Genomic DNA, 144,179 nt, shown 5'->3' with positions numbered 1-144,179 from the left:
TCATAAGGACGAAATTCTGTAACATAACAATACCAACTCAAGGACACCATGTGACATTTTTTAAGTGAAATGTTCAAATTGCTGCCCATCTCATACAAGACATTCAGCTACCTGACCAACACACTCACGCAGGCTCTGTAGGACCCTGTAGAATGCTCATCAGTAACAGATCAGTTATAGAAAAGGGGAGTTAAAGAAAAACAGGCTATGAGGGGAGTGAAATTTGTTTGAGTGAAACAAATGGAATGCCTTCACTTTTAACACTGATTATAAAAAAGGACAGTTTCAGCAGTGCTATTCCAAGGCACGTCCACTCCCCCATTTGTTGTTCCTCATCCATCACAGGCCTATGTGCCCTGTGAAGTCTGCTTGTAGTTTACAGTGAAAAAGCTAGACTTGGAGACGTAAGCCTGGGCTACACAGCGGGAAAATAGAACCAACATGAGAATCGTGTCTAAGGTTTTCCCAACTATGCCACAGGATGTCTCAGTCCTTCTTTTAAAAACACTCTGTGAGAAATTAAATAAATAACAACGTGTAACTGATCCCTGCACAATGTATGCCCGTGACTAGGTGCTGCTGTCTGGTAGGAGGGTGCTCATCATCTCCCACCTGCATTACTACCGCCCTACTTCTCACCTCTTCTATTTCAATGCAGCCGCCATGTGGAAGATGCTCTTTCTAAAATATACACTTGCCTGGGTTGTTCCCTTGCTGAAAAATCTTCATTTTGCATTGAATAAAGCCCAAATATTTAGGATAGCATTTAGAACTCTTAATAAAAGAAGAGCAATGTCTGTCTAACTGTAAGTCCACAATGATCTGAACTGTGACCTACAAGGACTTGCCACATGGTCCACCTCGCTCCCACCCCATGCCGACCTCACTCACTCTCCCCACTCCAGCTGCACTGGCCTCCTCACTGTTGCTCAAACATGCTGATGTCGTGACAGTCATGCCTCAGGGACTTTACACCTACTGTCCTCTCTCCTTAGAATACTACCCAGCACACTGTCTTCCCCAGATACCCAATGACGTGGTTCTTCCCTTCCATTAAGGCACTGCTAAATGATATCTTCCTAGAGGGGCCTTTACTGATCACCCACCACGTTCCCTCACCTCCTTATTGTTTTCTTATTCTACGAAGCACTATCACCACCTGACATTCTGTATATTCACTTTTTATCTCTCTCCCCCCAACTAGAATGTGAACTACATAACAGCAAAAACTTTCTTCTGTTCCTACTTCCTAGATCAGTGTCCTCACCTTCGAAGGTGTTATATATAAACAGTCATGGAATATGAACATAAAAATTATGCCCTTTCACTCTACCCTCTAGTGGCACTAGAGCCTGCTTCTCCATGACACAGATTCAAGCCCTGTAGGATCTGGACCATTTCTAACACCTGAGCTGTCCTCTCCTCTTTCTGGCCAAACCCTCCTCCCCGCAGCCTATCTCAAACATTGACTCCTCAGAAAGGCCTTCCTCCATCTCTCTATATTCTCCGTGCATGTAATTTATTCTCTTATTATAATTAACTCAGTGACTAATACTTCCTGCATGTTTAACTTCCTAGATAACTGTGAATTTCTAATGAACAAAGACTGCTACTCACCTCTAAATCCCTGTACTCTAACAATAAACCCAAAAGACTGTCAAGTGTTTACTGAATCAATTTATTTTCTGAGACTATCAGTTCTAGGGGAAGGATTTTGTAAGGCCTCCTCTTCATCAGTGAGCCTGGAATCTGTGCAGGAACTCACAGCAGAGGTAGCCAAATGGATCATAAGCCAGGTCCTGAGACCACCATGGCAAGGAATGCTGCCAGACACAGTGAAGTCAGCATAACACAAGCAGGAGACCAACATCGAATCAACTATGCAGCGGAGTACACTTGGGGTAGCATGTGAAGAACCAATACTTACAAACATGTTCTCATGCACCCCCGTGGATCTTCTGTCCCTCCCGGAAACAGATGGGACACTGCATAACAGTTCCACACAAAGGAGCCTGTAGACTCCGTGGTTATCACAGGCAAAGTCTAGCCTCTCACACCTTAAAGTACTAGAGAGATCTGTGACCAGGGCTCAGATATTTAGGAACTAGTGCCTACATTAAGTGACCAGGTAACAGCTTGAACATTTATCTCAAAAACCACTGATTCCATCTCTCTTTCCTTCCATCCCCTATCCTCCCACATCTGTCTCTATTCTTTCTCCCTTACTCTCTGCTTCTTTACATTTAAACTTATATTTGTATGTCAAATTTACTTAAGTATACACTCCCTAAGCTAAATGTATAAAGAGAACAAAATGAACACTTGTTCCTGTGAATGTGTGGCTTTCCAAAGAAAAAATTCCTCAGTCTTAAAATGTGGCAAACATCATGTTCCTTCTGATAGCCAGATGCCAGAAAAAGGCAATGGATTCTTTAAATGCATAAGCTATTAAGGTCTGTTTTCAAACAGAGTCAAGTAGATCTTAAAGCAGAAACAAGCAAACACTGGCCTACTTTAGTTCTTCCTATTGAAAACTAAGAATAACAGGTGGTTGTGACCTTCCTCACTTGTACCCAGAGTGGAAAAACAACAGAAATGTTTCAAATACAAATGATGAAGACACAACTTCACTGGTCCACTCCGTTTTCTTCTGCTTTTAGAGGTCTGTCTCACCTCAAACCTTTGCCTCCTTTTTCTTTTTTTACACACTCCAAAACACTGAGATTCTATCTCTTTCATCCACCCACCAATCACCTCTTAACCAGTAAGACAACAGAACGTTTTTATATTATATATTCCCCATGCATGTATTTGGAAGAGAGATGAGCTAGTTCAATTCATATTTATCACTAAACTCACATTACAAACTAAGGTGCTTATTTGTAACCATAACAGGACAAACATCTTACTCTATCACCACCCTCTGACATGCCCACATCATCAAATATAACAGGATTAAGGCAGGAGCTATTAAAAATATTAAAAATTCGCAACCCCACTCAAAATGCATAACAAAGTTCAAGTAAGGAAAGGAACAACTCACCATTATCTTTGTTTTCTTTCAAAAACCCATTAACGGCACATTTAAATTTAAAAATAGTGTTATCATCAGGCACCTGATGCCCAACTGTATAAATTTTTAAGTAAGGAATAGTTTCCGGTAAGTCCTAAAAGGCAAGACCATGAAAATGTATGTTACTTCATTTGCAGGGAAAGAATTAAAAGTTAATTACAAGAGCCAGAATAGAGATTATAATAAACTTAGTATGTCAGTAATTCTGATAAAAAAGCCATTTTGTCCAAAGCTGCTTCAACTAAGAAGTATCACCAGATTTGCGTTAAAACCGCAGAATGGATAGTCAGTAGGTAAACACAACTGAAAGCAAAATGTGTGTGAATGAATGCATGTAGAACTAAAAACTGCATAAACAATCCCACCTAGTATTTTATATTTCAAGGGCAACAGAGTCAGAAGAACTTGGACAGAGCAAATTTCAGGCACTGTTGAGAGCTAGTACTCTTGGGGTGGGAAAGAGTAGATATTGCCAAAGCCAGAACAAGTTAAATAAAATCCTGTAGTTCTGAATTCAACAGAAAAGCATCAGTATGAACCTATGATGTATTCACATGAAAAACAAACATACAAACACACTTCCTAATTGTTACCCCTGAAGAAGTATAGGAACCACTGAGGTCACATCATGTCCAGAGGACTTGGGAGCCAAATGGAGAAGTTCCAACTGGCCAGAGATAGGACATTGATTTGTGCCTCAATAAGAATAGTAACTGCAATGAAATCCCTGACAATACAAAAATAAATAAATAAATAAATAAATAAATAAAGTACAATCAAACTGGTCATCACTGGAGGATTTAGTGAATTAACTCATTATTTTGAAAACTATTATGAAAGGAAAGAATCATGCCTCTACAGCTGGGCAACCAAATACCTGATGAGCTTCTTTTCACAGAAATATAACCAGCTAATGTGCGCCAGCTGGTGTAGCTCAGCGGACTGAGTGCTGGCCTGCAAAGCAAGGGGTTGCTAGTTCGATTCCCAGTCAGGGCACATGCCTGGGTTGTGGGCCAGGCCCCCAGTAGGGGGTGTGGGAGAGGTAACCACACAATGATGTCTCTTTCCCTCTCTTTCTCCCTCCCCTCTCCTCTAAAAATAAATAAATAAAATCTTTAAAAAAAAAGAAAAAGAACAAAATATACCCAGCTAATAAATGAAAAAAGAGTAGTAGAGTTCACCATTTTTGAAGCCCCAAAATAATTCTGGATGTAGGTATCAGTCATCAGTGACTGCTCACATTACAGAAAGAGGCTATCACTTACATGTCTCCATGGAGGAATACTCATAACCTATGAAACTGTCTTGAAAAAACAAAACCCCAAGCCTGAATGTGATCAAGCCTCTGGGACAATTACCAATTTAAAATACAAGTCCTAAAGAATATGGTTACAACACATGGGGGTGCAATCATCAAAATTATATGGGACAAACTACATAGTTTCTTAAAAAGTGAAATTCAAGGGGAGAAATAAAAGAAAGTGAGATACATGGTGGGAGAAACTATAGATTAAAGACTTCAGACTGTAACAATCAAATGCAAAGTGTGGATCTTATCTGGGTCTAATTCAAACTCTTTACAAATGTTTCTTTTCATGAGATTTAGAAGACAACTACAAATCTGCATGCTGACTGGATATTTAATATTAAAAAGTTATATTAAGGAATAGAGTCTTATATTTTAAATACACATGACAAAAATGTACAGGTACAATGATATCTGGAATCTACTTCAAAATAATACAGAATGAGTTGGAACAGGTTGAAGTGCAAATGAAACCCCATATTGGTTAGTGAATATCACAGCTGGATGAGTTTATGGGTGGACAACAAACACCCAGCACTACATCGCCTTCTGTGTAAGTTTAAAGTTCATGATAATTGTGTAAAAACAAGAGGACACTGTGGAAAACAGTCTGGCAGTTTCTCAAAGGTTAAACACAGAACTACCATATGACCTAACAACTCCACTCCCCCCTGCACATCCAAAAGAACTGAATGCAGGAATTTGAACAACTATTTGTACACCTGCATTCACAGCACCACAATTCACAACAGCCAAGGAACAAAACAGTCCAAGTGGCCATCAACAAAGAGGTAAAATATGGTATACACACACATGGATTATTCATCCATGAAAAGGAATACCATTTGGTTGCATGCTATAACCAGGATGAGCCTTGAAAACATTGTGTTTAGTGAAATAATCCAGACACAGGACAAATGGATGAACACTTACATGAGGTACCTAGAATAGGCAAATTCATAGAGACAAAAAGCAAGAGGTTACTAGGGGCTGAGGGGAGGGGAAATGAAGTCGTTATTATTTAATGGTTCAGTGCTTTTGTTGAGGATGATGTAAGTTTTGGTTATAGACAGGGTGATGGATACACATGATGTGAATGTATATAATGCCACTGAATTGGAAAGTTATGAATGGTTAAAATGATAAATATTATTAATGTGTATTTTAAAATAATAAAAGAGGAACCGAGTTCCTTTTCATTATTCCTATTCTGAGCCTATTTCATCTATAAAATTCCTAATCATGATCATTATTCTCTGAGCTTAGTGAGGAATAAGCACTCAACAGGAGATATCAGTACTACAACTACTTCATCAGCTAGAACTTGTTGTGCAGATTAACTAAGGTATGTCAAAGTACTTTTCTATTTATTTTTTTAAAGATTTTATTTATTTATTTTGAGAAAAATGGGGAGGGAGTGATAGAGGGAAAGAAACATCCATATGTGAGAGAAACATCAATTGGTTGCCTCTCTCATGCCCCCAACTGTGGACCTGGCTCACAATCCAGGCATGTGCCCTTGACCAGGAATCCAACCTGTGACCTTTCAGTTTGCAGGATGATGCCCAACCCACTGAGCCACACCAGTCAGCGCTCAAAGTACCTTTTAAATGGCAAACTGCTACACAAGCATTAACATACATTGGGTATTCTTGTTTCCCATGGGAAAGCATTAACATACATTGGGTATTCTTGTTTCCCATGGGAAAGAATTTCCCATTCTTTCCAACTGACATGCCACATGGGCCAACAGAAAAGATGGGTTTTTGTACGACATGGAAAAATTGTAGGAAAAGAAAGTATACACCTTTGAGAACAACTTTTCTTTTACTATGATGCTTACACATGCGTAGGTAACTTCTTAAAATAAATGTTAATGGCATAATGAATATTCCTCTTTGTGCTATTAGGCTACTACTTATCTCACTAAAAGTTTACTTCGTTTTCAAAATATAGAACACAGAAGCTTACAGAATTTCTTAAGCACATATAGAGCCTACTGCCAAATATTAGACTTTAATTCATGTCTTTACTCTCATTCTGAGACAACAATTGAGAATTGTTTAGTTCAGGAAACCACTTGGTTCCCTTTTTCAACTGTTACCCATGAAAGTAGGCCTGGATTCATCTTAGCCTGTGGTGATAGCTACTAGTTACTGTGAATTATTATAGTATCATAAAGTAGGATTTTTTCCATTAACATTTCCATTTACCTCTGGTTTATAATAGCGGTGAGTATACGTTAAATCAATGATCAGTCCAAGTTCTTCATTCTGTTCTTGGATTTTGTTAAAAAGATCCAAGGGGGAAAAACGTTCTTCTGGAGCAAGTCTTTCTTCAAAACTCTGTAAGAGAGGATGAAATAGGAAACAGACAAGGTATACTTAAAAATCCTTCATTACATGACCCATTTACTCAAGCCCTGTGATGCTGACAGGAGAGGGGCTAAGCAGAGACCCTTGTAAAGCCTCCGGAATCCACTTTTAGTGGTCATAAAGCAGGGACTGGAGCTGTTGGAAAAACTGCATAGAAAGGAGGAAAAATACAGGACAAAATTTACAGTAACTGCAAATGTGGGTGGGGAGTCCGTTTATTCCTTCAACAAAGATTTGTTAAGTATTTATTGTATGTCAAATACTTGCTTGGTATGATGAATGTAAGAACCATGTTATCTTTATACCAAATCTTAATGTCCAGAGATACAGAAGAATTGACACAGTAAGAGAAAAGAAACCCCTACCCATCAGTCACAAATTAAATAAATTAGCAATACACTTAAATTAGGCTTTTACTGATGCTAATCCATGCTATAACAGGCAGTGTAATGAGACATGAAATCTCCTCTCATCTTCTGTATATCGTTCAAATGCTTTCTCCACCTATTCCTTTCTTAGTTAAAAAGCAAAAACAAAAACAAAAACAAAAACAATTTTGAGAATTTCCATGCTGAAACCCCAACCTTGCATTTTTTTGGTTGTGATGGAGGGAGCAAAGGGTCTTCCTGGCATTCAGTAGGTGCAGTCATGGATGCTAGACATTTTGTCAAATCACAACAGTCCTACAAATGTGTCTTATACTTGAATGACTATCGAATATCCTACTCCATGTTCAAAGAGGTGAAAAGACTGTTCATAACTATGTAAACCTTAGAAACTAGCTCCATTTCACAATTAAACACAAAGGTTTTCTTTTTCTCCAGTTTTAATGTACACTGAATTCTCCAGGATAGTAATCACATTAACCAGTGAAGAATGAACTTGATTTTATTTGGAAATCTACCAAGAGCTATTCACTTTCATGGAAACTCCTATCACTAAGGCAATATAACCCACCTAAATCAGTCTGTATTTGCAGTTTTTGCATTCATGGTGCAAGTAACCAACTACTTCTTTATTTCTAGTATAGTCACGCCTAAACATTTACATAGTGAAATGTAAATACACATTACTTTATTATAAATTCTTTTATTTATTCCTTGCATTATACAAGAGGGGCACCCAACCCCCCCACCCCAAATCTCTGGAGAGCAGGTCCCTTGTAGTACAGGCCTCCCACACTAGGGAAGTGTTCAAGGAGCCCATCTACATCAGAGTACCAGCTAGCATTGTTGTGAGAGGCTGTGTTTGGCTCCAGAGAATTTTTTTTGAAGACTGCCACACGTCTGCCCTTTCATGATGGGTGATTTACGAGTGCACTTACCCATATAGTGCTGACCAAGAACAGCACGACCCCTGAGCCCCATCCTCCCTATTCACCTGATCTCGCCCCAAGCAACACTTTTTTTTTTTGTTTCCCCCAGATGGTGAAAGTCATCAAAGGGAAACAGTTTGATGATGTAGAAGAGGTAAAACAAAACACAGCAGAAGCACTAAAAGGCATCCAAATTGACGAGTTATAAAGCTGTTGTGAGTGGTGGAAAAAAGTCTCAATAGGTGTGTTGCATCAAGTGGAGAGTAACTGGAAAGTGACTGAAGTTTAAACATGCAATAATACACATTTTTTATAAATACTGGTTTTTGGGGTCCCCTCTCATAATTAGAGCATCACACTGATTTTTTCCTTTAAAATTGAGTATGGAAGTAGGTTGAAATTCATTTGCAATGAATTTCATTTCGTGGTAGTAAAGGGCCAAATATAAAGCATGTGCTAAAGAGAAAGTGGAGGATGACAGGATTGAGAATCAGTGTTCTACATGGTAAATTCAGATTTCTGAAAGAATAGTGAATTAATTTTTGCTTACCTTTTTCAAAGGAACTTTGAAAGCAATGAAACGAGTCCCAGGCATCCTCTGTCCAACTGGGAGATAGTCCTTCCACCTGTTAATACATTTTTTGTTAGCCAGTCTCCCTGGCACAGACTGAAGACTCCTTGGTCCCTTCTTCTCTTTGCTTTGCATTTTGCTGCTCTACTTATTCAACCCCACCTAGGATGCAATAGTACTCCCTTCTTCCTGCTTCCCCATCTTGAGAACAGATACAAGGCAACAGTGCACAGGTCTCAACAAATGAGGCATAGCTAAGACCAGAGGTGGCCAGAACGTCTGTACCCCTGACAAAACCTAGCCTGGTCCTGAATATTAAGGTGCCATTAATATATACGTGTTGACTGAAATTGTTTCAACTCAATCCTTTCACTTCACACTTTACTTTCAGTCTTCATACAACTGAGCCAGCAAATCCGATCAGTAGGAAACTTTAAGTTCATGAGTTCATATATTAAAAGGAAACCTGATAGAAAAAGAGACTCTGAACATCACCTAATGCTAGGAATCAGAGTGAAAAGGAATACTGACTTCTGTCAGATGACTGGAATGATCCAAGGTTAACTCAGTATATCTGAGGCATAGAGTGTGAGGGTAAAAGTAGCGCAAGTTGGGGCTGAAGAAGTAGAGTGGCTTCTAGACAGTACAGAATCTCAAAGGCCATGGTAAAGACTTTGTGTTTATGCTTGAAACAATATTTCTGAGTGCTGTTTATGACCAATGTTCCAATTTACTTTTTAAAAAAGATTTCTGTGTGAAGAATGGATTAGAAGGAAACAAGAGTAGACAGATATGAATACACTAGTTAGCACCTAACTGCGACAGATCAGGCAGGTTCTGGACTAGGATGCTGACCGATAGAGGCTGAAGGACTCAAACTATTTTCAGGAGATAAAGTGAAAGGGACGTAATGAGATAGATACGACGTGGAGGAAAGGAAGGTCTCAAGGAACAAAAAGCGTTCATTGCACAAATGAGCACAGTTTCAACATTAATCATGTGAACCTACAGAAAAAGATCTTTCAACTGAGACCTGTTTGGAAGCTCCACAGTGTGCCCGTTGTGCTGTTAACTCCACAAACCAACGTTTTTGGCTGAAAGTTCGGCGGCACTGGGGCGTTTTTTTCACTCAAACTTCGTACTTGTTACTCACATTTTCTGTGCCACAAGAACACAGCTTCTGGAATTAAGGGGGACTCTATTTTGGTAATGAATGATACATATCCCCAACACTCACAGTCCCATCTAAGAAGGCAGTCCCTCCCCATTTACCAGAGAAACGATGGCCAGAGCCTCGCTTTGAAAAGTATGGAGAAAAAAATCAGAAAAGCAAAGACCGTCCCTTTCAGCTACTGTGGGCCAGGCAGCGAAAGGATCAGAGTCCCCTGACTGTGTGACGGCCCGAGACAGGGAGAGACTGCAGGAGGCGAAACCCAGACCCCACGAGCTACAAACAGGAAGAGCCACGCCCAGGGTTTAAGGCGCGTTACCTTTCGGGGATATGGTTTCCGCCCTTCTTCTTGGCCTTGGAACGTCCAGAAAACACGCGTCCCGGGCCCCAGCCGCCGCGGGCACGATGCCATTGGCTCATGTGGGCCCCAAGATGCCGCTGAACTAGCACCAAGAGCGCCAAAGTCGCCAGCTCTACGCGATCGGAGCCAAAACAGTATCCCCCACCGGAAGCTTCTATACTGCAACCTACGCAGCTCCACCCCTTACACCGCCTCCTTGCTAATGCGCATGCGCCACCGCCCTTGGTGATGATGTCACCACGCCAGCTGGTTGAAAATTTGATTAGCAAACGGGATTTCGGTGGCTTTGGTGCCCTCCTTAGCCGCGGCTGGTAGCGCAGGTCCTTGAATTCGCATGTGTACCCTTCAAAATCCAAATACTACTGCACATAGACTGAAAGTTTAAGTCTCCCTCCCCCAGGTCCTTCAGTGGTCTTTCCATATATTTTCCAAGTGTTCACATTAACTCTTATGGTATAGTGTATGTAAATATTTATTTGTACAAATGTGGACACCTCTATTTGATATAAAAGCAGCATATATCTTACAATATATCCACAAAAAAATTTTGTAATTTCCTCAGTCAATTTAAATGTGCATACATTCAGTTGTTTTTAATGGTCACATAGTGTTCCACTGATGATAATAAGTCCATAATTTATAAAACCAGTTCTATATTGATGGACTTTTAGATTTATTTTCAGTTTTTTGCCCTCCACTATACACAGGCTGAGATGTGAACATCCCTAATTTAGATATAGGTGTATGCTGAGTTCAGAGTCCTGGACTAACCTTCTTTATGTTCCTCCTTTTACATTTAAGATGCTTTCAGAGGTTAAGATGATGATGAGTATGCAAGCAAAAGTTAAGTGGACAGAGCTATGGATAGAAAAGTTATACAGGCTGTGCACAGGTAGAGACCAAATTAAGAATTTGTTTAGATAGAATTGAATGTTGGAACTGTGTTTAAGGAATAACTGTTTCATGTTCCTAGAATTTATCTCATCACATCTTTCCCTAGTCTTACACCACTCATCCTAAGCTGCAGTAATGATAATCCATAGCTATGAATTCCCTTGATTCCATGGGAACACAGAAAAAGGAGACTGCTCTGGCATATGTTTTTAGCCTCACATTACATACTACTATCGCAAAAGTTGCCCATCTGAGAGGCATGAAGCTTAGGGGGAAGACTTTCAATAAAACTTTTAAGTTTAAGCCACATCTTTGCACTGCCACACCCCTCACAATTTCCTCTCAGATTAGTGTCATAACCCACCTTCAAAAATCTCTTATGTCACAATAGGAAAAGTAGGCCTATAAAAGAAAAATGTCTGTTTGCAGATCCTATCTATGACCTACCATCTCGTGGGCTCTTGGCATCTTGTATCACAAACTTCCTGCACATGGCACTGATGAGTGCCGAGGCAGATTGACCTAGGTACCTCTAAAGACTTACCATAGAAAACAATAACTAGATCCATAGATTTCCTCCCCAAAAGCAGCTTCATCTACAAACAGGGTGAGACAAATGTAGGTTTCTCATTGTGAATATGAAACAGTTAATTCCTGTATTATTATTTATTAATTATTGTATTATTTTCCAAACAAACAACTTTACACCTTCTTTGGCCCCACCCTGTGTAGGTCAGTAGCATGTCAGCCCTCACTCACAGTCACAAGAGTGGTTAGTGTGAGCACCACTAACCAGGGCAAGAGAAATGGAGACAGCCCAGGCCAAGGTGGGCTGATGGCACACATCTCTCCCTTAGGCTTGGCGCACAGCGTAACCCACCACAGTGCCTTTCACACAGACCTCTTTTTAAGTGTCTCCACAATGCCCATCAGGACAAGTTGGTTTGTGATGCTTTAAGTAAAGTCATCAGGAGAAAAACATGCAACATGTCTTACAATGATAGAATCTTTAAAAATTTCACTAGGAAAAAGACATGTGGACAAAAGCAGAGCATTGATACAGGGCATGGATGCAGTCTACGTTCTACAAACATACCAATGAGTGATAAAGATGAGCTGATATGACATGAAACAAAGTGGAAAATACATTTAAGATTATTCTGTCTACTGAACAGAATCCCTGGCAGTTTCTGGAGTACCTAGCACACACATTCTGTTAATGCAAAATGAGGCCACAGCGTGTCAACTCGTTTCTCACAGAAACTGAAAAATCCACATGAATGTCCTTTTCCTGCACACTTTCACCTTGCCTCTTCCCTATTCTCTGTGAATGGCCTTGACTTTCTCTAACTAGTCTGCTCTTCATTTCTGCCTGGCCTTGCACCCAAACATGGCAGACAGAGAATCCTAGAGCCCCAAAATTCTACAGTGGCTGTTTGCAAGGGGGGAGGAGACTACAGTAACTGCCACACTGGGCACACTTTATGTGAGAAGGAAAAAGGAGAATACCGTGAATGCCTCTGCTGTATAAAAGGACAGGATGGCAGCATTGCTTCAGAAGCCAAGGAGCCACAGAAGGCAAACTCTGGTCCAGAGAACTGCAACCACAGGCTGGGAGTGGCAAGGTTTGCAAGGAGCTCAGTCCTAGCTCTTTGGCATTTGCTTGTAAGGGGCAGAGTCCATTTGGGGAAGCCTCAGACACTGAGGGGAAGAACTGGCTGCTCACAGGTGACAGGACATAACACCCAAGAGAGTGAGAATGCAAGATCAAGGCTCATCTCAGAACAATGCCAAGAATGAAGAAGAAAAAGCAAAGGAGAGCAGGAGAGAGATGCAAGTCCAAACTGGCCCTGACCAGCCCAGCCCATGGAAGGTAAGATTCAAGGAGAGGGAACTAAAAGCGAGAAGCCTTGGACCACTTCATTCTCCACAGTATGCACTCAACAAACTTTCTTTTACTCTTTAACCCAGTTACAGAAAAGAGCTCCTTCATCCCTTTGTCTGCTCCTGCAAAGGTGCAGTAAATTCAATAATCAGATGGTCTCATGAAACCTCAGAAAAGGTGCAATTGTACAACCTAGAGAGAGGTCCCTTTCGTTCCTCCTAGGAGTATTAATGATTATATATATATATATATATATATATATATATATATATATATATATATATAAATACACAATACAGATATGTTACTACTATTTATGTTAATGAGTGTCCACAAGTAACATTGAAATGATTCTTCCCTTAACAAGGGAGAGAGTATCACATCTGCCTTGTGGACGACCACATCAGTCCTCAGAGCTCAGCCATTCAGGGGTTCATTTCCCTCTCCTACTGCTCCCTCCATCCAATCTTGTCTTCTTATTGGTAATGTGACTCCCTATTGGCTCTCTCGTCTCTTTAAACTGCCTGCTTTGTGACATCATTCTCCCACCAAACCTACCACCACTTGGTAGAATCTTGGGATGTTCATACAGTGGTCTGTAAATAAATTTGGATCATCGCAACTGACCAGTGACCAGTAACCAGTAACCAGTAACCACTGACTAGTGACCAGTGACCTTCGTACTGGACACTTGTGCTCTTTGGCTCCTGCTGATCACGCATCTGGTGTTGTATCCTCATCTTTTGCATCTACAGTTGATACTTCTCTTCTTCTCTGACCATGTCAGGTAAGAAAAGAAACTTTTTAAAATTTTGTATTAGATATTTTTGGCCCTAAATTTAGGAGTAGACTCAAAACAGCATGGATAAGGGGGGAAAGTATTGATCTAAAAATCTGGAGACTTAATTTTAGTTTTGATTTCAACATTTAGTAGCTATGTGACTTTACACAGGTAACTGAATGTCTCACAAAATCTGGTTTTTCCTCATCTACTACATTAATATGTTAGATTGGTTGTTCTTTCTAATCACTTCCTTTCTAATACTGAGTCTTAAAAAGACACCCATATAAAAAGTAAAATCAAGACTTCCTGAGAGGGTTTCAACAGAAACAGATTGAAAACATAGGTGATATAAAAAACTATATCTATGTAAAATATATGTATGTAGAATATGTGTATATACACACACACAGGATGTGTCATGTGTAATGTTTTCCCACCACTAACATTTCTGCTCAGGGATTTTAAATTGAGTGCCATTTAAGAAGTAATATATATCAGTTTTTGGAGTTTTCTATCCAGACTAGGTGAGAAGAGAAAATAGGTAGAGAGGATGAAGAGTCCTGGGCAACAGGAGGGACAATATTTAAATGAAGGAAAGTTGAGGAGTATGTTTATCAGCACAGGCCAACAGGAGGAACCTAGAGGGAAGGGGAACTACAAGAATGAAGGAGGAGAGCGTGGAGGAGCACTCAAGAACAAAAATGGTAGTTTGTGATGGAATGTTGAAGGATACCAAAGATTTTAAATTAAAGCAGAAATAGCATAGGGTAAAATCTGCTCAGAGTAGGGCAAAATAAAGGTGATTTTTAGCAAATGCTTACATTAACAGACCAGGAAGGAAAGTAAGGCCAGAACAAGGTACCACTAGGCAAAGGAGGTTACACAAAAAGTCACATTCTGTTGTCTGTGTTTTTCTGTCACCTTTCTGAAAACAGATGGCATTTGACAGTTGAGTGTAACATTTAAAAACTACATTTTTGAAATGTTTCCTATGATCACTATGAAATTGGTTATCTAAGGTGCTGGAAGAGAGAACATTTTCAGTGTTGCACTTGATTTTTTTAAATTTTTAAAAATATTTTATTTATTTATTTTTAGGGAGGGAAGGGAGGGAATGGGGGAGAGAGAGAGAGAGAGAGAGAGAGAGAAACATCAATGTGCGGTTGCGGGGGGTCATGGCCTGCAACCCAGGCATGTACCGTGACTGGGAATCGAACCTGCGACACTTTGGTTCGCAGCCTGCGCTCAGTCCACTGAGCTATGCCAGCCAGGGGAGTTTCATCTTTATACTTATTTTCTTCCTAACACAGAGAACATTCTGATAAACTGCCACCATCTCTTTTTAAATCTTAGCTACCTAAGAAGAAAAAGAAAAGTCAAGCCCCACATGTCTAATTCACATTTATCTAGAAACAATTTTGTGGGGTCTCTTGGGGATTCCTACATTAAGTTTTTCTAATGGGAATCTGGTGATGATGGTTTTTAAGGCTTTGGGTATGACACATTCCTGGATGTGGAAGGCCATTATAACCTAGGTTTTAAGATAAATATAAAAAGCTTCATGATATTTTATAGTGTTCTCTTGTGTTTGTTACATGGCTATATTAATTGGAATATGTATTTCCACTGGACTCACTATCTGTTACTTGCTGGGTAATATTCAGATGAACATGAATGAGCACATTAATGGAATCCCTTTATCCTTTATTGTCTTCTTTATAGCTGTTTTCACTGAAATATTTGTCTATATTGGAGTTACCTGTGCATCCACATTTATTGCATTTTGCTACTTGTTATGCAATTTTTACTGATATGTCTTCTCTGTCCCTATGTATAGCTGGGAATTCCTTCAAAATCACCTTTCATTCTGGGCTGCATTTTGGTTACAGTACACACTAAAATAAAATAACAATGTTCACTTTTATAGTATTTCAGGCATAAACAGAACTTCATTTATTACTAAATTTATTATGCTTTGATCCCACTACACTCCTCAGTTTTGATTTATATATCTATATCTATATCTGTATCTATATATATATATCTTTTTAGTGCTTTGATATGTCTTTCATTTTTTTTCTTTGATATTTAAGAACATATACATCACATGTAATATACCACTTGTTCATGTATGAATTATTGCTGCTGTTATTATTACAAGCACTTTATAGAGGAGTAGCCTAAAGCTCACTTCTTTCGAAAAAACACTTCTTGAGAAACACACTCTCACATAGTCATTTTGAGAACAAATCAGAAATAAGGCTTCAAAAGGGTAAGAATAACTCTTTATAGTTACCAACTGGACTGAGCTACATGTGAATTCTAAGAATAACATATAAACTGGTCAGACAAAATGACACACTGAGATTATAATGGTAAGAGCCGTACTGTTTACGCTTGGACAAAAAAAAATCACCTATAGTAGAGTTTTATTGCTCCCAGTTAATGGTTGTGTAATACTCCGAGCACAGTCCAGGCAATGCAGTCAGGATGCCATGTGGCCTGGGAATAATCTGACATAATGGAAGAACTCTACAAGTCTGTCTAACCTCTCTGAGCCTCAGTTTCCTCACTCAGAAAATGAGAATGTTAGAACACAGATTCTCTGAAGACCACTAGCTCTAAAACTATTCAATTCTAGGAAACAGCATACAAATCAACGCTAGTGCAGCCTCAAGAGAACGACAGGGCAAGGAGAGGTTGCTTCTAGTCTGGAGAACAATATGTGAACCACATAAATTGGGGCTTCTGCACATTTTTGCTAAGTTGGGAGCAAGGGCAGTGAATACAGAGAATAGCAAACTGCTCCAGCACTCACAACACAATAAACTGATTTGTGATACAGCAGTAAGTATTGGTATTAGAAGCTTACTGATAGCAACAGCCTTAACATAATGGTATTCTTCAAAGACAGTGAGAGTTCATCAATCTTATTGATTTCTTTCATGGCTCTCTTGTTCCCTACAGAGGATTTCCAAAATCCACCATTCCTTGGAAATTCAGATTCTCCTCACCTCTCTCTTCCTCTAGTGAGCAACACAGCTTCCCTAACAGGCAGTGTCTGCAATTTCTCCAGGGTCCCTGCTCCAGCTGTCAGTTCAGCATGGCTATCACCATCAGCCTCTGGCACCTCATTCCAACCACTCATGAGCAGTGCCTGCCTTAACCAACATGCTCGTGCAACTATGTTGTCTAGAGGAGCTGGCCAGAGCCAGATCTCTGTCTCAGCTGCTTCCAATCCTGGTACTTTTGAGTGGGCTATCACAGGAGGCTCTAAAAAGAAGTCATCATTACTCAGAGACTTCACTGTGACTGTCATTGACCAGAACACAGCTGTTTCTTCCATGTCTATGGCATCCCAGTATGATACCACTTCAGATGCCAACAACATGACCTCTCTGTATACATCACTTTCTACCCATCTTGTTCAGGTGGCACCCTTTCAGATTCCTAATCAGGGACATAGCCTGTCACTCCCCTACCAGGAAAGAAGTCAGGGATATTACTGCAATCAAGGCCCATTGGGGCCTCTGCCATCTGGAGAGCTCAGCCCCTACCTCCAATCCTACGGCTCTGTTGTTTCTTACACGGAGAGCAGGGCCTCTGTCCCTCAACCTGAGTTGGTCATGGTATTAAAGGAGATTCAGCCCACAAATATGATACCACCAGCCTCCATGTCAGGAATCTACTCTTCTGTGTCTGCTCAACCTACAACACAGACAAGTTTTCAAGGTGAGTACATACAGTAAGAAAAAAGAGGAATAAGTTTAGCATTCAAAAACAGGGCCAGTCTGTCACTGGGAAGTGGTGAGTCCACAGATCGGTAGAATTTAAGTGTTGTGACTTTGAGAACTTACCACTCTCAGTCAGCACTCTCCAATTTCAGAGTCTTCATGAGAACACCTAATAGCGGAGGGAACGTCGGGCACTGAAAGGCCATGTTTGCTCTATGTATGAGAATCCCAAGAGTGGACCAAGGGATACCACCCTTTTCCCTGCCCTACCTGATTATTCCCCCTGTACTATCACACTGTGATGAACTCCCTTCCCTGATTGTTTGCCTTAGCCTATTTGTAAAGGGATTTCAGAACTCATTGCAACCATGCCAGTTTCACTGTCCCTCACTTCCTTGGTTTACACCAGGATTTAAGACCTTGTGTTCCAAGATCACACCCAACCAGGCAGGCTAAGTGTCTGTGCTTACCCATTTCATTAGGAAGAATTCCATTCCCTCTCATACTTTGTGATATGAAGTGTTTTTCTTTTGTCAGGACAGTAGAGAAAATTAAAAGGATTCTAGAGGAGATGCTAGGGTTGTAAAACGTTTAAAAATCACTTTTACTTTTTATTTGACTCAAAACAATGCTGTGGAAAACAAAGAAAACCATGGAACAATGACATCTGATGACCACCAGTAAGAAGTAGAACTGTTGCCCTCTAGCTCTTAGTGCAAGGTGCCATCCATGATCCTTCAGAGGAGCTAGTAGAAATGCCTTCCCCTTTCTTGTTAGGTACCTGACAGGGGACATGGGGAGCATCTTCCTTCCCAAGGACTGACTTTTTTTCCTTGATTCCTTTGTAGTGATCGATAGTTCCCTGGGGATAGAGACCTCCCTGGGACTGCAACCTCCAAGCCAAACATTTTTTCTACCACAAAATCCAGATTTCCCTAAGTCTTGCACAAGCAAAAATACCCAGAAACCAGAGAGCAATCCACCATCTGTGTTTGGGGACATTTCAATAGTAGTTTCAGCCCAGAGTTCTAGTAATCTCCTGGCACTGCCTTCATCTCCAAGCCAAGAACAGGAAGAGAATAAGAATTTGGATGATATTAACAACAACCTTTCAAAGCCTCTCGATGCCTACCATTTTCCAATAGGAATCCAAGATTCTCCACTGCTCCCCTTAGAAGTGCCTGATATTCACCAGCTCCTGGCTAGCATTGATCCACTACTCTCAGAAAAGCAGCCTGATTGTGAAAACGATGATCTGGGAAAGAATAGCCTGAGTCTTAAATACAGTCCTAAAAACAAAGAGACACTTGAATATGGGACTGAATATAGTGATAGCTTTCCAGACATTGCTACACTGGTGGAGGATATTCACCTTCCACAGGTCTTAAATTCCTTGGATGACCTTGATCAATCCAAAGGTCCCAAGGAGGGCAAGATAAAAAATACCAGAGCCCTCAAGTTGAACGAGCTACAGGAAAACTCAAGTGTCATTAAAGCTCTTGATCAAGCTAGGAAGAACAAACATAAAGCCTCTGAGACCATCAGTGGAGCTCCCAAGGACAAAATCAAACGTGAGAGCCCAGATTGTGCGTGCTTGGGAGAGGCGGGTATTTGCAACACTGCATCCAGTGATGGAGCCCCTGAGAGCACAGCCAAGCATCCTAACAGCAAGCCTCAGAAAGCTGCATCCAGCAGGAACAGAAAAACTAAGAGTCATGGGCAGGAAAAGAACAAAAGAAACAAAGACAATTCCAAGAAAGCCGGAGAAAGTAGGCAGTCAGGGAAAAAACTCAAGACAGAAGAGAAGTCAACAATTGCCAAGATGAAGAGGAAGAAAAATCAGCCTGAGTTGACCCAAGAGAACTTCAAAAAGCCTCGGACTCACCTAGGTATGCAAATGCTGGAGTCTGTGCAGGTGTTTCATGCACTGGGGAAGAGGCTTGATAAGAAAACTGAACTGTCTTCCTCCCAGGTCTTGGGAAACTCAAGCAACCCCATATGCCCCCAGTCACCCCCACTTACCAAAAGATGGCTGGATAACTTGAGTGAAGGCAAAGATCCAGAGAAAACTCAACTCACATGCCAGAAACCAGATGGCAGCGCTGAAAAAGAATGTTCATCTCCATCTCAGTACGAGCTGCCACCTCCTGGCAAGGTCAAGTTGGTACCTTTGCCTTTTCTTAACTTGGACAAGCCTCAAACTCGACCAGTTCCTCGCAGGCCACTGAGTCTGGCATCACGTCGCCCTGCTGTGGCCAATCCTGGTCAGCCTGGTTTTAGCTCTGCTCAGCCTGCTGCAGGCAATTCGTCAGGACCAACTCCTGCATCTTTGACAGGTCCTGCCAGACCAGACCAGCCAATTTCAAGCAGCTCATCCCGACCAACTTTGACCAGCCCTGCCAGGCCTGGTTCTAACTCAGCTCAACCTGAAGCAGTCAATTCATCCAGACCAATTCCTGCACCTTTGACAGGACCTGCCAGACCAGCTTGGTCACTTTCCACCAACCCATCTAGACCAGGTCTGACCAACACTACCTGCTCTAGTGTCCCTCAGTCTGCTGCTCCAAGGCCTGCCACCTCCAAAACATCAGCTTGCACTTCTTCCCAGAGGGAGCCCATTAGAATTGCTGTGACCAAGCCCCTGACCCCACCAAGGCCTCAAAACCAATATCTACTCCAGGATTTTGCCCTCCAACCAAATCCATGGAAGAAACCCACTGTCCTTGGGCCAGTCATGTCAAAGCCCATCACAAATGAGCAGAGGCCAGAGCGGGAGGCCATGAAGAGGATGGCTCAGCTAGAGCGTGAGAATGCTGCCAAATGCACCTCTCTGGGGAAAGTGCAGTATTTCATTGAAAGGGAAAAAAGAAATGGAAATTTCTCGATACTATGGTTATGCAATATGAGATGTTCATATGGTTGGTGCCTTTGCATACCAACATGTTTCCATAGACACACAAACATAAATTTCTCTATTATATTTTAAAACTTAATAAAATTGAATAAGAAATGCAATAGACTTAATATATGAGTAATAAAAAGACTTCTGAGTTTTGAGATGCTGTTCACTGTGGTTTTTCTTTGGTGAGGCTACGTGAGAATGAAATACTGGAAGGTGAGTGGGAGGTTGAGGGGTAAGGGGTGGGAACTGAGAAAAAGGAAGGAAATTAGTCCATAGCTCCAAAGGCAAAAAGAGGAGAAATGTTGGGGGGGGGGAGTTATAATTAGAAGCAAGAGGAGGGAAAAGGGTCCGAAGTTAGGGTTAAAAGAAAAAAAAATTGAATAGAGTTGAAGGTGGCAGAAGATGACCCTTGGTTGACCAAAAGAAATGTAAAATGTCTCCCGTGGAGGCTGGCCTTATGTCTCATGATCAACAGATAAGCATATACATTAGAAAACAGAAGAGGATGTATTTCTCCCATCCAAGTACTAACCATGCCCCGACCCTGCTTAGCTTCTGAGATCAGACGAGATTGGGCTTGTTCAAGGAAGTATTTCTAAAAGGCTTGGATGGTTTAATCATATACAATTGTAGCTGGGGAAGGTGAGTACAAAACGGGGCAATCCACCAGATGAGTGGCAAGGACTTAGAGTCGTCCTGGGGGCAGCTGATAACAGGGGCCTGGCCAAGTGAACTGTTGCAGCAGGAGCCCACCCAGAACAGGCCGTGGGACATAAACCACCATTTACTCAACCCCTGTGCACCAGGCCCAGAAACACACTAGTTCTGGCAACCTTCCCCACAACACGCAGGCCAGGGTCACTGTGCCACTTTACTTGAGATGTTCACCCAAGGGCTGAGGTCACATTGCGTGTGGTGGCGCAGAGCCTCGGTTTGAGCTTGTCTCCCAAGTCTTTAGTATTTTCAGGGCCTGGCCCTCAGAGCACAGCATCAGGACGTTACCGGTGGACGAGATCAAACTCCAGGAGAAGCCTAAGCATCAACGGTGGGGCCATCCAGGGCCTCCTCCAGGACCCCCGGTTGCACGTGCCTGCTGGTCTGAAATCCGCCAGCAACCGAAGCCCACAAGAAAAATTTGAGGGAAGCGTCTGTTGCCCTGGGGCCAGAGCAACAGGCGCACGCGCACACGCGCACTGGCGTGCCGCTCGAACAGCCCCACTACGCAGGCGTCAGTTCAGAGGGGCTTCGTGGGAGGCCTAGCAGGGGCAGGGAGAGAGTGGGAATCATCATCATTTTAAATTGTTAATGTGCGTTTTAATAACCACTTTTATTGAGACAAAATTTGCATTCTTTCAAATTCGCAGCTTTGAACTGTGAACTCAGTGACATTTCATGTAATCACAGTCCGTGCAGCCATCGCCATCACCTGACCCATAGCACTTTCACCAGCCCAAAGGGAAACCCCTCAACCAGTAGCAGTTATTCCTTCTTTCCTTCTCCCTCCGGCCCCCGGCAGCCACTGATCTGCCTCTGCTTGGACCACTGTGACTTTTCCAGAGATTTCACATATGCGGAGTAGTACAGTGCGTGACCTTTGTGTCTGGCTTCCCTCACTAAGCATGTTGTCAAAGTTCATCCGTGTTGTAGCGTGTGCCAGTCCTTCGTTCCATTCATGACTGCGCAATAGTCCACTGAATGGGTCTACCACTTTGTTCATCCTGTCATCGGTTGACAGGCATCTGAGTGGTTCCCACTAGCCTTTACATCTACTGAGAGTTCATTGTCTTCCAGCACCAGCCTACCTTAATCACCCCATTTAACAGATGAGGAGACAGACTTGGGGTGTGTCAAGTGTTTGCCCAAGGTTAAGAGCTAGCAATTGTGGGAGCTGGGGTTGAACTCAAGCAGGCAGACTTCAGAGGTAGCAGATTCACATGATGGAACTTAGAAAGGTACAAAAGGGTTTTCAATGGACATTCACCCTTTTCCTGAAGCTCCCCAGACACTAATTTTCCTCTGACCTTACACACACTATTTTGCTGTGCTGTGGATGTTTCCAGAGAAAGTGCTTACACCCTAATATATATTTTTCACAATTTACAGGTGTGTCCCACTAGTTTGAAATAATGTCAGTTTTATGATATACTAAATCTCTATATGCATTTCTATTACCTTTTTCAGAATTGTCCTGTTTTTTTGGGCTTTCATATTTCCTGCTTCCTTATATTCCCTTTTTTTCCTTTTGATTTCAAAAAATTTGATTCTTTTCTCATTTGTTCCCGTTCAGTCTTCATCCATTTTGTTCATTTGCTCTTGTATTAGATTTAATTTAGTCCTCATTTCTGAAATATTTTTAATTCTGACCTGAATTCTGTCATCTCACCTCATTCTGTTAGGTTATTCTTTCATCCCTTTTTTATTATGGTAAAATATACATACACACAATTCTCCTTTTAGTCCTTTTTAAGTATACAATTCAGTCACAATAAGTACATTCATGATGTCATGCAACCATCACTACCATCCAATTTTGAGGTAATTATGTCAAAGCATTGAGCAACATTTCAGAAAGATACATGGAGCAGGACATGTTTTGAAAATCCCCAAACCCCTGTCATGGAAATAGATCAACCCACACTCAACACCCAGGGGTAGCTTTTACCACCATTTAATGTTTCTAGAATGGCTTCATCATCCCAAATAGAAATTCTGTCCCCTTTAAATAATAACCTCCCATTTCCCTCCTGTACCATGCTCTTGCTTCTTCTGCATTGTTTTATTGAATGTCTTTTAGCTCACTGTGAAATACCAGGTTACTTTTTTGATCTGTTTCGAGGGCCCTTCTATTCTGACTTGTTTCTTTTGCAGACGAGATGAAATTTCCACTCTTTACCCTGCTCTTTATTTTCCTTTTCCCATACTACCTTTGTAAGGGATTGATCTCAGTCCTCGTCTGTTATTTATTTTTTAGGTAAAATTAGTTTTGATGTACTTAGAAAAGGGGGTGAGGTTGAAGACCCCTTTCTTAACTTTCACAGAACTTTTCTGTATTTACTTTAATGTAGTATTCAGAAACGTGGGACTTGCTATCTGAGGTTTCCTGGCTCTGTTCCCCATCTTTATCAGGACATTTTCCTCTTGAGTCTGCAGTTCCTGCCTGCATTTCTCTCCTCTGTGTGGGCCACCTCCTGGAAAGGCACTCTGGCACTCAGTGTCAAGGTACAGTGTCTGGACTGCTCCAGTCCTTCACACTGTTTCCCTGGCCCTTGTACTTACCCACTTTGGGCTTGTGCAAACCCCCTCCCAGTCTCAGCAGCTCTCCTCAAATAGGCCTTCAGTGCTTTCCAGTGACTACTGCTGGTGTTTTGAAGGCCTCCTGCCATCAGTCCATCAGATGCTTCCTATTGTCTGCCACTACTTCTGGTACAGATGCTGAGACCAGGCAGCTGTGTGTCTAATCCTGGGTGAACCTTCTTACTTTGTGGTGTCTGGGATCATGGTAAATGCCATCCATGGGTATCCTGGCTGGGTTGATCAATTTCCAGGAGAGGATTTAAGGGAATTCAAACACTCTATTGCAGCACCTATTTTGTTTAAACTCTGCTCCATCCTTTGACATAAATTAGTTTTAATTGGGGGGCCTTGTAATTTTTAGTTCCTTAAACGGAGTTCCATTTGCCCTACCCTAATAGGACTCTAGGTCAGACGAGGCTTTCTGGCTCTCCGCTGCCTGACATAGCACCTAATGTCTACATTCGTTCATACCATGTTTTGAATAGGAAGGCCAAACACAACAACCCAAAGGACTCATGGGTAGAGTCGCACTGTCCACCAAAGGCATAGAATAAACTTGTGGGTAGGTGGAGAGTCTGTAGGCATTCTGTAGTCAGGAACGTGTATCTTTTCAAAAACAAAAAACAAACAAAAGACAACAGCTGGTCCCTGTGCCTGCACAGCTTTCTTCATCTCAGTTCATGGTAAAGCAACTTTTCTAGTTTCTCAGTCCAACCTCACATCCAGAATATCAGCAGCCCCATCTGTCTAAGTCTCCATTTTATCTCAAACAGTCCACTTTTGACCACTTTCCTCCACATCCACCTAGTCCAGGTTTCCATCATGTCCTGCCTAGATTAGTGAGAGAGACTTCTATCACAGAATTTCCAAGTTTCTAGATTCACAGAGGCCTTGGTGTCTGAACTCTAGGCTTCAAAAAATAAAATTTTACCAGTCACCCTTATTAAGTTGTTAGTTCTCAAAACTTTATTAAGCATTTATGGCTGTAGTGGGCTGGATAACAGCCACCCAAAGAGATCAGTGCTGATCCCTGAAACCAGTAAATCTTACTATTTCATTCAGGAGAAGGGTCATTGCCTGAGTGATTGAATCAAGGATCTTTATATGGGAGGTCATCCCAGATTATCAGGGTGAGCTGAGCCATAAATGCAATCCCTGTACCCCTGTAAATGGAGACAGAAGAAGGTTTGGTGCAGACCAGAGAGGAGGAGGTGGTGTGATGGTGGAGGCAAAGACTGAAGCAGTGCCACCACCAGCTAAGCAATGACTGCAGCCAGCCAAAGCTTCAAGAGGAAAGGAATGAAATCTCCCCCCACAGCCTCCAGAGGGTGTGGTCCTGCTGACACCTTAATTTGGCCCAACGATACCCACTGCAGACTCCTTACCACCACAACTGTGGGTAATAAATTCCTGCTTTTTGAAATCCACCCAGTTGTGACCACTTGTTAGAACAGCTTCAGGAGAAATGTTCCAATAAAGCTATACATTGTACAATGATACAATGCTCCAATAGCAAGTAGATATTTGAAAAGTAATACATGTAAATTTAAAATATATTTGTATTTTACTCTTAAATTAAGGGTAAAACTACCTGCGAATATGTGACCATTGGGCACTGTACCACACGTCACACCTTAAAATCTCATTGGACCCTGAGAGCCTCATTTCCTATTCCAGATTAATTTTCAAGCAATGCTTTCCTCTTATTACAGATATTGGCAAAAGCTCAGTTTCACAACAATATGAACTTATTGAAAAAATACAGCATGACCCAATGTTGAAATTATGGGCTACCCATTAGATTATCTCTCCAACAGATTATCATTATACATCCTTAAAAAACTTAAATTACCCTGGTACACCCTGTGAGTTTCTGGTGGTGTCAGGGGGGCTCCCCAGTGTACCCTGTGAACCACAGTCTGAATCAGCTTACCTGCTGCCACCCTTGCCTCTCTAAAATTTGTCAACACAGCCACCATGATGATCCTTTCAAAATGTATATCAGATCCTGTCCTCCTTCTATTCAAACCCTCCCAGGGCTCCCCATTTTTCTCTGAATCAAAGCCAACATTGCGAAAATAGCCTGTGAGACCCTACCAAAATCAAGGGTCAGAAATCACTTTCTATGAGGAGGCAGATGGCAAATATATTAGTCTTTGTGGGCCAGGTTGTCTGTCTGAACCACTCAACTCTCAAATGTAACAACTCACTCCATATACAGGGTAGGGTCCAAGTAGATGTGCAGTTGTGAGTACACAAAAGAGTTTATTCTTCTGTTAGTATTTATTAATTATTGTATTATGTTCCACACAAACAACTTTACGCCTTCTTTGGCCCCACCCTGTGTAGGTCAGTAGCATGTCAGCCCTCACTCACAGTCACAAGAGTGGTTAGTGTGAGCACCACTAACCAGGGCAAGAGAAATGGAGACAGCCCAGGCCAAGGTGGGCTGATGGCACACATCTCTCCCTTAGGCTTGGCGCACAGCGTAACCCACCACAGTGCCTTTCACACAGACCTCTTTTTAAGTGTCTCCACAATGCCCATCAGGACAAGTTGGTTTGTGATGCTTTAAGTAAAGTCATCAGGAGAAAAACATGCAATATGTCTTACAATGATAGAATCTTTAAAAATTTCACTAGGAAAAAGACATGTGGACAAAAGCAGAGCATTGATACAGGGCATGGATGCAGTCTACGTTCTACAAACATACCAATGAGTGATAAAGATGAGCTGATATGACATGAAACAAAGTGGAAAATACATTTAAGATTATTCTGTCTACTGAACAGAATCCCTGGCAGTTTCTGGAGTACCTAGCACACACATTCTGTTAATGCAAAATGAGGCCACAGCGTGTCAACTCGTTTCTCACAGAAACTGAAAAATCCACATGAATGTCCTTTTCCTGCACACTTTCACCTTGCCTCTTCCCTATTCTCTGTGAATGGCCTTGACTTTCTCTAACTAGTCTGCTCTTCATTTCTGCCTGGCCTTGCACCCAAACATGGCAGACAGAGAATCCTAGAGCCCCAAAATTCTACAGTGGCTGTTTGCAAGGGGGAGGAGACTACAGTAACTGCCACACTGGGCACACTTTATGTGAGAAGGAAAAAGGAGAATACCGTGAATGCCTCTGCTGTATAAAAGGACAGGATGGCAGCATTGCTTCAGAAGCCAAGGAGCCACAGAAGGCAAACTCTGGTCCAGAGAACTGCAACCACAGGCTGGGAGTGGCAAGGTTTGCAAGGAGCTCAGTCCTAGCTCTTTGGCATTTGCTTGTAAGGGGCAGAGTCCATTTGGGGAAGTCTCAGACACTGAGGGGAAGAACTGGCTGCTCACAGGTGACAGGGCATAACATCCAAGAGTGAGAATGCAAGATCAAGGCTCATCTCAGAACAATGCCAAGAATGAAGAAGAAAAAGCAAAGGAGAGCAGGAGAGAGATGCAAGTCCAAACTGGCCCTGACCAGCCCAGCCCATGGAAGATAAGATTCAAGGAGAGGGAACTAAAAGTGAGAAGCCTTGGACCACTTCATTCTCCACAGTATGCACTCAACAAACTTTCTTTTACTCTTTAACCAAATTACAGAAGAGCTCTTTAATCCCTTTGCTCCTGCAAAGGTGCAGTAAATTCAATAATCAGATGGTCTCATGAAACCTCAGAAAAGCTGTGATTGTGCAACCTATAAGCCCCTTTCTTTCTTCCTGAGGACATTAATAATATATAATGGTAGACATATATGTTATACAATATAATATAGAGGCTATAAGTTACTACTCTTTAATTACATTAATGAATGTCTGTAAGAAACATTGAGATGATTCTTTCCCTAACATAAGAGTCTGAGGAAAGTGAGAGTATCACATCTGCCTTGTAGACTACCACATCGGTCCTCAGAGCTCTGCCATTCAGGGGTTGGTTTCCCTCTCCCACAACTCCCTCCATCCAACCCTGTCTTCTTGTTGGGAATCTGACTCCTTATGGGTTCTCTCGTCTCTTTAAACTGCCTGCTTTGTGACATCATTCTCCCACCAAACAGACCACCACCTGGTAGAATCTTGGGGTTTCCATGGAGTGGTCTGTAAATAAATTTGGATTTTCACAACTGACCAGTGACCAGTAACCAATGACCAGTGACCAGTGTGATCAGTGACCTTTGTCCTGGACACATGTGCTCCATGGCTTCAGCTGATCAGGCATCTGGTTTTTTCTCCTCATCTCTTGCATTTACAGCTGATACTTCCTCTTCTTTTTTGACCATGTCAGGTAAGAAAAGAAACTTTTATAAGTTTTCAATAAATAGTTTCACCTTTCATTTTAGCAGTAGATTCAAAATAGCATAAAACAAAGGGGACAAGTTTTGATGTAGAAACCTGCAGACCTAATTTCAGTGTTGGTTTTGACATTTACTAGCTATGTGATTTTGGACAAGTCATTGAGTCTCTCACTAAACCTGTGTTTTCCTCATTTGTTACAACAGGATATTACATTGAGTGTTTTCTCTAATCCCTTTCTTTTACAAAATGGAGTCCTAAAGGACACCTCTATAGAAGATGAAATCTAGGATGTCTCATGTGTAATGGTCTTCCACAAATAAAGGTTCAACTTTAGTATTTTATTTAGTGCCCTTTGAAAAGTAATATTCACCTGTTTGGGGGGACTTTCTGTCCAAACTAGGTGAAAAGGGAAAATAGGGAGAGATGACTGAGAGGACTGGGCTATAAGGGGTCAGTATTTATATTTAAAATAGTTTAGGATTGTTGTGATAGCACAGACCAACAATGAGAACCAAGAGGGAGGGGAAAAGACAAGAATGAAGGAGAGGAAACTGTAAGAATGAAGAAAGGCAGCAATAAAGAAGTTCTCAAAAGCTAAAAGGGCAGTTTGGAATGGAACATTGCAGGGAAACAAAGATTTTAATTTAAAGCTTGAAAAGTGTAGGTTATCTGCTCAGAGTAGGACAAAAAAGTTATTTTAGAAATCACACTAATAGACTAGGAAGGAAAGTGATGCCAGAGCAGGGTATCACTAGGCAAAGCAGCTCATCCACAAAGTCATATTCAGTTGTTTTTTTATTACCTGTCTGAACACAGATGACACTTGACAATTTTGAATGTAAACATTTAAAAACTGTATTTTAGAGATGATGTTTCCTCTAAATGAGAACTTAATAAAGTGTTTTTCTGGGTGGTGGAAGAAACAGCATTTTCAGTATTTCACTTCATTCTGATTTTTAAACTATGTAGAAGTTTTGTCTATTAAAACAATTTTAAGTTCTTAAATGATGTATCCTACCTTGACTCAGAAAGAGTAATTCCCTTGTCTGAGGTATCATTGGGAAATACGTTTTCCCATATTACTGGTTCTCCTTTCATTTTAATGCTGTTTTCTTTAGCCACGCAGAAGCTTTTTAATTTGATGAGGTCCCATTTTCTCCTCTCCTTTCCCTTCCCTTCCCTTCCCTTCCCTTCCCTTCCCTTCCCTTCCCTTCCCTTCCCTTCCCTTCCCTTCCCTTCCTTTCCTTTCCTTTCCTTATTCTTTCCTTATTCTTTCCTTTATGTCTCTTGCTGTAGGGGACAAATTGGTAAAAATGTTGCTGTGTGGAATGTCTGAGATTTTCCTGCCTATGTTTTCTCTAGGACTTTTATGGTGTCACAGCTTATATTTAAGTCTTTATCTACCTTGAATTTATTTTTGGGTATGGTGTAACTTGAACAACAATGAAATAATTTAAAAAAGAAAAGAAAGAGTAATTCCTTTGTGTGGTAAGTAGGTTTTGAGTGAAAGCTGGTTTTCATTTTTATAGTTGTTTTCTTCCAAACACAGACAGCACATTGATAAACAGCTATCATCTCTTTTAGATCTTAACATTCTAAGTAAACAAAGTCAAGCCCCATGTGCCCAATTTCACATTTACCTGAAAACAATGCTGTGGAATCCCTTGGGGTTTCCCACATAAAATTTTTTTTTATTGGATTCTAATGATGACAGTTTTTAAGCTTTGGGTATGACATGATCCTGTACGGTGAAGACGATTATTATCTAGGTTTTAAGATAAATATAAACCTTCATGATATTTTTTAAGTGTTCTCTTGTGTTTGTTTCATGGTTATATTAATTGGAATATGTACTTCTACTGGACCCACTATCTGTTACTTGCTGGGTGATATTCAGATGCACATGAATGAGCACAAGAATGGAACTCCTTTCCAGTTACTTTGCTCTCTGCTTTCTACCAGTTTTCAATGAAATATTTGTCTTCATATCTGGGGCTACTGATACATCCCCATTTATTACATTTTGTTCCTTGTTATGTAATTTTTACTAAATATCTTCTCTCTCCATAGCCCTGGATAGTAATTCATTCAAAATGATCTCTATTGTGGGCTGGTGATTTTTTCGGATTGTGGGGGGAGGTTACTACTATTCACTAAAATAAAATAAGCAATATGCTCTGTTATGATATTGCATGTATAAAACAGAACTTCATTTATTAGTAAATTCATTAGGCTTTATGCTTGCTACATGCCCCAATTTTTTTTTATTGTGTTCAGTTACAGTTGTCCCACGTTTTCCACTCCGTTGCTCTCCTCTACCCCACCCAACCCCTTCTCCACCCCTCCTCCCACACTCAATCCCCACCCTGTTGTGCATGTCCATGGGTCCTTTGTACATGTTGCTTGACTTGACCCTCCCCATTCTTTCTCCTGTTATCCCCTTCTCCCCACCCTTCTGGTCACTGTCAAATTTGTTCTTCATTTTCACATCTCTGGTTCTCTTTGGCTCATTTGTTTGTTTTGTTAATTAGGTTCCACTTATAGGTAAGATCATATAATGTTTGTCTTTCTCGGCCAGGCTTATTTCACTTATCATAATGCTCTCCAGATCCATCCATGCTGCCGAGAAGGCGTAGGATCTCCTTCTTTCTTTGTGCTGCATTGTATTCCATTGTGTAAATGGTTCAGTGTTTTATACCCACTCATTTACTAATGGGCATTTAGGCTGTGTTCAGCACTTGGCTATTGTAAATAGCACTGCTATGGACATAGAGGTGCATTGATTGATTTGAATTGGTGTTTCAGGATTCTTAAGGTATAATACCAGCAGTGGAATCAGCGGGTCAAAAGGCAGTTCCATTTTTAGTTTTTTGAGGAAATTCCATACTGTTTTCCACAGTGGCTGTACCAGTTTGCATTCCCACCAACAATGTACTAGGGTTCCCTTCTTTCCACAGTCTCACCAGCACTTGTTTTTTGTTGATTTGTTAATGATGGTCATTCTAATGGGTGTGAAGTGGTGTTTCATTGTGGTATTAACTTATATCTCCCTGATAGTTAATGATGTTGAGCATCTTTTCATATGTCTATGGGCCTTCTGTATGTCCTCCTTGGAGAAGTGTCTGTTTAAGTCCTTTGCTCTAGTGTGGAGTCACGTGAGTTCTTTATATATTTTGGATATCAAGCCCTTGTCCAAGGTATCATTGGCAAATATGCTTTCCCATGCAGTTGGTTCACTTTTCATTTTGTTGGTGGTTTTTTTAGCCATGCAGAAGCTTTTTAGTCTGATGTAGATTCATTTGTTAATTCTTTCCCTTATATCCCTTGCCTTAGAGGACAAATCAGTGAAAATATTGCTGCCTGGAATATCTGAAATTTTCCTGCCTATGTTCTCATCAGGACTTTTATGGTGTCATGACTTATATTTAAGTCTTTTATCTATCTTGAGTTTATTTTTTTGTATGGTGTAAGTTGGTGATCGAGTTTCATTTTTTTGCATGTACTTGTCCAGATCTCCCAGCACCATTTATTGAAGAGGCTATTTTTACTCCATTTTATGCTCCTGCTCCCTTTGTCCAATATTAGTTGACTATAGAGACATGGGTTTATTCCTGGGCTCTCCATTCTGTTTTATTGATCTATGTGTCTGTTCTTAGGCCAGTACCAGGCTGTTTTGATTACAGTGGCCTTGTAATATAGTTTGGTATCAGTTATTGTGACCCTCCTACTTTGTTCTTCTTTCTCAAAATTGATGAGGCTATTCCCGGGCTGTTTATGGTTCTCCAGAAATTTTTGCAATTTGTTCTATATCTGTGAAGTATGTCATTGGTATTTTGATAGGGATTGTGTTTAATCCATAGATTGCTTTGGGCAGTATGGACATTTTAATGATGTTAATTCTTCCAGTCCATGAACAGAGTATATGCATCCATTTATTTGTGTCTTTCTTAATTTCTTTCTTCAGTGTTCTTTAGTTTTCTGAATATAAGTCCTTTACCTCCTTGGTTAAGTTTATTCCTAGCTATTTTATTTTTCTTCTTACTATAGTCAATGGGATTTATTTCCTAATAGGATTTTATTTCTGACATCTCATTGTTAGTGTACAAAAATGCCTTCAATTTCTGAATATTGACTTTGTATCCTGCTATTTCATTTATTAGGCTGATTAGTTTTTTGGTGGAATCTATAGGATTTTCTATGTACACTATCATGTCATCTGCAAACAATGACAGTTTTACTTCCTCCTTCACAATTTGGATGCCTTTTATTTCTTTTTCTTGTCTGATCACTGTGCTTAGAACCTCTAATACTATGCTGAATAGAAGTGATGAAAGCTTTTAGTTTTGCCCACTGAATATGATGTTGGCTGTATGTTTCTCATATGTGACCTTTATTATTTGGAAGTGTGCTCCCTCTACTCCCACTTTGCTGAGTGTTTTTATCATAAATTGATGCTGTACTTTATCAAATACTTTTTCAGCATCTATTGATATGATCATGTGTTTTTTTCTTTCATTTTGTTTATGTGATACATTATATTTACTGATTTGCATATATTGCACCATCCTTTCATCCCTGGAATGAGTCTCATTTGATCATGGTGTATGGTCTTTTTAATGTATTGCTGCATCTGGTTTGCCAATATTTTGTTGAGGATTTTAGCATCTATGTTCATCTGCAATATTGGCCTATAGTTTTCTCTCTTCGTTGTGTCTTTATCTTGTTTTGGAATTAGATAATGCTGACCTCATAAAAAAGTTCTGGAGTCTTCCCTGTTCCTGGATTTTTTGGAATAGTCTAGAAGGTTCAGGGTTAGCTCTTCCATAAATGTTTAATAAAATTCTCCTGGGAAGCCTTCCGATCTAGGCCTTTTGTGTGCCAGGAGATTTTTAATTACTGCTTCAATTTCACTAGCTGTTGTTGGTGTATTCAGGCTTTCCACTTCTTCTTGACTCAGTTTTGGAGGATTGTATGTTTTTATCAACTTGTCTACTTCGTCCAGATTTTCAAACTTCTTGTGTATAGTTGTTCATAGTAATTTCTTAACAATTCTTTGTATTTCTGTCGTATCAGTTGCAATTTCTCCTCTTTCATTCTGACTTTACTTATTTGTGTCCTCTCTCCTTTTTTCTTGATGAGTTTGTTAAAGGCTTGTCGATTTTGTTTATCTTTTCAAAGAACTAGCTCCTGGATGTATTGATCCTTTCAGTTGTCTGTCAGTCTCTATGTCATTTAATTTTGCTCTGATCTTATTATTCTTTTCCTTCTACTCAATCTGGGCTTTGTTTGTCATTCTCTATTTCTTGTAGATGTAGGGTTAGGTTGTTTATTTGAAATGTTTTATTTTTTAAAATATATTTTATTAATTATGCTATTACAGTTGTCCCATTTCCCCCCCTTCACTCTGCTCTGTCCTGCACACCCCCTCCCACCCTCATTCCCCCCCCCCTTTAGTTCATGTCCATGGGTCATACATATAAGTTCTTTGGCTTCTACATTTCCTATACTGTTCTTACCCTTCCTCTGTCTATTTTCTACCTACCATCTATGCTACTTATTCTCTGTACCTTTTTCCCCTCTCTTCCCCTCCCACTTCCCTGTTGGTAACCCTCCATGTGATCTCCATTTCTGTGGTTATGTTCCTGTTCTACTTGTTTGCTTAGTTTGCTTTTGTTTTTGTTTTAGGTGTGGTTGTTAATAATTGTGAGTTTGCTGTCATTTTACTATACATGTTTTTTATCTTCTTTTTCTTAGATAAGTCCCTTTAACATTTCATAAAATAAGGGCTTGGTGATGATGAACTCCTTCAACTTGGCCTTATCTGAGAAGTGCTTTATCTGCCATTCCATTCTAAATGAAAGCTTGGCTGTATAGAGCAACCTTGGATGTAGGTCCTTGCCTTTCATGACTTGGAATCCTTCTTTCCAGCCCCTTCTTGCCTGCAAGGTCTCTTTTGAGAAATCAGCTGACAGTCTGATGGGAACTCCTTTGTAGGCAACTGTCCCCTTATCTCTTGCTGCTTCTAGGATTCTCTCCTTCATTTTTACCTTGGCTAATGTAATTATGATGTGCTGTGGCGTGTTCCTCCTTGGGTCCAACCTCTTTGGGACTCTCTGAGCTTCCTGAACTTCCTAGAAGTCTATTTCCTTTGCCAGATCGGGGAAGTTCTCCTTTATTATTTGTTCAGATAACTTTTCCACTTGTTGCTCTTCCTCTTCTCCTTCTGGTACCCCTATAATTCAGATGTTGGACTATTTAAAGATGTCCTGGAGGTTCCTAAGCCTCTCCTCATTTTTTTTTGAATTCTTGTTTCTTCATTCTTTTCTGTTTGGTTGTTTGTTTCTTCCTTCTGGTCCACACTGTTGATTTGAGTCCCAGTTTCCTTCCCATCACTTTAAGTTCCCTGTACATTTTCCTTTGTTTCACTTAGCATAGCCTTCACTTCTTCGTCTAATTTGTGACCAAATTCAACCAATTCTGTGAGCATCCTGATTACCAGTGTTTTGAGCTGTGCGTCTGATAGGCTGGTTATCTCTTTGTTGCTTAGTTGTATTTTTTCTGGAGCTTTGATCTGTTCTTTCATTTGGGCCATATTTCTTTTTGTCTTGAGGTGCCTGTTAGTAGTGAGGGGAAGAACCTTAGGTATTCACCTGGGAGGGGTAACCCTCATTGCTTTGTTGTGATGCTGTATGTGGGGAAGGGGTCTGAGAGGGAACAATGGTTCTTGCTCCACTCTCTGCTGGCTTTCAGTCACTTCCTCTGCTTCCCCCAAGCAAATTGGGCCCTTCTGGTGCTGATTTCCTTGTGGGTGGGCTTGTGCACATTCTAGGACCCTATGGATCTCTCCAACTGACTCTCCCATGAGGCTGGGAGTTTCTCCTGCTGCTGCCTCAACCCCCACAGGTGTTTTTAATCAGTGGTTTGAGGCTTTATTCCCCTACACTGGAGCTCTGGGTTGCATGGCCTGTCTCACTCCCCAGTCGTTCCTCCCGGTTCATCTGTGAGCAAATGTGGGACAGCCAAAAGCTGCTTCCTTGTCTTCAGTTCTCTCTGAGCGCCCTTCTCCACCCCTCCTACCAGCCTGGATGGATGTTTCTTCTTTAACTCCCTGGTTGTCAGACTTCCATACAGTTCGATTTTCTGTCAGTTCTGGTTGTTTTTTGTTTGTTTGTTTGTTTGTTTGTTTGTTTGTTTGTTTTTAAATTGTTGTTGTCCTTCTTTTGGTTGTGTGAGGAAGCACAGTGTGTCTACTTATGCCTCCATCTTGGCCAGAAGTCTGAAATGTCTCTATTTTTTTTGGTAGACCTGTAATGCTATGAACTTCCCTCCCAGGACTTCCTTCACTGTGTCCCATGGGTTCTGAGCTGTTGTGTGTTCATTTTCATTTGTTTCCAGAAATTTTTTGATTTCTTCCTTGATCTTGTTGTTAGCCCATTTATTGTTTAATAAAACATGATACAGTTCCCATGGATTTCATTTGTTTTGAGTTTTTTCCTTGAGGTTGGTTTACAGTGTCAAGCCATTGTGATCCGAGAAAATGCTTGATATGATTTCCATTTTCTTGAATTTGTTGAGGCTTGTTTTGTGTCCTATCATGTGTTCTATCTTTGAATGTTCCATGTGTACTTGAAAAGAATGTGTATTTTGCTTCTTTGGGGTGAATGGTTCTATATATATATATATATATATATCAGTTAAATCCATTTGATCTAGAATGTCATTCAGTGCCACAATATCCTTATTGATTTTTTTTTGAAGATCTATCCATTGTTGACAGTGAGTGTTAAAATTCCTGACTATAGGTGTGTTGCTATCTATATCTTTCTTGAACTGTCCTCCAAGATTTTCCTTATATATGTGGATGCTTCTATGTTGGGTGCGTATATGTTTACAATGTTTATATCTTCTTGATGCATTCTACCCTTCAGTAATATTCAGTGTCCTTCTCTGTCTCTTTTTATGGCCTTTGTTTTGAACTCTATTTTGTGTGATGTAAGTATTGCTCCCTGGGCTTTTTTTCCCTGTCTATTTGCTTGGAATATTTTTTCCAAATGTTCAGAGACTTTTGGTCTCTGTAGGTCCTTTCTTCTGAGGAGGGTCTCTCATAGGCAGCATATATGCAAGTCATATTTTTTATCCATTCAGCTACCCTATTTCTTTTGATTGGAACATTTAATCCATTTACATTTAAGGTTATTATTAACAGGTATTTATTCATTGTCATTTTCCCTTTATAGCAGTGTTCCTCTGTCTCTCACTCTTTTCTTTCATCTTCTTCAAGCAGTCCCTTTAGCATGTCTTGCAGTGCTGGTTTGGTGGAGATGTATTCTATTAGCCTTCTTTTGTTTGGGAAACTCCTTATTTTTGCCTCCATTTTAAATGACGGTCTTGCTGGGTAGAGTAGTCTTAGTTGCAGTCCTTTGCCTAACATTAGTTGGAATACTTCCTACCATTCCCTTCTAATTTTCAGTGTTTCTGTTGAGAAATCAACTGCTAGCCTTCTCAAAGCTACCTTGAGTGCTATTATCTATTTCCCCTTTGCTGCCTTTAAGATTCTCCCTTTGTCTTTAAGATTGGGCATTTTAATTATCATGCATCTTGGAGTAGGCCTCTTTGGGTTCATCTTGCTAGGGATCCTCTGTGTTTCCTGAATTTGCATGACTTATTCCCTCACAAATGTAGGGAACTCCTCTGTCATTATTTTTTCAAACAGGTTTTCTATCCCTTGCTGCTTTTTTTTCTCCTTCTGATATTCCTATGATGTGAATGTTGTTCTGAGGTTCCCTTAAACTCTCTTTGTGCTTTTGAGTCATTTTTAGTTTTGTTGCTTTGCCTGGGAATTTCTTTCTATCTTTTCTTCCAGCTCACTGATTTGGTGCTCTGCTTCATCCAATCCATTCTTAATTCCTTCTAGTGTATATTTCCTTTCAGACATTATATTCTTCATTTCTTCCCAGTTTGTGTTCATAGTTTCTATTTTTCATGCTGCTTTAGTTCCCACTCAGTTCCTTGTTGTCACTGAGTTTCTTGAGCATCCTATAACCATTTTTGGGGATTCCGTGCCTGATAGACTGCTTGCCTCAATTTCATTTAGCTCTTTTTCTGGGAATTCCTCCATCCCCTTTGATTGGGGTTTCTTTCATGTCACTCCATTTCAGGTGATTCTTTTTGTTTGTTTCTGTAACTCAGGATGCTCTGTTTTGCCTGCCTGTCTTCAGGGAGTGCACTTCTGTAGTAGAAGTTCTGTGGAACTCAGTGGTAGTCTCTGTGACCTCCTGCTCTACATGCTCTAGGGTTGCCCTTTAATCAGTTTGTGTGGGTTCTCTTGTTTTATTTGGGCTTTGCTTGTGGGTGGCTCATTCAGGGCAGTGGAGGGGGGCGGTTCTTCCCTCTAATTGACTGACCAGTAGTCTCAACTCCAACTGCATCTTATATGCCCCTGTTTTGAAGTGTCCTCAGTACTCTTTGGTGTCCAAACACTGTATCAAGTAAGATTCCATTGACTGTTCACTTTGGTTTTTGGAATTCAGCTAAGTGTACAAGTGGGGTGCCAGAGCAAGTGGACTCAGCTCCCACATACTTGGTTGCCTTCTTCTGAACGTTTGCATGCCCCACTTTTTATTAATGTCTCTATATTCTTTAGTTGTGTGATATGTTTTTCATGACATTTTCTGTTTTTTCAGAACTATAAATCATATTTAAATTAATACTCATGTATGAATTATTGCTGTTATTACTATTATAGCTACTTTATAGTTAAATAGCCTAAACCTCAGAGAGTTTAAATGATGGATTTAAAAAAAATAACAGTTCTTGAGAATCTCATGGTCAGACAGTCATACTGATAGAGAATTAGAAAGCAGGCTTCAAAAAAGTAAAATTGAGCATTTAAATTTACCAGCTGGACTCAGCTATATGTGAATTCTAACAGAGAACATGTGAACTAATCAGGCAAAATGAGACACTGAAGACTACAATGGTAACAGCTGTACTGTTTTCTCATGGACAAAAAAATCCTGTGATATCAGAAGTTGTATTGTTCCCAGTTTATGGCTGTGTAATGCTCTGAGCAGAATCCCAGCAATGCAGTCAGGATGCTATTTAACCCAGGAATAATACTAACATAATGGGAGGACTTAAACCAGCCTCTCTGGAGTCTCTGTGCCTCAGTTTATACACTCATGAAATTAGGATGTTAGAATACTGGTTCTCTAATGAGTCCTATTTCTAAAATGCTTCAATTCTAGGAAACAGCATAAAAATCAACACCACTATGGGTTGAAGGGAAATATAGGGCAAGGAGAGGTTGCTTTTGGCCTGGAGAACAGCACATGAACCTAACCAGTTGGGTCTTCTGCATGTTGTTGCCCCCTTTGGGACCAAGGGCAGTGAATACAGAAGAGCAGCAAACTGGTCCAGCACTTACAACCATCATAAGCTGTGTGGCATTGATATCTCAGTGACTATGGTTATTACAGGCTTTCCTACAGCAACAATCTAAAGATAAGGGTATTCTTCAAACATAGTGAGAGTTCATAGATCTCACTGATTTTTTTCATGGTTCTCTTGTTCCCCACAGAGGATTTCCACTTTTTCATGGAACTTAAAATACCCTGCAGCTCTCTGTTTCAGTAGTGAGCAATGCAGCCTCCCTATCGGGAAGAGCCTGCAATTTCTCTGGAGTCTGTTTCAGCTGCCGGTTCAGCATGGCTATTGCCATCAGACTCTGGTACCTTTTTCCAAACACTCATGGGTTATGCCTACCTTTATCAACATGCTGGCATAATTATGTTGTCTGGACGTGCTGGCCAGAGCCAGATCTCTGTCTCAGCTGCTTAAAATCCTGGTACTTTTGAGTGGGCTATCACAAGAGGCTCTAAAAAGGAGTCATCATCACTCAGAGACTTCACTGTGACTGTCATTGACCAGGACACAGCTGTTTCTTCCATGTCCATGGCATCCCAGTATGATACCACTTCAGATGCCAATAACATGAACCCTCTGTGTCCATCACTTTCTGCCAAGTTTTTTTCAGGTGGCACCATTTCAGATTCTAAATCAGGGACATAGCCTGTCCTCTAACAGGAAGGAAGTCAGGGATATTGCTGTAATCAAGGCCCTTTGGGGCCTCTGCCATATGGAGAACTCAGCCCCAACTTCTAATCCTATGGCTATTTTGTTTCTTACATACAGAGCAGGGCCTCTGTCCCTCAACCACACTTGGCCAATGTAGTAAGGAGGTTCAGCCCACAAATGTGGTACCACCAGACTGCACCTTGGGAATCTATTCCTCTGTGTCTGCTCAACCCATCACACAGACAAGTTTTTAAGGTGAGTACAAAGAGTAAAAAGGAAGAAGAATAAACTCATCATTCAAAAATAGGGTCAATCCATCGCTGGGAAGTGACTCAGGTAGAATTTAAGTGCTGTGACATTAAGAACTGCTACCTTCAGTCAATGCTCTCCAATTTCAGAGTCTTCACTAGAACACCTAATACAGGTGGGAATGTAGGACACTCTAACAGCCATGTATGCTCCATGTACATGAACTGCAAGAGTGGACCAAGAGATACCACCCTTTTCACTGCTCTACCTGATTATTCCCCCTGTACTACCACACTGTGATGAACTCCCTTCCTTCATTTATTGCCTTAGTCTATTTGTAAAGGGATTTCAGAACTCTTATGGTGACCATGCCAGTTTTACTTTCCCTCACTTCCTTGCTTTACACCAGGATTTAAGACCTTGTGTTCCAAGATCACAACACATCCATAGCAAGCAGCCTAAGAATCTGTCTGTGCTTATCCATTTCATCAGGAAGAACTCCAGTCCCTCTCCTACTTTGTAGAGTGAAGTGTTTTTTTCTTAGGACAGTGGAAAGAATTAAAAGAATTCTATATGAGAATGTTACTGTAAACCATTTTAAAAATCACTTTTACTTTCTATTTGATTCACACAACTCTGTGAAATACATAGAAAATCATGGAACAATGATATCAAAATGTCACTTTTACTTTTTATTTGACTAACAACAGCCCTGTGAAATACCAACAAAATCATAGCCTGATGATATCAAATGACCACCAATAAGAAGAAAAAAAACACTGCTCTCTAGCTCTTAGTGTAGGGTGCTGTTCATGATCCTTAAGAAGAGCTAGTAGAAATGCCTTCCCCATTGTTGGAAAGTACATAATAGGGGATACAGGGAGCATCTTGCTTATCAAAGACTGATTTCTTCTCCTTCATTCCTTTGTGGTAATAGAGAGTTCCCTGGGAATGGAGATTTCCCTGGGATTGCAACCTCCAAGCCAAACATTTTGTCTACCACAAACTCCAGACTTCCCCAAGTCCTGCAGTAGCAGAAATACACAGACACTTGAGAGTAATCCACTGCCTGCACTTGGGGACATTTCAAAGGTAGCTCCAGTCCAGAGATCTAGTAATCTCCTGGCACTGCCTCCAGTGCCAAGCCAGGAACAGAAAGAGAGTAAGAATTGGGACAATGTTAAAGCTAACCTTTCAAAGCCTCTGGATGCCTACCAGGTCCCAATAGAAAACCAAGATTCTCTGCAGCTCCCTTTAGAAGTCCCTAATATTCACCAGCTCCAGGCCTGCATTTGTGCCCTTGGCCCAGAAAAGCAGCCTGGTTGTGAAAATGCTGGTCTCAGAGAGAATGGCCCGAATCTTAAGAACCATGGGACACATGAAAATGGGACTTAATCTAATGATGGTTCTGCAGACATCACTACACAGGTGGAAAATATTCACTGTCCACAGGTTGTAAATTCTTTGGATGACCTTGATCAATCTAAAGGCCCCAAGGTGATCAAAAGCAAAGAAACCAGAGGCATCAAGTTGAATGAGGTTCAGAAAAAGTCAAGTAAGGCTCCTCATAGAGCCAGAACAAACATAAATGCTCTAAGCCCATTAGTGGAGCTCCCAAGGCCAAAATCAAGGCAAAGAGCCCAGATTGCATATGCTTTGGAGACGTGCATATTTGCAATGCTGCAGCCAGTGATAGGGTTCCTGTCAGCACAGCCAGGCATTCTGAGAGCAAGTCTCAGAAAGCTGCATCCAGCAGGAACAGGAAAACAAAGAGCCATGGGCAGGAAAAGAACAAAAGAAACAAAGTCAACAACTCCCAAGAAAGCCAAAGAGAGCAAGCAGTCAGGGAACAACATCAAGGGTGAAGAGAAGCCAACAATTCCCAAGATGAAGCAAAAGAAAAATCAACCTGAGCTGACCCAAGAGACCTTCAAAAAGCCTCAAAGCTCCCTACGTACGCACACGCTGGAATCTGTGCAGGTTTTCCATGCACTGGGGAAGAAGACTGATAAGAAAATTAAACTGTCTTCCTCCCAAGCTCTGGGAAACTCAAGCAACCCCAAAGGCCCCCAGCCACCCCCAGCAACCAAATGATGTCTGGATAACCACACATGAGGGCAAAGGTCCTGAGAAATCTCAAGTCAGATGCCAGAAAACACATGGTGATGCTGAAAAAGAGTCTTCATCTCCATCTCAGTATAAGCTGCCACCTCCTGGCAAGGTCAAGTTGGTACCTTTGCCTTTTCTTAACTTGGGCAAGCCTCAAGTTTGACGAGTTCCTCACAGGCCACTGTGTCTGGCATCATGTCAGCCTGCTGTGGCCAACACTGGTTGGCCTGGTTCTAACTCAGTTCAGCCTAGTGCAGCCAATTCATCCAGACCAACTACTGCATCTTTGACAGGTCCTGCCAGACTAGCGTGGCCTATTTCAACCAACTCATTTGGACTAGGTTTGACCAGCCCTGCTTGGCCAGATCTGACCTCAGCTAAACATACTGCAGTAAACTCATCCAGACAAACTCCTACATCTTTCACAGTTCCTGCCAAACCAGCTAGGACAATTTCGAGTGATCCATCCTGACAAGCTTTGACCAGTCCAGCTGGACCTAATCCTAACTGAGCTCATTCTACTGTACTCAATTCACCCAGATCAACTCTGGCAACTTTGACAGGTCCTCCAAGACCAATTTGGCCAATTGTGAGCAAACCATCCCAACCAGGTTTGACCACACCTACCCAGCCTACCGTCCCTCAGTCTGCTGCTCCTAAGCCTGCAACCTACAAAACATCAGCTTGCACTTTTTTCTAGTGGAAGTGCATTCACATTTCTGTGACCAAGGCCCAGTCCCTGCTCAAGCCTCAGAACCAATTTCTACTCTAAGATTTCTCTCTCCAACCAATTCCATGCAAGACACCCTACGTTTGTGGGCCAATCATGTTAAAGCCCATCACAAAGAAGCAGAGGGCAAAGCATAGGACCAGGAAGAGGATGGCTCAACTAGAATGAGAGAAGGCTGCCAAATGTTCTTTAGGGAAAGTGCAGGATTTCCTTGAGAGGGAAAAGGAATAGGAAACTTCTCAATACCATGGATGTGCAATGTAAGAGATGCTAGCATTGCTGGTTCCACGATGGACAGCAGCTTTCTTCCTTAGAGAAAGAGAAATTTCTCTACTCTGATATGTTTTAAAACTTAGTACAATTGCCTAATAAGTATAATAGAATTAGTAGATGAGTAATACAGAAAATTTCTGAGTTTTGAGATGCTGTTCACTGTGTTTTTTCTTTGTTGAGGGTAGGGATCAAAGGCCGCAGGAGAATGAAAGAATTGGGAGTCCATGGGAGAAGGAGGGACAAGGGGTGAGAACTGAGGAAAAGGGAAGAAAATTAGTCCATAGCCATAAAGTCCAAAAGGCGACAGATGTTAGGGGTTTATAAAAAGAAATAGGAGGTGGGGAAAGGACAGAGGAAGCAAGGTCTGAGGTTAGGGATAAAAAAAAAACAAGTTTTATACTGTTGACATTGGTAGAAGATGACTCTAGGTCGGCCAGGAGAAATGTAAAATGCCTCCCGTGGAGTCTGGCCTTATGTCCCATGACACCCACATAAGTGTTTCAGAAAACAGATTCTGGACACATTTCCAAATGGTTTGGGATGTCTTGTCCATGCATGATTGTACTTGGGGGAGGTGAGTACAAAAGAGGGGAATCTACTAAGTGAGTTTCAAGGGCTTAGAGTTGTCCTGGGGGCAGCTGATAACAGGGGCCTGGCCAAGTGAACTGTTGCAGTAGGAGCCCACCCAAACAGGCTGTGGGGCATAAATCACCACTTACTTAACCCCTGTGCACCAGGCCCACTAATGCACTACTTCAGGCCACCTTCCCAACAACACGCAGGCCAGGGTCACTGTGTCACTGGTGAGGTTCAGCAAAGGACTGAGGTCACATTGCATGCTGTGGTGCAAAGCCTCAATTTGAGGCTTATCTCCCAAGTCCTCAGCATTTTCATGGGCGTGGATGAAAGCCTGGTCCTCAGAGCACAGCATCTGGACGTTACCGGTGGACGAGATCAAACTTCGGGAAAAACCTAAGCACTAACAGAGGGGCCATTCAGGGCTTCCTCCATGACCCAGGCTGCACGTTCCGCTGCGTCTAATCACCACCTCAATCAAAGTCCACGAGAAAAATCTGAAGGAAGAGTCCATTGCCACAGGGCCAGAGCAATAGGCACAAGTGCACGCTGGTTGGTAGCTCAGAGGGGCTCCTTGGGTGGCCTCGTGGTGCTGCTGGTGGAAGTGGTGGTGGGGGAGAGTGGAGAGCAGGAAAGGGAATGAGATAGGGAAAGTGAAGAGAGGGAAAGGGGAGAGATGAGAACCATCATCATTTTAAGTTGGTAATAATCACTTTTATTGAGACAAAATTTGCATTCTTTCAAATTCGCAGCTTTGAACTGTGAACTCAGTGACATTTCATGTAATCACAGTCCGTGCAGCCATCGCCATCACCTGACCCATAGCACTTTCACCAGCCCAAAGGGAAACCCCTCAACCAGTAGCAGTTATTCCTTCTTTCCTTCTCCCTCCAGCTCCCGGCAGCCACTGATCTGCCTCTGCTTGGACCACTGTGACTTTTCCAGAGATTTCACATATGCGGAGTAGTACAGTGCGTGACCTTTGTGTCTGGCTTCCCTCACTAAGCATGTTGTCAAAGTTCATCCGTGTTGTAGCGTGTGCCAGTCCTTCTGCTCCATTCATGACTGCGCAATAGTCCACTGAATGGGTCTACCACTTTGTTCATCCTGTCATCGGTTGACAGGCATCTGAGTGGTTCCCACTAGCCTTTACATCTACTGAGAGTTCATTGTCTTCCAGCACCAGCCTACCTTAATCACCCCATTTAACAGATGAGGAGACAGACTTGGGGGTGTGTCAAGTGTTTGCCCAAGGTTAAGAGCTAGCAATTGTGGGAGCTGGGGTTGAACTCAAGCAGGCAGACTTCAGAGGTAGCAGATTCACATGATGGAACTTAGAAAGGTACAAAAGGGTTTTCAATGGACATTCACCCTTTTCCTGAAGCTCCCCAGACACTAATTTTCCTCTGACCTTATACACACTATTTTGCTGTGCTGTGGATGTTTCCAGAGAAAGTGCTTACACTCCAAAGCACGTGTTTCACAGTTCATGGGTGAGTCAGTCACACTAGTTTGAAATGATGTTACCTTTATGATATACTAAATCCCTATATATATTTCTATTGCCTTTTTCACAATCATCCTGGCTTTTTTGGGGGGGAGAGTGCCTATCTTTCGTATTTGCTGATCACTAGATTTTTTTTATCTTCTTTGTGATTTCTAAAACTTCATTCTTTCTCCATATGTTTTCCTTGAAACCAGGGGTTTCAAAGTCATTTTCACTGGGGGCCACATCAGCCTTGTGGTTGCCTTCAAAGAGCCAAAATAATTTTAGGACTATATAAATGTAACTACTCTTTAACTGCTAAAGAGTTGAAATTTCATTGGGCCCTTTGAAAGTAACTGCAAGGCTGATGTGACCCCCCCATGAAAATGAGTTTGACATCCCTGCTTCAGATGTTATCCATTTTGTTCATTCATTCTTTTATTATATTTAGTCTTCATTCCTGAAATTTTTCCTTTCTTTTTAATCCTGTCCTGAGTTTTATCATCTCACCTCATTCAATTTATATTGTTCTTTAATCCCTTTTTATTATCGTAAAATATACATAACACAAAGTTTTACCATGTTAATCATTTTTGGTATACTATCAGTCACAATAAGTACACTCATGATGTCATGCAACCATCACTACCGTCCAAATTTAAAATAATTAGGGTAGAGACAGAGCAGCACTTCAGAAACATGGATGGAGCAGGACAGGTTTTGAATCTCCCCCCAAATGCTGTTGTGAAAATAGATGAACCCAAACCAAACTCTTGAGAAGCTTTCCCCAGAATTTACTATTTCCAGAATTTTTCCATCATTCCAAAAAGATATTCTGTCCCCGATAAATAATAATTTCCCATTTCCTCCTCCACCATGTTCTTTCAACTTCTGCATTGTTTTGTCAAATGTTTTTTAATCCATTTTTATATAACAGGTCCAGTCTTTCTCTGCTTTGGGGGCCTGCCTTTCCTGACTTATTTCATTGGTAAAGGAGATGCTATTCTGTTCTTTACTCTCCTTTTAGTTTTTTAAAAAATATTTTTTTTGAGAGAGGGGAAGGGAAGAACAAAGACAAGGATAGAAACATTGATGCAAGAGAGAAATTTCAATAGGTTGCCTCCTGTACACACCCCAAAGGGGGACTGAATCTGCAACCCAGGCATGTGCCCTGACAGGGAATGGAACAAGTGTCTCTTGCTTTGTAGGATGACACACAACCTACTGAGCCACTACAGTCAGGGCAGTGCATTCCTTTTTCTTACACTGCATTTGTATGGGATTTGATCTCAAACCTATTCCATTTTTCCTCTATAGGTGAAATTAGTTTTAATGCCATTTAGAAAAAAGAAAAGGTGGGGTTTAGGACCCATTCCTAACTTTGCAGAACTTTTTAATAATTATTTTAACATAGTATTCAGAAAATTTGGGGCTTGCTATCTGAGGGTTTGTGGTATTGTTCCTCTTCCCTGAAGTTCTCAACACGCTTTACCTTTGAGTCTGCAGTTCCTCCCTGCACTGTGACCTCTGTGTCGGCCACATGCTGGAAAGGCGCTCTGGCACTCAGTGTCAGCATATAGAGGGTTTACACTTCTGTAGTCCTTCTACTCTGTCCCCAGCCCCTGTACCCATTCATTTCAGATTTGGGCAAAATCTCTTCTCAAATTGACACTCAGTGCTCTCTGGTAATTACTGCTGTGTTCTGAAGGCCCCCGCCTTCATGTCCTCCAGATGCTTCCTCCTGTCTGTCACTTCTGCTGTAGACCCTGAGACTGGGCAGGGCTTGCCTGGTAGTAGTTGTCTTCTGGGCCTTCTGACTTTGGGGTTTCTAGGTTTCTGGTTAAAGCTATCCATGGGCAATTGGTTTGGCTTGATCTGTTCCCAGGAGAGAGTATGGGGAAATTCAAACACTCTGTCACAGCCTCTAGGTTTCTTAAATTCTTCTCCATCCTTTGAATTAATTATTTGAAATTGGGAGCCCTATAATTTTATTTTATTTTCTTTATTTAATATATTTTGTTGATTATGCTATTACAGTTGTCCCATTTTCCCTCTTCACTCCTCTCCACCCTGCCCACCCCCTCCCACCCACATTCCCCCCCTTTAGTTCATGCCCATGTGTCATAAGTTCTTTAGCTTCTACATTTCCCATAATATTCTTGCCCTCCCTCTGTCTATTTTCTACCTACCATCTATGCTACTTATTCTCTGTACCTTCCCCCCCTACTTCTCCCACTCCCCTGTTGCTAACCCTCCATGTGATCTCCATTTCTGTGGTTACGTTTCTGTTCTACTTGTTTGCTTATTTTGCTTTTGTTTTAGGTGTGGTTATTAATAATTGTGAGTTTGCTGTCATTTTATTATACATGTTTATCTTCTTTTTATTAGATAAGTCCCTTTAACATTTCATAAAATAAGGGCTTGGTGATGATGAACTCCTTCAACTTGGCCTTATCTGAGAAGTGCTTTATCTGCCCTTCCATTCTAAATGAAAGCTTGGCTGGATAGAGAAATCTTGGATGTAGGTCCTTGCCTTTCATGACTTGGAATACTTCTTTCCAGCCCCTTCTTGCCTGCAAGGTCTCTTTTGAGAAATCAGCTGACAGTCTGATGGGAACTTTGACTGTCCCCTTATCTCTTGCTGCTTCTAGGATTCTCTCCCTCATTTATACCTTGGCTAATGTAATTATGATGTGCCTTGGCCTGTTCCTCCTTGGGTCCAACCTCTTTGGGACTCTCTGAGCTTCCTGAACTTCCTAGAAGTCTATTTCCTTTGCCAGATCAGGGAAGTTCTCCTTTATTATTTGTTCAAATAACTTTCCACTTGTTGCTCTTCCTCTTCTCCTTCTGGTACCCCTATAATTCAGATGTTGGAATGTTTAAAGATGTCCTGGAAGTTCCTAAGCTTCTCCTCATTTTTTTGAATTCTTGTTTCTTCATTCTTTTCTGTTTGGTTGTTTGTTCTTCCTTCTGGTCCACACTGTTGATTTGAGTCCCAGTTTCCTTCCCATCACTTTAAGTTCCCTGTACATTTTCCTTTGTTTCACTTAACATAGCCTTCACTTCTTTACCTAATTTGTGACCAAATTCAACCAATTCTGTGAGCATCCTGATCACTAGTGCTTTGAACTGTGCATCTGATAGGTTGGCTATCTCTCAGTTGCTTAAAAGTACTGCATACAGAGCCTTTAATTCTGTTTGAGCCATCTCCCCCCTCCCCACTTTGGTCTGGTCACGCCTGTTATGTATGAGGTGTGGAGCCTTAGGTGTTCACCAGGGCAGGGCACCCCAGTGCTGGGTTGTGACATTGTATGTGGGGGCAGGGCCTGAGAGGGAACAATGGTGCCTGCTGTGCTCTCTCTAGGACTTCAGTCCCCTCTGCCACTTCCCACAAGCAGATTGGGCCCTTCTGGTGCTGGCTCCTGGGCAGGTGGGCTTGTGTACCTTGTAGGACTCTGTGGGTCTCCCCAAGGAGCTCTCTTGTGAGGCTTTGAGATTATCCTGGCACCTCAAACCCACGGGTATTTTCAATTGGTGCTTTTAGGCTTTATTTCCCAGTGCTGGGTTCCTGGGTTGCATGGTCTGGGTCACTGCCTGTTTTTTGCCTAGTTTATCCGTGCGAAAATGTGTGACTGCAGACAGCCAGCTGCATTGCGTGCCTTACTGGGTCTGCTCGTTGCCTCTTGTGCCCAGGGTCTGCCACCGGGTCCATCAGCTGCCCCTGCGAGTCTGGGGTCCGCCAACTGCTGTCTGCACCCTGCATGCCCACATCTGCCAGCCACTGCTTTTTCCTGCTAGGACCCCTCAACCCCTCTCTGTAGGCCTCCAACTCTGCCCCTCTTACCTGTCTGGACGAATGTTGTCAGACTTCTGTATAGTTCATTTCTCTCTGTTCTGGTTGTTTTTTTGTTTGTTTGTTTCTAAATTTTTGTTCTCCTTAGTTTTGGTTGTACGAGGAGGCACAGTGTGTCTACCTACACCTCCATCTTGGCTGGAAGTCCAGGAGCCCTATAATTTTCAATTCTCCAAAACACAACCCCATTTGCCCTACCCTTGTAGGACTCTGGGTCAGAAAGGCTTTCTGGGTGTTCTCTGTCTCACTTTTGTTCTTCATATTATAGACTTCATGTCTATGTTTGTTTACATGATGTTTTGAATAAGATGGTGAAACACAACAACCTGAAGGACTTATGGGGATAGAGAGATCTGGCCACCAGGAGATGTGGAAGAAGCATGTGGGCAGGTGGAGAGTCTAGGGAGGCTCTGGACTGGAATGTGCATCTTTTCCATCTTTCTTTTCTTCTCTTTTTATCTTCTTTTCCAAATATGTGCAAAACAGCATCCTCTATAGTCCCTCCTGCCCAGAACAAAGCCTCATACTCCCCCACCCCTAAATCCTGGTCCATGCACAGTTTTCTTCATCTGCATTCATGGAAAATGCACTTATCCAGTGGCTCAGTCCAGGAAACTTTGAAATTATTCGACTCCTCTTTCTCTCTCCCAACTGCTCACCCATAACTTCTGCAAATTCCATCTGTCTTGCTCTCAAGTTGGGTCTACCACTACCCATTTCTGGTAGCATTCAGATATTTCCATTCTAGTTTAGCTGTCCATCAGTTTTTTTCTGGATTACTGGGAGAGTCTCCTAACTCACAGGTCCCCAAAGTTTCTAGATTCACAGAGCCTTGCTGTCTGAACTCTAGGCTTCAAAAATAATAATAATAAAAAGAATTAACCATCCCATTTATTAAGTAGTTTGCTGCCAACAAATTTAAAAGCATTATGCCTATAGCAGACTGGCCCCCAAAAGAGATTAGGTGCTGATCCTTGAAGCCAGTAAATCTTACTGTTTCATTCAGGACAGGGTCTTTGCATGAGTGATTGAATCAAGGATCTATATGTGGGAGGTCACCCCGGATTATCAGAGTGACCCAAACCATAAATGCAACCCTTGTACCCCTGTAAATGGAGACAGAAGGAGGTTTGGTGCAGACCAGAGAGGAGGAGGTGGTGTGATGGTGGAGGCAAAGACTGAAGCGGTGCCACCACCAGCTAAGCAATGCCTGCAGCCAGCCAAAGCTTCAAGAGGAAAGGAATGAAATCTCCCCCCACAGCCTCCAGAGGGTGTGGTCCTGCTGACACCTTAATTTGGCCCAACGATACCCACTGCAGACTCCTTACCACCACAACTGTGGGTAATAAATTCCTGCTTTTTGAAATCCACCCAGTTGTGACCACTTGTTAGAACAGCTTCAGGAGAAACATTCCAATAAAGCTATACATTGTACAATGATACAATGTTCCAACAATTAACTAGATATTTGAAAAGTAATACATGTAAATTTAAAATATATTCATATTTTACTCTTAAATTAAGAGTAAAACTACCTGTGAATATGTGACCATTGGGCACTGTACAACATGTCACACCTTAAAATCATATTGAACCCTGACAGCCTTATTTCCTATTCCAGATCAATTTTCAAGCAGTGCTTGCCTCTTATTACAGATATTGCAAAAAAACTCAGCTTCACAGCAATATAATAACATAGAAAAGAATACAGCATGACTCAACATTGAAACTGTGGGCTATATGCTAGGTAGAAGTGCACACACTGTCTAACAGATGTCAAGTATCACTGTAAATCCTTCCAAATGTTAAAATACCCTGCTACACCCTATGAGTTTGTGGTGGTGTCAGGGGGGCTCCCCAGTGTACCCTGTGAACCACAGTCCGAATCAGCTTACCTGCTGCCACCCTTGCCCCTCTAAAATTTGTCAACACAGCCACCATGATGATCCTTTCAAAATGTACATCAGATCCTGTCCTCCTTCTGTTCAAACCCTCCCAGGGCTCCTCATTTTTCTCAGAGTCGAAGACAATATTGCAACAATAACCTGTGAGACCTTACCAATATCAAGGGTCAGAAATCATTTTCTATGAGGAAGCAGACAGTAAGTATGTTAGTCTTTGTGGGCCAGGTTGTCTATCTCAACTACTCAACTCTCAATTATAGCAACTTACTCTATATACAGGGTGGGGCCCAAGCAGGTGTACAGTTGTGAGTACAGGAAACAGTTTATTCTTATGTTAGTATTTATTAATTATTGTATTATTTTCCAAACAAACAACTGTATACTTACTTTTGCCCCACCCTGTGTAGGTCAGTAGCATGTCAGCCCTCGCTCACAGTCACAAGAGTGGTTAGTGTGAGCACCACTAACCAGGGCAAGAGAAACGGAGGCAGCCCATGCCAAAGTGGGCTGATTGCACACATCTCCTCCTTAGGCTTGGGGCACAGTGTAACTCAACACAGTGCCTTTTGCACAGACCTCTTTTTAAATATAACTGATTATTTTTACTTATCATAAGTGACTATCGCTTTCCATGGTTTTATAAAATGTCATTGTATGGACAGAATTTATCTAGTTATTCTTCATTATTAGAAATGTAAGCTGCTGTCTACTTTTTCACTACTATAAATAATGCTGGGACTAACATCTCAGAACATATATTACTGAGCACTTACTCAAACGTCTGGTATGTGGAAAGGAGGTTTCAGAAATGTGCTGAAAGATTACATGAATGTAATTTTTTCCATATTTGAAAGTATTTCCTTAGACTCTTGTAGAATTAACAGGTATGAGCGTTTTCTATGTAATTAAAGTTATATTTCAAAAGAACTGTGCTTTTGGGAACACAAGAAACATTTTTTAAAATATGTAATCTTTATTATATTGTTTCCATTACCATTCAGTCCCCTTATACCTCCCTCACCCCAGCAATCACCACACTGTACTCCATGCCCATGAGTTCTTTTTCCTTTTTGCTCACCCCCTCCCCCCACTAGCCTCCCTTCCTCCACTAGCTGTCATTTGTTCTCCATCTATGACTCTGTTTCTGTTTTGCTTGTTAGTTCAGTTTGTTCATTAGATTCCCCATATTAGTAAAATCATATGGTATTCATCTTTCTCTGACTGGATCATTTCACTTAGCATAATGTTCCCCAGGTCCATCCATCCTGTTTGTTGCAAGGGTAAAATTTTCTTCTTTTTTATGGCTGAGTAGAATTCCATTGTGTAAATGTCCCATTATTGTTTTATCCACTCATCTACTGATGGGCTTTCAGGCCACAAGCAACATTTTTAAAGAAAGATTTATATCTTCTAAAAATGCGAACATCTCTTTGAAAGTGTTTATAATGTGCTCAAGATACTTTTTTAGTTCATATAATAGTCAGCATCAATCCCTATGAGGTGGGTTTTATCAAAATTGCCATTGAGTCAGACTCAAAGAGGAGTCATCCCAACAATGAGAAACCGAGACAAATTTCCCTTTGCTATTCCAGAGAACTTGCGAGTTATCATAGATTTGTATTATTATTATTATTCATTATTTTACTTCTTTTATTTTATTAATATTTTTATTTCTCTCTTTTCCATTTAGTTTTCTTCATTTTTTGTATTTAATTGCATTGTTTGAATGGTTTTCCTTGTTCTCTCTTTCTAGTGTATTTTTAATTCTCCTTCTTTCATTTTACTTGCGTTCCAATAGCATACTACTCTAGGTCCTGTACTTCCCATTCTTGTTATACAGATCACATAGATTCTGTCATATGATTGTTGCTCCATTACTATTATAAATAATTGTTGTTTCATAAAATTTTAAATACTACACAGCACTCCCAGATCACTGTCTTCTGGAACTTTGTTGTTTTTGTGGTTAACTCTATTCTCTCGCACACTATACCTATTTTCTATTCTTTACTCTCACTATATCTCATAATCTGACCTCCCACAGGCTCACTGTTTTCTGAATCCAACTCACAATCCTTCCTCCTCATAACAAGAGTCTTATCTTTTTCTACCCTGCCTTAAAAGTGACCAGTTGGGTGAAATATCAGGGTTAACACTATGCTTACTCAAAAATCTCCTAGCTCTTCTCTACAGGTTGGTACTTTAAGCTCCATAGAATACACTTCTGCTGTCTTAATCCATTTTGCCTCCCCCCTCTAACTGATCACATAAAAGAGTAGGTGGGAACTGTGAACACCAGTATACCCACTAGAAGAGAGAACCCACCAACAAAGGAACCATCTAGATAATAACAGAAGAAGGTGAAGGAGTGAGTGGAAGCCATACTATCCTCCACCCAGGACCAATCTGGAATTACAACTAAACAGTGGAGAAATTACTTAGCTGAAATCAACTGAACAATAGCAAGTGAGAAGCCTCCAAACTCTGGACCAACAGAAGAACCAGCTTCAACACAACCTGTCCACACCTGCACAACAGAATACAAGACATGGTGGGCAGAGTGACCCTCAGTTAACCTGTTGGAGGGAAGGACCCACCAAAAAAAAGACCCAACAATCAAAACCCAAAGACATACAGAGAGCCAACATGAAGAGTATCCCAAGAGCAGCAAATCCAGGAGATCAAGGAGACTGCACTATTGAATCTCACAGGTTTCCTACCATAGAAGTTCATACCATAAGCCCAGGGAGTCAGAACAGATCAATTTAAGAAGCAGAGGCTAACAAGAAGAGTCTCACAAACAATGGGAAAACAAAGAAACACACCCAAAATGAAAGAAAAGAAGGAAGCCTCAGAAAGAATCCTAAATGAAATAGAGGCAAGCCAACTATCAGATATTGAGTTCAAAGCAGTGGTTATAAGGAAGATAAATGAGATTACAGAGAATTACCAAAAACTACAGGGAAATTACTATGAACTCACTACAAATTATATCAACATGAAAAAGGAAATAGAAACTATCAACAAGGGCCAAGAGGAAATGAAAAATACAATTTCTTAACTGAAGGACACAATAGTAGGAATCAAAAGCAGGCTAGATGAAGCAGAAGATTGAATTAGCAAGCTGAATGACAAGGCAGAAACAAACACCCAGATAGAGCAAGAAAAGGAAAAGAGACTCAGAAAGAATGAAGAGGTGTTAAGGGAACTGCAGGACAACATGAAACAATATTATCCATATAACAGAGATACTAGAAAGAGAAGAAGAAGAGCAAGGGATAGAAAACCTGTTTAAAAAGTAATAATGGAAAACTTCCCTAATTTGATGAGAGGAAAAGTCACACAAATCCAGGAAACACAGAGAGTCCCAATTAAGAGGAACCCAAAGAGGCCCAGCTCAAGACACATCATAATTAAAATGGCAAAATTCCAAGACAAAGAAAGAATCTTAAAGGCAGCAAGGGAGAAACAGGAAGTAACATATAAGGGAGCCCCCATAAGACTAGCAGCTGACTTCTCAATGGAAATACTCCAAACCAGAAGGGAATGGCAAGGAATATTCCAAGTAATGAAAAGAAAAGACCTGCAACTGAGATTACTCTACCCAGCAAGGCTCTCAATGAAAATGAAAGGCCAAATAAGGAGCTTCTCAGACAAAAAAAAGCCTCAAAGAATACACCTCCTCCAAACCGGGTCTGCTTTAAGAAAAGGAAAGAGTGAAAGAGAGAAAGAGGAACACAGGCACAAAAAAAATGGTAATCAGTAAGTACCTATCAATAATAACCTCAAATGTAAATAGATTAAATACTCTAATCAAAAGACACAAAATAGCTGAATGGATAAGAAAGCACGACTCACACATATGCTGCCTACAAGAGACCCACCTCAGAACAAAAGACCTACAGAGACTGAAAGTGAAGGGCTGGAAACAAATATTTCAAGTAAATGCACAGGAAAATAAAGCTGGGGTAGCAATACTCATATCAAACAAAATAGACTTCAAAAAAAGGGCCTAAAAAGAGACCCAGAGGTCACTTCATAATACTCAAGGGAAGAATCCATCAAGAAGACATAAACATTGTAAATATATATGCACCCAACATAGGAGCACCCAAATACATAAGGAAAATCTTGGAGGACTTCAAGAAAGATGTTGACAGCAACATAGTTATAGTAGGGGATTTTAACACCCCACTGTCAAAAATGGATAGATCTTCCAAACAAAATATCAACAAAGATATTGCGGCATTGAACAATGCCCTAAATGAAATGGACTTTACTGGTATTTATAGAACCTTTCATCCCAAAGAACCAAAGTACACATTCTTTTCAAATGCACATGGTACATTTTCAAAGATTGACTACATGATAGGACACAGGACAAGCCTCAACAAATTCAAGAAAATTGAAATCATATCAAGCATTTTCTCCAACCACAAAGAACTGAAACTAGAAACCAACCTTGAGGAAAAATACCCAAAACACTCAAACTCATGGAGATTGAATAGCATGCCATTAGGCAATGGATGGGTTAAGAATGAGATCAAGGAAGAAATCAAAAAGTTTCTGAAAACAAATGAAAACGAACTCGCAACAACCCAAAAGTTATGGGACACAGTGAAGGCAGTCCTGAGAGGGAAGTTCATAGCAATACAGACCTACCTAAAAAAGATAGAAACATTTCAAATAAACAACCTAACCCTACACCTACAAGAACTCAAGGAACAAAACAAAGACAGCCCAGGGCAAGTGGAAGGAAATAACCAAGATCAGATCAAAATTAAATGACACAGAGAGTAAAAGTACAATTCTAAGGACCAAGAAATACAGGAGCTGGTTCTTTGAAAAAATAAACAAAATCGACAAACCTTTAAGCAGACTCATCAAGAAAAAAAGAGAGGGGACCCAAATAAACATAATCAGAAATGAAAGAGGAGAGACTACAACTGATACCACAGAAATACAAAGCATTGTAAGAAATTACTATGAAGAACTATTTGCCAAGAAATTTGAAAACCTGGGTGAAATGAACAAATTTCTAGAAAAATATAATCTTCCAAAACTCAATGAAGAAGAAGCAGAAAGCCTGAACAGACCAATAACAGCTGATGAAATTGAAGCAGTAATAAAAAAACTACCAACACAGAAAAACCTTAGACCTGATGGTTTCACAGGAGAATTCCATAAAGCATTTAAGGAAAAGCTAACCCCTATCCTTCACAGACTATTCCAAAAAATCCAAGAAGATGGAAGACTCCCAAACTCTTTTTATGAAGTGATCATCATCCTAATCCCAAAACCAGATAAGACTTAACAAAGAAAGAAAACCTCAAGCCAATATCGCTGGTGAACATACACACTAAAATGCTCAACAAAATAGTGGAAAACCACATCCAGCAATACATTAAAAAGATCATACACCATGATTAAGTGGGATTCATCCCAGGGATGAAAGGATGGTACAATAATCACAAATCAGTAAATGTAATACATCACATAAACAAAAGTAAAGACAAAAATCACATGATCATATCAATAGATGCGGGAAAAGCATTTGATAAGGTGCAGCACCCATTTATAATAAAGACACTCAGCAAAATGGGAGTAGAGGGAGCATTCCTCAATGTAATAAGGCCATATATGTAAGACCTACAGCCAATATCATACTCAATGGGCAAAAACTTAGAGCTTTCCTACTAAGATCAGCAACAAGGCAAGGATGTCTGCTTTCACAATTCTTATTCAACATAGAATTGGAAGTCCTAGCCACAGTTTTCAGACAGGAAAAAGAAATAAAAGGCATCCAAATTGGAAAGGAGGGCGCAAAACTGTCATTGTTTGACATGACATGACAATGTGCATAGAAAATCCTATTGACTCCACTAAAAAACGAATCAGCCTAATAAGGGAATTTGGCAAAACAGCAGGATACAAAGTCAATATTCAGAAATTAAAGGCATTTTTGTATACCAACAATGAAATATCAGAAATAGAAATCAAGAAAAAATTCCATTTGATATAACAAAAAGAAAAATAATGTACCTAGGAATAAACCTAACCAAGGAGGTAAAAGACCTGTGTACAGAAAAAAAACTATACAATACTGAAGAAAGAAATTAAGGAAGACACAAAACAAATGGAAGCATGTACCATGCTCATGGATTGGAAAAATTAACATCATCAAAATGTCCATACTACCCAAAGCAATTTATACATTCAACTCAATCCCTATTAAAGTACCAATGACATATTTCACAGATATAGAACAAATAGTTCAGAAATTTATATGGACCCATAAACAACCCCAAATAGCTGCAGTGATTTTGAGAAAGAAGAACAAAGTAAGAGGGATCACAATATCTGATATCAAACTGTATTACAAGGCCACTGTAGTCAAAGCAACCTAGTACTGGCATAAGAACAGACAAATAGACCAATGGAACAGATAGAAAGCCCAGAAATGAACCTAAGTTTCTATAGTCTATTAATATTTGACAAAGGGAGAAGCATAAAATGGAGTAAAAATGGCCTCTTCAACAAATGGTGTTGGGAGATTTGGACAGCTACATGCAAAAAAATGAAACTTGATCACCAACTTACACCATACACAAAAATAAATTCAAGGTGGATAAAAGGCTTAAATATAAGCCATGACACCATAAAAGTCCTAGAGGAAAACATTGGCAGGAAAATATCAGACATTCCACGCAGCAATATTTTCACTGATATGTCCCCTACAGCAAGGGACATAAAGGAAAGAATAAACAAATGGGACCTCATCAAATTAAAATGCTTCTGCACAGCTAAAGAAAACAGCATCAAAATGAAAAGAGAACCAACCATATAGGAAAACATATTTGCCAATGATACCTCAGACAAGGGTTTGATATCCAAAATATATAAACTCCACTCCAGGAAACACGACTCCTCTCCAGGAAAATAAAAAACCCTATTAAAAATGGGCAAAGGACTTGAACAGACACTTTTCCAAGGACAGACATACAGAGGGCCCAGAGACATATGAAAAGATGCTCAGCATCACTAGCCACCAGAGAGATGCAAATTAAAACCACAATGAGATACCATTTCACACCAATGAGAAGGACTATCATAACAAATCAACAAACAACAAGTGTTACAGAGGATGTGGAGAAAAGGGAACTCTAGTACACTGTTGGTGGGAATGTAGAATGGTGTAGCCACCATGGAAAACAGTATGGAATTTCCTCAGAAAACTAAAAATGGAGCTGCCTTTTGACCTGGCAATTCCACTGCTAGGATTACATCCTAAGAGCCCTGAAACACCAATTCAAAAGAACCTATGCACCCCCATGTTCATAGTAGTCCAGTTTACAATAGCCAAGTGCTGGGAGCAACCTAAGTGCTCATCAGTAAGTGAATGGATCAAAAACCATGGTACACTTACACAATGGAATACTACGCAGTAGAAAGAAAGGAGCTCTTACCCTTTGAGAGAGCATGGATGGAACTAGAGAGCATTATGATGAGTGAAGTAAGCCCGGCAATGTGGTACAAATACCATATGATCTCACCTTTAACTGCAATACAATCCTCAAAAAAAAAACCAAACAAACAAAATATAACCAGAGACATTGAAATTAAGAACAATCTGACAGTAACCAGAGGGGAGGTGGGAGGGGATAAAGGAGGGGAAGGGCAGGGAAGGGTTTTCAGGAACAACTATAAAGGACACATGGACAAAACCAAAGGGCAGTAGAAGCAAGTGAGGGAGGTAAGGATGGCTGGAGTGGGGTGGGGAGTGGTGGAGGGTTAAATGAAGACATCTGTACTTAAACAGCAATAAAATCATTTTTAAAAAAGAAAAAGAAATTTCTGTACAACATGGAAAAATTGTAGGAAAAGAAAGCATACACCTTTAAGAACAACTTGTCTTTTACTATGATTCTGACACATGCACAGGTAACTGCTTGAAATAAATGCTAATGACATAATCAATATTCCTCTTTGTCCTATTAAGCTATTACTATTTTCATGAAAAGTTTACTTCATTTTCAAAATATAGAACATGGAAGCTTATAGAATTTCTTAAGCAATACAGAGCCTATTGCCAAATATTAGACTTTAATTCAAGTCTTTAATCTCATTCTGAGACAGAATTACAAATGTTTAGTTCAGGAAACCACTTGGTTCCCTTTCTCAACTGTTACCCATGAAAGTAGGCCTGGATTCATCTTAGCCTGTGGTGATAGCTACTAATTACTGTGAATTATTATAGTATCAGAAAGAAGGTTCTTTTACTTAAATTTACATTTACCTCTGGCTTACAATAGTGGTGAATATATGTTAAATTCATCATCAGTCCAAGTTCTTCATTCTGTTCTCGGATTTTGTTTAAAAGATCCAAGAAGGAAAAACGTTCTTCTGGAGCAAGTTTCTCTTCAAAACTCTGTCAGAGAGGGTGAAATAGAAAACAGACAAGGTATACTTAAAATCCTTCATTACGTGACCCATTTACTCAAGCCCTGTGATGCTGACAAAAGAGGGGCTAAGCAGAGTCCCTTGTAAAACCTCAGGAACCCACTTTAGTGGTCATAAAGTAGGGACTGGAGCCGTTGGAAAAATTGCACAGAAAGGAGGAGGAATATAGGACAAAATTTACAGTAATTGCAAATGTGGGTGGGGAGTCTATTTATTCATTCAACAAAGATTTGTTTAGCTGGGATGGGAGTAAAAGATAGAAAATTGTACTTGAACAATAATTAAAATAAAATTATTTTTAAAAAAGAAAAAAAGATTTGTTTAGTATTTCTTAAAAGATTTTATTCACCATTTTTAGAGAGGGGAAGGAAAGCAACAAGGGAAGGAAACCACATGCCCCCATCAAGGGACTAGCCTGCAACCCAAGCATGTGCCCTGACTGGGAATTGAGCCAGCAACCTTTTTGTTCACAGGCCAGCACTCAATCTACTAAGCCACACCAGTCAGGGCATACTTTTTAGTTTCTAATTTCTGAAAGTACCTTATATACACCCTAAATCATCACAACCATTAGAGATCTGGATAAACCGAGGATCACAAATGTCAGTTACTAAAGATATGATTGCTACATGGCTAAAAAGGTCACTAGTTTTATCATTCTGGGGACAATCATACTCTAACCAAGTTTATATCCACAAGCATTTACAATTCTGAAAACTTCCACATAATAAAAAATCTGTTAATATTATTAGTAAATTGCTATTCACCAAAATATGGAAGTTAGCACAGCACAGTTTGCAAACTTACAATTAGGCACAATAAAATTTGGTGCTAAAACATAAAATATTGTCTTGCATTTATGAAAAATATACAATACGGGTGTAATAGCTGAAAAGTATTACTGGTACAAATACCTACGGACATGGCAATATACAAAAAGTGGCATAAATCTATCAGAAACCAGGAAAACAATATTGGTCTTGTGCTTTCAATTTGTGAAAAGACACAGCTTGAGGTGGGAACAAACTTGGTCAGTTAACACAAGTCTAGACCTAAACACAATAGGGTTTTCAGAAAGTGTGGGAACTAGCAAAGAGTAGACTATTGCATGGGAGTGAATCCAACATGAGCTAAAAAATAGAAGACAGAGGTGCCAAGGATATTTGGAGCAACAAGCAGCTAAGTGAGTGTTGACACTATAAAATCTACCAGTGTCTGGAAGGGCCCCAGGTACCATGTAGGAACTGAAGGCACCAGGGACCGGTTTCATGGAAGACAATTTTTCCTCAGACAAGGGTGGGGTTGGGGGAGACAGGAGGTGGAGGTCAGGCAGTAATGCTAGTTGCCTCCTTGGACCTGGAGGAGGCAGGTAACAGACCCCTGATTGAAGGGATTCTAGTCTTTAATTAAAACAAAAGCGAGAGTTTTGGAAGGTGAGGCTCACTTGGTTAGAGCATCGTTCCATAAAGGTTGTGAGTTAGATTCTTGCATGGGGCACGTGCCCAGGTTGCAGGGATGGCCCCCGGTTGGGGCAGCATCCATGCCAAACCAAAGACAACCGTTCCATGATTCTCTCCCACTCTCCTTCCTGTCTCCTCTGTCTAAAATCAATGAGTATGTCCTTATGTGAGGATAAAAAAAGGGGAAAGTAACAACCGGGTCCAGTGGTAGATGGACTGAGAATGTTTCATTGGGACAAGTCCTACTTATCCCAATGGGAACAACAGACAGGAAGTGGGTCTGTGGGACAAGACAAGGCCCTCACTATAAACAGAAAGCTTGATGTCAAAGTAGAGCTAGATGCTGAGTTCAGAGTGCTAGACTAACCTTCTTTAGGTTCCTCCTCCTACATTTAAGATACCTTTAGAGTTTAAGATGATGCTGAGTGAGCAAGAAATAGTAATCGGACAGAACTGTGGGGAGAACAGTTATAAAGACTGGGCATAGGTAAAGACCAAATTAAGAATTTGTTTAGATAGAATTGAATGTTTGAACAGCATTTTAAGATGTAAACATTTTCCTGTTCCCAGAATTTATCTCATCAATCCTTCTCCCAATCTTACACCATCCATTAATTTGTTTAGATAGAATTGAATGTTGGAACAGTATTTTAAGATGTAAATATTTCCCTGCTCCAGAGATTTATCTCACCACATCTTTCCCCAATCTTACACCACTCATCCTAAGCTGCAGTAATGGTAATCCAGAGCTATGGATTCCCTTGATTCCATGGGAACACAGAAAAAGGAGACTGCTCTGGCATATGTTTTTAGCCTCACATTACATACTACTATCGCAAAAGTTGCCCATCTGAGAGGCATGAAGCTTAGGGGGAAGACTTTCAATAAAACTTTTAAGTTTAAGCCACATCTTTGCACTGCCACACCCCCTCACAATTTCCTCTCAGATTAGTGTCATAACCCACCTTCAAAAAATCTCTTATGTCACAATAGGAAAAGTAGGCCTATAAAAGAAAAATGTCTGTTTGCAGATCCTATCTATGACCTACCATCTCGTGGGCTCTTGGCATCTTGTATCACAAACTTCCTGCACATGGCACTGATGAGTGCCGAGGCAGATTGACCTAGGTACCTCTAAAGACTTACCATAGAAAACAATAACTAGATCCATAGATTTCCTCCCCAAAAGCAGCTTCATCTACAAACAGGGTGAGACAAATGTAGGTTTCTCATTGTGAATATGAAACAGTTAATTCCTGTATTATTATTTATTAATTATTGTATTATTTTCCAAACAAACAACTTTACACCTTCTTTGGCCCCACCCTGTGTAGGTCAGTAGCATGTCAGCCCTCACTCACAATCACAAGAGTGGTTAGTGTGAGCACCACTAACCAGGGCAAGAGAAACGGAGGCAGCCCAGGCCAAGGTGGGCTGATGGCACACATCTCTCCCTTAGGCTTGGCGCACAGCGTAACCCACCACAGTGCCTTTCACACAGACCTCTTTTTAAGTGTCTCCACAATGCCCATCAGGACAAGTTGGTTTGTGATGCTTTAAGTAAAGTCATCAGGAGAAAAACATGCAATATGTCTTACAATGATAGAATCTTTAAAAATTTCACTAGGAAAAAGACATGTGGACAAAAGCAGAGCATTGATACAGGGCATGGATGCAGTCTACGTTCTACAAACATACCAATGAGTGATAAAGATGAGCTGATATGACATGAAACAAAGTGGAAAATACATTTAAGATTATTCTGTCTACTGAACAGAATCCCTGGCAGTTTCTGGAGTACCTAGCACACACATTCTGTTAATGCAAAAATGAGGCCACAGCGTGTCAACTCGTTTCTCACAGAAACTGAAAAATCCACATGAATGTCCTTTTCCTGCACACTTTCACCTTGCCTCTTCCCTATTCTCTGTGAATGGCCTTGACTTTCTCTAACTAGTCTGCTCTTCATTTCTGCCTGGCCTTGCACCCAAACATGGCAGACAGAGAATCCTAGAGCCCCAAAAATTCTACAGTGGCTGTTTGCAAGGGGGAGGAGACTACAGTAACTGCCACACCGGGCACACTTTATGTGAGAAGGAAAAAGGAGAATACCGTGAATGCCTCTGCTGTATAAAAGGACAGGATGGCAGCATTGCTTCAGAAGCCAAGGAGCCACAGAAGGCAAACTCTGGTCCAGAGAACTGCAACCACAGGCTGGGAGTGGCAAGGTTTGCAAGGAGCTCAGTCCTAGCTCTTTGGCATTTGCTTGTAAGGGGCAGAGTCCATTTGGGGAAGCCTCAGACACTGAGGGGAAGAACTGGCTGCTCACAGGTGACAGGACATAACACCCAAGAGAGTGAGAATGCAAGATCAAGGCTCATCTCAGAACAATGCCAAGAATGAAGAAGAAAAAGCAAAGGAGAGCAGGAGAGAGATACAAGTCCAAACTGGCCCTGACCAGCCCAGCCCAGGGAAGGTAGGATTCAAGGAGAAGGAATTTAGAGTGGGAAGCCTTGGGTCACATAATTCTTCACAATGTACACTCAGCCAACTTTATTTAACTCTTTAGCCCTTAATCCCTTAACTCCTAAAGGATTAACTCCTTAATCCTTTTCTCTGTTCCTCCAAAGATGCAGTAAATTCAATAATCAGATGGTCTCATGAAACCTCAGAAAAACTGTGATTGTGCAACCTATAGGCCCCTTTCTTTCTTCCGGAGGATATTAATAATATACATAATGATAAACATATATGTTATACAATATAATATGGATAATATAAGTTACTACTATTTAATTATATTAATGAATGTCTATAAGAAATATTGAGATGATTCTTTTCCTAATGTAAGAGCATGGGGAAAGTGAGAGTATCACATCTGCCTTGTGGACGACCACATCAGCCCTCAGAGCTCAGCCATTCAGGGGTTCATTTCCCTCTCCTACAATTCCCTCCATCCAATCCTGTCTTCTTATTGGGAATCTGACTCCCTATTGGCTCTCTCATCTCTTTAAACTGCCTGCTTTGTGACATCATTCTCCCACCAAACCTACCACCACCTGGTAGAATCTTGGGGTTTCCATAGAGCAGTCTGTAAATAAATTTGGATCATCACAACTGACCAATGACCAGTAACTAGTGACCAGTGTGACCAGTGACCTTCATACTGGACACTTGTGCTCTTTGGCTCCTGCTGATCACGCATCTGGTGTTGTCTCCTCATCCTTTGCATCTACAGTTGATACTTCTCTTCTTCTCTGACCATGTCAGGTAAGAAAAGAAATTTTTTAAAATTTTGCATTAGATATTTTTGGCCCTAAATTTAGGAGTAGTAAATTTAGACTCAAAACAGCATGGATAAGGAGGAAAAATATTGATCTAAAAATCTGGAGACTTAATTTTAGTTTTGATTTCAACATTTAGTAGCTATGTGACTTTACACAGGTAACTGTCTCACAAAATCTGGTTTTTCCTCATCTACTACATTAATATGTTAGATTGGCTGTTCTTTCTAATCACTTCCTTTCTAATGCTGAGTCTTAAAAAGACACCCATATAAAAAGTAAAATCAAGACTTCCTGAGAGGGTTTCAACAAAAACAGATTGAAAACATAGGTGATATAAAAAACTTTATCTATGTAAAATATATGTATGTAGAATATGTATATATACACACACAGGATGTGTCATGTGTAATGTTTTCCCACCACTAACATTTCTGCTCGGGGATTTTAAATTGAGTGCCATTTAAGAAGTAATATATATCAGTTTTTGGAGTTTTCTATCCAGACTAGGTGAGAAGAGAAAATAGGTAGAGAGGATGAAGAGTCCTGGGCAACAGGAGGGACAATATTTAAATGAAGGAAAGTTGAGGAGTATGTTTATCAGCACAGGCCAACAGGAGGAACCTAGAGGGAGGGGGGGAACTACAAGAATGAAGGAGGAGAGCGTGGAGGAGCACTCAAGAACAAAAATGGTAGTTTGTGATGGAATGTTGAAGGATACCAAAGATTTTAAATTAAAGCAGAAATAGCATAGGGTAAAATCTGCTCAGAGTAGGGCAAAATAAAGGTGATTTTTAGCAAATGCTTACATTAATAGACCAAGAAGGAAAGTAAGGCCAGAACAGGGTACCACTAGGCAAAGGAGGTTACACAAAAAGTCACATTCTGTTGTCTGTGTTTTTCTGTCACCTTTCTGAAAACAGATGGCATTTGACAGTTGAGTGTAACATTTAAAAACTACATTTTTTAAATGTTTCCTATGATCACTATGAAATTGGTTATCTAAGGCGCTGGAATAGACAGCATTTTCAGTGTTGCACTTGATTTTTAAACCATGTAGATGTTTAGTCTATTAAAAATAAATATTTTAAATGATATGTCCTAATTCAAATCAGAAAGACTAATTCTTTTACATGATATGTTCTGTGATAAAGCTGGTTTTCATCTTTATACTTATTTTCTTCCTAACACAGAGAACATTCTGATAAACTGCCACCATCTCTTTTTAAATCTTAGCTACCTAAGAAGAAAAAGAAAAGTCAAGCCCCACATGTCTAATTCACATTTATCTAGAAACAATTTTGTGGGGTCTCTTGGGGATTCCTACATTAAGTTTTTTCTAATGGGAATCTGGTGATGATGGTTTTTAAGGCTTTGGGTATGACACATTCCTGGATGTGGAAGGCCATTATAACCTAGGTTTTAAGATAAATATAAAAAGCTTCATGATATTTTATAGTGTTCTCTTGTGTTTGTTACATGGCTATATTAATTGGAATATGTATTTCCACTGGACTCACTATCTGTTACTTGCCGGGTAATATTCAGATGAACATGAATGAGCACATTAATGGAATCCCTTTATCCTTTATTGTCTTCTTTATAGCTGTTTTCACTGAAATATTTGTCTATATTGGAGTTACCTGTGCATCCACATTTATTGCATTTTGCTACTTGTTATGCAATTTTTACTGATATGTCTTCTCTGTCCCTATGTATAGCTGGGAATTCCTTCAAAATCACCTTTCATTCTGGGCTGCATTTTGGTTACAGTACACACTAAAATAAAATAACAATGTTCACTTTTATAGTATTTCAGGCATAAACAGAACTTCATTTATTACTAAATTTATTATGCTTTGATCCCACTACACTCCTCAGTTTTGATTTATATATCTATATCTATATCTGTATCTATATATATATATATCTTTTTAGTGCTTTGATATGTCTTTCATTTTTTTTCTTTGATATTTAAGAACATATACATCACATGTAATATACCACTTGTTCATGTATGAATTATTGCTGCTGTTATTATTACAAGCACTTTATAGAGGAGTAGCCTAAAGCTCACTTCTTTCGAAAAACACTTCTTGAGAAACACACTCTCACATAGTCATTTTGAGAACAAATCAGAAATAAGGCTTCAAAAGGGTAAGAATAACTCTTTATAGTTACCAACTGGACTGAGCTACATGTGAATTCTAAGAATAACATATAAACTGGTCAGACAAAATGACACACTGAGATTATAATGGTAAGAGCCGTACTGTTTACGCTTGGACAAAAAAAAATCACCTATAGTAGAGTTTTATTGCTCCCAGTTAATGGTTGTGTAATACTCCGAGCACAGTCCAGGCAATGCAGTCAGGATGCCATGTGGCCTGGGAATAATCTGACATAATGGAAGAACTCTACAAGTCTGTCTAACCTCTCTGAGCCTCAGTTTCCTCACTCAGAAAATGAGAATGTTAGAACACAGATTCTCTGAAGACCACTAGCTCTAAAACTATTCAATTCTAGGAAACAGCATACAAATCAACGCTAGTGCAGCCTCAAGAGAACGACAGGGCAAGGAGAGGTTGCTTCTAGTCTGGAGAACAATATGTGAACCACATAAATTGGGGCTTCTGCACATTTTTGCTAAGTTGGGAGCAAGGGCAGTGAATACAGAGAATAGCAAACTGCTCCAGCACTCACAACACAATAAACTGATTTGTGATACAGCAGTAAGTATTGGTATTAGAAGCTTACTGATAGCAACAGCCTTAACATAATGGTATTCTTCAAAGACAGTGAGAGTTCATCAATCTCATTGATTTCTTTCATGGCTCTCTTGTTCCCCACAGAGAATTTCCAAAATCGACCTTTCCTTGGAAATTCAGATTCTCTGCACCTCTCTCTTCCTCTAGTGAGTAATGCAAATTCCCTAACAGGCAGTGTCTGCAATTTCTCCAGAGTCCCTGCTCCAGCTGTCAGTTCAGCATGGCTATTACCATCAGCCTCTGGCACCTCATTCCAACCACTCATGGGCAGTGCCTGCCTTAACCAACATGCTCGTGCAACTATGTTGTCTGGAGGTGCTGGCCAGAGCCAGATCTCTACCTCAACTGCTTCCAATCCTGGTACTTTTGAGTGGGCTATCACAGGAGGGTCTAAAAAGAAGCCATCATCACTCAGAGATTTCAATGTGACTGTCATTGATCAGGAGACAGCTGTTTCTTCCTTGTCCATGGCATCCCAGTATGATACCACTTCAGATGCCACCAACATGCACCATCTGTGTCCATCACTTTCTGCCCAAGTTGTTCAGGCAGCACCATCTCAGATTGCAAATCAGGAACATGGCCTGTCACTTCCCTACCAGGGGGTAATTCAAGGATATTACTGTAATCAAGGCCCCCTGGGGCTTCTGCCATCTGGAGAGCTCGCCCCCTACCTCCAATCCTATGGCTCTGTTTCTTACACGGAGAGCAGGGCCTCTGTCCCTCAACCAGAGTTGGTCATGGTACTAAAGGAGATTCAGCCCACAAATATGATACCACCAGCCTCCATGTCAGGAATCTACTCTTCTGTGTCTGCTCAACCTACAACACAGACAAGTTTTCAAGGTGAGTACAAAGAACAAGAAGGAAGAGGGATAAGGTCAGCATTACAATATAGGGTCAGTCAGTCACTGGGAAGTGGTGAGTCCACAAATAGGTAGAATTTAAGTGTTGTCACATAAAAACTACCATCCTCAGTCAGTGCTCTCCAATTTCAGAGTCTTCATGAGAACACCTAATAGAGGTGGAAAGATGGGGTACTGCAATGGCCATATATGCTCCATGTATGAGAACCAAAAGAGTGGACCAAGGGATACCACCCTCTTCACTGCCTTACCTGATTAGTCGCTCTGTACTACCACTGCAATGAACTCCCTTCCCTGATTTACTGCCTTAGTCTATTTGTAAAGGGATTTCAGAACTCTTACTGTGACCATGCCAGTTTCACTGTCCCTCACTTCCTTGCTTTATGCCAGGTTGCAGGACCTTGTGTTCCAAGATCACATCCATAGCAAGCAGCCTAAGAATCTGTGTGTGCTCCCATATTTCATTAGGAAGTGCTTCATTCTCCCTTCTAGTTTGTGGTATCAACTGTTCTTCTTCTGTCAGGATAGTAGAGAGAATGGAAAAGATTCTATGTGAGAATGTTACTGTAAAACCTTATTAAAATAACTTTCACTTTTTATTTGACTCACAACAACCATGTGAAATACAAAGAAAACCATATGACATCAAATGGCCACCAATAAGGAGTAGAACCATAGCCTTCTAGTTCTTCATGTAAGGTGTTGTCTATGATCCTTAAGAGAGCTAGTAGTTCTCAGACAAGGTCAAGTTAAAGGAGTTCATCATCACCAAGCCTTTATTATGTGAAATGTTAAAGGGACTTATCTAAGAAAAAGAAGATAAAAAACATGTATAATAAAATGACAGCAAACTCACAATTATTAATAACCACACCTAAGGCAAAACCAAAAACAGACTAAGCAAACAACTAGAACAGGAGCAGAACCACAAAAATGGAGATCACATGGAGTGTTAGCAACAGGGTAGTGGGAGGAGGAGAGAGGGGGAAAAGGCACAGAGAATAAGTAGCATAGATGGTAGGTAGAAAACAGACAGGGGGAGGGCAAGAATAGTATGGGAAATGTAGAAGCTAAAGAACTTATGACACATGGACAAGAACTAAAGGGGAGAATGTGGGTGGAAGTGGGTGTGCAGGGTGGAGGGAAATGAAGAAGGGAAAATGGGACAACTGTAATAGCATAATCAATAAAATAAAATTAAAAATTAGAAAAAAGAAAAACAAGACAGCTAGTAGAAATGTCTTCCCCATTGTTGGAAGGTGCATGATTGGATGTATGGAGATCATCTTGCTTACCAGAGACTGACTTCTACTCCTTGATGCCTTTGTAGAGATGGAGAGTTCCCTGGGGATGGAGACTTCCCTGGGACTGCAACCTCCAAGCCAAACATTTTGTCTACCACAAACTGCAGACTTCCCTAAGTCTTGCACTAGCAGAAATATCCAGATACTTGAGAATAAACCACTGCCTGCACTTGGGGACATTTCAATGGTAGCTCCAGTCCAAAGTTCTAGTAATCTCCTGGCACTGCCTCCATCTCCAAGCCAAGAACAGGAAGAGAATAAGAATTTGGATGATATTAACAACAACCTTTCAAAGCCTCTCGATGCCTACCATTTTCCAATAGGAATCCAAGATTCTCCACTGCTCCCCTTAGAAGTGCCTGATATTCACCAGCTCCTGGCTAGCATTGATCCACTACTCTCAGAAAAGCAGCCTGATTGTGAAAACGATGATCTGGGAAAGAATAGCCTGAGTCTTAAATACAGTCCTAAAAACAAAGAGACACTTGAATATGGGACTGAATATAGTGATAGCTTTGCAGACATTGCTACACTGGTGGAGGATATTCACCTTCCACAGGTCTTAAATTCCTTGGATGACCTTGATCAATCCAAAGGTCCCAAGGAGGGCAAGATAAAAAAATACCAGAGCCCTCAAGTTGAACGAGCTACAGGAAAACTCAAGTGTCATTAAAGCTCTTGATCAAGCTAGGAAGAACAAACATAAAGCCTCTGAGACCATCAGTGGAGCTCCCAAGGACAAAATCAAACGTGAGAGCCCAGATTGTGTGTGCTTGGGAGAGGCGGGTATTTGCAACGTTGCATCCAGTGACGGAGCCCCTGAGAGCACAGCCAAGCATCCTAACAGCAAGCCTCAGAAAGCTGCATCCAGCAGGAACAGAAAAATTAAGAGCCATGGGCAGGAAAAGAACAAAAGAGACAAATACAGTTCCAAGAAAGGTGAAGAGAGTAAGCAGTCAGGGAAAAAACTCAAGACAGAAGAGAAGTCAACAATTGCCAAGATGAAGAGGAAGAAAAATCAGCCTGAGTTGACCCAAGAGAACTTCAAAAAGCCTCGGACTCACCTAGGAATGCAAATGCTGGAGTCTGTGCAGGTGTTTCATGCACTGGGGAAGAGGCTTGATAAGAAAACTGAACTGTCTTCCTCCCGGGCTCTAGGAAACTCAAGCAACCCCAAATGCCCCCAGTCACCCCCACTTACCAAAAGATGGCTGGATAACTTGAGTGAAGGCAAAGATCCAGAGAAAACTCAACTCACATGCCAGAAACCAGATGGCAGCGCTGAAAAAGAATGTTCATCTCCATCTCAGTACGAGCTGCCACCTCCTGGCAAGGTCAAGTTGGTACCTTTGCCTTTTCTTAACTTGGACAAGCCTCAAACTCGACCAGTTCCTCGCAGGCCACTGAGTCTGGCATCACGTCGCCCTGCTGTGGCCAATCCTGGTCAGCCTGGTTTTAGCTCTGCTCAGCCTGCTGCAGGCAATTCGTCAGGACCAACTCCTGCATCTTTGACAGGTCCTGCCAGACCAGACCAGCCAATTTCAAGCAGCTCATCCCGACCAACTTTGACCAGCCCTGCCAGGCCTGGTTCTAACTCAGCTCACCCTGAAGCAGTCAATTCATCCAGACCAATTCCTGCACCTTTGACAGGACCTGCCAGACCAGCTTGGTCACTTTCCACCAACCCATCTAGACCAGGTCTGACCAACACTACCTGCTCTAGTGTCCCTCAGTCTGCTGCTCCAAGGCCTGCCACCTCCAAAACATCAGCTTGCACTTCTTCCCAGAGGGAGCCCATTAGAATTGCTGTGACCAAGCCCCTGACCCCACCAAGGCCTCAAAACCAATATCTACTCCAGGATTTTGCCCTCCAACCAAATCCATGGAAGAAACCCACTGTCCTTGGGCTAGTCATGTCAAAGCCCATCACAAATGAGCAGAGGCCAGAGCGGGAGGCCATGAAGAGGATGGCTCAGCTAGAGCGTGAGAATGCTGCCAAATGCACCTCTCTGGGGAAAGTGCAGTATTTCATTGAAAGGGAAAAAGAAATGGAAATTTCTCGATACTATGGTTATGCAATATGAGATGTTCACATGGTTGGTGCCTTTGCATACCAACATGTTTCCATAGACACACAAACATAAATTTCTCTATTATATTTTAAAACTTAATAAAATTGAATAAGAAATGCAATAGACTTAATATATGAGTAATAAAAAGACTTCTGAGTTTTGAGATGCTGTTCACTGTGGTTTTTCTTTGGTGAGGCTACGTGAGAATGAAATACTGGAAGGTGAGTGGGAGGTTGAGGGGTAAGGGGGTGGGAACTGAGAAAAAAGGAAGGAAATTAGTCCATAGCTCCAAAGGCAAAAAAGAGGAGAAATGTTGGGGGGGGGGTTATAATTAGAAGCAAGAGGAGGGAAAAGGGTCCGAAGTTAGGGTTAAAAGAAAAAAAAATTGAATAGAGTTGAAGGTGGCAGAAGATGACCCTTGGTTGACCAAAAGAAATGTAAAATGTCTCCCGTGGAGGCTGGCCTTATGTCTCATGATCAACAGATAAGCATATACATTAGAAAACAGAAGAGGATGTATTTCTCCCATCCAAGTACTAACCATGCCCCGACCCTGCTTAGCTTCTGAGATCAGACGAGATTGGGCTTGTTCAAGGAAGTATTTCTAAAAGGCTTGGATGGTTTAATCATATACAATTGTAGCTGGGGAAGGTGAGTACAAAACGGGGCAATCCACCAGATGAGTGGCAAGGACTTAGAGTCGTCCTGGGGGGCAGCTGATAACAGGGGGCCTGGCCAAGTGAACTGTTGCAGCAGGAGCCCACCCAGAACAGGCCGTGGGACATAAACCACCATTTACTCAACCCCCTGTGCACCAGGCCCAGAAACACACTAGTTCTGGCAACCTTCCCCACAACACGCAGGCCAGGGTCACTGTGCCACTTTACTTGAGATGTTCACCCAAGGGCTGAGGTCACATTGCGTGTGGTGGCGCAGAGCCTCGGTTTGAGCTTGTCTCCCAAGTCTTTAGTATTTTCAGGGCCTGGCCCTCAGAGCACAGCATCAGGACGTTACCGGTGGACGAGATCAAACTCCAGGAGAAGCCTAAGCATCAACGGTGGGGCCATCCAGGGCCTCCTCCAGGACCCCGGTTGCACGTGCCTGCTGGTCTGAAATCCGCCAGCAACCGAAGCCCACAAGAAAAATTTGAGGGAAGCGTCTGTTGCCCTGGGGCCAGAGCAACAGGCGCACGCGCACACGCGCACTGGCGTGCCGCTCGAACAGCCCCACTACGCAGGCGTCAGTTCAGAGGGGCTTCGTGGGGAGGCCTAGCAGGGGCAGGGAGAGAGTGGGAATCATCATCATTTTAAATTGTTAATGTGCGTTTTAATAACCACTTTTATTGAGACAAAATTTGCATTCTTTCAAATTCGCAGCTTTGAACTGTGAACTCAGTGACATTTCATGTAATCACAGTCCGTGCAGCCATCGCCATCACCTGACCCATAGCACTTTCACCAGCCCAAAGGGAAACCCCTCAACCAGTAGCAGTTATTCCTTCTTTCCTTCTCCCTCCGGCCCCTGGCAGCCACTGATCTGCATTTGCCTGGACCACTGTGACTTTTCCAGAGATTTCACATATGCGGAGTAGCACAGTACGTGACCTTTGTGTCTGGCTTCCCTCACTAAGCATGTTGTCAAAGTTCATCCGTGTTGTAGCGTGTGCCAGTCCTTCGTTCCATTCATGACTGCGCAATAGTCCACTGAATGGGTCTACCACTTTGTTCATCCTGTCATCGGTTGACAGGCATCTGAGTGGTTCCCACTAGCCTTTACATCTACTGGGAGTTCATTGTCTTCCAGCACCAGCCTACCTTAATCACCCCCATTTAACAGATGAGGAGACAGACTTGGGGTGTGTCAAGTGTTTGCCCAAGGTTAAGAGCTAGCAATTGTGGGAGCTGGGGTTGAACTCAAGCAGGCGGACTTCAGAGGTAGCAGATTCACATGATGGAACTTAGAAAGGTACAAAAGGGTTTTCAATGGACATTCACCCTTTTCCTGAAGTTCCCCAGACACTAATTTTCCTCTGACCTTACACACACTATTTTGCTGTGCTGTGGATGTTTCCAGAGAAAGTGCTTACACCCTAATATATATTTTTCACAATTTACAGGTGTGTCCCACTAGTTTGAAATGTCACCTATATGACATACGAAATCCTTATATGTATTTTTGTATTGTTCTGTTAGGATCATCCTAGGTTTTCTTCCTCTTTTTTTATTTGATGTTTCTCTAGATTGCTTTTATCTTGTTTTTGATTTCAAAAAATTTGATTCTTTTCTCATTTGTTCCCCTTCAGTCATCGTCCATTTTGTTCATTTGCTCTTGTATTAGATTTAATTTAGTCTTCATTTCTGAAATATTTTTAATTCTGACCTGAATTCTGTCATCTCACCTCATTCTGATAGGTTATTCTTTCATCCCTTTTTTATTATGGTAAAATATACATACACACAATTCTCCTTTTAGTCCTTTTTAAGTATACAATTCAGTCACAATAAGTACATTCATGATGTCATGCAACCATCACTACCATCCAATTTTGAGGTAATTATGTCAAAGCATTGAGCAACATTTCAGAAAGATACATGGAGCAGGACATGTTTTGAAAATCCCCAAACCCTGTCATGGAAATAGATCAACCCACACTCAACACCCAGGGGTAGCTTTTACCACCATTTAATGTTTCTAGAATGGCTTCATCATCCCAAATAGAAATTCTGTCCCCTTTAAATAATAACCTCCCATTTCCCTCCTGTACCATGCTCTTGCTTCTTCTGCATTGTTTTATTGAATGTCTTTTAGCTCACTGTGAAATACCAGGTTACTTTTTTGATCTGTTTCGAGGGCCCTTCTATTCTGACTTGTTTCTTTTGCAGACGAGATGAAATTTCCACTCTTTACCCTGCTCTTTATTTTCCTTTTCCCATACTACCTTTGTAAGGGATTGATCTCAGTCCTTGTCTGTTATTTATTTTTTAGGTAAAATTAGTTTTGATGTACTTAGAAAAGGGGGTGAGGTTGAAGACCCCTTTCTTAACTTTCACAGAACTTTTCTGTATTTACTTTAATGTAGTATTCAGAAACGTGGGACTTGCTATCTGAGGTTTCCTGGCTCTGTTCCCCATCTTTATCAGGACATTTTCCTCTTGAGTCTGCAGTTCCTGCCTGCATTCTCTCCTCTGTGTGGGCCACCTCCTGGAAAGGCACTCTGGCACTCAGTGTCAAGGTACAGTGTCTGGACTGCTCCAGTCCTTCACACTGTTTCCCTGGCCCTTGTACTTACCCACTTTGGGCTTGTGCAAACCCCTCCCAGTCTCAGCAGCTCTCCTCAAATAGGCCTTCAGTGCTTTCCAGTGACTACTGCTGGTGTTTTGAAGGCCTCCTGCCATTAGTCCATCAGATGCTTCCTATTGTCTGCCACTACTTCTGGTGCAGATGCTGAGACCAGGTAGCTGTGTGTCTAATCCTGGGTGGACCCTCTTATTTTGTGGTGTCTAGGACCATGGTAAATGCCATCCATGGGTATTTTGGCTGGGTTGATTTCTAGGGGAGGATTTGAAGGAATTCAAACACTCTGTTGCAGCACCTATTTTGCTTAAACTCTGCTCCATCCTTTGACATAATTAGTTTTAATTTGGGGGCCCTGTAATTTTCAGTTTTCCAAAACAGAGCTTTATTTGCCCTACTTGAATAGAACTCTGGGTCAGAAAAACCTCTGGGTGTTTTCTGTCTCACATGGCTCCTTCTCTCTAAATTTGTTGACACCATGTTTTGAATAAGATGGTGAAACACAGCAATCTGAAGGACTCACGTGGAGAGAGAGGTCTGGCCACCAGGAGATGTGGAAGAAGCCTGTGGGCAGGCAGAGAGTCTCAGCAGTCTCTGGTCAGGACTGTGTATTTTTTCCATCCTTCTTCTCTTTTTATCTTCTTGTCTAAATATGTACAAAACAATGACACATATTCCCTCCTACCCAAATTCTCCCCAAAAATACCTGGGCCATGGACAGTTTTCTTTATATCTATTCATGATACAGCCACTTTTCCAGTGGCTCAGTCCAGAAACCTTTGAAATTATTTGACACCTCTTTCTCTCTCCCAGTTGCCCTAGCAGAACATCCACAGATTCCATATGCCTTGCTCTCAAGTTGTGTCTACCACTATCCATTTCTGATTGCATTCAGATATTCCCATTCTAGTTTAGCTGTCCATCTATTTCTTTCTGGACTACTGGGAGAGTCTCCTAACTCACAGGTCCCCAGAGTTTCTAGATTCACAGAGCCCTTGCTGTCTTAACTCTAGGCTTCAAACATAATAATAATAAAAAGGCTTAACCGTCCCATTTCTTAAGTAGCTTGGTGCCAACAATTTGAAGAGCATTTATGCCTGCAGTAGGCTGGATAATGGCCATCCAAAGAGATCAGGTGCTGATCCCTGAAACTGGTAAATCCTACTATTTCATTCAGGAGAAAGGTCTTTGCATGAATGATTGAATCAAGATCTTTATATGGGAGGTCATCCCAGATTATCAGGATGACCTGAACCATAAATGCAATCCCTGTACCCTTATAAATGGAGGAGGAAGGAGGTTTAGTGCAGACCAGAGAGGAGGAGGTGGTGTGATGGTGGAGGCAAAGACTGAAGCAGTGCCACCACCAGCTAAGCAATGCCTGCAGCCAGCCAAAGCTGCAAGAAGCAAGGAATGAAATCTCCCCCAACAGCCTCCAGAGGATGTGGTCCTGCTGACACCTTAATTTGGCCCAGTGATACTCACTGCAGACTCCTCACCTCCAGAACCAAGGAAAACAAATTATTGCTTTTTCTAAAGCCACCCATTTGTGATTATGTGTTAGAATAGCTTCAGGAGAAATGTTCCCATAAAGCTCTGCATTGTACAATGATACAATGCTCCAACAACTAACTAGATATTTGAAAAATGTAGTAAAACATATAAATTAAATATAAAAAGTTTTATTTTACTCTTTTTTTTTCAATCCTCACCTGGTGATACTCTGATTGATTTTAGAGAGAAAGAAGAAGGGATGGAGAGAGCAAGAAATATTGTCGTGACAGAGAACGTTGATCTCTTGCCCCTCGAAAACACCATGACAGGGAACGAACCTGCCTCCTAGAGATGTACCCTGACCAGGTTCCTACCTGTGACTTTTTGGTGTACAGGATGATGCTGAACCAACTGAGCCACCTGGCCAGGGTTTTTTTTTTTCTTTTACCCTTAAACAATTACAATTACTTGCTTGTATGTGACTCTTTGCCACTGTACAATATTTCAAACCTTGGAATTAAATTGGATACCTCCAGCCTCATTTCCTGCTCCAGACTGAATTTCAAATAGTGCTTTTTTAAATTGCAGCTACTGCCAAAAACTCAGCTTTACAAAGATATGACAAAATTGAAAGAATATGGCATGACCCAACATTGAAACTGTGGGCTATATGCTAGGTAGAAGTTCACACACTGTTTAACAGATGTCAAGTATCACTGTAAATCCTTCCAATGTTAAATTACCCTGCTACACCCTGCAAGTTTGTGGTGATATCAGGGGGGCTCCCCAGTGTACCCTGTGAACCACAGTCTGAATCAGCTTACCTGCTGCCACCCTTGCCTCTCTAAAATTTGTCAACACAGCCACCATAATGATCCTTTCAAAATGTACATCAGATCCTGTCCTCCTTCTGTTCAAACCCTCCCAGGGCTCCTCATTTTTCTCAGAGTCAAAGCCAACATTGCAACAATAACCTGTGAGACCCTACCAACAACAATGGTCAAAAATCATTTTCTATGAGGAGGCAGATGGCAAATATGTTAGTCTTTGTGGTCCAAGTTGTCTGTCTAAAATAGTCAATTCCACAACTGTAACATGAAAACAGCCACAGAAAATATGTAAGCAAATTGGCCTGGCTGTATTTCAGTACAACTTCATTTACAAAGATAGGCCACACTGTAGTTTGCTGACCCCTGCCCTACACAATCTACTGTATGCTCCCTTTCACTCACTTCTCTCCAGTTACACTGAGCCCTTGTTGTTCTGTAAACATGTCAACAAGCTCTTGGCTCCAGGTCTTTGCACTTGCTGTTCCCTTTCTGGAATGCTGTGTTTACCTCAAAGTCTACTCAGTCTTTTCTTTTCTTTTTTTTTAAGATTTTATTAATTTACTTTTAGGAAGAGGGGAAGTGAGAGAGAAGGAAAGGGAGAGAAACTTCACTGTGTAAGAGATACATTGATTGGTAGACTCTCACACGCCTCCAACTGGGGCCCTTCCCACAACCCATGCATGTGACCTGACTGGGAATCAAACCAGTGACCTTGTAGTGCTGGTGTTCAATCCACTAAGCCCCACCAGCCAGGGTTTAGTCAGTCTTTTCAATGAGGGTTTACCTAACTACACTATTTGAAATTGAAGCTGCCCTCCTGCACTTTTTCTTTCATTCAATCTGATTCCCTTCACTGAGACCCACTTCTCTCATAGTACTTAGAATCTTCTAATATACTATGTAATTTACTTTTATCATAATAATTACATACTCCATCACCCATCACTAGAGTGTAAGATGCTTTTTTAAAAATATGTTTTATTGATTATGCTATTACAGTTGTGCCAATTTCCCCCTGTCCCCATCTGCCCAGTACCCTCATTTCCTCCAGCAATCCCCTCCCTTAGTCCACGTCCATGGGTCGTGCATATAAGTTCTTTGGCTACTACATTTCCTATACTGTTCTTGACATCAGCCTGTCTATTTTGTACTTACCAATTTGTACTTCTTAACCCCTGAACCTCTTCCCCCATTCTCCCCCTTCTCCCTCCCAACTGATAACCCTCTAAATGATCTCTACATGCATGATTCTGTTCCTGTTCTGTTTGTTTGCTTAGTTTGTCTTTTAGATTCAGTCATTGATAGTTGTGCATTTGTTGACATTTTAATGTTCATAGTTTTGATCTTCTTTTTCTTAAAATGTTCCCTCTAACATTTCATATAAAAATGGCTTGGTGATGATGAACTCCTTTATCTGAGAAGGAGTTCTGGGAAGCATTTTTCTGCTCTTCAATTCTAAATGATAACTTTGCTGGATAGAATAATCTAGGTTGCAGATCCTTGATTTTTATCATTTTGAATACTTCTTGCCAATGCCTCTTTGCCTGCAAAGTTTCTGTTGAGAAATCATTGACAGTCTTATGGGAAATCCTTTGTAGGTAACTCTTTGTTTTCCTCTCACTGTTTTTGAGATTCTCTCTTCATCTTTAACTTTTGGCATTTTAGTAATGATGTGTCTTGGTGTGTTGTTCCTCTTTCAGCCCATATTCTTTGGGGCCCTCTGTGCTTCCTGGACTTGTATGTCTATTTCCTTCACCAAATTAGGGAAGTTTTCTTTCATTATTTTTCAAATAAGTACCAGAGGATCCTTATTCTATTCTCATTTTTTAAATTCTTTTTTCTTATTGCCATTCTGATTGAATGCTTTTTTCCTCCTTATGTTCCAAATCATTGATTTGATTCTCAGCTTCATGACCTCCACAGTTGGTTCCCTATGGATTTTTTTATTTCACTTAATACAATCTTCATTTCTTCATGGGTCTTTTTTAGGCTGTTGCAGTGCCCAGTGAGTTCTTTGAGCATCCTGATAACTAGTGTTTTGAACTCTGCATCTGACAGGTTGCTTATCTTTATTTCATTTCATTCTTTTTCTGGAGTTTTATTCTGTTCTTTCATTTGGGCCATATTTCTTTGTCTCCTCAATTTGGCAGCCTCCCTGTATCTGTTTCTGTGTGTTAGGTAGAGCTGCTTTGACTCCCTGTCTTAGTAGCATGGCCTATTGTAGGAAAAGCATCTGTAAATTGTGTGGGACAGAGTCTTAGGTAGTCACCAGGGTAGGGCAACTTGTTTCACTGCTTTGTGCCCCTGTGTCTGGGAGGGACCCAAAAGGGACCATGCTGCTCTCTGGCCCAGGAGATTGCTCAAGAGGAAGCTGTCTCCCCTGCACTCACCCCCTTTTCCTCGCATGTTACTTGTGCCCTTCCAGCTGTTGCCCTGGTACTAAATCCCAGAGTGGGTGGGTCCACATGAATCATAAGTCCATTGCAGGGCCTTTAAGAGAAGTATCTTAAGAATCCTGTAGTTTCTTCCTCTGGCCCAACCCCCATTGGTTTTTGCAGCCAGAAGTTATGGGGACTTATCTTCCTGGCACTGGAACCATGGGCTGGGTGGTTTGGTCTGGGGCTGGGATTGTTCACTCCTCAGGTATCCCTCCCAATTTTTATCCACCACATATGAATGTGGGAAAGCCCATTCAGCCACCTCTCCACATCTCCCCATGCCTCTATGCACCCCCATGTAAACACCTCTCCTACCCATCTGAATGAATGTGGCTCCTTTAAATCCTTGGTTGTCATACTTCCATAGAGCTCAATTATCTGACAAAGCCAGGTGAAATTTGTTTGTAGTCCAGTTATAATTTTTGCTGTAGTTGTGCATGGAGGTAAAGTGTGTTTATCTATACTCCCATCTTCACTGGAAGTCAAATGCCTAGAATGTAAGATGCCTGAGTGCACAGGTTTCCTTTATCTGTTTTGTTCATGGATATATGTTCAATGTCTTGAACAGTGTCTGGCACATAGTAGGTACTCAATAAATACTAGTTAGTTGACAAAATGAATGTTTTTATAAAAATAGAAACAAAGTGGCATAAAATTCTATCCCACATTCAAGTTTGTAGTACCTGGTCATATGCCAATAATTTTTCAAAGTAGATACATAGACCAAATAAAATTATACAATCCTTCCACTGAAAGTGTCCATTTCGATAGCCCTAAAGTTCCTTATCTCATTTACTTCTTGTTGAAATTTGTAATTTTGAGAATGACATTTGAGAATGGCACTTAATACAAAAGGCTTTAAGTAAAAAAAAAAGGGGGGGCTTTAAGTAATTAGGAAATAAATTATATAACTGATACCTATCTAGAAGGTAACTAAGAAGAAAATATTCCTAAAACAAAATCTACTCCTTATATACACATTTAAGCATTAATTGTAATAATACAGACACATTGAAAATTTTCCAAGCATGCATAAAAGTTCATTTTCCCAGCTACACTCTTTTTTCCTTGGTGATGGCAGATACCAGTCTTCAAACAAACTATAGGTGACGTTCCAAGCCTCAGATTTATCTTCATGTTATTGGTTTTACTGTAACCTTCTTTTCAAGGAACAATTTTTTCATCAGGTAATTCCAACGACAACTGAAAAGGAACATAATTTGCCTGTTTTCATAAAATCACAAGTGTAAATGATTCCAGTACACTTGCTGTGTTTCCTGTTTTTTTTTTTGAAAGCTCATCCCACATCTTTTTCTTCACAAGTATTTACTTTTGAAATTGCATGTTTCATTTTATATTCCCAATGGATTCACAGCAAAAATTTTAACAATATAAACAATTTTTTAGTGCACATTCCTTTCCTGCTTTCAGAGCACCTGAATTTTCTAGGAATGTTCAAGGTCTCAATGCATGGAGCTTGTATTAGTGTCTCAATGCATGGAGCTCACCTACCATCGCCTTGAGAAGCTTAATCATCTTTTAAAGAGTTTTTTCCTTGTAGTGGCTCTAGGTACTCATCCATGAGATCCTTAAAAAACAGGAACATTTTCCTTTATTGTAGACCCATCACCTGACATAAACCCATAAACATGATAGGTACTCACTCAATAAATACTTGCTCAATTAATGAAGGCATCTAGTCTTGGAGGTTTTCTGCTCCTAACACTAACTGCCTTAAGACTTGGTCCCAAAAGCATCATGACCACTGTTTTTTTTGCTTATCTCGGCTATCACCATAATTGTCTACCCATCCCTGTGATTCATTCTGGACAACTGAAATGACATTCAGTTCAACAATGTTTGAATATCCAACAATTTTTATTGAGTGTCATCTGGGATTAATGCTGTTCTGGGCACTAGAAATAGAGTTGTGAGCAAGTCAGAAAGGGCTCCTGTCTTCCTGTAGATTATATTCTAGGGAGGAATGAAAGACAATATACAATCCAGGCCATAGCAGATAGTGGTAAGGACTATTAAAAAAGAATTAAAATAGGACCAAGTGATAGAATGTGACTGGGTGGCTACTTAGAGTGTGTAGTCAGAAATGTTCTCTTTGAGGAGGTGCCAGGTAAACTGAAATGTAAATGACAAGACGGAGCCAGCCAAGTAAAGATCAGGGTAAGAACACCCAGGAAGACAAAACAGCTCTGCAAAGGTCTTGACTGGAAGAACAGTTGTCTAGACAGTGTGGGTAGAAAGTAGTAAGCAAGGAGAAGAGTGGGAGAGGAAGTCATGGAGATAAAGAGAACAGACTCACTCATAAGCAGGGTAAGAAGTGTGGATTTCTTATTTGAAGCCATGGACATAACTGGAGGGTTTTAAACCCAGGAGCAATAGAATCTAATGTGCAGGGGAGGGAGGGGTGTTAGATTTTATTTATTTATTTTTAGAGAGATGGGAAGGGAGGGAGAAAGAGAGGGAGGAGAAGCATTGATGTGTGAAAGACAGAATACCAGTTGCCCCCAATCAGGGACCTGGCCTGCAACCAAAGCATGTGCCCTGACCAGGAATCGAACCAGCAACCCTTTGGTTCACAGGCCCACGCTTAAACCACTGAGCCACACCAGCCAGGGCTAATTTCTGCTTTTAAAATAATATTAGCTTCTACTGTAAGAATACATCATAATAGGTAAGAATGAATGTCATTCTTGTATTAAGGAGATTGCCCCTCTAGGCATGGCACTTATCACAGGAATAACAACTAGGCAAATGACATCTTTCTGGAGTCTTCCTTGTTTTTACTCCCCCAGAAAGCTAACCTAGGCCTGTTTTCTATACCATGATGTTATATATTAAAAATTCTGTCTCCTAGGAGTCCCTTGATGCTTCCAAGGAATGAGCTGGTAGGAATATGCACGCAAGTGTGCAGGAGTCGGTGATATCAAAGTATGCAAGAGGTCATGGAGGCTGTTCAGGGCAAGTGTTCACGGCTAGGGATGGGCACTGTAGGGAGAAAAGCACCTCACTTCTGAGCCTGTCCTTGGCGCACCGGGTGAAATGCTGAAGCCATTTGCTGACAGCATGTGTGTGGTGTGTTTGCTGTGTTTGTAACTATGTCTCTTTCATGTGCTTCCCAGTCATTGCTTCTTAAAGCCTTCTCCTCATAGTCTGAACATATAGCAGGTTTGTAAACTCTGCTAACTTAAGTTAAACATTACAAAAAAGAGCTACTTTTTGGAGAATGTGCTCAATGGGAGCAGATGCCCCTAGGGGCCCCATACTCCATCAGCTCTGCTTCTGTCTGTACTACCACAATAACAGAATCCACCTGGATTTGTTCACACCTATATCCCTAACACATAGAACAGAAACTGGCACATAATAGATGCTGAAGAAATATTTACTAAGAGGTTGAATCAGTTGGTTTTTGTCCTGTGTTGTCTCCTGCCAGGACCCCACCTGTATTGTATGCCCTCCCTATGACCAGCACCCCTAGTCCATCAATTTCTTTATGCTCACTCGACTCACAATGTTTACATTCTGAAGGGAAAGAGGCAGTATAGAAATAAAAGTTTTGAAGACACAGGAGAGTGCCCTTTACAGCTGTCTTCCCAAAGTTACCTGCAAGGGATCCAGGAGAATCAACAGTAGACCCTAGCACTGACATGCATATTTATGCTTGTAGAGGGGAAAGGATCTGCTAGGTGCTTTCAATCACAAGACTGAAAAGCTGATGACCACACAGAATCACTTCAGGGAAATCCAAGAGAAATTTACACAAAAGGGAGTAGAAAAAATTAAAGATCTGATGCTGGCCTGGAAGAAGAGGTAACACCTGTGCAGGAGCTTTAAGCTAGACTTTGAAAGGTACGTCACGTAATCACTAACAAGCTTGCAGGATGTTAGGGTGGTGACACAGGCTGTGAAAGAATTCACAAAAAGAGCAAATTACAAAAAACTAAGTTTTTATTTTATTTTCCCAAGAGAGGGAAAGGGCTAGGTGTGCAGATATGCACGGGCACTGAGGGGTGGGGGCTTTGAACTTTTATTGGATTGTAATGGGATTAAAAGGGGTTAGGAGGTTGCTGTTGTGTGGCCCCTCGGTTGTTAGGACACTGTAACAGGGGCTGCAGTTTGTTCCAATGTTTTCTTCTGCCAGGGGCAGTAGAGAGTGGTTAGTTCTGTTCTTGCTTCCAGTAATTTCCAGTCCTGGGGACACACTCGGAAGAGTAAGATGGCAGTCATGTTTAACAAGGGCACAGGCCTGCTCAGCAAATGGTGCCACAATAGCAGATGGCGCTGACTTTGGCCTTTCACAAGAAGGCTCCCAAAATTGGAGGTGGGTTAACCGGAAGTGAGTCAAGTATTGCCAAGAAAGTAAAACTTTTAAACCAAGGCATAAAGTTTCAAAGTAGTGGTATATATAAGGTCTCCTGAGACTGACTGCAGTGACTTGTAGGACCTTTTCGAAAGAGACTGTGCATATATTCATACTCACACACATCCACACACAGAATGTGCCATTCTGTTTATATTGGTGTAATAGCCATCTTGTGCTGGGCGGGGGGGCAAAAAAAAAACTGGGTCATACAGATCTTTGTCCCTATGGATTTGTACACTGACCTTTAGAAATCAAACGCTCATTTTCAATAAATGGTATTGGTGCTCACATTAAAAATTAGTCTTTCTTTTCTAATCAATAAAAGCTATTATTTAATACCTCAAGCCATCAATTTTGTGTAGAAATAACACAAACTGAAAATTTGTTTTCCTTTCCCTGATTTAGAAATCCTGGTTAGTTTAGCCAGCTACTCTGGGCCAGCAATGCCTCCTTAAATGCTGGACTTGTGTGTAACAGACAGCCTAGCTGACAAGATTTTCCTAACAAAATCAAAATAATTCTAATGACAAAAGCAAGCTTGGCCCTTAGTCCCTTTAACTACTTGGTTCTCCTTCCCCGTTGATTTCCTTTACCAAGATGGCCGCCCTCATGCTCTCTCCTCATTGGTTGGATTTTCAGTAGCCCCTCCCATCAGCTCCATAGGCCCTAGGTCCTAAATTTTGGGGAATGTAGTTTATCCGGACGAGCGGGAGTGGACCGCGCGGCCGCCGGATGTGACGTTTACGGAAGCTCGGAAGCTCCGAGTGCCGTCCGCAGGGACAGGTTGGGAAGGGTCCGGGTATGTGGTGGGCCCCGGTCTCTGAGCGTGGTCGGACTCAAGGGGAGCATCCGCCGTGAGTGTGGGGCTTAGCGCCTTCGCCTCCCCTGGGTCCCCTGCCCGGCCCGCCGCGCGCAAAGGCCCTGCCGGCTCCTGGATCCTGTCCCCCGCTGGGCCCAGCGCGTCCCCGCCTATCACACTCGAAAAACCTGAAGACCTTGGATGATATTTGTCCCAGTTGGCAACTTGGGCTTGAGTGCCTTCAAAGAGGGGCCTCAGGCGGTTGTCAGGAGGCCCCCCGTCCGCTGCATACGCCCCCTCCGGTCATTCCTGCTGCTGCTTTTCTCCTTTTCGTCTTTCCCCCTCAGTCCTTTACGACCCCTTCTCCCTTGTTTACGGATGCTGATTTCCTTTCTGGAGAGTTGTTTGGGCCTGCAGTACGGGGCACCGCTTGCTGCCCTCAGGAGAGGGTTGCAGTCGTGACCCCAAACATCCTCTCCCGAGAGGTACTGAGGTACAACAAGCATCCTCCGCTTCGGTTAGCTTTAAATGGGCCCGGGACAGAGTATACTAATTAGGCAAATTGGGGAGATTTTAGATTTGCTTAGGCTTTCTGAGGTCTTAAAAAGGCTTTGTTGGAGATGGAATGCCTTGCATCCTTGGCAGCACCCACAGCTTTTGTACTATTAGGGTGTTTTAGAAAGGAAGCTTAGTGGAGGAAATGTGACCTGGAGACAAAATTGGCGGGGAGAGAACTCTGAGGGAGGGGCTGCAGTGGGAAACAACAACAGTGGATGAACAAGTGAAATTGAAATGTGAGGATTTCTGGGCAGATCAGAGTCCTGACTGAAGCAAATGATCTCCTTTGGGAAGGGGTAAGGTTTAAAATTAAAAGGACAACATAGGGCCAGGTGACAGAGGGCCTTGAATTCCAAAGGGAATTCTACTATAGCTTAATATATTCAGAGCATGCTGGTTAGTATGTGCTGTAATTCAATATATATCAAATATCCAGATTCTTTTTGGAAATGATGCAGAGTGATACCTGATTGGAAGCTGGAATCCGATTCTGACAACAACAATATCTGCAAAGATCGTAGAATTATTGCAGTTTGAGACCCAGGAAGGGAAAGTACCCAGGTTTTCTTGCTGCCAGGTTACCTTGTGCCCTTTTGTTATTCAACGAGTCCTTAGTCTGTGAAGATACATTTGGGTGAATTGTTTTCAAGATCTAAATTCCTTGCACTGGTATGATGAATGATGTAGATTGACTGGAATAGTGGTTTAGTGAGCAAATTAGGATTATGAGCATTCATTCCCAGACCAGTTTCCCTAACTAACCTTCCCTAGCTAACACCATAGGAAAATGTCAGTTTACTCTCAGGCTCAATAAAAATAATCAGACTTGAAGTGCATTAACAATCACCATGAAAGTTCATTGAGTATACTCTGCCAGGTACTGGGGTAGATAGAATGGGTAGCTGGGAGGAGAAACAATGCCAGAAATATAAGATGCTGTCCCTCCTCTTATATAGTGCTGAAAGCAGGGCCACCTAGAGACAGAAAAATTAGCATGAAGGGTAGAACTAAACCCCTGTGGCCCAGTATAGTTATATTCCCTGTACCACCTAATTATGGCACAGGGACTGTGGGTTTTTGAGTCTGCCAATCTTCATCATTGTGATAGGGGCTTCTGTGTGGGTCTCAGCCTTCTTGTAGGAGACATTATCTGATACGAGCCACAGCATGTGGTATTTTCCTCCCAGTGTGCTGGGTTGTAATGGGATGATGTAGTCCATGATGTTGATGTCGTCTTTTTTTCTGTTTCTTGTCTCAGAACTTGGTCCTGATGTCTGATCATGGAGATGTGAGCCTTCCTCCCGAAGACCGGGTGAGGGCTCTCTCCCAGATGGGTAGCACAGTGGAGATAAATGAAGACATCCCACCCCGACGGTACTTCCGCTCTGGAGTCGAGATTATCCGAATGGCATCCATTTACTCTGAGGAAGGCAACATTGAGCATGCCTTCATTCTCTATAACAAGTATATCACGTAAGACACCTCCAGTTACTTTTTTCTTTTCCAGTGACTGATGCTTCACTCACTCTGCTTTTGTGCTCATTTATTTGTTCAGAATTGCTAAAGCTAGAGAACTTTACATCATTAGCATTAATCATTTTTGCTGGCAGCTCCTACATATTAGCTGTCCTTGATATTCAAAGACATGAGTACTGAAAGAGTTATCTCCATGATTCAGTATTTCATGAGTCAAAGACCTAGCTCTTTGGCCTGTGCCAGCTGTTAGGCAAGAGAGTTGGTGGTTGAACTGTCCATGTTTTGTATTGATGAATGTTTTTCCTCTCCTCTATTAATCATAGGATTGATGATAAAGCTTTGCAGAACCAAAATTCCTCACCTCTTCTTATTTAGTAGCAAATTGAGTGGTTTAGGGAAAAGTTTTTTAACTTGTTTCTTAACTTTTATTATGCAAATCATCAAACAAGTGTTGAATATCTACAGCTTGTGTGGCTCCCTTTGCTTGCTTAGCATCTTAGGGTTTAGCAGCATAAATAAAAGATTTCTGTACAATTAACAGGGAACAGCTCCTAAAGCCCCAGTGATGTGTAATTTAGGAAGGGAGTAATGTTACAGGGTCTCATTTATAATTCCTAGTCTTCTTTGGTAATACCAGGACCTTTTAAAAATAGTAATAGTATATTTGTATGGCTTTTGATAGTTCACAGAGCATTTTGCCTGCATTATTTCATTTGATCTTCCCGGTTCTGTGTGTGTTTAGTAGTGCACATCATCCTCCCATTCTACAGGTGAGGAGACAAGCCCAGCGTTCAGCAGTGTACTTCATGCCCTATTTCGGAATGACAAAACCCAATATGGATTCTGTCCTTTTTGTTTTCCTTTTGATAATATTCTGTTTTTTGAGATCATAGTCTTGAGCCACACTGACTATTTTTAAATTATTTTTTATTATTGTTTTTGAATAGGTAACACATACATATGGTGTGGAATTCAGAAGGCACAATAGGGTATAAATATTTAAAAACATAAGTATTTAAAAACTACGTCTCCTGCCACTCCTCTTTGCAGACATTCACTTGTATTAGTTTCCCATATGTCCTCCCAGAGGTGATATATGCTTATCAATAATGGCACAATAAGCTTTTGATCACATACCACTGGAAAACAGGGTATATCAGCGTTGGCGTCATTTACATCTTGGGCTGAGCAATTGTTTGTTGTGGAGACTATCCTGTTCATTGTAGGGTGTTTATCCGTAGCCCTGGTCCCTCCCACTGAGTGCCAGCAGCACCTCCTGCCCCCCCTAGCTGTGACAGCCAAAAATGTCTCTGGACATTACTTAATGTTCTCTGAGGAATAAAGTTGCCTTGGTTGGTAACCAGTACTCTGAAGAAAAGTTGGAGTTAAGAGGGGACAGTCTAGGACTCATACTGTGATTTTAGAATGGCGAAAAGGGACTGCTGTTGTCCTTTTTACTTAAGTCTAGAAGCAGTGCCTGTTTTCTCAAAGATCTTAAATTCCATCCACGCCATCATGCCTCATCTTGTGGCCTCAATGTTGATAAAGTTTCATAGAATTGTAATTACATTTTGGCCTCTCTTTACTGTAATAAGTTTTTCATTCCTAGGCACAGTGGGCACACAATTTATTTTCTTGAGAAGTTTTTTTGGCTCCTAGCCGTGTCTTCATATATTCTGCTGCTGGTAGAAATAGTATTCTTGTATATTGTCAGTAATCTTGTAGATAGTTCTCTCAGAATGAAACCCAAGGGCATAATTCCTTAGGGAGACTTCAGTAGAACCGTGAAATGACTCTACCAGGTATTTTTTAAGGGACTTCCAGGTCCTGTTGCCCCACATAGAAAGTGCTTTGAGGTCAAAGACCATATTCATTTAACAAATAAGTATTGTGTATACCTACCATATACTTGGCACTGTGTGAGGGCCTGCATACATAACACATAAAATGGCCCCTACCTTTATTGGTGTACCTTTTTGGATATGAGAGAAGACAACAAATAAGTAAGCAAATAACTATAGTCACAAAATGAAAAAAATGCTATGAAAGCAACATACAGAGTGTTGTGACAGAGAATAACCAATATCTAATTAATTAGAGTAGTCAGGGTAAGGTCTGTCTGAGAAGATGAGATTTAAACTGAGACTTGAAGGATACAGTAGCGTTGGCCATTGTGTTTGGAGTGTAGCAAGTGAGGGAACAGGATGACTGCAGATGAGATCAGAGAGGCAGGAAGGAATGAATCTTGTAGAACTGTATAGGCCGTGGTAATGAGTTTGCATTTTACCTGGAGAGCAATAGAAAACCACTGAAAAGTTTTAAGTGAGGTTGTGACTTTAAATCTTATCTTACTTTATTCTAAAAATATAAATTTTGGCTACCATGTGGTGAATAGTTGAGGGAGTGTTCAGAGAAGACAGGGAGATTAGTTAGGGAACAAAACCGTTCAGGAGGGAGGCTGGTGGCTTGAAGGACGGTGGTGACCTGGAAAGAAGCGGGTGGATTTGGCATTCTGGAGGTGGAGTCCATGGGACCTAGTTATAGTTTAGGAAAGATTATGTCAAGATTGACCTCAGCTTTCTTCCTTGAGTCATGTGGGATGTGTTGGTATGTTTATTGAGATGGAGAGAGTGGTATTGAAAGGGGAAGTTTCAAGAGTTCAAGTTGACATGTTAAGATGTTAAGTTTGGGATGCCTGTGAATTATCCAAGTAGAGATGTGCAGTAGGAGGTTGGATGCACCAGTCAGCCTGAACTTAGAAAAGTCTGAGTTGGAAATACAAATGCAGGAGTCCTCAGTATACAGCGGTTCTGGAACCTTGAGAACCACTGAGACCTTCTCATACAGAGGTTCTTTTTTTTATTTTTTAAAAGATTTTATTTATTTATTTTTAGGGAGGGAAGGGAGGGAGAAAGAGAGAGAGAAACATCAATGTGCGATTGCTGGGGGCCGTGGCCTGTAACCCAGGCATGTGTCCTGACTGGGAATCGAACCTGCGACACTTTGGTTCGCAGCCCGTGCTCATCATACAGAGGTTCTTAATCGGGAGTCCAGGAACTCCACAGTGATTCATAGATGGAGTTTGGAGTCCATTCTTGGTTGGGGAAAACTTTTCTTACTTTTACTAACCTCCAACTGAAATTTACCATTTCCTTCGATTTTGAATATAGGCCTCAAATAACAGCAGTATTAATAATATAGGCATACCTCAGAGATATTGTGGGTTCAGTTCCAGACACTGCATTAAAGTGAATTGTGCGGTAAAGTGAGTCACATGAACTTTTTGGTTTCCTAGTACATATTAACATGTAATTACATATTCTAAGTACATATTAACTTATTAACATAACTATAACATATAGTTATGTTTACACTATATTGTGGTCTATTAAGTATGCAATAGCCTATGTCTAAAAAACACAGTGTATAATACATACCTTTATTTAAAAATACGTCATTGCTAATAATCTAACCATCATCTGAGCCTTCAGCGAGTTGTAATCTTTTTGCTGGTAGAGAGGATCTTGCCTTAATGTTGATGAAAACATCTGCAAAGCACAATAAAATGAGGTATGCCTGTATTTGTAATTTTGTCACCAATAGAAATCAAGATATTTTCATTTTACGTTACAATTTTTACTGATATCTCAAGGTAGCATTTATACTTACCACTACCTCATAGTGCAGAATTACTAAACCCATGACTAGGTCCTGTTTTTAATGCATTAATAAATGCATTAACAATACATTGATGTATGCATTAATAAAGAACACATCAGTGAAGAAGTTCATATCACAATATTTCATATTTTGAAAACCGTATTTCAGTAGAATTGGCTTCTTTTGTAATTCTTTGTATCTTAAGTTATTACGAGGAGGAATCTATAGGTTTCATCAGATGCCAGAAGGATCCATGGTACATAAAAGGATCAAGAATCGTTGATCATGAGACTATAGAATGAGAGAAGGAGCCTGAGCTGGAACCCTGAGTTTGGTTAGTGAAGGGAGGACCAGGAAAGGAGACTTTGAGGAAAGTTGGAGAGGCAGGAACAAGTCCAGAAGAGGGTGGTGCCATGAGAGCCAATAAAGGTCAGTGTTTGCAGAGAGGAGCCAGCTGGATCAGATGGGTCAGATGGGTGAGGATTTGGGTTTGGTAACATAACGTCATTGGTGATTTTGGTAAGTGATTTCACTAGAAAGATTAAAAACACACTAGATTAGAGTGGGTTGAAAGGTGAATGGACAGTAAGAAAGTAGAGACAGTGACTATGCTGCCAGCCCGCTTTTTTGGTAAAGGGCCACATAGTAAGTATTTTTGGCTTTGCAGGCGCCTTGATCTCTGTCATGACCTCTGCTTGTAGTGTGAAAGCAGCCGTAGACAACACGTGAATGAGAGAGTATGGCTGTGTTCCAATGAAACTTTATTTACAAAAACAGAGCTGGATTTGACCCACTAGTGCAGTTTGCCAAGACCTGACATAGACAGTGCTTTGTAGAGGTTGGATTGGAGGCAAAGTGGAAAAATGAGGAAGTAACTGAAGGGAGACAAGGAGTACCTGAAAATGTGTTATGTATTTTAAGATGGAAGATTCTAGAGCATATTTTTTTGCTGATGAAAAAGATCCCGTGGAGAAGGAGAGACTGCTGTTACAGAAAAGATAGTATTTAACTGTAGCAATAAACTCCTAAATAGGCAAGAGGGGGTTGGATTAAGAGTACACAGATTCTTAAGGCATTGATATTTCTCTGTGACTCAGTGTTACTTTGAGTGACATGAATGTTAGTGTTAATAGCCAGACTGATGGGTAGTCTGTTCCTGTATGTGGTTCCCATTTACTATGATGAACTAGGCCTAGAGGAGAGTTGAATGAGAAAGAGATGAGATGTAGCAGCTCATTTACTTAATTTGTTAAATTTGGGGGTTAATTTGGGATTTTGTTGACCTGGATCAATAAATATTGCTACCTTCATTTTTCTTGCAGATACCCTTAAGACCCTAATTCTGATTCTGTGAAACAACAAGCCCTGAGAGTAAGAAAAAAGTTCTAGCTCAGGATTCTCATTCTGTTTTTTTTAGGACATTTTACTTGGTCTATTTCTGTCAGTAACAATGGCTCACTTTGGCAATTATTACAACTGAGGAAGGATGAGGGCAGGCATCCACGTCACCACTCCTCCGCCTCCCCCAATATTGGGAGTCATCATTCTAGACCTTTTGTGGATCCTTCAATTCCGGAGTTTAAAAGGCATGTTTTTTCTTTTCCCTGGAGCAGTTCAGGCATCTGAATGATCTCAAGCACATTCCCCACTCAGAGATTTTCCCTGCTGTAGGAATGCTTTGCCTTTTGCAGACCCCGGTATAGGAGAAGCATTTTGCACACATTAAAGCAGTGCATAGTTTCATGATGAGCACAGCCAATAATCCAGGCAGTGGATTCTTTCACAGCTTTTTATGGTCATTGACTAGGCTACACAGAAGGTAGTTACAGAAGGCATAAGCAGTTCCTGTCAGCTGTGTGAGCCTCCTAAAACTCAAACCCACTTTCTGAAAATGGTCTGTCACCAGCACTGAAAATGCTTACAACTGGCATTGGAGCTCATAGACTGAAGAGTTCTTCATCTGTGATTGTGCTGACTTGGCTGATTAACTCTTTGAGACTAGAAGAAGTGAAATGAGAGGCCTTAATATTCTCATGTTATATAATTTCTGCCTGACTTTCTGAATTATTTTTTACAAAATTAATATTTGTACATTGACTAAAACTATTTTTTCCAAAACATACAGCAAGGGAAATATTACAGTGAAAAGTGTCATCTCCCAGAGGTAAAACTGTTGTTTCTTGTACATATATACTACAAGAAAATGTTTATGCCATGCAAGCACATGGACTCACATGTTTATCCTTTTTTCTTAAAGCATGAATGAAATCATATAATCTATTTTGTTCTACAACTTGCTTTCTTAACAGCCTGTCTGTCTTTCCATATCAGGACATACTGATTCACCTCACTGTCTCGGCTATTTTTTCTGCCTGGAACAATCTTATCCCTGATCTCTTCCTGCCTCCCTCTCTTCCCGTTTGTACTTAAATGCCACCTTGCCAGTGATGCCCTTAGCTGCCCTATCTAAAGTCTCAGCCCCTACCCCCTTCACTTCCTATTTCCCTTCTCTATAATGACTTTTCCTTGCGCTGATTATCTGCATACTTTTTGTTTTGTTTATTGTCTGTTCCCCCACTACAGTGTACACTCTTTGGGGAGGAATTTATGACTGTTCACCACCAAATCCCTAGCCTTTACAATAATGCCTGACCCCAGAGTAGACACTCAATAACTATGTGTTGAACAAATGGATGGATGATTACATTGTTTATCACATTTGGGTACACCATAATTTATTAAATGATCCCCTATTGGACATTTAGGTTTTCAGTTTTGCCCGCTTTTATGAACAATGAATGCCATGTTGAATAGTCGTGTGTGTGTGTGGTGTGTGGGGGGGTGTGTGTGTGTGTGTGTGTACACTTTTGTACTGTTGTATAGGGTAAATTTCTAGAAGTGGAATTGTGAGTTGAAAGAATATGCACATTTTAAATTTTTAATAGTTGTCTCACTTCCCTAAGAAAAGGGTATTACCAAACCGTAGTACTGCTAAGAGTGTATAAGGACACTCATTTCCATACACCCTTGCCTACACTGGTTATAATCAGCCTTTAAGACTGTTCCAGTCTGATAGATGAAAATGGTATCTCATCTTAACTTCAATTTCCTTCATGATAAGTAAAGTTGAATACCATTTCATGTACTTATTCACCTTTTGTATTTCCTTTTCTCCTTATCTCTTTTCTCCATTGTTCGGTTAGGGAGTTTGGCCTGTATTTTTGCTAGCACATCTTTCTTTGTTTTAGTACATATCCTCTGCCTAGGCTGCAACCAGATCTAACCCCAGAGAACAGTATACATCTGGGCCACAGCTATTCTATGCCTGGAACATTTCTAGTCCTGGTGTTAATGTCTTCGTCTCTTGCGCACATTTTTTATTTGTTTACTTGTTAGTAAAAACAATTATATAAGCACATAGATGTTAGCTATATATTAGGCACCGTACTCAGAACTGTATTTGTTTATCTCTTTAAGCATCACTGCAATCCTATCAGGTGGTAGTGTTTTGTCTCCACTTATGTAATTTATGTATATAAAGCAACAGGGCTGGTGAGATGCAGTAATTTGCCTGAGGTCACAGTAAATGGCCTGGCCAAGCCAGGATTTGAGCCCAGGTGAGGTGGCTCCAGAGCCTGTCCCCCTAACCACTAAGCTCTGTATCCTCCAGTATGGGAAATGGGTTATGTGGCCCAGTCTCACTTTCAAGAGACCTTTTGGCCCATATATTCCCATTCAGAAAAAGGGCAACAGTTGAAACAAGGGAAAGTATTCATGTATAGGTCTGAAAGTTTTTCCTTACATATAAACTAGATTCTGTTACCTGGTTCACAGTTTAAAGAACATAAAAAGGTTCACGGTGAAAAGTTTTATTCCCACCCTTGTCTCATTCACCCTATTTCCCCTGCCCTCTACTTTTGTTAGTTACTGTATATACTTCCTATTTTCTTTATATATCTATAAGCAGGATAAATAAATATACAGATTTGTAATTTTTTCCCTTTCTTACAAAGTAATACACATTTATTTACACTTTGGTTTTTTCACTCAGCTCATCCACAGGTTTAAGTCCATCCTGTTCATCAGCTATTTATTGAGTGCGATATATACAAGGCACTGCATTGGCTTTGTAGGAATATAGAAAGAAGCAGGAGACAGTAGTCTCTGGCCTCAGGGCATTTACAGTCTCTTTCTTCAGGTTGAGCCATAAGCAAATGTAAAGCGAGTGCTCCTGTGGCCTGGTCCTTTCCTGGCTGACTCAGGCTGCAGCACAGAGCTCTGTTGGTCTACTGAAGGCAGGAACGTGAGCCTTTGTCTTTAGGGCAAGACTGAGAGACTTCCTGAATTGTAAGTCTCTTATTTATCTTAATATCCTGTTAGAACTTTATGACTGAACAAATAAATTTGTACTTGTTTTAGACTTCAAGGAAACTAACCATTTTATATCTTTTTCATAAACCCAAAGGGAAGATTTTTAGGATCCTTTTGATTTTAGAATTTATCCTGGCCTGAGGGGTGTTGGATTAAAAGGAAATTTTTCTATGTCAAATATAGAGCCAAAGGAGGCGAACTCATCTGTAGACGGTTTGTTGTACTGCGAGTTGGGGGAGCCTTCTTTTCCCCTTACCGAGGTTTCCGTCTCTGCTTTTCTCCCACCCCTGATAGATAATGGAAAAGACTCAGTTAATCCCAACTATAGCAGAATATTTTAGGGCTGTGAGCAAGCTACCTCTGTTTTATTTGTTTTAGGTCTTGGCTTGTATTTTCTTACAGCTTAATTCTATTAAAAGACTGCTCTGTTCAGAACCCCTCCCACAGTTGTGGACATTCCAGGAACCATGTGGAGACAGTGTGGTGTAGTAGTTAAAAGAGTAGATTCTGAAGCTGGCACTGAAATTCCATTTTTTTTCACTGCCCCCAAGTAGACATTCTCAATGTTAGAAGTCTGTGAATTGAGCCAATTTACTTTTCCCACTGAGCTTTACAGCCAAGGGCAAGAACTAAAAGAGAAAATCTAGCACTTATATTTCTCTAAGTACTTTTCATCAGATCATAATGCATGTTATACATGTTACATGAATGTATTACACACAGGTGCTGTCGAAGCTTCTCTGTGCTTAGCTTTATGTAAGGAGTATTCTTTAAAGGAACATGAATTACAAAGGGAAAAAAGTCAAGTTCTAAAATGAAAGGTCACATGGGGCTAGGAGTAGAAATAGAACGTGGGTTTCCTTTAGCTTCCCACCATTGGCTGCCTCGCTGTTCTTTGAAGAATTATTTGTGGCAGAGACCCTTTCCTTTGGAGACCTGTTGCTGTCACAAGAAAAGAATGTCTTTGGAGCTATATTTTTGGGTACAGGATAGGCTTTCCCCCCGTCCCCCCATATATTTTGTTGTGGGAGTCTGGTGCTTGCTGCAGCAGGCCCAAGTTGGGAGAAGAGAGAAACACTCTGTTGCTCTTTAGAGGGCTGGAGATGGGTGGGGGGACGCGGCCTGTCCGGGTGAGCCTGCTACCCCTGCCTGGCACATCTAGATCCCTGTCTTGCAGGGGCTGCAGGATGAGGGAGTTGCATTGCTTCAGAATCTTTTGGCCATTTGCTCATTTTCTTTGTATCATAATCATTCTAATCTGTTTCCTTAGGCTCTTCATCGAGAAACTACCAAAACATCGAGATTACAAATCAGCTGTCATTCCTGAAAAGAAAGACACACTAAAGGTGGGTCTTCACTCTCACTGGTGCCCATCTAAAAGCTTCAGAGTGGCGCACACTGACTTCAAAGTAAAAGTAGGAGTGTCTGCTTCTGAGCACCAAATCCTGCCGTGGGAGATGAGGACAGTTGGTTCACCAGATCAGTATGAAGTAGCAGGGGGTATTTTAAATTGTTTTTAGAAACATTGTTGCTATTGCCAATTTGACTTCTCTACTTAATTAGCGGGGAATTATTCTGATTCTCAGTATTTTTGTGTATGTCTCAGAAATTAAAGGAGATTGCATTTCCCAAAGCAGAAGAGCTGAAGGCAGAGCTGTTAAAACGATACACCAAAGAATATACAGATCATAATGAAGCAAAAGTGAGTATATAACAACAAAGTAGGGAAATTAGTTTGTTTTCTTAGGCTGCTCTGGGATTATAATATTTCAGCAGATCCTGTGATTTTAATGTGATACTTAACTTTTTTTTTTTTTTTTTGGCAAAGGCCAGAACACAAAAAAGTAGAGCACAAATGTTTAGACTGAGTGTTCTAACACAGATTTAGCCTGCTTGCCCAAGGGGGTGACTTGAGGGACAGAAAATCTATTGCTTGTCTGCTATATCTGGAACAAGAACCTAAAAAACAGTGAAAATTCTCCCTGAAGCATAGGTTTTTAGATCAGAGAATTTGTCAGGTTTGATTCACATTTTGTTATACCTGAAACAGGCTATACCTGTTTGAAATGATTATTTTTCAAGGCATTTTCACGTAATTCTTGGTAGGAAGAGTCAGTTCAAGCTCGTGGAGACACTCCAGGGCACTGTCAGAGGTCTGTGACAGATGGGAGTGCGCCCGGTGGCGGGCCCTCCGCGTTGCTTTGCAGCACTCCGCTCAGCTCTGTGCCGGACTCTGTTGGTGAACATCAGCAGAGAGCTGAGCAGCTATGGGGCATGTGTTTCTAAGACACTGAGTAAGCGAAAGCCTTAATGAAGGAGATTATTACCTAACATTTCTTGTTCATTAAAAATGTCACTCTATATTGAACTGATCACCAGAAAATTACCAAGACTTCATTTTGTGTTGAAAATTCAATGAGACCCCTAACATAGGAGGTATAAGTTTGGATTTGGTTCTGTCTTACATCCCTATTTGGGATAGAGAATATAGACATGAAACAGAGAATAAAACTGTCTCTGATTCTTATTATGATGTGCAAACAATAAGTTGCATTGAGATTTTGTAAAGAAGAAAGTACATTAGAGTCACTGGGAAGAACACTAAGAGGATTAGGACTGTAACTGGCCTTGCAGAATAGGTACATGGTGGCTAGAAAGACAGTAGTGGTGACTCTTCCGTGTGTGTAGGGGTAGAGGGAGCAAGGGAAGCATCAATCCTGTGTTGGGAAATCAGGTCAGAGCAGAGGTACATTTTGGGAAATCCCCCTACTTGCACAGCCTTGTCCTCCTGAGATATGAAGTCACTGAGTGTAGTGTTAGCCTAACTCCTAGTCTTTCTTTGTAGAAGAAGGAGGCGGAAGAATATGCCCGGAACATGGCCATCCAGCAGGAGATGGAAAAGGAAAGACAAAGGGTAGCACAACAGAAGCAGCAACAGCTGGAGCAGGAACAGTTCCGTGCCTTTGAGGAGATGATCCGGAACCAGGAGCTAGAAAAGGAGCGGCTGAAAATTGTGCAGGAGTTTGGGAAGGTGGACCCTGGCCTAGGCGGCCCACTGGTGCCTGACTTGGAGAAGCCCTCCCTAGATGTGTCCCCCACGGCACCTGTTGCATCCACACAGCCCTCAGACTGTAATATAACCATAAGGCCTGCCAAGCCACCTGCGGTGGATAGGTCCTTGAAACCTGGATCGCTGAGCAACTCAGAAAGTAGTGAGTCATTTTGCTCATGTCCTCTTCTATCTTAGCTATAGCTAAACAGTATGTCATTCCAGTGGATTCAGCCTAAGATGACCTCCATGATCCCACTCACTAGGCTGTATTGCCATGCTGCGTCCTATCACACTGGCTATCACACTGGCTGTATTATGAGAGTGGCCTTTGCCTAAGCCATATAATTAACCTGGATCCAGGTCAATTTTCTGAAGAATTAATACTATCCTTGAAAGTCCCACCTTCAGTTTGTAAAGGGCGATACAGAGATTTGAAATGTTCAGTGAACTAGACACCACTATTGGCCTTTTATAAAAGACATTTGAAGTTAATTGTACCACTTTGTAGTATAACAGCTGATTTGATAGGGCAGTGGACTACTGAATTGTGCTTGCCCTGAGAACATTCCTAATCCTTAAGGAGTTTAGTCAGGTAAATACTGGATACAATCTGATAATTCAGTCTAACCATAGAAACTGTTGACAGTCTTCCTCCTTTCACCAGTGGTTGACCGTCTGAGAAAATAATAGCTGCAAAATAAAGAGTATACCTTAATTATTAAAATAGATCTTTTTGGGTAGGAAGATGCTTTCAAGTAATCATTTGAACAAGTCTGCTTTGCAGAAGATCCACTTAAAAGGACACTGTAAGAGTGGGCAAGGTGTGCTAGGCTATGAAGCCTGGCGTTTAGGATTTTTTCCCCCACATACTTGGCAGACTTGCCTGTCACTACTGTTCCTTCATACATACTCTATGCTTTGGTCAAATTGAACTCTCACATTGCCAGAACAGTTCCTGGATGATCTTATCCAAAGAGGTTTGTTAACATTTGCCCTGAACCTAAAATCTCCTTTCTCCATGTCTATCTTCCTGATTGTCTTAAAGTTTTAACAGATCCCCTTCCCTTCAACCAGATTGATTCTGTTCTTAAAACCCTTGGAGCTCTTATTATCTGTAATGCAGTTGAGGTCACTACCTGATAGTGTAGTCATTTGTCAATGACTAGATTTTAACTTCTTGGAGGGTTAGGGTTTGAGTGTTACTCTGTTTTGTATTCCCTGTGGGCTGAACACAGTGTCTACTTGGTAAGTGATTATTGAGTTGAAAGGGAAGCACTGTGCCAAGCCTTAACTCAGAATCCTCAGATACGTCATCAGATTATCATGTGACTGTTTGGCTCGTGGTCTGCCATTGTTACTCTCCAGCAGTTCAGATCTTGCTGTTGAATGTGCAAAAGCAAAATATCCTTTTTTCCTTTTTTTTTTAATGAAAATTTGACTATGAGAGATACCTCCTGATTTTAGCCTGCTGGCTCTCATAGGTTTCTCCTTGGTGTTCAGGGACTGGGTCACATTTTTTTAAAGATGTGATTTATTTTTAGAGAGAGAGGAAGGGAGGGAGGAAGAGAGGGAGAGAAACACTGATATGAGAGAGAAACATCGATCAGTTACTTCTTGTACAAGCCCCAACCAAGAGCCAAACCCACAACCCAGGCATGTGCTCTGACCAGGTATTAAACTGATAACCCCTTGCTTTGCAGGATGATGCCTTTTCTGAGGACCACAATTTCTGTTGTTGTTTTCTTTTACCATTTTAACTTTCTTCTAAATTAATAAATTCAGAATTAAGTAGTTACCCAAATTACTTCCCATTATCTAGAATGTATCCTGGTGTATTTCTTTGAAAGGTTTACTCTTTGATATTCTTATCTTAGATCAAAGAGATTTAAAATAGAAGTGAAAGTTTAATTGAATGAGATTTTTTTCCATCCTTTGTATTAGATGGTGACAGAATTCCTGAATAGCTCAGAAACTTCTTTTCAGTAGTAGTGTACTTTTGTCTTATCTTGAATGATTGAAGCCTCTTTTCTTTTCTTCAAATAATGTACTCCCAACAGCTGTAGCCAGAGATTGGAGAAGAGACTTTACAGCCCTCTTTCTCCTGCCATTTAGGATGAGGTTTCCCACTTGCTGCCTGACCTTGGTTGGGGAGAGGGGACAAGGCGGAGGGGAGCAGTGATTTGGCATCGCTCTCCCAGGGTTGCCAACTCTGAGTCAGTGTGGGGAGGCTCTGCCAGTGGTCTCAGACTTTTCCCCTTTCTCCATTACAGCTCCTACAATCGACGGACTGCGCCACGTGGTGGTGCCCGGGAGGCTGTGCCCGCAGTTTCTCCAACTAGCCAGTGCCAACACTGCTCGGGGAGTCGAGACCTGTGGCATCCTCTGTGGAAAACTGGTAAAAACAAATGCTTTCCTAAGATGAAATTGTTTTTTCCCCCTTGACCTCTGACTCTCAGAGAATACAAACAGGGTCAGTTACTCTTTGTACTGACCCCTCTGCTGAAGGGACCATGGACAGTGTAATACAGATATTGCTTTGAATTTGGTAACTCTGTGTTTGGTTGATTTTCAGAGTCCCTTGAATTGAACTGATTATTTTAATGCTAGTAGTAAGAAATACCTACTTCCACACTTGGTGGGAAGATCCAGTCATTACCTATATATCATTTTTTTCAAGCACCTGCTCTAAGGTGGGACTTGGGGATATGAAATACATAAGGCATGTAGCATGTGTCCACAGAAAGTACCCCAGCACTGTGGAAAGGTGAGGGATATACGCCAAAAGACAAATAGCATTCTGAATAGCATGTGCAATAGGAGCACTAAGAACTTTAAGGAAGGAAAGATTGTTAAATGGAGGCACTTACAGAGCCCATTACTAACTGCTGAAGGAATAAATGAATGACGTGGAATAGACTTACACTGAGCCTTAAAGGATGAGAAGGACTTAGAGAAACAGGAAAAGGGAAACTAAACATGAGCAAGGGAAGAGAAATGGTACTATTTGTGGAACTTCTTGAGAACCACAAGTAGACCCATTTCACTACAGCAGGAAATTGCCCCAGGGCTGCGGGCATCTGTAACTTTTCAGAGCACCCCCCGGGGAATACACATCAGTACCAATGTTGTGAACCACAAGGTGTGGCACTCGGAGCGAGATGTAGACTGGGGTGGGAAGGGCCTTTATTTATACAGATGTTTAACTTTCTACTGTTGTGGCAGAGTAGAGTTGCATGAGTGCCAGGGAATTGTGATAGGCTGTTTTGTCCTTTGACAGATGAGGAATGAATTTACCATCACCCATGTTCTCATCCCCAAGCAAAGTGCTGGGTCTGATTATTGCAACACGGAGAATGAAGAAGAGCTTTTCCTCATCCAGGATCAGCAGGGCCTCATCACACTGGGCTGGATTCATGTAAGCAATTCCGAGCTCTCAGGGTCAGCCTCTTCTCTCACAATGTTATAAACATACTGGTTGCTTTTTTCCTTTGAGCAAAGTGAATTATTCTCAGATTATTTAGATGATTGTGTTTCCCTCCCTTGGATGGAGACTTGACTTCCCTAGCATACATGACTGCTTGTACTCCACTATTGATTTCTGGAAACTACTAAGGGCTTTTAAATTTTATTGAAAAAAAAGTTTTAAAAGTCCTGCCTGGCGTAGCTCAGTGTATTAAGCTCGGGCTGCGAACCAAAGTATTGCAGGTTCGATTCCCAGTCAGGGCACATGCCTGGGTTGCAGGCCATGGCCCCCAGCAACTGCACATTGATGTTTCTCTCTCTCTCTCTCTCTTTCTCCCTCCCTTCCCTCTCTAAAAAATAAATGAATAAAATATTTAAAAAAAAGGTTTTAAATAACAATGAACTTGTTTTCCTAAAGCCCCAGTTCCCTCATGAGTGTGAATGGTGATGGGATGCTGGCCTAGACTATAAGTGGACACAGACTACACCTACTTCATTCATACTCTGTATGTTCCTACAGGTATATAAACCAAAGTACTTTAAATGAGCCAAGGGAGTTAATTCAGATGTTTGCATTTGGTTTTTTGTTAAAGCAGCATATACCATTGTATAAGCCAGAAGGGCCACCAGTATAGGGGATTTTCAAGTGTCTCCATATGTTATGTAGTCTTTTGGTCATATTCAGGTAGAATATAATTCTATCTCGAAAGATTATTTCTTAACTTCCTGTTCCTTTTTAATTCCTCACTCTCACAGACTAAGCTACTTTTTACGTTGTGTGCCAGGGTTACATACAACAAAGTCAGCTCGTTTCTGTGTTTGGGAAGATTACTCACATGTGCATGTTAGCATTTGGGAAACACTGGCCTGTGAGGCAGTCCCGTGTGCCTCTGTCCTTTACTCAGTTTAATTTCACGAATATCTGCCTTTCATCATGCATCCCCATTGGAGAGAAAATGTGTTCCTTATCTGAAGGTGGATACAGATTTGAGTAAGATACGATCTTAGTCTCATGAAGGAGATTAGACACAAACAAATTATAACTCCTCAAATGAGGCAGAATGTGCCAAGTTCTTCAAGAGGAGCAGAGAGCCCTGTGGAATTCAGAGGTGGGAAGGACCATGCTTGGTATGATTTACTAGAATGTTGACCAGATGGGCCAAGAGAGAGTTCCGCATGGAGGGAAAGGCCCTGGAAGAGGCACACGGTGTTCCCGGAGCCTTGAGCGTCGTTTGCTGGCATGTGGTTCGCATAGGAAATGGTAGTAGATAAGCTTTGATATGATACATTGAGTAGATAGACAGAATAGTTGTCCTTTTCAGTAAGTGGAGAACTCTTAAAGTTTGGGGTTTTTTTCCTTTTCTGTATTTGTGATGATTTCTTTCTTTATTAGCATAGTTGACAAACAATATTATATTAGTTGCAGGTATACAACATAGCAATCTGACATTTGGAGTAGAGCAATGACAAATCAAAGCCATACTTCAGAAAATGTAAAACAAAGGCAATTTTAAGATAAGTTGAGGCAAGGAGATCATGTAAGAGATTACTGTGGTAATAAAATCTAATAATGAGAGCCAGGGTGATGTCACTGTGTGTGGGTAGGAGGAGATGAATGTAGGATTGCAGAGGATGTGGGGATGAGTAAGAGGATGATGAGTAGAAGTCAATGATGACGTAGAGACTTGGGGCCTGACTCACAGCAGTGGCAGTGATCATCTCATAAGCAGAAACAGGGACTCCAGGAGGAGGACTTACTTTGGAAGTTGGGTAAATAGTGTTCACTTGTGAGCATGACGATGGTACCAATGAGACATTAAGTTGGTGGAGGTAGTTATCAGACAGTTGGAAATGTGGCTGGAACTTGGGAGCAAAGTGAGGAAATAAAGAGACCTGGGAACCTCTGCATAGAGCTGATCTTCGAAACCTCAAAACTGGAGGACTGGCAGCCTAGGGGAGAGGCTACCTGGGGGGACATAGGAAGTCGGCAGTAGAGAAGCAAAGAGACATAAGGTGAGGGTAGTGTTAAGGCACAGAAGTCAAAGGAGGAGGACTTTCTAAGAAGAAACTTCAGGATGTTAACTATGTCACATTCTGCAGAGAGTTCCAGAATAGCGAAGACCTGGATGAGCCTGTTGGATTTGAGAAAGTCACTAATGACCTCGATTTCGTGAGTTTTAGGCAGTGGTGGGAGTAGATTATAAGGGTTTAAGAAGTGATGGGAATCGAGGTTGTGGTGATAGTAAAATACACACTAATTTTTTGAAGAGCTCATTTCTGAAGGAAAGAGATAGAATGGTAGGCAGCTGGAAGAGTAGCCAGGTTGAGAGAAGATTCACTTGATTTATGGTTTAGTGTGAAAGCTTAAACATGTGTTTTCTGATTTTGTTTTTTTTTTAAACCTTTACATTTGAAATACAACTATATATATAAGTACATAAACTAAATTATGAATCATTTAGCAAACATCTGTGTACACAAACTATAAGAAATAGACATTGTTGAAGAAACAGAACGTTGCCAGAGGCGGCCCCCACCAGTCTCCTGCCCAGTCATGCTCCCCCCCCCCACCATCCTGACTTCTCTGGAAATCCTTTCCGTTTTTTATAGGTTTACCACCTAAACATGTATTCCTAAACAGGATGTTTACTTTTGCCTGCTTTTAAACATTATACTAATAGAATTGTGTAATATGTATTCTTTTGTGTCTGGCTTCTTTTGCTCAATGTTTTTAAGGTTTATCTCCATTCTCAGGTGTAGTTGTCTGCATGTGTGTTTAGCACCCGTGAGCCAGTGGAGGAGATTTTAAAGGGCAGGAGAGACAGGTAATATGGAGGTTGGAAAGTATCAAATCAAATGTAAAAAAGGACATTCACATATGGGAGAGAAACTCTCATTACTCTGAGACAGAATTGAAGGCAGAGTGAAATAAATATACAGAGAGATTTTTGAGGTTATATTTAGAGGAGTTAAGGAAACTCATTTTTGGTGATCTGATTTCAACAAGATTGGAGTCCAGATCCACTGCCCAGTGGGAGGGAGATGGGGGTTTAGGACCTGAAGGAGATGGGGAAAGTGGAATATTTACTGTTCAGACTTCAGAAAGCTTACCCACAGATGAATAACAGGATTTCTAATATCAGTGAGGGCCCAGGTAGGAACAAATTTAGAGCCTAATTGATAGCATTTCAGCTTTCCCCACCCCCCACGATATTTCTTTTCCATTCTTCCTAACTTGGGATTAAAAATAAACAAAAGCAGATCATAAGTGTGCTCCAATTTTAAAGTTGGCAAGAGGAAAATGTAAAAGATCAGTTCTTCCTTCTGCACCTTGCCAGCCACAAACCAAGTTCTCTAGTCAAATGCCTTGCATTGTCATGTTTGATCGTCCCCTGTCCTGTGGCTCCCAACCCAGTATTCAGGGTGCTCCTTTACCTGGTCCCAGCCTGAATTTGCTCCTGTGACCGCTCTGCTCCCGTCCAGGTGCCCAGGCTGCCCTCAGCATCCACTCCCCCTGCTCATTTCTGTTCCTTTGGTACATTGTTTTCTCTCCATAAAAATGCCTTCCTCTGTCCCCAGCATGGTGGACACAGTGGACATACCTATTTTTTCAAGAAACTCAATTGTAAAGGGATGGAGAGGGAGTGAAGGCATAATAGTTAGAGGGAAGCAGAGGCTCAAGGCAAGATTTTTTATTTAGTTTAACAATTATTTATTGAGCCCCTGCTTTGTGTCTCTATATTGTCTTTCTAGCTAACCCAACCTAAGATCAGAGGCCTAGCTCAGCATATAGAGGCCTCATTTCTTCCCAGTTACAGTACTGGTTCTAACCATGGGATAAAATGTGTTGTCCAGCCATCTGTCCTCAGCAGTCTATAGGACCATATTTTCAGATGGAAACTGTTCTTCCCTGTGCTCACCAAAATTCTTACCTGCCCCGTGAGGACCTCTCTCTATTCGGCTAACGGTTCCTGCCCTGCAGACCTCTTCCACAGTAAGCTGGCCACAGTGTTCTGTGGGCTGGTGCTTCTCAGACAAGGTGGCACATAAAGAACCATTTAATGAGCTTTTTAAAAAAGAAAAGCTCCTGGTGTGACTCAGTGGTTTTTTTGCTGGCCTACAAACCGAAAGGTCACTGGTTCGATTCCCAGTCAAGGCACATGCCTGGGTTGGGGGGCCAGGTCCCCAGTTGGGGGTGTTCAAGAAGCAGCCAGTCAATGATGTATCTCTTGCACATTGATGTTTCTCTCCCTAAAAGTAAATAAATAAGTAAAATCTACAATTTAAAAAATACAAAAAGAGAAGTTCCTCTCAGGATGGACATTTCCAGGGGTGGAGCACCTCGGGAGCTTCAGGTTTTGCACAGCAAGTTTGAAAATGGTGGTCAAATATACTTATTTGTTTTCTGTGCTTTTCTGTCAGTTAAGGTTGGTGGTCTTTTTAAGTCATACTGGGCCTTTCTTTTTCCATTCTGGTTATCTAAAATCACACCCCCTCTAAGATGAACATACGTCATTATATATTTGTTCAATTGTGTATAAAAGTGTGCTTAATAAAACATTAAATAACTGAAAACAAATGAAATAAACTGAATATACATTTAGATGGTGCTTTAACTGATTACCCTCAAATTTCAGTATCTTGATCTTTTTCCCAAACAAGACTGGGTCCCTTGTGTGATTTAACTACTCACTGAAATCCTGGTCACCCGCTGCCTCTTAAGTCCTTGGATGATGCACTTGAACTGTTGCCGTCTTTGCCTTTAGAGCCCCAGACTCATGCTTGATCTCACGACACCTCCTTCAGGAAGAAGAGTCATTCATCTAACTGTGGCTTATTAAGTCCTTGACTTCTCCTGTATTGGACAACTGTACCATCTATTCCAGCATGGATGATTCTCATTGTGGAGAGGGAGCGTATGAGGAGTTAAACAAATTGGAGATTATGAGTCTCTTCACACACTCACATTAAACAACCCTTGTTTACACTGCTGGAAAGGAAGCTCATTATCTATTATGAACTTCATGCACACCCCTCATGGCTACAAATGACTTTGTACTTGACAACCAGATTGTGACCAGCTGTTGAGAGCTATCTGACTCTTCCTTCCTACATGGGCTGGGTTAGCCGGGTAGCCTCACTGAGAGGGTCTGACTGCTCTTTCCCTTCTCAGACTCATCCCACACAGACTGCCTTCCTCTCCAGTGTTGACCTGCACACGCACTGCTCCTACCAGATGATGTTGCCGGAGTCCATAGCCATTGTTTGCTCCCCCAAGTTCCAGGAGTAAGTACCTAGGACACCATTCGATGGGGCGTTACAAGGAGACAGTTAAGGAAAAGCCTCAGAGGAAAAGGTGCCGTCTTAAGACCTTGTTCTCTATAAAATAGACTGTGGTATTGACTGGCTGTTCTGAAAGGCTTCCTTTTAAGCCACTTCGCCTGATAAACATGTTATGCTTGTTTGAAAAGATATCCAAGCAACAACTTAGGTGCTTTTCTAAGAAAAGGACATAAGAAATTTGAAGTATTTGACATGAAGCAGTAGGAATTTTAAGAGGTGGATGTCAGATTAGAAATTTCAAAATTGAACAAATTTCTCAATGTTAACTTCTTTTTCATTCTAAATCCTGTTATTCACTGTGAATTCCCCCAGCAAAATTAGTGTGGTGGCAGTGATGAGTCATTCTCTAACTCTGATTCATTCACCAGAGAAGAGACCTATGATCCCACACACTTTGAAGCTGCCCCCAAATGAGCTATGAGCTCGGGGAGGGGGGTGTGATGGGGGGCGCATTTGCTTGATTTTGGGGCTGCCCCAAAATGAGCTATGAGCTCTGCTGTGTGTGTGTGTGTGTGTGTGTGTGTGTGTGTGTGTGTGTGTGTGATGGGGGGCGCATTTGCTTGATTTTGGGTCTGACTTTTCTTTTTTTCAGAACTGGATTCTTTAAACTAACTGATCATGGACTAGAGGAGATTTCTTCCTGTCGCCAGAAAGGATTCCATCCACACAGCAAGGATCCACCGCTCTTCTGTGTAGGTATCTGTGTAGAAGAAACCGGGGCTGTGCCTCAAGCAGGGAGGACAGTTAGAGCTGAGGAGGCACATTGCACTTTGTGACCCATACAGAAGATCAGCCTTATCCACCCGTCTTTTCAGATCGTCCTGATGAGGACGAGCAGGGGGCGAGTGTCACAGGAGCAGGTTGGAGTCGGCTCTGCCGCTTACGGACCGTGTGCCTTTGCTCGAGCTACTCCACCTTCCTGGGCCTCAGCTTCCTCACCTGTAAAAATGGGGGTGATGATAATAATAATACCTACTCTACAGGGTTTTCAAGAGGATTAAATGAAATAATATGCAGAAAGTACCTAGTGCCATAGCTGGCTTATTTATTAATGCTTAGGTTTTTTTTGTTCGTCAACATCAGTTGCTAAGCCTATACTTCAGTATGAGATTTGAAATCAAAGTTAAAAAGCCACTTAAGATAAGTAAAGTATATTTGATTCTGGAATTTTATGTATAAAATAGAGATTCTTACGGACTTCTTAGGAAGTTTTTTCCTGTAAGTTGTGTTCTGTGAATAAAAGGTCTCAGTTGCTGGTAAGATCCTCATGTTTCAGTGTGCCCCTCAAATCTGATGTGGTAGCATTGCTCCACTCCACGCTGCCCATGGAGTGTTATTTCCTTTGGGTTCACTAAAAAGTGACCCATATGGAAAAGAGACTCAGAACCTTGTCACGTAAAAGGAACTGGGGTTGTGCAGAAGAGAAACTCCAGGGAGAATCTGAGAATTGACCTTGATGTTGGGAGAATTGTTATATAATAAGATGTGGGGTGCATCTCTAGGTAGAACCAAAACTACAATCTCACAGAATGACAGTTTTCAGCTGAGAATGAGAACTTTCTGACAGATCTGCTAAAAAATAGGTTAGTCTGTGGAATGGTGTGCCTGAAATCTGTGTGATTTGTTAACTAGTGCCACCCCAATGAATTCAACAAAAAGGAAAAAATATATTAGGCTAAAAACTCTTAGAGAAAAGCATTAGACCAGAAAAAATGGGCTAGTCTTCCTTGAAATGTAATAAATGTCTGGGTGCTGTGATGCTGAAACAGAGGCCGCACTATCCCCCCAGAATGCCCAGGTTTGCAGTTGTAAAAAACCCCTTTACATGCCAAGGAAGCATTCCCCACGTGCAAGTAGGCGAGCTTTATTATCTGGTTGACATAGTGACCCAAAAACTGCAGTGAGTTCAATTCTTTCAGATAGATCTATACCTCTTGAATGACTCTAGAGTGTAGACACATTTGGAAAATAAATGAGGCTGTGCGGGTCCACATTGATTCAGGGTACAGGTGCGGACTGGCGGAAGTAGTGATTCCCAGGCCCCTTACTGAAACTGCCAGTGAAGTGGCAGCCTGGCTTCTGCACTGAGTCATTAGCCACTATGAGCATTTTAAGTAAGAAATTTTAAAGCATGACTTCAGAATTTTCCAGGACTTCCCCTTTCTTTGTTTATCCCTGTTACAGAGCTGCAACCACGTGACCGTTGTGGACAGAGCAGTGACCATCACAGACCTTCGCTGAGAGTTTAACTCAAGCCCCTGTCAAGAACTATAAAACCACATCAGTGTACTGTAGCCCCTTAAGTTAAACTTTCCAGAAAGCTTTGGAAGATTAATTAGACAGGATAGAAAGTGAGTATCACCTGGGGGAGAACCGATTCTCTATTTCTGACTTGAAAAGAAATAATTGAATATATTTTTTAGGCAAGTCTGGAAAATAGCACAGTCATGCTAAAGCAACTTTTCAGTCTGCCTCTAACTAAAAATTAAGTTGAAAGAATGGTATAAAGTCCTGGCTGGGGGGCTCAGTAGGTTGGAGCATAGTCCTGTACACCAAAAGGTTGTGGGTTTGATTCCTGGTCGGGGCACACACCTAAGTTGGGTTCCATCTCCAGCTGGGGCGCGTACAGAAGGCAGCCAGTCAATGTCTGTCCGTCCGTCTGTCTGTCTGTCTCTCCCTCTCTCTCTCTCTCTTCCCCTCCACCCCCACCAACCCCCACTTCTCCTTCTCCCTCTCCTCCTCCCTTCCTCTCTCTAAAATCAATAAAAAAAAATATCCTCAGATGAGGATTAAAAAAGGAAAAAATGGTATAATGAACACTCCTATGTTCTTTGTTCTAGATTCACCAATTGCTAACATTTTTTTTCTTTCAGCTCTCCTAATTTCTCTGCCAACTTGTTTATTGTTTACCTCTGGACTAATTAAGGGCATCTATGCAGAAATGTGGAAGCCATTCAGAAAATCTCTGGGTTTTCCTATGGTTTATGGCAATATTAATGAAGTTTATTACAAGGGCCAGGGACAGCTCACTATGTCTGACCAGATGGTGAGGCTTGAAAACCCTGAAGAATGATTTTTGTCAGGAATTATTTAACACATAGTTCAGGATATTTTTTTCCTCTATAATAAAATAACAGTTAACTTATTTGTGTACGTGTGCTCTAGAGACACCTGTTTGACCAACCATTGTCCAAACAGACTGACTGCAAGGTCTGGTTGTTTGGTGATATGGAATTTGAGATGAACTGCCGTGAAGGTGTGCCCCAGTTCACTTTTAATTGTCCGGTGTTTTTTGTCTACCTATTGCCATCATCCAGAGCTATGAAGTCATCTGTTCGTTTTGGGGCTGTCTCAAGTGGGTCATCCATTCACTTCCTCCTTATGCCCTAAAAGCTTTCAGATGAAGATAATAGAGCCTTTATTTGGAGTGCCAGGTTATGCTCCACATAAATGACTACATTCCCATGCCACCTCACCCTACCAAATTTGTGTGTTAGCTGTTCTTTTCTGACCGGGCAACATTTAGGTAGAAAGGTGTTTAAAGCTGCAATTGATCCTGTGTTTTTCTCTATGAGCTGAGCCTTGTGTTCTAAGGTGGCCTAGAAATAATGTTACTGTTGGTGACCCCTCAGGGTGCAGTTGTAAATAGCTTGGATAAGAAGGCAGAGGTTTCTTTTTACATCAAAATTCTGTGGGAAAAATGTATGAAGTTTTGCTTCATTTTGAAATTTTGTGTCCTAAATATGTTCATTCTTTATCAGTTATGTTAGTAGTCCTTGAAATTTTCCCCTAAAAGCCCAGTCTCTATATTCTTGGTCTTCTCTGGGTTCTTAACCTCCAAGGCATTGGAAATTCTTCCTAACACAATTTCAGTGCAGGTAGGAATGTGGGGCCAAGTGGGGTCAAGTCACCTGTCACTGTCCCCGTTTCCCTGCTGTGACCCCAAGGCAGCCTGGCCTCTTCCACCTTGCTCTCACAGTCCTGCCATTGCCTGGTCCTGTACTTCCCATGAGGTTCGTGCCTTCTGCTCATTCTCAGTGCTACCTTTCACTTGATCTAGTGCAGCAGGCTTTTGCCAGTTCCTTTGTCTTCAGTGTGTCTTGACTCTAGTCTGTTCTGCCCAGTGCATTCAGGAGAAGCTTCCCACATTATGACCATTCTCATCTCTCCTCTCTTGCTCAAAAACCTGCAATAGCTTTCCATTGCCTAAAACCTAAATTTAGCCTTTATTCAGAAATGTGTACATATAATCACATAAAGTTCTTGCCTCTGGCTACACATTCAAATACCTGAGCTTTTAAATACTTGTGTTCTGCCCCCTCCTCCTGACCCCCCACCAGTGAAATACAGTGAAATCTGGGGGTTCCAAAGATGTTTGTGTTTTGTTTGTGTCTTCCTGTCAAGCTATGAGGATCCTTAAGCATAGCTAGGGTCAGCACTGAAAACCAGTGCACCAGTCGTTTATACCTAAGAATTGTGTGCTGTCTTAAATCTCTGCCAATCAGAGGCACTCAGCAAATGTTTGTTGAACCTAGGTGAACTGAATGTATCACATGTTGCAAGCACATTGATCACTTATTGTTTACCAAACTGCCATATTTTCTCTACCTCTGCACCTGTGCACAGGAAGGCTCAGTGGCTGGATGAACTCAGGAAATCAGCGCAGGTGCCCTCTTTGCACCTGCCGCAGTCTGGCCACAGCAGAGGCGCTTTGTACAGGACAGCACATGCCTCTTCACTGCACCTCTGTGGGACAGACTCTTGTGGTGTCAAGGCAGCCCACAGGAGGGAGGGAGGCTGCATAAGCTGGTGAGAGAAAAGGAACCAGAGGTGTAGGGAAAGGAAGAAATGAATGTTGCAAATAAAAGGGAGTTAGACCATGAAACCTGAGGAAAGTTTATAGTAAAAGTACCAACTACTCAGTAACAATACTGACTCCTGGGCCTCTGAAAGTCTTCCCACTCTCCCGAGCCACACAAATGCCATGTTGACCGGCCTGGGCTGAGGGGAAAAGAAAGGCCATGTCTGGCTGCAGAGACGCAGACCCTCTGCAGTTTCACAGACCAGGTGCAGAGACTCCAGGGAAGCTGCTTTGCTGGGTGTGAGGGCGGGGATGCATTTTATTTGTTTGTTTGTTTTTGATGACCACTTTCAAATACTCCTAGGTAAAGGAGACTGAAGAGGAGGGAGAAACCACTTGAGCTGCCTCACACACTGGACACTTAAAAGGCAGCCTGGGGAGAAGTGGTCCCCAGTGGGGCTGGTGTCATAGTGGATATCTGTAGCTTTGAAGGCAAGGATTTTAACTCTCGGTTTGGCAACCCAGGATTTAAAATCATAATATCTATCCCCTTTTGACTGTAGATTGCTTCTTCTGGGTTTCAGTTACCCCGGTGGAAGGGAAACTTGTTCATGTGGGGTTGAGAGGAATGGCGTGTGCGAGGAGCAGAGCTGAGGGCGTGAGGGCCCAGTGCATCCTGCATCTTTGGTCTGTTTCAAAGGGATTTGGGGAACAGTTTTAGGACAAGACCAGATGTTGTTCTCCGGAACACAGTTTGCCTGTAGGTACTGTGCCTCCCTCCCCCTCCACCTGGCATCTCGGTGCTTTAACCCCACCTGGTTTTGGAGACCAGTTTGTCCAAAGATCTTTCAGTCCTGTGAGCCCAGAGTGGTACTTCTGAGTCAAGGCTCATTTCTCTTTGTGGGGAGCTTTGCTTCAGGCACTGAGAAGGCCTATTTAGATCAGGACCATTGAAACATTTAAGACTTTGTTTCTAGGCACAGCTGTTCATTCACCAGCAAGTCACTTACCTTCCCAAATTCTTTATAATCTGTAAAATGAGGTCAGTTTAATATGCCTACCTCAAATAAGGGTGGAATGAAATCTATATGGAACTCTGAGAGTCGTAAGATGATACTATAAAGACCTAAGATACTTGTTACTTGTATCTCTCAAAATGTTGGAGTAGAGGTGCAGTTGCTTCCACCTACTAGACCTCTACTCAGTCCAGCTTCCAGCTAGAGGACTCTTTATTGTTTGTAACTAGCTGGCCCTCAGCTGCAAATATCTTGCCTGGTCTGCCCTGATATTCTGAGCTGGAAAACAGAACCTCAAGAGCCAGAAGAAACTTTCTGAATGTCTACTCATATTCCCAAAGACTGAGAGCAGAGCCAAGACCTGAAGATTGCACCAGGTCTTTTATCCTTCGGCTCCACCCTGCTCTGATTAGAACCTCTCACTTTGTTCCACCTCTTTCTTGAGATGAAAGGAGAGGAAGAGAACTTTAACTCTCTTTACAGAAGTCTTCACGCCTTCATCCTGAGTTGAAATTTTTGTTAACCTTAGCTTACTTGGTGTTAAAGTAGGACCTTACACTTATAGGATGTGTCCAGTATCATTCATTGTTCCAGTTAGACCTGGAATCCAGCCCCATTGTGCTGCATAACCAGGCCTCTTGTGTCCTTTGGTGATCAAACCTGCTTTCTTTAGGGCTTGGTTCCAGTTTGATCTCCTGCAGTGTCTACTGGTCGGTTCACTCCAAGGGCTTCTCCTTCTTTGAACTGTGGTCATTTATAGCATGTGTCTCACAATTTCATGTGTATGTGGTTTGTTTATACCATTTTTGTTTATTTTTTTTTGCTGGTTTGCAGTGTTTTCTCATTGTCTTCTTACATGAGTCATGCCTCTTAACTGTCATGTAAACTCTGTACAGGTAGGGACCATGTTGCTTTTTAGCACTGTGTTGAGTGCGTTTTAGTCATCCTAGCACTTCCTTACTGCTTTTTGCTCAGCTTTTCCTTGAAATAGTCGCCATGGTGTTGAAGTATGTGTTAGGAAGCCAGTTGAACCTATGCCCTAACCTTGAGGAGCTCTACCTTTACCTTGTAGGAAGGATCTAAATGCCATGGCTCAGACATGGTGTCTTGGTCCTGTGCTGCCACCCCAGAGTCACCTGTGCCTGACGTCTGAACATGAGCATTAGCTCTCAGCAGAGAGAGCCAGGTGTTGAGCTCTACTTCCAGCTGCCAGGACAGACGGCTTTCCTGCCCAACAGGCTCACTCAGTGGGTGGTCCAAGAAGGCGTACCTGCAATGAAGACTGAAAGGGAGAGCTTGTAGAGGTGAAGGGAGACCAGGAGATAGTGATACCACTATATTGTTACAGAAACCATGGAAGACAACAGTTTAAAGGAAGGAGGAGAGTAGTGTCAGATGGCTCAGGAGAAATTTTCTGGGCTGAGGACAAAGCTGATTCCAAGATGTGATCTGGCACTTAGCAGAGGTCTTCCCTGACATCCCCACCTAAAACACTTCCACTCCATCACCCTACGATAGCTGTTTTACTGTCTGTACTGCACTGTCATTAGCTGAAGTCATCCTGTTGGTTTATTTGTAGCTTATGTATCTCCTTAAGTAACTCCTTAAAAACAGCAACTTTGCCTTGTTCATCCTTGTATTCTCAGCTCCCATCACAGTGCCTGACACTCAATAAGGTAGAACAAATGCATAGACTTGTCCAAAGTGACCCAGTTAGTAAGTGGGAAGGCTTTGGTTGGGGGTGAGGGACAGAGCAGTAAATATGCACACATTTTGACTAGTGATTTTAAAGACTGTACAATTTAAAAATTAACAAGTTAATCATACAATAGGTTAACTTTTAGAAGGTAAAAGAAGGAAAGCATGAGAAAATACTACATATATAGTCATTTGTCTTTATTTAGAAATGAGTGATAATGCAATATCACAAATCAAACTTCTGAAATTTCCACAAATTGTACAAAGAAGGAAATTTAGAACTTTAAATGCTTTAATTATTTAATAAAGAATCAAAAGATATGAGTTAAGCATTTGACTCATATTAGGAAAAAGAATGAGATATACTAGGAAAGCCAAAAAGAAAGAAATATGAAAGCAGATATTACTAAGTTTTAAAATGAGAGAATTGGTAGACATATTGATAGTCATTCTTCCGGGGGCGGGGGGGGGCAGTAAAATAGCCAGAGACAAAAAAATTAGATATAAAAAATGCACATTATAAAAAGTCCTATGTAGGACTTCTGCTCAAGATGGAGGCATACATAAACACATCTTGCCTCCTTGCACAACTATGGCAAAATTATAACTAGACTACAAAACAAGTGTCACCCAGAAACATCAGAAAATCAAACTGTATGAAAGTCCAACAAACAAGGATTTAAAGAAAGCACATTCATCCAGACAGGTAGGAGGGCCAGCTATGTGCAAAGAAGCACCGAGAGGTGGAAAGGCCCAGAGACAGGCACCCAGTCACAGAACAGGTGGTCCCACATCCATGTGTGGTGGATAGAGCTTGAAGGGCTATCTTGGAATCAAGGGATCACAGCCCCAGACCATACCATCCAGCCCAGGGTTCCATCGCCAGGAAGATAAGTCCCCATAACTTCTGGCTGTGAAAACCAGTGGAGGTTGGGGTGGTGAAAGAAACTGTGGGGTTCTCAAGAGACTCTCAAAGGGCCTGCAATGGACTTAGGACTCATGCAGACCCAACCCCTCTGGGATTTAGCACCAGGGGCAACAGCTGGAAGGGCACCAGTGGCATATGGGGAGAAAGCAAAGTGACTGGCAACAGGGCAAGTGCCGGGAGACAGCTTCCTCCCAGGTAAAGCTTCTGAGGCCAGGTAGTGGCATTGTCCCCTTGTGAGCCCTCCCCCACACAGCAACAGTGGTGGCATGAGTTGCCCTGCCCTGGTGATTACCTAAGGCTCCACCCCATCCAGCTTACAGGTGTACCTTTCTACAATAGGCCATGCTTCTAAGACAGGGAGTCAAAGCAGCTCTACCTAGAGCTGCTAATAATACATAGAAACAAACAAAGGGTGGCTGCCACATTGAGGAGACAAAGATATATGGCCCAAGTGAAAGAATAGAACAAAACCCCAGAAAAACTAAATAAAACGGAGATAAGCAACCTATCAGATGCAGAGTTCAAAACACTGCTTATCATGATGCTCAAGGAACTCATTGGGAACTTCAACAGCATAAAAAAGACTCAGAAATGAAGGGTACATTGAAATATGTAAAGAAATACATGAAATAAAGTATATATTAAAGTGAAGTAAAGAAAAATCTACAGGGAACCAACAGTGGAAGGGATGAAGCCAAGAATCAAATCAACAATTTGGAACACAAGGAAGAAAAAAACATTCAATCAGCAGCAAGAAGAAAAAAATTTAAAAAAACAAGGATAGGCTAAGGAGCCTCTGTGACATCTCCAGACGTACTGACATCCAAATCATAGGGGTACCTGAAGGAGAAGAGGAAGAGCAAGAAATTGAAAACTTATTTGAAAAAAAATAAAACTTTCCTAATTGGGGGAAGGAAATATACAACGCCAGGAAGGAGAGAGTCCCAAAGAATATGGGCCCAAAGAGGACCATACCAAGATACACCGTAACTAAAATGCCAAAGGTTAAAGATAAAGAGAGAATCTTAAAAGCAGCAAGAGAAAAGCAGAGAGTTACCTACAAAGGAGTTCCCATAAGACTGACAGCTGATTTCTCAAAAGAAACCTTTCAATCAAGAAGGGACTGGCAAGAAGTATTCAAAGTGATGAAAAGCAAAGATTTACAACCTAGAGTACTCTGTCCATCAAAGCTATGACTTAGAATTGAAGGGCAGATAAAGTGCTTCCCAGATAAGGTAAAGTTAAAGGGGTTCATCATCACTAAGCCATTGTTACATGAAATGTTAAAAGGAATTATATAAGAAAAAGAAGATCAAAACATGAACATTAAATGGCAATAAATTCATAATTATCAACAATTGAATCTAAAAAAACAAGCCAAGCAAACAAGTAGAACAAATACAATCATAGATACAGAGATCATTTGAAAGGTTATCAGCTGGGTGAGGGAAGGGAGAGAATGGGGGGAAAGGTGCAGGGATTAAGAAGTACAACTGATAGGTACAAAATGGATAGGGGGAAGTTAAGAGAACGGAGCAGTCAAATAACTAATATGCATGACCTGTGGATATGAACTGGGGGCAGAAATTGCTGGAGGGAATGAGGGTACAAGGTAGAGGGGGACAGGGGAAAAATTGGGACAACTGTAATAGCATAATCAATTTTTAAAAAATTTAAAATAAATTCCTATGTATAACTAGGCTAATGAATTTGCTACTCAATAAAATAGGTGATTTTTTTGGTAAAAAAAAATACATGTGCATGAAACCACAATTAAGTAAAGGATTTGAAAAATCAATATTCAATGAAGAAGTAGAAAAAAGTATTAGCTCCAGGTGCTTCTATGAATGAGTTCTTCAAACTTGTAAGGAACAGACCATTGTTATTGCCTTTTTATTGTAAAAAAGAAATCAACCTACAATTTGCCATATAAACCCTTTTAAGTGTACAGTTCAGTAATGTCAAGTATGCATACATTATTGTAACACCAATCTCCAAAACTTTTTCATCTTGCAAAAGTGAAACTCTGCACCCATTGAACAGCATCTCCCTTTTTCCCCTTCAGATTCTGATAACCGCCTTTTTTTTCTGTCTCAATGAATTTGACTTCTTTAAATCATACAGTATTTGTCTTCTTGTGACTTGCTTATTTTACTTAGATAAGGTACTCAAGGTTCATCTATATTGTAACATGTTAGAATTTCCTTCTTAAGGCTGAATAATATTCTGTTGTGTGCATGTGACACATTTTGTTTATCCATTCATCCAATAGTTGACATTTGGATTGCCTCCACTTCCTGGATATTGTGAATAATGCTGCTGTTGAATGTATAAATATCTTGCTGTTTTAACTGCTGTAAAGCATAGGAAAATAAGAAAGCCAATATAATTCATTTCTGTGAACACACCTAATAAATTGTGTATACACACATACATATACTTCACACCATTTTCAATAATATAGATGTAAAAAATGCTAAATAAAGCACTAACAAATTCATCAATATGGTAATGGAATGATGTTTAATAACTGCCAGCATTTATTGTGCAGCTCTGTTTAGAATTTGCCCATGACCCCTCAGCTAGTAAGTGGTGGAATAGAAAGGCAGCACAGGTCTGCCTGACTCCAGAGCCCAGGATGCATTCAGTGAGTTTGTTGAGAAGGTAATGATGGACCCATAAAGAAATCCACTGATATGATACATCACATAAGTTGGTCAAAAGAGAAAAGAAACAGACTCGAGTCTCTCATAGATAATGAAGTATTTGAAGATGAAAGTCAATATTATTTATTTTTAAAACTCCCCTAGTAAATTAGGAAAGAAAGAAATTTCATTGACATGTTAAAACATCTTCTGAAACAACACCTAGCATCATTTTTAATAAATAATGTCAGGGAAAAGACAAACCTATCCTGAGTAGTATTCCTCAATAGTGTCCTGAGAGGTTAATCTAGCCAATGTAATGAAGCAGGGTAAAGGAGACACAGTTTTTGGCTGCAAACTGTCCACCTAGAAATCTGAACATAATCATAAAAAACATCTAACAAGACAGCAGCAAGGATGTCCAGTAAAATATATACATAAAACTTCTAAAATAGCTTTCTAGTACAGGTAATAGTTGTGATTGGGAGAGGAAAAAGTTCATTCACCCTAGCAACCACAACTATAAACTACTTTGGAACAAAATTAACAGGAAGCATGCAGGACTTACATGAAGAAAACTAACTTCTAAGGTTCACAGCAGGACATGAAGAAAGTAGATAGGTAAGCTATATTCCATGAGGGAAGACTTACTGCTTAAAAAATGTTAACCTTTCTCTAATCCATAAACTTACATGCAAATCTACAAAAATGTTTTATCAACTTGAATATTTAAAAATTTATCTGGAATAAGTGAAATAATTATTTTTAATTGAAAGAAGAAGAATGTTGGGAGAAATTTTATTACCAGATAACTCTTATTATAAACCTGTGTTAGAATAATATCATACTGGTGGAGGACTAAATTAAGAATTTGCAAGCTTCATTTCTGAAGGGGATAAGACTTAAGTTGTCGAAGTCCACAAAACTCTAAGTGAGTGGTGTCAGATTTCCAAACCACATTCTTTTTTAAAAATTGCTCAGTTACAGTTGTCTCCATTTCCCCCCCATGACTCTCCTCTGCCTTACCTACTGCCTGCCTCCCACATTCAGCCCTCCCCCCACCTCGTCATCTTTGTCTATGGGTCCTTTATACAGGTTTCTTGACCCTTCCCCTTCTCTCCCCGGTTCTCCCCCTCCTCCCGCCCCTCTGGTCACTACCAAACCACATTCTTAACCAAAATGCAATATTACCTTCCGAAAATATACACAGATACATCCATTAGTAAAAGGCCTGAGAAGCAAGTACACCAAAATATTAATATTAGTTATCTGTAGGTGATGGAATTATGACCTTTTTCCCCCTCTATACTTTTTTTGAATTTGCCAAATATTCTACAGAGAACACATATTGCTTTTATAATTGGACAGAAAGGACATTTCTAATATTTTCAGAAACCAAACCTCCACTACCCTGTCAGTGTGGGAATCCAGCCATGACCTTATTCTTGGACAGCGCCAGTGGAGGGGCCTTGGGAATGCTCTTGGGCACAGCCGCAGAGGCATGTCATATATGGAGACCTTCCATGAGGATGACCTCACCACTGGAACCCATTCAACATAAACCTTGCCTGCAAGAGCTGGTGGAGATCTTTGGACAAAAACCTGGAGAGTGAAGGCCCGAGAAAGAACTGAAGAAGTCCAGTGTGTCCGTCTGGCCTTAGTCAGTCTCCTCTGTGATGAGTGCTAGGGAAGGATTACTTTTCCCCACCTCCATGTCCTCCAAAAAAGAACCCCCACACTGGTCCAGGGTTATTCCTTTTTCCCAGGCCTGAGGGAGAGCACGAGATGTTACTGTCTTTGGAGAAGTGGTAATGGGTTACTGGTGGGTGAAAGAAGTGGGAACATCACCTAGACTAAAAGAAGAAGAAGAGACCATTTTTAGATAATCCTAAATCATTCTCTGTAACTGGCTTCCTCATCCCTGGCAGCCTTGCCTCTTCACCTCACTTCAGCTTTAAAAAGCCAACAGCATCATACCCAAGCACATTTCCATCGAAATAGGGTCCAGCCATCGACAGCGCTGGCCCCTCTGCCACCTTGGACAGCTCTGAAGTCCCTGGGCCCACCACACTTCAGCATCCATGTCCACAACCTCTCTCCCCCCTCATTACCAACTCTAGAGGCAAAAAGTCCCCCATGAGTGCTGGGTATTGAAGGGCCATAACAGGGCTCTAGTCAAAGACTGGCCTCACATTTATAAAAATTGGGGCAGTAGGCTTGTGTCAAGCTCCAGAGGAGGTACACTGCCTAGGTGCCATCCCGTGTTCAGCCTCATGCAATCTCAGCTCCCAGGATACATGCTGAAACTCCGCTTCCAGAGTCTGCCCTCCTTGATGGATTCCCTTCTCACCACAAGGTGTTATCAAACTTCTAAGACAGCGAAAAATGTTGTCTAAACTCTAACTTTTATCAGGCCCTGAGGGGTCTCCTCCTATTTTGGCTTTTCACCTCCTTCACTGGACTTGTTCAAGGGTATTTTAGCTAGAACGAGTCAAAGCCCAGGAATTCATATGCCAACTGTAGGAAAAGCAGGATCAGCATTTGCAGTAACACTTTGAAAGTCAGATGGATTCTAAATTATTTGCATGATGTCATTATGGGAGAACCTTACCTTTGGAATGCAAGTGATGCTTCTAATAGTTCTCAGCTCATACCAAATTGCAACTATATTTTTTCCCTCAGCATCAGGAGAGGGTGTGGTGCTAAGGTTGTAAGAACAGGTTTTGGAGCTAGACTGACCTGGGGTGGATGGATTCCTGGCTGCTTCTGGCTGTCACTTCAATAAGTGTCTTATCCTCCTGCAAAGTCCTCAACTCTAAAAAATGTGAATAACACTAAGATTAAATAAGAAAATGCATACACAGTGTGTAGTACAATGTGCAGCACGAAGACACGATTAATGGCAACTATCAATAATAACAATAATGGTAATTAATAGCAAGGCCTAAGGCGGATAGTCTGCTCCAGATCACCCTATAGGGACTCTTGTTCTTGCCTAGAGCCGTGGGCAGAGCATCCTAACAACCCAAGGTCTGCTGAGTCCCTGTGTGCAGAGGCCTTTCCCTGGGAAACCACAGCACCTAATCACAAAATGCTTTCACTTAAAAGCCACCCTTCTGCGTGTGAGGGCCTGAGTGTTCAGTAGAGCTTGATTTTTGAAAGAACCGTCCAGTAGGGAGCTTACCAACCCAGCTTTTAAAGCTCTCCAGTCCTCCCCTGGCTGGTGTGGCTCAGTTGGTTGGAGCATTGTCCTGTAAACCAAAAGGTCATGGGTCCAGGGCAGGGCATGTGCCTAGGTTGTGGGGGATTCGGTCCCTGGTCGAGGTGTGTCCAAAAGATGTTTTTCTCTCACATCGATATTTTTCTTCCTCTCTCTCCCTTCCTTCCCATCTCTCTAAAATCAATGAGTGTGTCCTCAGGTGATGATTGATAAATCAACCAATCAATCAATCAATCAATCTACTCCTGCCTGCAAGGATGAGGATAGGGCCGTGGGGCACCACAACTCAAGGGCTTGCCAGGAAGGCAGAGTGTGGAAGTCTGGGGAGAGAAATGACTGATTATAAGGAGAGGAGCTGGGATCCTGGGGTACCTCCCAGGCCACCCCACCACGCAGGACACTCGGAAAGTGGAGCGTAGCCTGTTTCTAGCTCCTCCAGAGTAGGGGTCATCCCCAACTGATGGGAAAATGCGAGTGTCTTTTTCCTTAGCTATCTAGTAGGTTTCAAAGTTTTCCCCTTGGGCTGTTACTTCTCCGTTTGGCACTGACTATCCGAGTGCTGGCTTCTTGTAAGTGCAAATCTCTAGTATACGGTAGTTCAAACAGTTTCATCCTCCCTTATTCGCACCCTTTCCATTGGAACCCTGTCTTGGGTGGGGTACTGACAAGAAGGCTCCAGCCCAGCCACTTTCCCTGTGCCCATTAGACTTGTGAGGCTGCCCCAAGTTGGGAGGGGGACAATGGGCCCCATCCCCACAGCCTGCCCAGTCCCCACCCCAACCCAGAGAAAGAGAAGAATCTCCTCTCCCCACCACACTGCTCTCAGCTCAGTCTGAAGACTATGACAGGAAGACTCAACTTTTTCTAGCTTCCTTGCATAGACACTCTCCTAAAGCCTGTTGTTTGCAGCTGGGGCCATGGAGACAATTTCAGGGAAACAGAGAAATGTTCACTCAACATTTTGAACACAGATAAAATTTAATCCTGTTTTTCAAATCCTCTAACTTTTTCCTGATGTTTTTGTGCCTCCTTGTTCAATCAGTTACTGGAAAAGTTGGGTTAAAATCTCCCAATACAATCACAAATTCTTGTTTCTCCTTTTTGTTTAGAAAATGTTTGTTGTTTCTCTCTCTCTCTCTCTCTCTCTCTCTCTCTCACACACACACACACACACTAATGTCTCTCTATCTTTAGGACAGCTCCTTGCCTTAAAACTACTTTGTCTGATGTTGCTATAACTTCATTTTGATTAGTGCTTCACTTTCTTTTTTTTTTTATGGGTAGGTGACCTATTATTCTGCCTTCCTACATTCAGTTTTGTCTCCAGTATATGGACAGGCAGGTGTGTTTTTTGAAGATTTTATTTATTTATTTTTTAGAGAGGGAAGGGAGGGAGAAAGAAAGAGAGAGAGAGAAACATCAATGTGTGGTTGCTAGGGGTCATGGCCTACAACCCAGGCATGTACCCTGACTGGGAATCGAACCTGTGACACTTTGGTTCACAGCCCACGCTCAATCCACCAAGCTACGCCAGCCAGGGCTTAGTGCTTCGCTTTCAATCTTGCATTATAAGTGCATCTTTTGCTCAATTTAATGTTATCAAATATCCAGTCCAACAATCTTCATCTTTCACAGTTTGCTTTCTATTGTTCCCACCTGTTTTATCTTTCTTTTTCTCTCCTTTGTTCATTTCCTTTGGATTAATCAAGTGTTTTTTATTATTCTAATTGTTTTCTCCTCTACTGGCTTATTAGTTACACATTCTTTTTCTTTTAAAGATTACCCTAGATATTATAACACTCTCTTTGTCTCATTAACACTCCATGTAAAGTAGTATCTTTCTCCTTCCAAGACAATGCAAGGATCTTAGAACATTTTAACTCCATTTACCTCCCCTCCTGACTTGAGTGTTACCATAATTATGCGTTATAATTCTCCACATATTTTAACCCCTCAGGACATTATTACTTTTGTTTTATATAATTAATATTTATACAATTTATGCACATATTAATCTTTTCCATTGTTCTTTATTCCTTCTTGAATTTCTATGCTTCCTACTGGGATAATTTTTCTTCCTCTTGAAGCATTCTCCTTAAGGCAAGTTGCTGATGGTGAATTATCAGTGTTAGGTTCTCTGGAAATGTCTTTTTTCCTTTTTCAGGATATCTTCACAGGTTATGTAATTATAAATTGCATCTATTTTCATTCAGCATTTTTAAAGTGTCATTCCATTGTGAAAAGTTGGCTATAAGTCTTATTGCTATTCTTTTGAAAGTAACATTTTTGCCCTGATGCTTCAAAAATTTTCTTTTTAGTGCCCCCCCACACACACCACATATCATGGTTCCAGTATGATATGCCTAGGAATTGTTTTCTTTGTATTTATCCTACTTACAATACACGGTACTTCTTAAACCTGTAGCTTAATGTCTTTCATCAGTTTTGAAAATTTCTTGACCATTATTTTTCAGATATTCTTTCTGCCCCATTCTTTCTCTTTTCTCCTTCTGGGATTGCAGTTACAAACATTTTAGACCTTTTCACCATATTCCACATTTATCTTTTGGTATTTTTTTTTATATTTTTCCACAATATAGATTATCTGTGGTCTATTTCTACTGCTTTCTTTTTTCTCTTTCAGTCCTATTTCCTGGTACTCCTGATAATTTTTAAATTAAATGCCAGATGGTATGGCCAAAAATTTGTAAAGGTTCTTAATAGTATTATCTTCCTCTAGAGAGGATTACCCTGACTTTGGCAGGTAGTTAGAGATCACCTTGTTCCAATCTGGAACTAAACTTATTCAAAGCTAAGCTCATTTCCTTTTAGAGTCTATTCTATTTCTTACTTGCCCTTGCTCCTAGAGCACATTTTTTTTAGGGAACTGTATCGGTTGGAGTTGTCCAGAAAAACAAAGCTAGAGACCAAGGGAATAGTTGCCATTTGAGTCCAAAAGCAGTCTGTTGACACTTCTCCAAGGAGGACATACAGAGGATCCAGAGACATGTGAAAAGATGCTCAGTATCGCTAGGTATCAGAGAGATGAAAATTAATACCACAATGAGATACCACTTCACACCAGTCAGAATGGCCATCAAACAAAGCAACAAACAACAAGTGTTGAAGAGGTTGTGGAGAAAAGGGAACCCTAGTACACTGTTGGTGGGATTGCAGACTGATGCAACCACTATGGAAAACAGTATGAAATTTTCTCAGAAAACTAAAAATGGATCTGCCTTTTGACCCAACAATTCCACTGCTAGGACTATATCCTAAGAACCCTGAAATACCAATCCAAAAGAACCTCTGCACCCCAGTGTTCATAGCAGCACAATTTACAATAGCCAAGTGCTGGCTATTGTAAACCTAGATGCCCATCAGTAAATGAATGGATCAAAAAACTATGGTACATTCACACAATGGAATTCTATGCAGCAGAAAGAAAGAAGGAGCTCCTATCCTTTGCAACAGCATGGATGGAACTGGAAAGCATTATGCTAAGCAAAATAAGCCAGGTGGTGAAAGACAAATACCATATGATCTCACCTTTAACAGGAACCTAAACAACAAAACAAACAAGCAAAATGTAGCCAAAGACACTGAAATAGAGGACAGGCTGACAGTGACCAGAGGGGATTGGGGAAGGAATTTCAGGGGAAAAGTGTAAGGGTTTGCAGGAACAAATATAAAGGACACATGGACAAAAACAAAGGGTGTTAGAAATGGGAGGGAGGGAGGGCTAGGGGGCTGGCCTGGGATGGGAGTAAAAGGCAGAAAACTATACTTAAACAACAATTAAAATTTAAAAAAAGGCAGTGTGTTAGTAGAATTCCCTCTTCTTCCAGGAAGATCAGCCCTTTTTTTTTATCAAGGCCATCTCCTCATTGTATGAGACCCACCTACACATAGAGGACAATCCATGTTACTCAAAGTTCACTGATTTAAATGCTAATCACAGAAACATTGATATTTGACCAAATATTTGGATACTGAGGACTAGCTAAGTTGACAATAAAATTAACCATCACAGGTCCTGGTGGAAAGCCTGGAATGTTTCCAGGACTCCTCCACAGACTGCTCTGAACTCCAGTATTTTTCTGCCCAGCCCCAAACGTCTGCCAAAAGTGCCACGAGCTTCTCAGTCTCTTACTTACTGCTTCTTGCTCAACTTCTTGGCCTCTGCCCTGTGCAGCACTAGCATTAAAAGATGGTTCAAGAGGAAAATGGCTTAGGATGTCAAGTTACCCAAATGACCCTTCTTTCTCTAGAAACCTGGACTCTCACATCCTGTCTGCATGGGCAGTTCTCTGGTGCCTTCAAACACTTGTTTCTTCACACTTTATGCTAGAGGGGAGGTCACTGAGATGCTGGGAAGACATTTTTTATTAAATTAATTTAATTTAATTTAATTCCCAATTAATAACTCTTAATTAATCTAGAATAAAATAACACTTCCTTAACATAAACATAATGCATATTATATAGAATAATACTTAATGGGAACACACTACAGTAGGGTCCTCAGTGGTGTAGTAAGAGAGAACATGCCTCAGCACTGTCTGTGTAACTAACAGAATAGAGGTGCCTGGGTCTCATCTCAGACTTGTGAATTAGAAACTGCAAGGGTTGTAGGAGCTGGGGTTAAGAATAATAATTAGAGACATTCTCATCAAACACAAGGATGCCAACTATAAGGGTTAAACATCAAACATTATTCTAAAAGTGCTTGATAGTAACATAAAAATAATAAATAAAAGACAGAAATATTGTTTAAAATAAGTATTATTTCCAGATGATGTTATCTACCTAAAAAAGAAAAACATCAAACTGATGAGTTGGCAGGAGAATTAGATATGTGTGTATAATAAGGTATTATACATCATGTGTATATAATATATACATTTTCTATCTGTCAGTAATCAGTTAGAAAATATAACAAAAATGTTAACATAGTAGCAACAAAAAACATAAAACCCTAATTAAAAAACCAGAACTGTGCAGGATCTATACAATGAAAACTTTGAGGTGTTACTGAGGAACATAAAGTCTTAAATAAATGAAAAGACACAATTGGAAAGTTGAACAATGTAAAGATATGAACATTTTCTAAATTAGTATATAAATTCGAAGCAAATCCAATTAGGATCTAAACTTTTTCAAAGTATGTGATGACAGAATTCCACATAATGATTTTAAAGTTTGCCTGGAAGAGTAAATGTGCAATAATAACCAAGAAATGTTTGAAAGAGAGTGATGATGCAATATTCACTTTGGCAGATATTAAAACCTAGAGTTATATTTTAAATCATGAGATACTGCTCCTGCAGAAGTAAACAGACAAATAAAGGAAGACAGCAGAGTATAGGAAGAGGGAATATTTCAAATCATGGATAGGGTGTTGACTAACTTACAGGCAATATTGGCTAATTAACTAATGGTGTTGGGAAATAGCCCATGGTGGAATAGAGAAGGAAGGAGAGTTTGATCCCTATCTCATTGTTTAGAATACATTTAAAATAGATTAGAATACATTTCAGCTGGATTTCAATATAATATATTAAATTATCAAAGTGCCAGAATGACATGTAGGTGAGTATTTACATAATTATGAGTTGAGGAATACTTTTCTAAAGATAACTATCATGAAGGATAGAGAGATGTTATCATGATAAAAGGTAAAACTTTATCAGAGCGGTGTTCACCTAGTGGGGAGAACTGACTGGGAGAGGTCACCTGAAAACCTGGGTTAGGTCATGGCTGTGTAGATATAAAGACTCATTACACAGTTAAATTTGTGTACTTTTCTCCCTCAATTAAAAAAAAATAAGTAAAACTTCTGTTTGGAAAAAGATACTATGAAAATAAAATAAAAAGAAATGACAAACTAGAAATAAATATTTGCAACATTCATAACATACAAGAGGTTAATTATGATCTTACTATATAAAGAACTATTATAAATCAATAAGAAAATATTAAGCACTCTACTAATAGAAATGCAAAAAGCCCAAACAAGCAGTTTACTAAAGAACAGATACAAATGGACAATAATTAAGATGCAAAACTCACTAACAAAAAAAAATGCAAATTAGAATCTAGTGCAGCACTATTTTTTATGTATTACATCATGAAGATTAAAAAGATTTGATGCTCTCTAGCTGGGTTTTAAGGAACTGAACACTCCTATACCTGAGTGGGAGAATAAATTGCAGTTACTTCCTGGACATTTGGCTTAGCGAAATGATTTATAATTAAAATGTGCATTCTACTTAACTAAGAAATTTCTCTTTTTGAAACCATCTAAGGAGATAATCCCAGATACACAGATATAAGTAAAAACATACTCATCACAGTATTGTCTATAATAGTGATAAGTTGGAAACCACTCACCCAGCCAATCAGTAAGGGACTGGTTCAATTAATTGAAATATATGCAGCCAATAAAGTAAATCAAGCAAACCTATATTCATGGGCACAGAAAAAAGAATTCTAACACATTTAAGTGATAAAAGTGGAATTTATTTATTTCTTCACATAGCAGATATTTATTGAGTACCCATATGCACCAGACCCCCTCTAGACATGGGGGATAGAGCAGAGAGCAAAAAGAAAAGAAATTACTGCTTTCCTGGAGTTGACATTCTAGTGACAAAGGAAAGATAATAAAAATGAAATAAATTGTGTGGTACATAAAGTAGTGTTTACACTAAGATACCAATTTTTAATGTGTATATGTATTGAAAAATGTCTGCAAAGATTTTAGTTCATGATGGTTATCTGGATGATGAGGATATTTATTCTTTATACTTTTTTCCTGAAATATTTTGAATGCATATTCTTTTTAAATCAGAAGAAAATAAATAAATGCCTATTTTGACAAAAAGAAACTGATAAAAATAATTTTTAAGTGTTTGAATAATTGATATGTGCTATTTTCTTCTCTCAAAGAAATTAAAAGATCAACAACTGTCAAGTGGGAGAAATTTTTGATATTAAAAAGAAGTGCTTAAATGCAAATCGAAACCACAAGGTGAAATAACAGAAACTCTCATACATTACTGAAAGAATGCAAATGGTACAGGCACTGTGGAAAGCAGTCTGGAAACTTCTTATAAGACCAAACATGCTCTCACCATATGATCCAAGAATTGCACTCCATGGTAGCAACTAAGATGCTCTTCAATAGGTGAAAAAATGAATAAACTGTGCTACATTCAGATAATGGATTATTTAGCACTAAAAATAAATGAGTTATCAAACCATAAAAAATGAAGAAAACTTCAATGGGTATTACTAAGTGAAAGAAGTAAACCTGGAAAGGCTACATACTGTACAATTCCAGCTACATGATGTTCTGGAAACGTAAAAACTATGGAGACAATGAAAGACCAGTGATTGCCTGGGGTTGCTGTGAGTGGAGAGGTATGAAAAGGTGGGGCAGAGAGGAATTTTAGAGCAGCGGAACCATCCTGTATGATACTATAATGATGGATACAGGTCATTGTACATTTGTCTGAACCTACAGAATGTACAACACAAGAGTGAACCCTAATGTGAACTATGGACTTTGGATGATACTGAGGGGTCGCTGCAGGTCTATTGACTATAAAACATACCCCTCTGGTTGGGGAGGTTGGTGGTGGGGGAGGCTGCGCGTCTGGGGACGGGGAGTAGGAAGCATTGGGAAACCTGCATTTTCTGCTCAATTTTGCTGGAAATCTAAAACTATGTTAAAAAGTAAAATCTATCTAACTTTTTAAAACCACTTCACACCCATTAGAATGTCTACTATCAAACAAAAAAGCAAAGAGAAAAGAACAAGTGTTGGTAAGGATGTAGAGAAATTGGGGCCATTGTGCCCCTTGGCTGCAATGTAAAACAGTGCAGTCGCTGTGGAAAACAGCACGGGTGTCCTCAGAAAATTAGAAACAGAGTTACCACAAGATCCAGCAATTCCACTTTGGGGTATATACCTAAGAGAACTGAAAGCAGGGGCTCAAAGAAATTTTTGTACACCATGTTTATTGCGGCATCACTCACAATAGCCAAGACGTGGACATAAACCAAATGTTCCTAATGGGTGAATGGGTGAGCAAAATGTGGGGTATGCATATAATGGAACATTACTCACCCTTAAAAAGAAAATACCTAATGGGGGAATTGGCACTATTGTTCAACGGGTACAGAGTATCAAATTTTTTATGCATTGGTTTTAGAATTTTTAATTAAATGTATGGGGCTGACATGGGTTAATAAGATTATATGTTGCAAGTGTACAATTCTATAATGCAGCATCTGAATATTGCATTGTGTGCCCACTAGAGTATCAATTTTTTATGATGAAAAGTGTCTGGATATTGCACAACTAAGTGAATACACTTAACACTACTAAACTGAGCACTTAAATGGTTGAGGTAGTAAATTTTATACTACGTGTATTTTACTTCTTAAAAAAAGAAGGGCTCGGTCTTTCTAAGTTTCATGTTTCAGGTCTTTCTAAGTTTGGTGTCTGTGTTTCATAACATGTTATGAAACACAGACACCAAAATGGAAAGATATTTGATTAAACTTCAGTAACACCAATGCTACCAGACAAAATAGAAAAAGCAGTAGTTACATCGGTGGGGAAGTGGGCTGGAGTGGGGAAGGGAGGAACATTCACAACCTTGTCACAGGAACAAGGCTAACAGGACCACGAATGCAATGTGCCAAGAATGCTTATAACTCGACAAGGAAAGGGTGAACAATCTAAGAGAGAAATGAACCAGCCACTCTCAGAGAGAGACAAAAACAAAAGGTTAATAAAAGCCAAACATGTCCACTCTAGTTAGCTAGCAAATCATTTACATTTTTAATTTTAAAATAAGACAATACTAAGTGTTTCCTTTTGGATTAAAAATAGATTTAAAAGATGGCTAACTGGCGATGTTTCACATGATTCTTTCAGGCACAGAGAGAGACTCTGTGGCTCGGTTGTCACCTGTTTTCTTTTTTTTTAATATATCGGGTGTATTATTTTATAATCAGGAGAAAATCTAAACAATTCTTAGGTGGTGAGTCACGAAAATTGACGTGTTTCCAAATGTAATCAGCACATTGGACAAAACCAGGGACGCCCAGCCTCTGAAGCCTGTGAAGAAGAAGGCGGTCGCACGTGTCACCGGCAGGAGTGTAAACTCACACAACCTTTTTGGAAGACAATTTGGCAGTTCCTATCAACATTTCAAATGTTCTTGCTTTAACAAAGAATTTCACTTTAATTTACCATATAGATATACTCACATGCACAAAGGCACATGTAAGTTTTATGAATTGCAGCAATGTTTGCATAAGTAAAAAAACTGGAAATGACCCAAGAACCCATGAGTAGGTTATTGGTTAAATGATTCTTGGTGTACCCCTGTTGTGGAAAACTATGGTTGGATTTTACAAAGTATATAAACTGATTTGGAAAAACATCCAAGAGTGTTATTAAGAGGACATGGCAAGTTCTGGAACAGTTCTAAAATCATATGTTATAATGTGATCTCATTTTTATAAAGCAATATATATATATATGTTACATATAAAGTAATAGAAAAGTGATAGAAAAAACCTGAAAGAATACACATCATACAGTTAATGGTGGTCATCTCTGCACAGGTCTGGGTAGGGGTGCAGGGGACATTTGCTTTCTAAAATAAACATTTTTGTGTTCTTTAAATTTTTGCATTGATTTTTAAAACTGGGGGTACAGTGGGGAGAAAAAGAAAGAAAACAACACCAAGGGTGGTTTGCTCATAAAAGGAAAAAAAAAGAGTACTCTGGCACCTGCTTTAGCCTGCCTCCTCCTCTCTATCAAAGTCAAGGCGGACTCCTGCTCCCCAAGCATTCCCTAACAGGGGTGTCCAGCCCATGGCCCATGGGTGCATGAAGCCCAGGATGGCTATGAATGCAGCCCAACACCAAACTGTAAATTTACTTAAAACACTGTGAGATTTTTTTTTTTTTTTTGCGATTGTGTGTCACAATGTATTTAATGTGTGGCCCAAGACAACTCTTCTTTCAGTGTGGCCCAGAGACACCAAAACTTTGGACAACCCTGCCTAAGGGTTTCATTTTACTCAGAGAGCCTTCCATTCTGATCTCTGGGCTCTGTGGACCCTGAATTACAACCATCCCCCTTGGCTACAGGCTCTGTTGTTCTTCAGCTGATGGTACCAACCAAGGTGTGAAAGTCCTCCTGGCCACAGAGTGGAATGATTAGAAGGGAGTGGAGCCCTGACACAATGGCGGGAAATATACCCCTCTAGGTCCCTGATCGGGGCAAGAGACACTGGCACCCTGTCTCCACCTGCCTGAGGAGGGCAACTGTGAGGAGGAGGGACTCGGGATCTGGGCACTAGCTCTTAGCTGCTTCGGCCAGTCAGGACTGACAGCACTCCGTCCTGCTGGACAGCTCCCACCTCTGCGGCTGCTTGGGATGCCCCCATCAACCACAGGAGGGCTTGTCCAAAGACCTGAGAGACTTGGGAAAGCTTCCCAAGAAGCCTGGAGTTTAGGCTTAAGTCTAAGCACTCAGGGCAGTGGTCAAAAGATGAGGAAGTACCTGCCATGATAGCTACAGTGTCCCTTCTCTAAGGAGACGAGCACGAGCCCTCACATAAAGCCTGCCCTAATCTTTCCCCTGGGCTCTCTGCAGCGGGCACCCCCTACCCATACCTCGGCCCCCCTCAGTCTCCAGTTAATAGGAAAGGCACACCTGCACCAAGCCTTCGCTCCAGGACACCCAAAACCAGCCGGAACTCCCATGCAGTGTCCCCAAAGTGAGTGCAGCCATGCCTGGTCTCGTGTAAGCCCAAGACAGCTAAAGGCCAAAGGGAAATGCCATCCATACCTGGGGGAGAAATCTCCTGTGTCCTGCTCACCTGCTGCCCCTCACACAAGCTCCCAAGCCCTGACTGAGTCCCCTAGGGTCCCAAGACACCTTCCGCAGGTAATCAGTGCAGCTTTCTTCTGGCAAAGGGTAGATATTCTAGGCACCAGGGTGGGGCAGTTTTGTAAAACATCTATAGCTGAGCTTACCTACCCCCAGAATTTCTGGTTCGATCTGTCCCGGTAAGGCCTAAGAATCTGTGTTTCTAATACCATCCCAGGTCATGTTGCTGCCTTCCAACGGGCCTAGAGACCACACTTGGGGAACCACTGGGTTTGAAGATGGGGCAGAGTCAGGAAGGCCAGCCAGGGAGCCATGGTGGCCCCAAGCCAGACACAACCAGAGCTTGAAGCAGGACAAGGTGAGCAGGGATGGACCAGAAGGGCCAGAAGGGAGGACGCAGAGCTGGAGGTGTTTTTGAGCAGAGGGCCACCAAGAAAGCTGCCCAAGTGGTTGTGGAACATGACGGGGATCAAGGAGTAAGACTGACTCGGGGGTTCTAGCTTAAAGGGCCAAGGGGAAGGACTCTGAGGGTGAAAACCAGGAAGGCTTGCCCACGCTAATGGCAGGGCAGCATTGTTTTGGAGCATCCTCTGTGCGGGGATGTCCACTGGACAGTCAGTAATTTTAGTCTGGGCCAGACACAAGGTATTGGGACTGTGGGAATATGAAATCAAAGGTAATTGCCACAGAGCTGGTAGCTGATGGAGTGGGAGAGGTGATAGCTACCCAGGGAGAGTTCGTAAATTACAAAAAAAAAAAGCAAGAACCACAGGGTTGTAGAAAGTTCTACAAGTTTCTGAGTCTTGCTAGCTGTGCCTCAACCCTAAGGTAGCTCCCTTGTTCTGTAACTCCCTGTACTTAGGCACTGATGGAGGGAATCCAGAAAGGAAAAGTAGGAGGCAGTGAAGTTTCAGAGGCAGCTTAAGGTGTCCTAGGACCCCAGGTGAATTAGCCCAGGGCTTAGAAGCTTGTGTGAGGGGCAGCAGGTCAGTAGGACATAGGGGATTTCTTTCCCAGGTGTGGATGGCATTTCCCTTCAGCTGTTAGCTGCCCTGGGTTTGCACCGGACCAGGCACAATTGCATCCACTGTGGGGACACTGCACAAGTGCCCCAGGCTGACCCAGAATGGCAGGCTTCAAGCCTGCGGAACGGAGGCATGGAGGGAGGAGGCCCACTGCCATTCTTGGTATGGTTCTCACTCCAGGAGCAGGGCTGCATCTGGCCTCACTCTGGGCAGCTTATAAGGCCTGGTGTGAGACTTGTTTATGTGAATACAACATAAAAGGAACAAATCCACCAGCTCCAGGGGTGTTGCCACTCGAGTCCTTCTGCATACATTTTTCTAATGATAATTCACTCTACCCAGCCCCCCCTTCCCCACCCCCCAAGGCCAATTTATTGAAAAAAAACACCTTATATGGTAATATTGCTAACACACCGTCAGCTGGCCTTTTTAGGGACTCTGTTTAAAGAAGATCCGCCTCTGGGGTTTTATATTGCTCTGGTGCTTATGCCAAAGACACACCAGCCCTCAGTCCCTGGGAGAAGGACCTCTCATACATTCGGTGAGTACAATACAGCTTCTGTGGGCTCTTCCTGCATAGTGCTGCCTGGCCCCCTGGCTGCAGGAGGCGCCTCCATTGGCCTGGCCCCCATGACGTGATACTGGCCCAGGTCACACACGTCAAGGCCCTCAGTGGACAGCGGTGCCCTGCAAGCACCCTGCTGCCTGCCAGGAAGAGGCCTTTCTGGCCAGCAGGTATTCTGGGGCAGGGGCTTTCTGAGGCCAGATGGGTGCTCCCTGCCCTCATAACTGGGTGATGGGTGGGATCTTACACGTGCGGTCTCTACTCATCCTGCTGCCAGGAGCAGTGTGTATCTGCACTCTCATGTCCTTCGTCACAGCTCCAAATGTCTGGGAGAGACTGTCTTAGGTGAGCGGGTGCTTTTCAAAAATCCCACTTCTGAGGGTGTTTGAATCAAAGTTAACAATGGCCCCAGTGTCTGTGAGATGTCTGGGTTGGGAATAAGAGTGTATTTTCTTCAGCCCTCTGCGGGTTGCACTGTCCTCTGATTTGTGCTTGGCTGAGGTGAACAGAAACTTTTCTCAGGCCTCAAAGGCTCTGGGGTCACGGGGTGGGGGGGTGGGAAATCAGGGGTGGGGTAGGAGTGACTGTTCTGTGGCATCAAGCAGATTGAGGGCTGGAGAGAACATAGGAGCCATTCAATTCACTCTCTGATGAGGACACTGAGGCCTGGAGAAGTTAAACAGCTTGTCCAAGAGACACACCCAGCTGTGAAACCACCTGCCAATGCCACCGCCCCTCCCCTACGTACACACACGCATGGACAGGCACATGTGCACAAATAATTAAGAGGAAGATGAGACCGAGGGGCTGCAGGAAAGGACTCTGAGGTAGGGAACCCAGGAGGCTTGCCCGCACTGATGGCAGGGCAGGTTCAGTTTCGGAGCATCCTCTGTGCGGGGATGTCCAATGAGCCATCGGTAATTTTAGTCTGGCAATTTCCACTTCGTGATCAGAGTCACTACCATCTCTTCATGGCTGATACAGGTAGTTTAGTGGTGCAGGCCTTGGGAGCAGACTGCTAGCTACCAAATTTACTGAGTGAGCTCAATTTACTCTCCCGCAAAAGGAGAGCAATAGTAATATTACCTACTTGGTAGTGTTGTTATGAGGATTAAATGAGATAATACATGGGCTCTGAGGGCATGATGCCAACTGCTCAAACTTTAAAAATCACCTGGAGCTCTGACTGGTGTGGCTCAGTTGGTTTGGTGTTGTCCCACAAAGCGAAAGGTCGCCAGTTCAATTCCCAGTCAGAGCACATTGTGGGTTCAGAGCGCTTACAAGAGGCAACTGGTCGATATTTCTCTCTTGTATCCATGTTTCCCTCCCTCTCTCCCCGTTCCTCTCTCTCTCTAAAACAAAACAAAACAAAACAAAACAAAAACACCTGGAGAGCTTGTTAAAACACAGACTGCCCTACACTTCACCCCAGATTCTGATTCAGGGGGCTGGGGCAGGGCCCACTAATTTGCATTCCTAGTAAGCTCCCAGGTGGTACTGAGGCTACAGGTCTGAGGCCACACTTTCCTTAGGGAGGCCCTGGGTGCTTGCTTTTATTTTTTTAATGGGTTTAGACTTCGAGGTTATCCGTTGGGCTGAAAAGAGAGCTTTCCACCTTGTGATAAAGAAGAATGGGTGCTGGAGAAAGTGTAATGAGCAGTGATTCTACATGCCAGGCCTGGGAAATCAAGATGGGCAGCATGACATCCTGACCTTGAAGCATGATTTTTTCCCTCCTTCCCTTTGTTCATTCCACCAACATTTACTGAGCATTTACTATGTACAAGACACTGTCCCAGCTCCTTAGGGACAGTGTAGGGACTTCTGTAATCATTAGGAGAGGCAGAAAAACAGAAGAGAAGCATGGAGTAAATAAATGTATAAAGGTCTCTAAGAGAAGCCTTTCACCCAGCCCAGGAGTTATCAGGGAAGGCTTCCTGGAGGAAGGGGTGCCTGAGCTGGGTCCTACAGTTGGGGTGGTACAGGTAGAGAGGAAGCATGGTCTTTGGGATTCTTTAAGTAGCTAAACTCTGCTGAATTTAGACTTCAACTCAGGAAGCAGGGAGAGATAAGGACGGAGGGGTGGGCAGGGCTGGATTGTCAGGGCTTTATACATTACACTGAAGGACTGGGCAATGGGGGACTACAGAAAGGTGACAGCAAGAGATCTGCCTTTTGAAGGGGCTGCTCTGGCAGCTGTGAGGAGAGGGAACTGGAACAGGGCAAGAGTGCTACTGCAATGTGCAGTGGTCCACGGGTGTCATGCAGGTTGGCATGGAGATAGAATTAAGATACCCTGGGGATTGGTTGGGAGGGAGGAGTCAGGGTGTAGGCTCCATGGCGGGTGGTGCGCTTCACTGAGGAGCAGTCCTGGTTTAGAGGGTGGTGACAAGGAGAGCAGTCCTGGAGGTGGAGTTGAGGTGCCAGGGGCATGGGTTGCAGATGCGGTCTGGACTGAGCCAGGAGAGCGAATGAGAGGCCCAGGTAAAAGTCTGCAGAGCAGGTCCAAACAACAGAATCCTGAGGACCAGAAATATCATTCACCAGTCGTTTTAAGTGTAATTAATATATATCAACCAAGCCCCAGGTACCCCAAAGTTAATTAGAGGTGCTGCTAGAGTTTTCCGCTGAAGGAATGTTTTTCATGGAATGATTTTGCTCCACCAGGCTTTTTGATGAATATATGTGTCTGCGTGCACATTATAATAGGCTGCTGCTTACATATCATTTAACATCTTTGTCCCAGAATATTTCCCCAACTATTATTTGAAGTCTCACTATCTGAGAGGTCTTCCTTTTAGGGTTTAAACTTCCTGCTAATTACCAAAATGTCTTTGGAAACTGGCATAAATTCAACTTGCAATCATTATTGATTTGTGAAGTGGCTCATTCAACTCCATCCAATATCCAGCAGACCTCATCCAGGGAGCAAGTTCTGGTGAAGAAGAGTAGGAGAGATAATAAGAACTAATTTTGCAGCCCTTTACAACAGAGATTGACAAACTTTTCATGAAGAGGGCCTGATAGTAAATACATTAGGCTTTGTCAAAACCATTCTTAGCCCATGGGCCACACACAAAGAGGCCTTAGTTTGCTGACACTGATTTACAATTTACAAATCACTTTATTTCCATTATTTTATTTGGTCCATCTCCTTAAGAGATAGATGTCAGGGTTTCCATTTCATAGTTGAGGAAACTGAAGGTCAGAGCAGGAAACATGGGACTGGGCTGTCGGGAGGGGGCGCCTGAAGAGGGGAGAAGGGCACAGAAAGGAAGGCGGAGGGAACTCTGAGGCCAAACCTTCAGAGTGGCAGGGAGGGGATTTAACGCCTCTCTCTTCATAGTTGCCTGGAGGAGGAGGGCAGGAGAAAAGTACGTGGGCAAATTCTTTTTCTTTTTTAATTTTTTATTTACTGATTTGAGAGAGAGAGAGAGAAACACCGATTTGTTGTTGCACTTAGTCACCCGTTCATTGGTTGCTTCCTGTATGTGCCCTGACCGGGGATCAAACCTGCAACCTTGGCACACCAGGAAGACACTCTAACCAAATGAGCTACCTGGCCAGGCCTAGCCAATTCTTCACACTCATTATGTGTTTGTTTTTTGGCCACCGTTGGGGAGGAGGGAGGAGCTGTGTTTCTAAGTTCATGAAATCCTCAATGAAGCCCAGATGTAGTGCATGCTGACAGAGCCAGAACGTTTTGCTCAGCTCTCTGCCAGCGCAAAGCGGTTGTGACCCCAAGAAACCACAGTGCCTTTGGCTCTGGTTCAGCTGACTTGCTCCAGTCTAGCCACAAGTTACCAGCAGGCAGATGAGGAGGGTGTAGAGTTTCTCCCAACAGAGACATTCCAGGAGAGTCTGGCTCCACTGTAAAACCCTAGTTCCCAGGGCAGCTTGGGGCCCTGCAGAGGCTCCAACTCTCAGCCAGCAGCCCTGACCCTGCCTTCACCTTCCTACTTTTCATCTGGGTCTGCCTTGGAGAAAGTAGATTTAAATCCACCCGAGTGCTGCAGAATGGCGTTGTTGACAACTTTAAGTGGCTCTGTGGCTTGTCTCAGCTGCTGGGACATGAAGTCCAACACTCTCCTTCTGCGTGGGGGAGCATTCAGGGGGAGACAGAAGGATTCACTGAAAAGCCACACAGGTTTGAACTATAAATCACACATGAGAGAGAGAAGTGCTGAGGGGACCCTAGAGCAAGACAGTTACAGAGGTGTGGCTTTGCCTCTTGGCTACCTACTAGTCTACAAGGTTGCTTTCCCCTCAAAGTGTACCCCTGCTAGAACGTGGAAACATGGCTGTTTGCTGAACAGCTCCTGTAGAGAAAACTGTCCCTGCGTGGGTTTAAATCAGGCCTACGTGACCACGTTGTCATGATACTGGACTGTGGGACCCCAGGGACACCAGGGGAAGCACAAGCCAGGTCTGGGAGGGGGTGCTCAGGTGATGAGGTTGTCACCCAACATTAATTGAGCACCTACTGTGTGCAAAATACTGAAATAGATGCAAGGGCTATAAACATAAATGTAGACATAATCCTGGCATCAGAGGGGCCCAGAGAGTCAGAGAGAGACAAGAACACAGACCTTTTTGTTTTAGGGCATTTGCTGCCAACAGCTCTAGAGAGACAGAGAAACGGACACGAAAACACCAAACATGGAGAAGTTATGAGAGTTTCGCTAAGGTGGCGAGGAAGGTGCATGTCCAGGCTAAGGGATCTGCCAGCCCTGCCTCTGCCTGGCTAGGAGGCATTAGGTTAAGTTCTTTCCTTTTTCAGAGACTTGGTTGCCAAATCTGTAAAATGGAAACAAAGATACCTTCCTTCGGAGCTTTTGAGAGCATTGAATAGACAATATATGTGAAGAGCCCCCATTTTTTAATTAAAAATACTTTTATTTTTTAAAAAGGCAAAAAGAACTTTGTTTCCCAAAAATGGAAACAGAAATACACTGCTGTGTTTCACTTAACAAAGCAGCTGTACCTTTTCCATTGCATTAAAAATTCTGCTCTCTCCATTGTATGGAGGTTTCTGGCAATCAGTTTACAAATCAATTTATCATTCAATAACTTTTCAACATTAAAGTTGTTTCTCATCTTGGTTACTTTCCACAAAGCTGTGATAAACTGGCTCCTGGCCAAATCATTCTGCTTTCCCATGAGTGCTTCCCAAGGATAAATCCCTAGAAGTGTCTTTGTAGAGTCAAAAGACATACACATTTTTTATCAAAAGCTATATACAGTTGTTCATATGGAAAGTAATACAATGATAAGTAATAATACAAGAATAAACTCTGGGTTTCACATACTCACAACTGTAAACCTACTTCTTCCCACCCTGTACATTATACACAAAAGATAAATGTTTCTTTTAAGGCTTTGAATAGTACTTACAAATTCCCCATCCAAAAAGTTGTACAATTTGTATTCATCAGCAGTGAATACAAGCCATTTCCCCACACTTTTTCTGTTAAGGGTGTCCCCAGGCCCGGGCCACGGCTCTCCAGCCAGAGGTGGGGTGAGCTTTCATCAGGGCCACAGCACACTCCCAACTGTCAGCGAGACCCCAGGTCCCGCTCAGAGAGGCTGAGCAAGAGCTTTCACAGTTTGGTTATTTAGACTCACGTGCAGAGCCTCATGTTTATCCTGTTAAATTTAATCTTACTGGATTTAGCTTATTTTCTCTGCTTTTTGAGATCTGCTTTGGATTTTGGTTCTTCCTTCCAACATATTTAATATTACTCTCTCCTCAGTCTGTTTTATCTGGAAGTTATCAGCATGCGCTCTGTATTTTCATCCAGCTCATTTATTAAAATGTCACATTAAAAAAAAAAAAAACAAGAGTAGAGCCTCAGGCACATCACTGTCTCCAGGTTGATGTTAATCCATGAATTAACACATTTCAGTGACTAATTTAGGCAGCTACAAATATGCCTAACTGATTTATTGTTCAGCCCACTTGGCTTTATCAATAGGGATGTCACAGGAGACCTTGTCAGATGCCAAGATCCAGTTAAGGTCAATGTCTCTCACCTTCTCCTGCCCTGTGGTCCTGAGAGAAAATGGAGGGCTGTTACTCTGACGACACTGGCTCTTGGTAAACAATTACCAAATATAAGAAATCATGGCTTCTTTAAAATTGCCTTCTTTAACAGTGTTTCTGGAAACCTAACTTGCATATCAGGATTACCTGAGGTTTTAGAGATCTGCCTTCTTACCCTTTTGAACATTAAACATTTGCCCATCTCCAGTCTCCTACCATCTCCTCATTTCTCCATTCTTCCAAGATGGTAGGAGGTTGGGGGACCTTCTCTGCAATCCAGAAGCTGTTCAGACCCAGAGACAGGACTGTTCTGAGTAGCTAAGTGCTTTCTTTCAATCACCACTTCACCTCAGACCTTGGTTCCTCTTACCAATGTTTGTCCTTCCTTTGTTGTTCTGAAAACCTTTCTCCTTAACAGCCACTGATTCATTCACTCATCCATTTTGATAACAAACATTTAATAGTCTACTCTGTGCCAGACATTATGTTAGGCACGCTGAAGAATCACTGGGGAATAAGGCAGACCCAGCCTCTGTCTTTACAGAGCTATACGTGAGCCAGGATATGCAGAGCTGATCATTCCCCGTGCAAGTTCAAGGTGCTGTGGGGCAAAGAGGAGGGGTCACTAACTAATACCACTAGCCAGAGAGGCCTCATGAAAATGCAGTGTCAACACAGAGGTCTGACAGGTGACAGGAGTAGCAAACAGGTAGGGAGAGGATCTTCCAGACCCTGTGTGAAAAGTTCAGAAGGAAGAGGAAGTGACACAGTTCATTCAATGGAGGAAAAAAAAAAACCCTCCACATGTGAAAAGCATGAGACAGGGCAGGAGGGCAGATGAGCCTGAAGACACAGGCCAGGGTCAGACCCTGATGGGCCCCGGAGATCTGGGACTTGATCTCCGTTGACAGCGGAGGTCATAAGGATGAACAGAGACAAAAGAAGAACTGGACTCAATAGTCATGGTGGGCCTTTCCCTGGGTGTGCACAGTGCTTCAAACACAACAGGAAAGGTCTTCCATTTAATCTTCAGTTTTTGTTAATAAGCTTCTGCCCAGTCTCTACTTAGCCCTTCTGACCTCATGTTCACAGGCCTGTGGCTCTGTCTCCTCTTTGCTTTGGTCATCATCTTCACTATCCATTTCGGCACATAGCCATTGGTGGGCCAAGGCCACAGGTTCCCATAGAGCCCATCTTCTTCCCCTCCTATGGCCTCACATCCTGCATGAAACTTGACTGGGGCTTCCTCTGCCACGACCACCTTCTCCTTCCATGCCTTGGGCCTCTTTCCCTGGACTCCTGAAAGCTGGCCTTCCCACCCCCTTAGCTAGGACCCTTCCCATTTCCTTTCTCACTTTCCCACCCAGTGCCTCCCAGGCTAGAAGGCCATCTGCTGTCTCCTGAGTGTTGTGTCTCTTTTATCACTAAGTGCCAAAATTTTGTCAGATGTTGTCTTTCAACCCCCCCCCCACACACACACACACACAAAAAGAGAAAACCTTCAACAGATGTTGGAAAAATGAATTCCCTCCTCGCTCAGCAGCTGCCCCGGGTCAGGTAGCAGCCTGGGAGGAGGGACTTCTGTGTTTTCTCCATGTGAAGCAGCAGCGGGCAGTGAGGCTCGTCTGTCCGTCTGTCCGGGTCAACTTGTTTCCTCTCCTCTCAGGCTGCCCCCTCTTCCCCAGGGGCTTCTACACTTACGATTGTATGTCTCCCCTATACCTACTACATATTTTTTTCCTTAATGATATATTATGTTGATTTTAATTGTAAACTATTCATGAATAGAGTCACCCTGTAAAAATCTGAAACACTACAGCTGTGACCCAGCGCCCCCTCTCGAAGCCCCTTCCCGCCTCCAGATGTAATCACTACAGTCGGTCTTAGACTTTTTTCCAGGACTTTTTGCTGTGTTTTTATCCACAAATAGAATACTGTGGAAAATACATGATCTTGTTTTTTTTGTTTTGTTTTGTTTTGTTTTAAAAAGAAGCTACAGAAATGGCTTTATGCTATACATTCTAGAATGGTTGAGAAATCTAGCCATGTGAGTCCATAAACACAGGCCTGGCTCTTCTCTTAACTTTAGGACAGTATCCCATACTGTGGATTTTGGGTAATTTCAGATTGTGTGTTTCTCAAAAGAGTGCCAGTTTTTCCACACTTTGGCCAACACCTATTATAAAACTTGGAATCTTAACACCATGATGGGTAAAAAAGGTCTTACTTCACCTGCACTTCCCTGATAACTAGTGAGGCTGTGTGTCTTGTCACACAGTCATTGGGTGTTTGCATTTCCTTTTCTGACAGTTCTATATTCGTCATCTTTGTTTTTCTTTCAAGCTATTTACTTCTTCCTTATTGATTTTTAAGAGTTCTTTATGTCAATCCTTTGTTATATATTCTGCACATTTTTTTCAACTCCTTTCCTAATCTTCAAGTCTTTTAAGATTCTCTCTGTTGGATTAAAGCTCTGTAGCCATTTCAGGTCTTAAGAGGCAGGCAGGTGAGTTTGCTAAAACTGCCGTAACAAACTATCACAGACTGGGTGGCTTACACAACAGGAATGTATTTTTTCACAGTTCTGGAGGCTAGAAGTCCCAGATCAAGGTGCTGGCAGGGTTGGTTTCTTCTGAAGCCTCTCTCCTTGGCTTGTCGATGGCCGCCCTCTTGCTCCCTCTTCACGTGGTCTTCCCTCTGCACATCTCTGTCCCAACTGCCTCTGCTTACAAACACACCCATCCTATTGGACTAGTTATATTGGATGAACGGCCTAATTTTATTTAAATTACCTCTTTAAAGGCCTTATCCCCAAATACAGTCATACCCCAAGTTACTGCAGGTTAGAATTTCAGCATATGAATGTAGGGGTATACAATGCAGTCCATATCAGCACAGCAGAGGGAAGAGGCCCAACTGCCGGGAACTGGGAGGCCAGGTCCACGCTTGTGCCTCCTGAAACTGGGCCCTGGCTGCAGGTGGAGTTGGGCCCCTAAGCCAAGAAGACTGTCTCCAGCACGTTTTTGACAATTGGTTGACTAGTTCTCTTCTGCCCCAACCCCCAAGGTGCTCCAGCCCCCAGTTCGCTTGGCCACACTCACCATGTGTGAAGAGGAAACCACTGCGCTTGTGTGTGACAATGGCTCTGGCCTGTGCAAGGCTGGCTTCGCAGGAGATGACGCCCCCCGAGCTGTTTTTCCTTCCATCGTGGGCCGCCCTCGCCACCAGGTGTGTGCTCATCTGGACACAAGGATTTCAGCAACTAGGAGTAAGCACAGCATTGTGGAGACCATGCTGAACTGTGTTTATGTGTGTATGTGTGATTAAGAGAGAGAATGAATATGCGTGTGAGAGGGTATGAGTGTGTATGTGTGAGTATAAGGGTGTGTGTGTATGTGTGTGTTTAGGGTGGGGTCCTATCTTCTGATTAACTAATAGAGAAGGCCCCTTTAAATAGAAATACACAGAACCAAAAACATCTATCAGACATCAATGATGGTATTATGTCTGGCTTAAGTCTTTGGGATTGCTAGGTTTGGAAGAAACCTTTAAAAAATATATATGCAATTAAACAAGCTCCTTGCCTTTAAGCAATTTATACTCTGTGAAGATACACCCCAACTGATTTGAGATCATATTTCGCCAGGAGAGGGAGAGATTAAATCTGAATGGAGAGACAAAGGAAAGGGAAGACTTCATAAGAAAAAGGCAGTTGAAGCTAAAGAGGATCTCAGCATTTGGAAAGAACAGCAAGAGCAAAGATTTAGGGGTTTACAGTGTGAGCATAGGGTATATGAGGAAGGCAAGTATAAGGGGGGTGTGTGTGTGAGAGTGTGTGTGTGTGTGTGTGTGTGTGTGTGTGTGTGTGTGTGTGTGTGTGTGTGTGTGAAGTAAGCAGAGGAAGTACATGGAGGGACCCTGCTTTCTCTCTCTCAGAAAGTGACGTGGTCTTAGGAGAAAGAAGAGAGATAAGCCCACAAGATATCCTCCACTTTCTCTCCTTATCACATCCTTATTCACTGGTATCTGCCTCATCCTTATCTCCTGCTGTTCTGCTTCCTGGGGAAGGACATTTTTCCTGTCTTCATCTTTCCTCAGAAACCCTCTGATGCCTGAGTTCTGCTGAGGGGAGCCCTCAGCCCATTCACATCTCTCCTCTTTTGTGTTGCAGGGTGTGATGGTGGGAATGGGCCAGAAAGACAGCTACGTGGGGGATGAGGCTCAGAGCAAGCGAGGGATCCTGACTCTCAAATACCCCATTGAGCACGGCATCATCACCAACTGGGATGACATGGAGAAGGTATTGGTGAACTCCCCCTTTAACATGCTCATTTTAATGGCAACACATCATCGTGACCCTCATATCCCACAGCCCTCTGTGCCCTGTCAGCTCTTCCTCTAAAATGTTTTTCAAACCCTTCTTTTCTTCCTGTCTGTCCCCATGGCCATACTCGATCAAGATGCTGATATTGCATAGGACTCTTGCACTGGCTTCCTGACTGATTTCTTTGTTTCCTGTCTCAGTCACCCAGTCAATTCCCTACACTGCTGCACAGCTTATCTTTCTAGAAATAAATCAGATCATGTCATTTACCTCCTCAAGAATCTTCAGTAGCTCCTCAGGAGCCAACGGCAGGTTCCTAACTTCCTGCCTGGCATCTGAGGACCTGGTCCTGCCTAGTTCCCAGCTTCATCCTTTCACACAGCCTCCTCTCAAGCCAGTGCTTGTGCCTTCTTCCAGATGCTGCTGCTGCCCCGAGAGAGGCAAATAGCTTCTCTCCTTTTTCTTTTCTCTGCCATGACCTCAGATAGGTGCATTGATGCTACATTATGATGATGATTCCCTAATGAAAATTCTAAGAATCCATCGGGGTTTCTAGCAGCTTTTTTGTGTAAGAAAATGTGGGGAAGGGACAGTTTTTAAATGGCAGTTTGTGATCAACAAAATCATGTGTGCAAAATGCTAATAGAGCCTTTTTAATATTCTTTTGATAAATTTTGCTGACAGTTGTCTGAGAGTGCTTGCTTTGCAATGATTGCCTTTTGAAATGTAATAGAGGCTTATTGAGCAGACTGCCACTGGGAATAAAGAAGGTTGATTTGAAATCTGTGGTTCAAAACACTTTTCTCTAAACCCTAGATTCAAGCACTCTGGATGTGAGATAAATAGGTAAAATAGAATAACGTTTGCTTCACACAGCAGAACCGTTAAGAACACAGACACAAGTCAATGACAGGGTGATCTGGGAGCAAATTCTTCCCCCTAAGCCTTGGTTTCCTCATTTGTGGAGATAAAAATACTTTCTTCACTAGATTGCTTTGTAAATTGAATTAGGTAAATATTTAGTACAATCTCAAGGCATGGAACATACTTAATGTTCAATAAATGGCATATATAATTGTATATATCTAGCAATGTATAATTCAAAAATGTAACAAAAACATTTTATTCATAGTAGTAACTACATGAACTCTTTAAAGAAACCCCTAAAAATATATTATGTGCCTTAAAAGGAAAACGGGACAAGATAAAGCTGTCAAATCTTCTAAAATTAATTTATGGGCTCATTGCCATTTCAATAAAAATCTCACAATTTTTAAATTGTATGCATTTAAGGCACAATTTGATGATTTGATATATATATGTGTGTATATATATATATATGTGTGTTACAGTCACCACATTCAAGCTAATTAACATTCCTGTCACTTCACATAGGTTTTTTTCCTTGTACTGAGAACAA

General features: G+C 41.5%; 5 protein-coding genes and 1 pseudogene across 12 annotated transcripts in view; 5 read left to right on the top strand and 1 right to left on the bottom strand.

The window, feature by feature from the left end:
- Positions 1 to 10,359, bottom strand: part of DUSP11 (dual specificity phosphatase 11) — a 15,848-nt gene extending 5,489 nt beyond the window's left edge. The window contains exons 1-4 of the mRNA XM_045828496.1: positions 10,131 to 10,359; positions 8,620 to 8,695; positions 6,593 to 6,724; positions 3,044 to 3,167 (exon numbers count right to left, since the gene is read on the bottom strand). Of these exons, the coding sequence (XP_045684452.1) occupies positions 3,044 to 3,167; positions 6,593 to 6,724; positions 8,620 to 8,695; positions 10,131 to 10,231 (433 nt within the window). The 5' untranslated portion in view covers positions 10,232 to 10,359. The remainder of the gene's footprint in view (positions 1 to 3,043; positions 3,168 to 6,592; positions 6,725 to 8,619; positions 8,696 to 10,130) is intronic.
- Positions 10,360 to 13,731: 3,372 nt separating this feature from the next.
- Positions 13,732 to 20,375, top strand: LOC123811310 (uncharacterized protein C2orf78-like). Its single transcript, XM_045827284.1, is given in 5 exon segments — positions 13,732 to 13,738; positions 16,703 to 17,467; positions 18,318 to 19,737; positions 19,873 to 20,332; positions 20,334 to 20,375. Coding segments are annotated over 5 exon segments (2,694 nt in total).
- Positions 20,376 to 38,586: 18,211 nt separating this feature from the next.
- On the top strand, positions 38,587 to 41,851 carry LOC123811309 (annotated as a pseudogene).
- Positions 41,852 to 63,384: 21,533 nt separating this feature from the next.
- Positions 63,385 to 70,427, top strand: LOC123811308 (uncharacterized protein C2orf78-like). The gene is given in 5 exon segments (XM_045827282.1): positions 63,385 to 63,391; positions 66,258 to 67,019; positions 68,370 to 68,932; positions 68,934 to 69,790; positions 69,926 to 70,427. Coding segments are annotated over 5 exon segments (2,691 nt in total).
- Positions 70,428 to 83,511: 13,084 nt separating this feature from the next.
- LOC123811466 (STAM binding protein) lies at positions 83,512 to 114,371 on the top strand. 8 transcript variants are annotated; one of them, XR_006784392.1, is made up of 11 exons: positions 83,598 to 84,144; positions 85,468 to 85,682; positions 94,987 to 95,062; positions 95,323 to 95,418; positions 96,562 to 96,928; positions 99,039 to 99,163; positions 100,046 to 100,183; positions 105,404 to 105,516; positions 106,166 to 106,265; positions 107,758 to 107,924; positions 112,463 to 114,371. XR_006784392.1 is itself a non-coding variant. In XM_045827599.1 (10 exons), the coding sequence occupies exons 2-10, from the start codon at positions 85,480 to 85,482 to the stop codon at positions 107,812 to 107,814; spliced, it is 1,275 nt and encodes a 424-aa protein (XP_045683555.1). In that variant the 5' UTR covers positions 83,512 to 83,635; positions 85,468 to 85,479; the 3' UTR covers positions 107,815 to 108,718. The 8 variants fall into 8 exon arrangements, 7 of the variants coding, with proteins under 7 accessions (XP_045683555.1, XP_045683554.1, XP_045683551.1 ...); XM_045827599.1 differs by lacking the exon at positions 112,463 to 114,371 and having other exon boundaries at positions 83,512 to 83,635; positions 107,758 to 108,718; XM_045827598.1 differs by lacking the exon at positions 112,463 to 114,371 and having other exon boundaries at positions 83,566 to 83,651; positions 107,758 to 108,718.
- A 17,870-nt stretch (positions 114,372 to 132,241) lies between these two features.
- The window catches only part of ACTG2 (actin gamma 2, smooth muscle), a 23,900-nt gene continuing 11,962 nt past the window's right edge, over positions 132,242 to 144,179 (top strand). Inside the window, exons 1-3 of the mRNA XM_045827563.1 lie at positions 132,242 to 132,368; positions 141,502 to 141,663; positions 142,607 to 142,735. Coding sequence (XP_045683519.1) covers positions 141,538 to 141,663; positions 142,607 to 142,735 — 255 coding nt within the window. The 5' untranslated portion in view covers positions 132,242 to 132,368; positions 141,502 to 141,537. The remainder of the gene's footprint in view (positions 132,369 to 141,501; positions 141,664 to 142,606; positions 142,736 to 144,179) is intronic.

Source organism: Phyllostomus hastatus, unplaced genomic scaffold (genome assembly GCF_019186645.2).
Source record: "Phyllostomus hastatus isolate PE091 unplaced genomic scaffold, TTU_PhHast_1.1 phas_scaffold_78, whole genome shotgun sequence".
NCBI classification, from domain to species: domain Eukaryota; kingdom Metazoa; phylum Chordata; class Mammalia; order Chiroptera; family Phyllostomidae; genus Phyllostomus; species Phyllostomus hastatus.
Note: the sequence above shows the minus strand (reverse complement) of the source record. Positions and strands in the feature narration are given on the sequence as shown.

Excerpts from the sequence above, each read along its gene's own strand:
- LOC123811466 (XM_045827599.1), top strand. The coding sequence starts at position 85,480 with ATGTCTGATCATGGAGATGTGAGCCTTCCTCCCGAAGACCGGGTGAGG. Across the intron at positions 85,683-94,986 it reads CTCTATAACAAGTATATCAC|GCTCTTCATCGAGAAACTAC; the intron begins GTAAGACACCTC and ends CTGTTTCCTTAG. Across the intron at positions 105,517-106,165 it reads TGCTCCCCCAAGTTCCAGGA|AACTGGATTCTTTAAACTAA; the intron begins GTAAGTACCTAG and ends TCTTTTTTTCAG.